This window comes from Culex pipiens, chromosome 2 (genome assembly GCF_016801865.2).
Source record: "Culex pipiens pallens isolate TS chromosome 2, TS_CPP_V2, whole genome shotgun sequence".
Lineage (NCBI taxonomy): Eukaryota > Metazoa > Arthropoda > Insecta > Diptera > Culicidae > Culex > Culex pipiens.
Genome location: NC_068938.1, coordinates 25,834,046 through 25,978,224, shown reverse-complemented (window position 1 = coordinate 25,978,224; position 144,179 = coordinate 25,834,046). Strand labels below are relative to the sequence as shown.

The 144,179-nt window shown below is 36.2% G+C and overlaps 3 protein-coding genes and 5 non-coding genes across 11 annotated transcripts; 4 read left to right on the top strand and 4 right to left on the bottom strand.

The window, feature by feature from the left end:
- The first annotated feature begins 13,557 nt into the window (after window positions 1-13,557).
- On the top strand, window positions 13,558-13,629 carry Trnae-cuc (transfer RNA glutamic acid (anticodon CUC)). Its single transcript has one exon. It is a non-coding gene; the product is annotated as a tRNA-Glu (tRNA).
- A 488-nt stretch (window positions 13,630-14,117) lies between these two features.
- On the bottom strand, window positions 14,118-19,427 carry LOC120414583 (uncharacterized). The gene has a single exon (XM_039575818.1). The coding sequence runs from the start codon at window positions 19,425-19,427 to the stop codon at window positions 14,118-14,120; it is 5,310 nt and encodes a 1,769-aa protein (XP_039431752.1).
- An 8,568-nt stretch (window positions 19,428-27,995) lies between these two features.
- Trnal-aag (transfer RNA leucine (anticodon AAG)) lies at window positions 27,996-28,077 on the bottom strand. The gene has a single exon. It is a non-coding gene; the product is annotated as a tRNA-Leu (tRNA).
- A 689-nt stretch (window positions 28,078-28,766) lies between these two features.
- Trnae-cuc (transfer RNA glutamic acid (anticodon CUC)) lies at window positions 28,767-28,838 on the top strand. Its single transcript has one exon. It is a non-coding gene; the product is annotated as a tRNA-Glu (tRNA).
- Window positions 28,839-39,419: 10,581 nt separating this feature from the next.
- On the top strand, window positions 39,420-56,876 carry LOC120414576 (chaoptin-like). Of its 2 annotated transcripts, XM_039575814.2 has the most exons (3): window positions 39,422-40,667; window positions 40,729-41,481; window positions 56,557-56,876. In XM_039575814.2, exons 1-3 carry the CDS (start codon window positions 39,744-39,746, stop codon window positions 56,677-56,679), a joined length of 1,800 nt encoding a protein of 599 aa, XP_039431748.1. In that variant the 5' UTR covers window positions 39,422-39,743; the 3' UTR covers window positions 56,680-56,876. The 2 variants fall into 2 exon arrangements, with proteins under 2 accessions (XP_039431747.1, XP_039431748.1); XM_039575813.2 differs by lacking the exon at window positions 56,557-56,876 and having other exon boundaries at window positions 39,420-40,667; window positions 40,729-41,825.
- Trnae-uuc (transfer RNA glutamic acid (anticodon UUC)) lies at window positions 54,956-55,027 on the bottom strand. Its single transcript has one exon. It is a non-coding gene; the product is annotated as a tRNA-Glu (tRNA).
- A 10,005-nt stretch (window positions 56,877-66,881) lies between the features above and the next one.
- Window positions 66,882-133,882, bottom strand: LOC120414556 (very long-chain-fatty-acid--CoA ligase bubblegum). Of its 3 annotated transcripts, none has more exons than XM_039575768.2 (9): window positions 133,640-133,882; window positions 99,686-99,999; window positions 93,835-93,969; window positions 93,558-93,768; window positions 70,426-70,527; window positions 69,511-70,362; window positions 67,688-67,957; window positions 67,502-67,622; window positions 66,882-67,440 (listed from the first exon to the last, which is right to left on the bottom strand). In XM_039575768.2, exons 2-9 carry the CDS (start codon window positions 99,919-99,921, stop codon window positions 67,367-67,369), a joined length of 2,001 nt encoding a protein of 666 aa, XP_039431702.1. In that variant the 5' UTR covers window positions 99,922-99,999; window positions 133,640-133,882; the 3' UTR covers window positions 66,882-67,366. The 3 variants fall into 3 exon arrangements, with proteins under 3 accessions (XP_039431702.1, XP_039431701.1, XP_039431703.1); XM_039575767.2 differs by lacking the exon at window positions 133,640-133,882 and adding an exon at window positions 115,129-115,289; XM_039575769.2 differs by lacking the exon at window positions 133,640-133,882 and adding an exon at window positions 115,112-115,271.
- Trnaa-agc (transfer RNA alanine (anticodon AGC)) lies at window positions 99,594-99,666 on the top strand. The gene has a single exon. It is a non-coding gene; the product is annotated as a tRNA-Ala (tRNA).
- Window positions 133,883-144,179: the final 10,297 nt, after the last annotated feature.

Genomic DNA, 144,179 nt, shown 5'->3' with positions numbered 1-144,179 from the left:
TATCACAACCAGCCCGCAAAAATGTAATATAATCCAATCTAATCCAATCTAACACAGGCGCAGCCAGTCCGATGAAAGCATGGGAGGGTTCATTAATTACGTAACGCAGTTTGGGGGAGGAGGGATCGACAGCTGTGTGCGCTTCATACATTTTCTAGACGAGGGGGAGGAGGGTCCAGAAATCAGCGGCCAGCCCTATTGCGTTGTGTTTACCGCAGAGAGAATTCTGAGAACGGATCACATCAAGGATGCGTGGACATACCGTACCAAACGCTCCAATTTATGATTGCATTGGTGTTGTGTAGGGTGTGTTAAGTGTTATTATAATAATAACATAATAATAATAATAGCATATAAAAAAATTAATAGTGAATGAAAAAAACACAAGACTAGAGAAATATTTTTTTGCAGCAGTTAGATTTTTTGTTTTTTGATCAAATTAATTCTTAGTATGTTGTGCCTAAGAGTGGAAGAAAGACCCATGTTCACAGCACAAGTTTATACCAGACGCTGAACAGTTCCCAAAGTTTCGGTTTTTGACGAGCTTCATTAATCTATTAGTTTGTTGAGCAGGTGCTCCCTTCTGTCAGCTCAAAAGGATACGGTGATTGCTGAAACTGTCCGTTGATCGCTTTATATCTTCCGCGGGGAATCTTTTGGCTCCTCAACTCAATGTTCAACAAAAACTTGTCGAATGTGTGTGTGTCCTCAAGAAACGCACCAAGCTCATGATTATTTTATTAGCGGAATCAATTTTACATTTACATATTTATGAAAGGGGTTCCTTGTACGATAGTGTGCCAAGATGGTCGTTGGCAGCATGTTATCACACTGGGCCCTTTATTTAGAGCATGTAAGTATTCCAGCAGGAAGTGGCTATTTGCGGATGGCGCGTTATCTCGGCCGGAATGTCGTCATCTGGTCGTCAGACTCTACGATGACAACGGCCGACCGTCATGTAGTGCAAGAGGCATGTCATATACACTGTCACGACCATCGACATGGCCCAGACGTTGCTGGTTGATGAGCTACGCTGAAATCTCATTACAATTTATTATTTAATATACAGACTGCTGGACATGTGAACGTTCGATCATAGACTTATAATCTAGTATTGATTAAGCTGAGATTTTCGAAGATGGCAGATTGATATCCACGTTATCACTTTCAAACTTTTTCAAGTCTGGTTTCCTCAATTTTCTTTGAGTTTGAAACTGTCACAACTAGTAGTTTATGGACAGAAAGTGTTGCTAGTACAGTCCTAACTATACATCTATGGTTGAATTTCCCACCGTGTATGCTCACATCCCCTCGAGCTACTTTAGATTGGAGGATATCCTGAGTACCATTCTGTGACTGACTGATGACATCACCAAATGTCACGCCGTGTCCTATCTAGACACGAGTATGCGAGTATGTGTGGCTGCTGTCATGCCAAAAATAGAACCATTCAGAACCGCCAACAGCAGTTTCTGAGTGGTAAAATTTCGTTTCGCACATCGTTGAGGTCATTGCATTTTGGGGAAGGGGACACTTTAACGATATCGCGTAAAGCAACCATCGTCTGTCTGGCTTTCTCTAATTTTCAATGTTTTTGGCAATAAATCACGATTATTCGACGCATTTCCTCGAATGTTCGATTTTATTGTGAAAATTAATCAGTGCACTAAACCTAGCACGAACCCCTCCTCCTGCCTCCGTCGACATGTATTATATAGTGCGAAAATCATGGCGAAAATGGCGGCCCAATGTTATTCAGATTCCGTTCGATAAGAGGATAAAGAAATCCCACTTCGCGGAAAGCCCGATCATGTTGCTCGTAATATTTGTATATGTTGCTTTCCCATCATATATGAGGAAGAGCAAGGATTATACCAGCAATGTTTGGACCCTCTGCGAACAGAGAGGACACCCCATTCGACGATGGTTTATGGCGGTGCGATAAAAGATTAATGGTCCACAGAGCCAGAGCACACAGAGGCCGGCTTGTTGAGCCAGCTTGTTGCATCACTGCTGTTGCTGCTGCTGCTGCTGGGCTGGATTTAGTCGTTTAGCTTTAGTGTTTATTGAGAATGTTTGGGATGTGATACAGTCTCTTTGATTGTTGTTTAATTTTTGATGATGGGAAGCGGATTGACCGAGAGATATTTACTTAAAAATTTCTGTGACGTTGACACCTTTTAATACTGTATTGTATTAAAACCATCGAGATTTTGTATTTTATGTATTTTTCACATCACATCACAAATCATTTTTTTGTTGTAACATTGCAGAGTTAGTTTTTCGAGTATATTAATTTTGTACAAATTTGTAGAAAAGACCGTTATAAAAATGTTGATGTCAAAAAATTAGGGTTTTGCTTGAAATCATCAAGAGTTAACGCGATTTTACAGAGAAAAAAATTATTAAATATCAAAAAGTGAAATAGTTCACCAAAACAAAACAATAGATTTGTTTACAGGTTGCTGACAAAACAACACATTTTTATTTTCAATTGTGATGTTCGTTTTCAGTTAATATTTACTGAAAACTGCACTACTGATATTTTCAGTGAGTTTTTCGCTGAACTTCATTTATAATTTGTATAGAGCTGTCAAAGTTTGCTGAAATTTCAAAAAAAAAACATCATTTACTGAAAATTTCAGTAGTGCAGATTTCAGTAAATTTAACTGAATTCAGTCAAGATGGTCGATTTTTCAAAATATGATTTTTTCGGTTGCTGCTTGGGGAGCGATTGGTTGTGTTCGCACTTTGCGCATTGCAATTTAATTTTGTATGGGAATTAACAAGAAAAAATCCACTTTTTTACACTTGGATTTTTGTCTTTTCCATTCTCCACTAAATTTCTGAAAACAACACAATACCTTACAATTGAGAAAATTCTCTACAACTTTCCCGAAGAAAGTATTGTGCTATCTTGCTCCTGTCAAAAGATACAGCGTCCTCAAAACTGGTCTAAAACGTGTTTTTTGCTCGGAAATCACGTTTTAGACCAGTTTTGTTGTAAATTGTAGATAATTTTCTCAATTTTAACGCTATTGTGTTGGTTTAAAAAAAAAGTGGAAAATAGTGTTGTAGTGGGGCGTACCCGAGCAGACGGAAATTACTTGGTTATAACATTTTTTTATTTTTCATAATACTAGGTCAATAAGATTTTATGTTATTTATAACAAGATTTGTTATTCGTCGTTATGATTTTTTTGTTATTGGATTGTTATTGTAATAACAGACTAATAACATTATGAGTTATTCCTCGAACAAATCTTTGTTATTATTTTTTGTTATTTTAACAACTAATCCGATCATCCCAATAACAGTTGGAGGTATTCTTCCATAACAAAAAATGTTATTTCAAAGTTGTTTTGGCTTTCAACCAATTTCAGACCAATAACAAATTTTGTTATGATAATGTAAACTGTTATTAACCCCTTATGCAAAACTGGATTTTTCAAGAAGATTCCATAACACTTTTTGTTATTTTAACCATATTTGTTATTGAAATGGCATGAATTTTGTTATTACCGTATGCCCAGGTAAAAGCAACTGAAATTAGTAAGAAAGGCAAAACACATGTTCTGAGAAATCGATCATCTCCCCGAGCAGACGGAAATAACTTGGGAATAACATTTTTTGATATTTTAAAATACTAGGTTTAATGTTATTTATAAGAAGATTTGTTATTCGTCGTTATGATTTTTTTTGTTATTTTAACAACTAATCCGATCATTTCAAAAACAGTACGAGGTATTCTTCCATAACAAAAAATATTATTCTAAAGTTGTTTTGGCTTTCAACCAATATCAGACCAATAACAAATTTTGTTATGATAACATACACTGTTATTAACCCCTTATGCAAAAATGGATTTTTCAAGAAGAATCCAAAACACTTTCTGTTATTTTAACAGCATTTGTTATTGAAATGTCATGAATTTTGTTATGACCGTCTGCCCGAGTCAAGCCATTTTAATGACCATCTTTTCTGTGATCCATAATTGATCATATTGCCAATTAATGATATTTTGTGGTAATTAAATTCAAATATCTTCTTGATCTTCGAAAATGTTTAGGAAATGATGTTCAAATATTTAAAAAATATTTATAAAAAGAAAGGCTCAAACTCATATTTGAGTTCAGACCGCTGTAAACACATACTTTAGTCTCTAATATTCTTAAAAGGAAGCTAGCTGTATGTAGTGAAGCCAATAAACCAGTTTCCAATCAATTCACTCCAGTTCCGTAATCAAAATATTGCAAAAAAGTTCCCACAAGTGTGAATAAAAAAATCTACTCAGTTACACTCACTCTTCGTATCCCAAAATGAACAAAGTTCCGAATGCAACGCCAACGCCACCGCACATTGGGGACGACGACGAGTGGCTCTCCATAACCGGCTGCAATAAATCGGAAAAGTGGTAGCATTCCAAGCACCATCTCTCGTTTTGGGAATGGTGGGAAAAACCACATTTGAAACCGTTATCCTCACCATCGCCCTGGCAAAATGCATGTTTGTCAAATGTGAATAGTGCAAACTACTTCTGATGGTGGTGGAATATCTAATAAACCATCATCGCGCGCGCGTTCCATCGCACAACGGTATCGCACGGATGATCAACGGCTTGCACGCTGAAATAAAAAGCCCCACTCTTCAAACGGGCAACAAAAAAAGAAGCTCATAACCATTTCCCACCCGAGCGTGGACGAGGGGGTGCGGGGTGGAAACTGGAAGATATATGAATGTGCGGATCATACTTTAGGGCCCGGCTTTTCCCAGGACTTTTCGACCAAGCGAACTGGAAACATATGGAAAAATGGGGGCCCCTCCTGGCTGGCAGCTCCGAGTGACTTCATTCAGAAGGATCGGAACCATTTTTTCCGGCAGTTTTTCATAATTTTTTTTCGGGGAAGAATACAACAAAAAAAAGCTTCTCTGAAATACCATTTTCCACGCTAGAAAGTCCTTCGCTGGGGCAGTATGGCATTGCTTTTGAAGAGTGCACCACCAGATTGTAGTCCTCACACGCTAGGGTAGGGTACGCTGTTCTGTTGTTGATCATGCCAACTTCTTATGACATGCAATTAAGATCGTTAAAATGATTCATGAAAATATGACAATTTTGCCCACTTTATGTTATACCAATAATACAGCCATCAACCCCTTTTCCGGCATAGAGAGCACCAAACCGCCCCCCGGAATATACGCGGCCAAATGCCGGAAAGCAAACCGGCAACACTTACTGGAGGATGCCCTTTTGCTCTGACGCAGTACAGCAGCAGCAGCAGCAGCAGCGAGTCCTCCCCCGCTATGTATTATGTACCATTACTCATTTCTGATGCTGCTGCACGAAAACCATCCACTTTGAACTCGAACCGAGCTCTCATGCACATTTTCCCTCTGCTTAACGATCTGTTTCGGGTTTAAACTTTTGACGATGATATGTGCACTTGGCTCCAAAAGTTCTACCCTCTCGTTGCATTAAGGGTGAAAAGCAGCTTCTCCGAAATATGGTGGCATATGTCTTGATGGATTTTGGGTAGTTTTATTTTGCGGAAAGTTTTGTCCATTTATAAGGATTAAGGAGATTGCAAATAAATCTGGATGAATATATATATGTTTGAAATAGGTCACCAAACGTATTTCGATTCATTTAACGATTATAAAAGGTTCAATAAAGAAACTAAAGTTTAAAAAGTAAAAGGTGAAATATACCCAAAATTAATTATTTCCATCTTTTTTTTAATTTTAACCTAATTCTACATAAATGAAAAACAAAAAACATTTCAAGCAATTTTCATACATTTACAAAAATTATTGGTAACTATAGAATATTATTCAGAAAACACCACGGAGAGCCCGGGCGGAAAGTGAGTTGGTTGCGATAACTTCGAACTATCTTGGCTTGTTTATTTGCATCTTGTTGTAAACTCCTCGAGTTATGCCGATTTTTAAACCGACTGCGTATCATGGAAAGTATATTCCATGATCATACTGCATTATCTACAGTTGATATTGAGCTGTTAGTGGTAGTTTTTTTAGACTTAGCAAAAATTTCGAAAATTAATTTTTGCCTTCCTCACTGAGGTAAGGCTATAATCCTGCACTAAAAATGAACTTTTTATTAAAAGCTCGAAGACCCACCTTCATATATACATATCGACTCAGAATCGAAAACTGAACAAATGTCTGTGTGTGTGTATGTGTGTGTGTGTGTATGTATGTATGTGTTCAAAAATCTTGCCAAGTTTTCTCAGCACTGGCTGAACCGATTTTGATCGAACCAGTTGCATTCGACTTGGTTTAGGGTCCCATACATTGCTATTGAATTGTTTGAAGTTTCGATAAGTAGTTCAAAAGTTATGTATAAAAATGTGTTTTCACATATATACGGATCTCACTTAAATGCATGTAAACGAAGTCCGGATCCATGATCCGACCCATCATTGGTTTGATAATCGAGGGACCTTTCCAACAAGTCCACATAATTGAAGATCTGGCAACCCTGTCTCGAGTTATGACCACTTAAGTGATATTTATGTACTTTTCTGAAGCCGGATCTCACTTAAATGCATATAAACGATGTCATGATCCATCATCCGACCCATCATTGGTTAGGTAATCGAGAGACCTTTCCAACGAGTTCATATAAATGTTAATCTGGCAACCCTGTCTTAAGTTATGACCAATTAAATGATATTTATGTACTTTTTTGAAGCCGGATCTCAATTAAATGCATGTAAACGATGTCCGGATCCATCATCCGACCCATCATTGGTTAGGTTATCAAGAGACCTTTCCAACGAGTCCACAACATTGAATATCTGGCAACCCTGTCTCGAGTTATGACCACTTAAATGATATATATGTGCTTTTTTGAAGCCGGATCTCACTTAAATGCATGTAAACGATGTCCAGATCCATCATCCGACCCATCATTGGTAAGGTTATCAAGAGACCTTTCCAACGAGTCACATAATTGAAAACCTGGCAACCCTGTCTCGAGTTATGACCAGTTAAGTGATATTTATGTACTTTTTTGAAGCCGGATCTCACTTAAATGCATGTAAACGATGTTCGGATCCATCATCCGACCCATCGTTGGTTAGGTAATCAAGAGACCTTTCCAACGAGTCCATATAATTGAAAATCTGGGAACCCTGTCTCGAGTTATGACAATTTAAGTTATATCTGTGTACTTATTTTTATGGACCTAAAAAAATAGCTGAAATATGTGTCCAAACCACTCATATTACCCATTGTTGGTAAAAAGTGAGGAAGGCATCAACCACATAGGTGGATTAAGTTAGTTTTTTTCAAAAATTTTACCCGAACATCATGAAATGATTATTTTGACTTTGTTTCAAATTTATGCTGGACTTAGAAAAATTAGCAGTCACTGACATAATTTTCAATTTCCGATACTTAGAATAATTTTCATGAGCTGATATTATAAAATTTTTTACTTTTTTTTACTTTTTACAGAAAAAGCATTTTTTGGGACTTACAAAATTTTCGGGAGTTTGGAAACATGATAAATTATTTTGATGTTTATATTTGCTTTGAACCAAAATTTCGGAAAAATCGACGAAATTACAGGAAATTTTCGTCCGATTTTTACAAAAACATCAGTTTGTTCCTAAAATAATGTCCCTAACAAAACGTCTTCATTGAAATTTTGAAATTCGAAAGTTGGTTTTTAATAATTATTGATATACCCCCTACAAAAATCGTTCCGGCACTTAGAAAATTTACAGGATCAGTATCACGACAAGATTTTTGGTAGAATTTATTTGATTTTTTGGACTTAGCAAAATTTTGGCTTTTAGCCAGTAAAATTTCGGAAAAATCGTCGAAATTACAGGAAATTTTCGTCCGATTTTTACAAAAACATCAGTTTGTTCCTAAAATAATGTCTCTAACAAAACGTCTTCATCGAAATTTTGAAATTCGAAAGTTGGTTTTTAATAATTATTGATATACCCCCTACAAAAATCGTTCCGGCACTTAGAAAATTTACAGGATCAGTATCACGACAAGATTTTTGGTAGAATTTATTTGATTTTTTGGACTTAGCAAAATTTTGGATTTTAGCCAGTAAAATTTCGGAATAATCGTCGAAATTACAGGAAATTTTCGTCCGATTTTTACAAAAAACATCAGTTTGTTCCTAAAATAATGTCCCTAACAAAAAGTCTTCATTGAAATTTTGAAATTCGAAAGTTGGTTTTTAATAATTATTGATATACCCCCTACAAAAATCGTTCCGGCACTTAGAAAATTTACGGGATCAGTATCACGATAAGATTTTTGGTAGAATTTTTTAGATTTTCAGGACTTTGCGAAATTTTTGCTCTCAGCCAGTTGAATATTTTTCAACATTTTGAAAAATTATTTTGATAAAAAACATTACCAGGCTTTTTGAAATTTTACTGTGGATTTTTGGACTTATGCAATTTTGAGAATATTTTCATGAACTTTTATTTTTAATTTAAAAAAATTGAATGTAGAGACTTTGGATTTGGAAAATTATTGTGACATTTTGGCAATTCAACGCTTTCTCCACAATTTTTTAATGAGTTTTTAAAGTAAAATAATTTTTCAACATTGTAAAATCTTGTTTTGATGTGAGTGCATATATTCCTGCAATATTACTCATATTTGTGAAGAGGAAGAAGGGGGGGGGGGGGTTTGAATTGTGGCGGGGTGCATTAAAAACCAATAAAATTATTTTTGGGATCAAAATCTACTTTATGAACTTGATATGATTTTTGGAAGATTTCAGTTGTTTGCTACTATAAACTCAACTTGATGTGGCATTGTTGGTCAAATAAACTCAACAAGATTTTTCGCAGATACGCCTCGAACAATTTATGTTCGTAGCCATGTTCGGTTATCTCTTAACCATACCCTGGGGTGAACTTGACTTGTTCGTGTTTTTACGAACATAGGTAGATTTTTCCAAGATGCAACTTTCTGCCCGGGTAACAGTTTATGTTATCATAACAAAATTTGTTATTGATCTGATACAGGGTAAAAGCCAAAACAACTTTGAAATAACATTTTTTGTTATGAAAGAATACCTACAACTGTTATTGGGATGATCGGTTTAGTTGTTAAGCATAAGCATAAGCATAAGCATAAGCATAGGTGCCCACCCGCAGTTGCTACTCCGTTATTGACCAGGACCTCCAGAAGTTACATCCACGAGCCGTGGAAGATAAGTGGGAGCTATCTTTCCTCGCTTCGCAACTTCTCAAAGGCCCCTATCATGCTGATCAATACCGGCGCCGGCCACGACCAGTGGTAGGGTCACGGGGAAGTGGATGGGAATGTTAGTCCGATACTTGAGTGATAGAGACCGCCCAATCGACTGCATCTCCGACAAAGTATCACATGAGTTTTGAGGGGGTTAGTAGATGGGTATGAGGTCAGGATTCACGAGTGGCAGTGATGTGACCATGAGCATTTTGTTTATCGGTTGAAAATTTTAAATCTTAGGCAGCCGGCTGCGGAAAGATAGATAATTGATCATTTAAAAAGTTTTTTTTTATCGAACGCGTGCCAGCCGAGCAGTAGTGCTATGGGCTGGACTTATCAGTTTATTTTTACAATTTAGATAACGCGAGCAAATTTCAAAAATAGTAAATAAATGACGCTTTACTCTTCATAAAATCGATCGATGCCAGTTGGAATAAATTTTTACGATCATTTACGATGAAAATTATCGCGAAAAGAACAGGACTGCGCGTCCCCTGAAGCACTGCACTTATGATGTCCAATAAGTTATAATAACCAATCACCCCATGCACACAAACAGCGACATAAAAGAAATGAAAATGAGCATGCAAAAACAAGACAGCGCGTCCGCGTGGTCAGCGCACTAATGATGCCATTATTTAATTATAATAACCACTCACCCAATCACACAAACAGCGACATAAAAGAAATGAAAATGAGCATGCAAAAACAAGACAACGCGTCCGCGTGGTCAGCGCACTAATGATGCCATTATTTAATTATAATAACCACTCACCCAATCACACAAACAGCGACATAAAAGAAATGAAAATGAGCATGCAAAAACAAGACAACGCGTCCGCGTGGTCAGCGCACTAATGATGCCATTATTTAATTATAATAACCACTCACCCAATCACACAAACAGCGACATAAAAGAAATGAAAATGAGCATGCAAAAACAAGACAGCGCGTCCGCGTGGTCAGCGCACTAATCTGGGATGACCGGTTTAGTTGTTAAAATAACAAAGATTTGTTCGAAGAATGACTTATACTGTTATTATTCTGTTATTACCAGTCTTCCCGAAACGCGCGCACGCCGTACACGCCGTACAAGTTTTCAGTGCAGATGAACCTCAAACACACCAGGCTACCATGTTCGAGTTCTCCCCGCACGGCGCACTCAAGTTTACACGCGGTGTAAACACGGGGTGCACACCTCGGGTACAACGCAGTGCGAGCGAAGAGCGTATAAAGAGACGAAAAAATGACTGCTTCTCACTCTCTCTATCGAGAAATTAAAAAGAGAGATGTGAGCCGGTAACATGGAGTGAAACTTTCGCAAGTGTTATGGAAAACTTCACAGCAGCTTGACAGAAAGTTTAACTCCATGTTGCACTTTTAATTTCTCGATAGCAAACACTGTAGCGTGACTGCAGCGGAGAATGAAACACCACTTTACAGCAGAGGGAGCGTGAGGGAAATATTTTTGTCTCTTTTTTGCGTCGTCGGCCTGCACGGGGTTTGTACCCGAGGTGCAAGGTTCGGTTTAAACTTGAGGTTCGTGTACGGGTACAGCCTGTACACGGCAGAGTTTAGGTTTGCTTTTACGCGTGCACACGCGTTGCTGGTGTTTGATCGAGTACAGAAAACAGAGAGCGCGGATGGACGCGGTGCACGGGGATCACTGGTTATTACAATAACAATTCAATAACAAAAAAATCATAACGACGAATAACTAATCTTGTTATAAATAACATAATATATTATTGGCCTAGTATTTTCAAATATCAACAATTGTTATTCCCAGGTTATTTCGGGTAGACAGATTTTGATAGAATAAATAGCAAATGTATTTTTATGAATAAATAAACGCACTTGATTTGTCTGAAACTAAATTCTTGAAAATTTTACGTAGGAAAAAAAGCATGTTAAACATTGTCCCAAAAGCTTCAGAGCAATTCTCCACCAAAACCGGAAATGGATTTTATTTGTATTTTTTTATTTGGCTCAAACTTTGTGGCGGCCTTCCCTATGACCAAATAAGTTATTTTGCATCATTGGTCCACCCATACAAGTCTCCATACAATTTTGGCTGCTGTCCATACAAAAATTGTATGTAAATATTCAAACAACTGTATCTCTTGAGTGAATTTTCTGATCAATTTGGTGTCTTCGGCAAAGTTGTAGGTATTGTTGAGGACTTTTGAGAAAAAATAGGTACACGGATTTTTTTTTGCAGATTTTTTAATCAACTTTTTTTTCACTAAAACTAAATTTCCCAAAATACGTATTTTTTGATTTTCGAGATTATTTGATATGTTTTAGAGGACAAAAATCCGCAACATTTGAGCCATAGAGAAACAAGGTCAAAAAATCTGCCGCTTAGTTATAAATTTTTGAAAAAAATAGTGATTTTTGGAAAAAATCGAAGTTTCATGCAAAAACAAATTTGACTTTTTTTTTAATGCAAAATTAAATTTGCAATCGAAGAGTACATTACAGATTTTTTGATAAAGGGCTCCGTTTTCAAGATATAGCCACCGAAAGTTTGATTTTAGCGAAATATTTGCAGTTTTTCGATTTTTTAAAATAGTGACCATGAGTGACCATTTCTTAAAATATTTTTTTTAAGTTCAGAAAATTTGCTATAATATTGTCTAAGAGACCTTGAAGATTGGACCTCGGGTTGCTGAGATAGAACCGCTTTAAGAAAAAGAAACAGGAAAATTGAAGTTTTCTAAGTCTCACCAAAACAACCCACCATTTTCTAATGTCGATGTCTCAGCAACTAATGGTCCGATTTTCAATTGTAAACATGAAACATTCGTGAAATTTTCCCATCTTTTTGAAAAAAAATATTTTAATTTTTTTTAATCAAAACTAACATTTTAAAAGGGCCAAACATTGAATATTACGCCCATTTAAAATGCTAGTCCTGATTTAAAAAAATAATGTTAAGCAACAATTTCCATCAGGTTCACGTTTTAACACATTTTACACATTTTTTATGTAAAATTACTCAAAAAAAGGTAATATTCAACCTAACAAATTTCCAACCTTCCAAAATTTTATTTTTTTTTCTGTGTGTGTAGACCCTTTCCTACAGCCCTCTGAAGGAATTTTGATGAAAAACCAATACAATCACAATTTCAAGTAGATATTTGTCTACAAATCTTTTATTTGGCATATTCGGCATCATTCAAAACAATATTGACTGAACTTTAATTGTCCTTTTCGCCAAAATAAGTGTGCAAAAAAAATTAGGTAACAAGCCGTAGTCTCAACATTTGAATGCAAAAAGTATTTTAAAATGCATTTTAAACTAGTTCAGTTGTTTCGCAATCAATTGTTTAAAAAAAAGTAAGATATGACGAAAAAAAAAGCGAAAAAAAATACATTTTGCGATACTAAGCATCGAAAATTTTCACGAATTTCAAAAGATGTTTAAATTAACCCAAACATGCTAAAAATTATTTTCAACGCAGGGGAATGCATTCTAAATCAATTTCAGCTGATTGCACTTACTTTTCCATTGAAATTTGTACCAGCCTTATTACGCAATAATAAGTAACTGTGCCAATTTTGAGCCAAATTGGTTAAGGCTAAGGGGTCGCTTTTCATCGTTGAAGTTTATATGGGGAAAATCGCAAAAATGTTTGGGGAAAAACATCGCTTCAGGATTTTTGCAGCAGGTGGCGCAGGTCTCGCCCAAAATTGTCTTATAGGAAATTTAATTACCTACAACTTTGTAGAAGGGTGCAAGACGATCCGAGTTAATCCTGATGAGTTATTAGCAATGCGATGAAAAGAAATCGGCTTATATACTTGAAAGTATAAGAAGAATATAAGAATATACTTTGTCTAACAAAATCATTAAAAAAAATTGAATCGTTTTTGCACCCTTCGGCAAAATTGTAGAGGATTGAATTTCCTACAAGAATCTCACACTTGGGCAATTTGGGTGAGACTCGCGCCAACTGGCAGAAAAATACTGAAACGATATTTTTCTGCATACATTTTTGCGATTTTTCTAAATATAAACTTCAACGATAAAGGGCTATAGGAGGCAGCCTATCTCGCCAAGGGTCAAAATTTGGGGGAGTGGGCTCCCTGATTGGCATGCCTAACAACTTTCTAGAAAAGAGAAAAAATCAAAAATATTCCTGGAATATACTTTATTAAATACCCCAAATGTGCACCACCCTAACCTTCAATCAAGCCAAAAGTTGCCCCCTTTAAATTTGCTACAACTTCCATTCTCCGTCTCAATTTTCCTTATTTTTTTCAGTGAAGATAATCACACAACACTTGAGATTTAAGTCCCATATTGTCTAGTGGTTAGGATATCCGGCTCTCACCCGGAAGGCCCGGGTTCGATTCCCGGTATGGGAATTCTTTTGCGCGATCATCTCATGCGTTTTTAAGAAGAATATTGATGTTTATTAAACATGGGACGATGCGTCACAAAAATAACGTAATATTATTCTATATTACCTCTCAAACTAAATTTTGTGATTGTTCGGGCCGGCACGTTGGCCCCACGGAAAAAGGCGGAATGTTCAAGGGTGGACTGTATGTTGGATCCGATGGCCGTGGGTGTGATGAAGAAAACACTCGGACTTCTTTAAACACTACTTTAATTAACAACTAATTAACTTAAAAGCGTGTTGACTCAACCGAGGGTGAAAAGGTACTGGTACCGCAAAATGGCGGTTTTTTCTCTCGTCGTCGTTCGTCGTCGTCCTTCGTGTCGTCGTTCGTGTCGTTGTTCGTTCGTTCGGCGTCGCGACAACGTCGCGCCGTTGCGCGTGAAAAACGTTGCGCAGGGTTGCGCTCGATCGCAGCAAGCTGGTTGCGGCAGGCGAGCAGGGCTGTCATTTTTACGCAGCCAGTCTAGCCGCCAACATCCTCCCCCCGGGCTGGGACGAAGACGCAGCAGTTTTTTCCGGTTCGTTGTCCAGGATCGGCAAGACGGACAGCTTCGAGGTCGGTCGTCGGATGACGGTTCCACCGACCTTCACGTCCGCAGTGCGCACAAGACCGTCCGGTCCAGGGTAGGTCTGTTGCACAATCCCCATTTTCCACTCAAGTGGCGGCGCGTTCTTCTCTTCCAGCAGGACCACCATTTGAGGGCGTACATTCGGCATCTCCTTCCGGTTCTTTCCCCTTGGCTGGAGGGTCGTCAGGTAGTCCCGCCGCCAAGCTCTCCAGAAGTGCTCTCGCAAGAGCTGCAGGTGCTGCCACTTGGACAGCCGGTTTGTCGGTGTTCCCTCGTACGCCGGTTCCGGGATGGCCGTTAGAGGGCGACCGATTAAGAAGTGTCCCGGCGTCAGGACTTCCGGATCCGCAGGGTCGGTTGACGTTGCGAAAAGCGGCCTTGAGTTGAGCACGGCCTCGACCTCCGCTAGCACGGTCGCGTACTGCTCGAAGGTAAGCTGTGCGTTCTTGAGGATCCTCTTCAGGTGGTACTTCGTGCTCTTTACAGCGGCCTCCCAAAGGCCACCGAAGTTCGGCGCGCCGGGAGGGATGAACGACCAGGCGATTTCCTTGGGCTGGCAGTACGTCTGGATCCGGTCGTTGAACGTGCGTTCGTTGAAGAGGGTGTACAGCTCGTGAAGTTCTGTCTTGGCCCCCTTGAAGTTTGTGCCGTTATCCGAGTGGATTCGGCGAGGCACGCCGCGTCGGCTGACGAAGCGCTGGAGGGCGGCCAGGAATGCCTCGGTCGTGAGGTCCGAAACAAGTTCGAGGTGGATCGCCTTGGTCACCATGCAAACAAAGACGGCAAAGTATGCCTTGACGATCTGTGGCTTCCGGGTTCCCACCTTCACAGAAATCGGTCCGGCGTAGTCCACGCCGACCTCGTCGAACGGAAGGTTCTCGGTCACACGGCAGGACGGCAGTCTCCCCATCAGCTGGCTCGTACTGCGTGGCTTCGCGCGGAAGCACGTCACGCAGCTTCTCGTCTCGCTCCGAACTGTCGACCGTCCGTCGAGCAGCCAGAACTGTCTCCGCAGGATTGCGAGCAGGGACGACGGCCCCGCGTGCAGGTGTTCTTCGTGGTAGGCCTTCACAATCAGGTTGGTAATTCGGTGCTTGGGCAGGATCAGCTGGTGCTTGGCTGCGAACGGCAGCTCGGAATGCTGTAGTCTTCCTCCAACTCGTAGGAGGCCTTCGTGTAGGAACGGCGTCAAACCTTGGAGACGCCCGGCCGTGTCGTTCTCGGCCACTTGCTGGATCTCTTGAGACAGCACGTCGTGCTGCACCACCTTCACGATCAGCTTCAGGGACGACCGCAGCTCAGGAACAGTGAGATGGGGTAGGCGAGTTCGTTCCGTGGGGTTCTTGATCCGGCAGTTGTTCACGAAACGCAGCACGTACGCCATTATTCGCTGCAGCTTCCGAAATGAGCTGCAGTCCTCGAAGATCGGGAAATCGGTCGTGTTGCAGGCCAGCAAGGTAACTAGCTTCACTGTTCTCAACTCTGGTAGCTCACTGTCCGGTATTTCGATTGTAGGTTCCTCCTGGTACACGACGGATTCTAGAAACTCTGGTTCTTCCCACCACTTACCGCATTTCATCAGGGCGGCTGGAAACATGCCGCGAGAGATCAGGTCGGCCGGGTTGTCCTTGGAGCGAATGTATTTGAAGATAAACCCGCCGGTCTCTTTCCGAATCTCCGCGACGCGGTTGCGCACGAACGTTTGTAGCTGGTCCAGCGGTTTCTTGATCCACGCAAGCACGACTTGGCTGTCGCACCACAGCACCACGTTTCGGAACGGGAGATTCAGCGCCGCGATGACCTTCACCACCAACCTCGAGAGCAGTCGAAGGGCAAGCAGTTCCAGTCGGTGGATGTCCAGTGGCTTGGTTGGCGCCACCTTCGATTTGCTGCAAAGCAGCCGCATCTTGCACTTGCCGTTCGGGAGCAGACTGCGAACGTAGGTCACCGCACCGTAGGCGACCTTGGAGGCGTCGCTGAATCCGTGAAGCTCCAGACCCGGGTTGCCAGGCCCGATCACGTACCGAGGGATACGGATGTCGCGCACGTCGGGGAGTGCGCACTGGAATTGGTGCCACGTGTCCATCATCCCGCCTTCCAGCAGAACGTCCCACGATAGACCAGCGAGCCAGACTCGCTGCATCAGGATCTTGGCCTTGATGATGACTGGCGATAGGAGTCCCAGCACGTCATAGAATTTGCCGATCTCCGAGAGGACACGACGCTTGGTGGCATCTGCTTCAGCTTGGGTGACGGTGAAACGAAACTCGTCGTCTCCTGGACTCCAGTAGAGTCCCAGGGCCTTGACCACACCGCCGATCAATCCGTCCAGGTCGATCAGCTTCTCTCGATCGCTTTCAGGTATGCGTTCCATCACCGTAGGTTCGTTGGAGGTCCACTTGTGGATAGGAAATCCACCGCGACTGAGCAGGCCTTGCAGCTGCGTCAGACAGTCGATCGCTTCTTTGGGGGAGCTCGCACCGGACAAGATATCGTCGACGTAGCAGGCCTCGCGCACAATCTTGGCAGCCAGCGGAAAATTTTCACCTTCGTCGTCGCAGAGCTGGACCAGACATCGCGTAGCAAGAAAGGGTGCGGACGCGGTTCCGTAGGTCACCGTGGTGAGTTCCAGGACACGGATGAACTCGGACGGATCGGCCCGCCAGAAGATTCGTTGGAAACGAGAGTCGGACGGGGCCACGCGAATCTGGCGGTACATTTTCGAGAGGTCTGCGGTGAAGGCGACAGGGTGCTTTCGAAAGGCGAGGAGGATCGAGAAGAGATCGTTCTGGACAGTGCCTCCGACCTGGAGGGCTTCATTCAGGGACACGCTCGTGGGGGACATCTTTGCAGATGCGTCGAATACGACCCTCAACTTGGTCGTGGAGCTCGAGGGGCGCAGGATAGCGTGATGGGGCATGTAGTAGCAGTTCGTGTTCGGTAAGTCGTCGGCCTCTTCAACCGACTTGCAGTGCCCCAGTTCTTCGTATTCCCTAATGAACTCACCGTATTGCAGCTTCAAGGCAGGATCTCGGGCGAGTCGCCGCTCCAGCGACAGGAAGCGCCGAAGAGCGAGGCTGCGGTTGTCGTCGAGCTTGGCGACGACTGGACGAAATGGCAAGCGTACCTCGTACCTGCCGGTTGGATCCCGCTTGTGGGTGGACGCGAAGAACGCCTCGCATTCTTCTTGCTCGGTGGAGACCGCTGTGGCACTGTCGATGTCCTCGACCTGCCAGAATCTCTGGATCGCTTCGTTGATGTCGTCGAGTGTGGCAGTGTGCGTGTACTGCGGGCTTGGGACGGTGTCTCCAACTTCTCCGGCGATGACCCAGCCGAGGTGAGTCTCGCGCAGCTCCGGTAGATTGCCAGCTAACTCCATCTGTCCCGATTTTAGCAACCGGAAGAACATTGCGACCCCCAGCAGCATGTCGATGCGGTCAGGCTTGTGGAATGCTGGGTCGGCCAGCTGGACGCCGACAGGAATCGGCCACTCGTTGATGTCAACTGGCACAGCTGGAACCATCCCGGTCACTTTCGGCACGATCAGGCACTCGACGTTGACGGAGAAGTTGCTGACTCGGGACTTGAGCTCGACCGTGACAGACTCCTTGGCGTAGGTCTTCACGGCCCCGATGCCGCAGATCGGGACGTTGGCAGCAACTCGTTGTAGTCTTAAGCGATCGGCCATAGCGAGCGTAATAAAGTTCACTTGGGAACCGTTATCGAGGAGGACGCGACAGGGCACGGATTGGCCCTGGTCGTCGAGCAGGTTAACGACCGCGGTGAGCAGCATCACGGTCTTCACCGTCTGGGTGTGGTTGCAGGTCGCTTGGCTGGACGTCTGCTGAGATGGGCCAGCGGGTTGGACCACTGGCGGCTGGTTCACTTGTGGGGCCACACTCTGGGGAGTGGCCGGCTTCTGCGCAGGTTCTTGCTGCTCTCGTGGTTCGTGCAGCGTTGTGTGATGTCTCCGTTGGCACTTACCGCAGGTGTACTTGGACGAGCACCGCTTCGTTGAGTGTCCTGGCCGCAAGCAGTTGTAACACAGGTTCTTCTCCCTCGCCTTGTCCTTTCGCTGGGCCACCGTGTATCCGAGGAACGTTGAGCATCTGAACGTTTGGTGTGCCTCGGCGCAGATCTCGCACCGGAATTCCGGCTGCGACGGTGTTGTGGCCGCGTTGGCTCGCTGAGACGGCTTGTTGGCGGAGGGCTTGGCTGGTTTTCGCTGTTTCGGTGCGGACTTGTTGGTGGCCTCCCATCGTTCCAGAACGGAGACCCGGTCCTTCAGGAACTGGATGGCCGCTTCGTACTTCGGGAGTTCCCCACGCTTGATGGTCGCCTCCCACTGCTTGTAGGTTCCTTCGTCCAGCGCGTGTGCCAAGATGTAGACGGCGATCTGCTCGGACACTCCGGAGAACTCCTGGCCCAGGAACTTGAGGTTCTCGACGTGTCCAGTGAAGTTGTCCAGCAGGGCTCTCAAATCCGCGTGGCTCTCCTCTTCCAGTTTCTGCACTCCCAGCAGACCGCCGATGTGGAGATCGACCATCCGCCGCTTGTCTTCGAACCGCTCTTCCAGCAGTTCCCAGGCTCGCTCGTAGTTGCCATCCTGGATGGTCTTTTCGTCGATGGAACCTGCAGCTTCTCCGATCAAGGCTTGTTCAAGGTGGTAGAGCTTGATCCTGGCCGGTTCGTTTGACTTGTCCACGACGTCCTTAAACATTACCTTGAATCTGTCCCAGGACTCGTACTTGCCGTCGAACTTTGGGATGATTCTGGGCAGGGGTTGCGAGATGATCACCGGTTGGGGCCTGGCTGGTTGGAGTGCCGTGGATGGACCTGCAGCGACAGCGGGTGCGAGGTCATCCGCCCATCGCTCGAGAGTTCTGGAGACCTGGTCGTGCAGCTTTCTGAACTCCTTCCTCTTCGCGTCGTGTGGACCCCGAGTCTTGGAGTCGGTCAGGAGGACAATTCGCTGGTGAAGGTTGCCGAAGTCGTTGTTGATCCGCTCCAGGTTCTTCAGATGCGATCGGACATCCGAAGCCGTACGATCAGCTCGTGCCCAACCCGCGAGTTCCGTTTGGAGCTCCTCGAGGGTGTCCATCTCCTGGTTCCGGAGGTGGATCAGGCCGTCCAACTCATCTTCGTCTTCCGCTTGCTTCTTCGCCGGGGTTCGTTGAACTTTCGGCGGCATCTTTCACTTTTTCACTGCACTTTTGTTTCTTCTTCTTCTTTCACACTTTCGAACACTCGCGACGGGAAATGAGGCCGGTTGCCTCCGTCGGTGGTTTCGCGAATGTTCGGGAATCGAGACCGTGTCGTCTCGCACTTGTCACTCGCGGCTACGTGTCTCTCACCGGAGTTGGGTTGCACGGGAACTGTCCGTTTGCACTCTGAGGCCTTTGCCTCCTTCTTTTCACCGGGCTTCTTCACCACATCCACGCCGGATGTCCAAATTCGGGTCGATTGGACCAATGTTCGGGCCGGCACGTTGGCCCCACGGAAAAAGGCGGAATGTTCAAGGGTGGACTGTATGTTGGATCCGATGGCCGTGGGTGTGATGAAGAAAACACTCGGACTTCTTTAAACACTACTTTAATTAACAACTAATTAACTTAAAAGCGTGTTGACTCAACCGAGGGTGAAAAGGTACTGGTACCGCAAAATGGCGGTTTTTTCTCTCGTCGTCGTTCGTCGTCGTCCTTCGTGTCGTCGTTCGTGTCGTTGTTCGTTCGTTCGGCGTCGCGGCAACGTCGCGCCGTTGCGCGTGAAAAACGTTGCGCAGGGTTGCGCTCGATCACAGCAAGCTGGTTGCGGCAAGCGAGCAGGGCTGTCATTTTTACGCAGCCAGTCTAGCCGCCAACAGTGATAAAAATGTCATAATTACCAAAAAAAAAATCATTTCTTATAAGTAAAACATTACAAAGGCAATTAGAAAAGCCTTCAGTTTTCTCCCATGGGATTTTCCTCAATCCATTTTTTCTTTTCAAAAACCAACTCTCACCCACCCTCCAATAACATAACAAACGGGAATACTTGCGCCAGCATACGCGAGTGTGTGTAGCATTTCCTCCACGCTTGACAAAGTTCGCCCAACTTTCGCTCTGTTTTGGGCTCTAGGTAAGAGACGTATCAAGTAATGTAGATTGAGAACTTGGATATTTGTCTTACTTTGGTATGCTTTCGCGCTTCGCGGCCTCTTCAAACAGCAGCAGCAGACGAGAGGCTTCTTTCCAGCCACGTGAGTGAAAGAAGACGTTTATTATTTCAGCCCCAGAGCAGATTAGTGATTTCCAGCCGAGACGCGTCAAAGTTTTAGGAATAATTTCACCGTACAGTTACATCTTATGTTGGGGTTTTGAGTTGAAAATTGAACAATTCTAACAGTAAATGAGTCTTTTAAAATTATTCCTAATAAATTTTCAAAATCCAAAAGAAGTCCAATTCAATCTCGACCACACATTCACACCGGTAACAGCCTGACAAATGGTGCCCTACGGCTCCGTCACACGGATAGAAATCCTGTCCGGGAAATCGACAACATTGTTCTCGATTCGTTCTGAAATTCGTTTCAGAATGTTGTCGATCAGTCGTCCGGTAACATTTGCAACAAAATCGAGAACAATGTTGTCGATTTTGAGTGGTTACGGTTGGTGACGCCTGGTTCAAAACAAAACGCACGCAGCCATCCCGAACGGTTTAATCGGTTTTTGAATTGACCGTTGGTTTTGGTTTTTGAATTGACCGTTGGTTCAGTAAAACAGTTGATTCGTTTTTTTATTTATTGAGGCAAATAATACATAATTAATTTAATAACTAATCTTTGTGTGAGTGTGTGTGTGTGTGTGTGTGTGTGTGTGTGTGTGTGTGTGTGTGTGTGTGTGTGTGTGTGTGTGTGTGTGTGTGTGTGTGTGTGTGTGTGTGTGTGTGTGTGTGTGTGTGTGTGTGTGTGTGTGTGTGTGTGTGTGTGTGTGTGTGTGTGTGTTAAGAATTTTGGAATTTGGGAATTTGAGAATTTGGGAATTTAAGAAATTGGGAATTTGGAAATTTAGGAATATAGGAATTTGGGAATTTGAGAATTTAGGAATTTGGGAATTGGAGAATTTAAGAACTTGGGAATTTAAGAATTTGGGGATTGAGGAATTTGGGAATTTAGGAATTTGAGAATTTAGGAATTAAGGAATTTGGGAATTTGAGAGTTTGGGAATTTGGGAATTTAAGAATTTGGGAATTGGGGAATTTGTGATTTTGGGAATATGGAAATTTGGGAATTGGGGAATTTGTGATTTTGGGAATTTGGGAATTTAAGAATTTGGGAATTTGTGAATTTGGGAATTTGGGATTTTGGGAATCTGGGAATTTGAGAATTTGGGAATTTAAGAATTTGGGAATTTGGGAATTTGGGAATTCAGGAATTTAGGAATTTAGGAAATTATGAATTTGGGATTTTGGGAATTTAAGAATTGGGGAATTTAGGAACTTAGGAATTTATGAATATGGGAATTTGAGAATTTAGGAATTTGGGAATTTAAGAATTTGGGAAATTAAGAATTTGAGAATTGAGGAATTTGTGAACTTGGGAATTTAGGAATTTAGGAATTTAGGTATTTAGGAATTTAGGAATTTAGGAATTTAGGAATTTAGGAATTTAGGAATTTAGGAATTTAGGAATTAAGGAATTAAGGAATTTATGAATTTGGGAATTTGGAAATTTGGGAATTTGGGAATTCGGGAATTTGAGAATTGAGGAATTTAAGAATTTGGGAATTTAAGAATTTGGGAATTTGGGAATTTGGGAATTTAGGAATTTAGGAATTTAGGAATTTAGGAATTTAGGAATTTAGGAATTTAGGAATTTAGGAATTTAGGAATTTGGGAACTTAGGAATTAAGGAATTTAGTAATTTAGGAATTGAGGAACTTAGGAATTTAGGAATTTAGGAATTTGGGAATTTAGGAATTTAGGAATTAAGGAATTTAGGAATTTAGGAATTTAGGAATTTAGGAATTTAGGAATTTAGGAATTTAGGAATTTAGGAATTTAGGAATTTAGAAATTTAGGAATTTAGGAATTTAGGAATTTAGAAATTTAGGAATTTAGGAATTTAGGAATTTAGGAATTTAGGAATTTAGGAATTTAGGAATTTAGGAATTTAGGAATTTAGGAATTAAGGAATTTAGGAATTTAGGAATTTAGGAATTAAGGAATTTAGGAATTTAGGAATTTAGGAATTTAGGAATTTAGGAATTTAGGAATTTAGGAATTTAGGAATTTAGGAATTTAGGAATTTAGGAATTGAGAAATAAAGGAATTTTGAAATTTTTGAATAATTGAAGTTTTGAATTGTTAAATTATTGAATTTCTAAATTTTTTAATTTTTGAATTTTTGAAATTTTGAATTTTTGAATTTTAGAATTTTAGATTTTTTTTAGGAATTTGGGAATTTGAGAATTTAGGAATTTGGGAATTTAAGAATTTGGGAATTTGGGAAATTAAGAATTTGAGAATTGAGGAATTTGTGAATTTGGGAATTTGGGAATTTAGGAATTTAGGAATTTAGGAATTTAGGAATTTAGGAATTTAGGAATTTAGGAATTTAGGAATTTAGGAATTTAGGAATTTAGGAATTTAGGAATTTGGGAATTTAGGAATTTAGGAATTTAGGAATTTAGGAATTTAGGAATTAAGGAATTTAGGAATTTAGGAACTGGGGAATTTAGGAATTTAGGAATTAAGGAATTAAGGAATTAAGGAATTAAGGAATTAAGGAATTAAGGAATTTAGGAATTTAGGAATTCAGGAATTTAGGAATTAAGGAATTCAGGAATTTAGGAATTTAGGAATTTAGGAATTTAGGAATTTAGGAATTTAGGAATTTAGGAATTTAGGAATTTAGGAATTTAGGAATTTAGGAATTTAGGAATTTAGGAATTTAGGAATTGAGATATAAAGGAATTTTGAAATTTTTGAATAATTGAAGTTTTGAATTGTTAAATTATTGAATTTCCAAATTTTGAATTCTTGAATTTTTGAATTTTTGAATTTTTGAATTTTTGAATTTTTGAATTTATGAATTTTTGATTTTATTTTTAGGAGTATGGGAATTTGAGAATTTAGGAATTTGGGAATTTAAGAATTTGGGAATTTGGGAAATTAAGAATTTGAGAATTGAGGAATTTGTGAATTTGGGAATTTAGGAATTTGAGAATATAGGAATTTGAGAATTTGAGAGTTTGGCAATTTGGGAATTTAAGAATTTGAAAATTTGGGAATTTGGGATTTTGGGAACTTAAGAATTTGGAAATTTAGGAATTTGGGAATTTGTGAATTTGGGAATTAAAGAATTAGGGAATTAGGGAATTTGAGATTTTGGGAATTTGAGAATAACGGACTTTGGGAATTTCGGAATTTGAGAATTTGAGAATTTGAGAATTTTAGAATTTTAGAATTTTAGAATTTTAGAATTTTAGAATTTTAGAATTTTAGAATTTTAGAATTTTAGAATTTTAGAATTTTAGAATTTTAGAATTTTAGAATTTTAGAATTTTAGAATTTTAGAATTTTAGAATTTTAGAATTTTAGAATTTTAGAATTTTAGAATTTTAGAATTTTAGAATTTTAGAATTTTAGAATTTTAGAATTTTAGAATTTTAGAATTTTAGAATTTTAGAATTTTTGAATTTTTGAATTTTTGAATTTTAGAATTTTAGAATTTTTGAATTTTTGAATTTTTGAATTTTTGAATTTTAGAATTTTAGAATTTTAGAATTTTAGAATTTTAGAATTTTAGAATTTTAGAATTTTAGAATTTTAGAATTTTAGAATTTTAGAATTTTAGAATTTTAGAATTTTAGAATTTTAGAATTTTAGAATTTTAGAATTTTAGAATTTTAGAATTTTAGAATTTTAGAATTTTAGAATTTTAGAATTTTAGAATTTTAGAATTTTAGAATTTTAGAATTTTAGAATTTTAGAATTTTAGAATTTTAGAATTTTAGAATTTTAGAATTTTAGAATTTTAGAATTTAGAATTTTAGAATTTTAGAATTTCAGAATTTTAGAATTTTAGAATTTTAGAATTTTAGAATATTAAAATTTTAGAATTTCAATCCTTAAATTTTACAAAATTTTATTGTTTAAAGATTAAAGAACTTTAGAATTATAGAATTTTAGATTTTAGTGTTTCAGTATTTTTGAATTTTAGAAATTTTAAATTTCAAAATTTAAAGTTTCGAATTTCAAAATTTAATAATTCAAAGTTTTAAAATTTCATATTTTTTGAACTTCAAAATGTTAAAATTTTTAAATTTTAGGATCTTTGAATTTTAGAATTTAAGAAATTCTCAATTTAGAAGTATAAAAATTAAGAAATTTTGAAATTAAGAAATTGAGATGTTGAAAAATTTAGAATTTTCGAAATTTTTAATTAATTTAAATAAAAAAAATATAGAATTTAAAAATTTCTGAACATTGGAATCATAGAATTTTAGAATCTCATATATATAAATATAGAATTGAAGAATTGAGGAAGTATAAATTTTGAGAATTTCTGTGTTTTGGAAATTTAGAATTTTAGAAATCTAGAAATGTAGAAATTCAGAAGAGTCTTGAATTTTTGAATTAAGGTTATTAAAATTTGAAAAGTATTGAGTTTTGGAATTTTAAAATTTAAGAATGAAAATTTTTGGAATTTAAGAATTTTATTATTTTGTAATTTAATAATTTTAAAATTACAGAATATTAGAATCTTAGAATTTTAGAATTTGGAATTAAATAATTTAAAATTTCAGAATTTGGAATTTTAGAATTTAATAAATTTGAAATTTCTGAATTATAGAATATAAGAGTTTTAGAATTTAATAGTTAAACAATTTCAGAATTTTTGAATCTATTTTTAATTTTGAATTGTAGAATATAAGAACTAAAATTTTAGAATTTAATAAATTTGTAATTTCAGAATATTAAATAAAATTTTTAGAATTTAATCATTTTAAAATTTGTCGAATGTTATTTAAGAACTTTGGATTTTGGAATTTTAGAATTTTAAAATTTATTTAGAAATGTGTGTGTGTGTGAATTTCAAATTTAGCTTAAGAATCCTAGAATTTTAGAATTTAAGGTCTTGAGAGTTTTAAAAATTTAGAAATTTAGATTTTTAGAATTTTTGAAATAAGAATTGTAGAATTGAAAAATGTGAGATTACAGTTTTGTGGTGGTAGAGTGTAATGTAGTGTGTGAGTGTGGGTATTCAGCGCCTTCTGCACGACCGAAGCTTGACCGCGATCGGCTCCAGGATGCCAACGGAGCTCGAGTTCGGTTGATGCGACTTGTCCCGGGCCGCCTTTCTTGTCGTCGTGGTTCAATTTGAGGTGGCTGCAGATCTGAAAGTGGACGGCGTCGCAGCCTGTGGAGGGAGGAAGGTCGATTAGATCGATCGATTACGAGTTTTGGGGAGAATTTGTTCATTCAAATCTTACCAAGTTCCTGGTATCAACGTTGATGATTTTCTCCCGCTGGAGAACATATTCTTCCTCGGTGGCCCTGAAGGAGGAGGAGGAGGAGGAGGAGGAGGAGGAGGAGGAGGAGGAGGAGGAGGAGGAGGAGGAGGAGGAGGAGGAGGAGGAGGAGGAGGAGGAGGAGGAGGAGGAGGAGGAGGAGGAGGAGGAGGAGGAGGAGGAGGAGGAGGAGGAGGAGGAGGAGGAGGAGGAGGAGGAGGAGGAGGAGGAGGAGGAGGAGGAGGAGGAGGAGGAGGAGGAGGAGGAGGAGGAGGAGGAGGAGGAGGAGGAGGAGGAGGAGGAGGAGGAGGAGGAAAAAAAAAATTACTGCCCAGATGTCCTGCTGCAAACACCGATAACAAAGTCGTTCCGGTACCGGGCTTAAAAGTGCTTTTGGAAGTGGCGAAATCATCTGTCCGGGAGAAGTCAAATGCGATCCGCACCGTTGTTTCTGACAAAAGTGCTCGGAAGGATCAGTACAGGTTCAGTTCTGGAATGAAAGACGGAACCGTTGCCAACAACCACCCTCGAGAACCTCACCTCCTCCTCCTTCTCTGTTTGAAGTTTCAAAGGGACGTCAATCAACGGCAGCACGGCAACGGCTCGTTGTTGATTTCCTCCCGCTGGCCAACATCTTCCTCGGCGGCCGTGGAGCAGGATGAGGAGGAGGTTCCGGCGATGGACCGCTTTCCATCTACTCGAGGGTGGTCGTTGGCAACGGCTCCGTCTTTCATTTCAGAACTATACCTGGTACTGGTCCTTTCGATCACTTGTCAGGCGGCGGTGCGGATCGACTTTGATTTTTCGCGGACAGGTGATTTCACCACCTCCGAAAGCACTTTTAATCTCGTCCCGGTTGACCGGAACGATTTTGTTGGCGGTCTTTGCAGCTGGACACTTGGGCAGCAATTGTTGCTGCCGAACTACACTTAATTTGGCACCCTCCGGAACCTGTTTTCGGGACACCGGCAACTTTTTTTTTCTCCCGAATCACAAACAAACTGTCACGACGTTTGGGTTGACGTTTTGATTTAGGCTGCGTTTTGACAGTTGTTACGCTCCGTAAAATGGTGACGGAAAAAGTTGCGTTTTCGAAAACAAAAGTTGCGCTTTCGAAAACAAAAGTTTTCGAAATCGAGGAGAATGTTTTCATTTTTGAAAACATTGTAAACGAAAATGAAAACAATCGATGTTATCGATTTTAAAACAATTTGTTTACGAATTTTCGGACAGGATTTCTATCCGTGCATACATCATGGCGTAGTTTCAGCTTTAAAACAGCCCTGTACCGGCACTAGTTGCAGCGCACAACAACAACATTCCGAGCTTCCTGCGAACACGGCGTACATGTGTGGTGTGTGAAACCCCCTCCGGTGGCAGTCAATATATCTTTCCGGTTTCTTCGCCATGGTTCTGATGCTGGTCCCGGAAGATTTATGATCAATCCTGGCTGCCCCGAATTGACTTTGGTGGCTGCTGCTCCAAACTGCGGGACAGTTTCGTGATTCAGCTTCCTGTAGAACCAATCGAGCCCGATTCGAACGAAACGACGACAACCGGGCGAGCTGGGATGGATGGATCGTTGGCGTGTCGTAACGATGGATTGGCCAAAAGGTCCAGCCAGCATCAATCGACTAGACGAGCTTGACTAGTTTTTTCCCCACCCTGGGGAGATGTGAATTTTCCGTGTGGGATGTTGAAATCTATCGGCGAAAACACGTCGAGTCGTGATTTGAAACGGAACGCGGACTTGTTTTTCACTTGATTCGTCAAACTGTTTAAAAACATGGTGCTAATTGGAAGATTGAGTTATAATTGAGGCATCATCTTATTTAATTTGGCTGGACCAAAATTCAAGCTTTCATTTTTTTATTTACTTTCCGCATTTTGCATATTGCAAACTTAAAAAAAAACTTTAAAAATAGAGAAGAAAACATAAAAAGGAATTCGCGACAGACACGAACGACGAAACAAAGCGAGACGCAAAAAATATTTTTTCCAAACCATTTTTTCGAAAAATCGCGTCTTATGTATTTTTTCACATGATCAAACATTGAAGGGGTTGTACCGCCCCGCCGTCACGAGATATCAAAAAATGGACCTTGGATTCGTGATCAGGGACAAAAGTTACCCCTTAGGACAAAGTTTCACGCAAATCAAAGAGGGGTCTGGGCAACTGTTGTGTGAGTTGGCGAAAAATTACCCACTTATGAATGATCCCTAATTTAGCATTTTGAAACAATCTCAATCCCCAAAAAAAGATCTCTTGGCAGCGGTGGGATTCGAACCCACGCCTCCGAGGAGACTGGTGCCTTAAACCAGCGCCTTAGACCGCTCGGCCACGCTACCTCTTGTAATAAAAATGAAAATTTTGTTACCCGCGCCATTCTAAATATTAATTTTCTCTCCTCAGGTTCTTTTCGCATAATATAGCCCCCCACAGCATCCATCTCAGAACATTTCCCACATGGCACGAGCATCAGCACAGCGGACGTGGACACATCTTAATTATGGCAGCTTCACAAGTCGTAAAAAAGAACCATCCGTCAAAGCACCTGTGGTCCCTCGCTGGTGCTCGGCCAGGAAACACACGGACGGATGGTTCGCTCTGGTTCTTACTTATAAATTCATTGACCTACATATCATCTCGGTGACACTGCCGGGAGGGAAAATTAAAAACCACCCACGACGACACTGACTTGTGCCAGGTGGGGGAGGGAGGAGGGCAAATGTGTCGCCCCTAAATTTGAGCTTTTCCAGGTTAAAAAAGGAAAAGACGGAGAAAATTAATTAAAACAAAATTAAAGTTGGCGACAATTTGATTCCGTCAACGGTGGGATGTTGACTCGCTCGTTTGAGGATTATTTTTTTTTAATTTTTGTTTTGCATGAAACCTAATTCCAACTACCCGACATATTTTATCGTTGTTACGGGAGATTGTTGCAGCTTTGAAGTGTTTAAAGGAATGAAAAATTAAACAAAAACAGAAATTCGACATTCAAAATCTAGTCCTGGTATCAATGACCCAAATTTAACAGTCCCATATTGTCTAGTGGTTAGGATATCCGGCTCTCACCCGGAAGGCCCGGGTTCGATTCCCGGTATGGGAAACTTTTTTGTAGGCTCACTCGAAGAATATTTGCATGTCATGTATCAAAAGGATCAATACCTTCTCCTTGTATAACGAGTTTGTTTATGATTTGCGAAAGTTGAATTTGAGACACTATGCGTCTCCATGATTTTTATATGAATACTCGTGGAGTCAATAATTGCTTTTTAATTTTTTTTTTCCTTTTTTCTGGGTGACAATAAAAACAATCGACCTCAGTGATATCCCCTGATTTGATTTACTATGCAAAAATAAGTAACTGTAAAAATTTTGAGCGATATCGGTTTAGGTTTAAGTGTCGCTATGTACAGTCATCCCTCATATTCAGAACAGTTAACAGATCGGCCAATGTTCAAAAAATCATAGCAAATCGATAATTAAACTTAAAGATTCGCTTTTACCTTCATTTGAAAGCTTTTCTTGCGATCTTTCGAATGCTGTATCGAACAACTGCAAATTTTAATTTTTATATCAATCCACAAATTCGGAACACTTTTTTCTTACGGATGTACAGTCATCCCACATATTCGGAACGGTTTCCAGATCGGCCAATGTTCAAAAATTCATAGCAAATCGATAATTGAACTTAATGATTCGCTTTTACCTTCATTTGAAAGCTTTTCTTGCGATCTTTCGAATGCTGTATCGAACATCTGCAAATTTTAACTTTTATATGAAGTTTTTGAAGAATTACTTTGACCCTTGAAATCCACAAATTCGGAACACTTTTTTCTTACGAATGTAAACAAACTTTGGATCTCTCCAGGAGAACATATTTATTACCAAATAATGACTTCACACACTGAAACCAATGAAACTCAAGCTTAGTGATGTTTTATACATGGTTTGATAACTTTTTTTGTGAAAATATCAGTTAAATTCAGGTGTTTCACAATTGTGGGAGGCACAATAACATCCCACAATTATGAAACAGGCCATTTGGAGGCAGTGTTTTGCTGCTCTGCACAAAATAGTCTTGGAATGAAGTTTTTTGTTCAAAAAATACTACTTTTACTAGTGAAATAGCAAGATAATGTCCAAATGAAGGTTCTAAAAATAGTAAGGTCGACAGAAAAGCTACTTTTGGCATGCTATTGACAAATTATCATAAAAGTGTTCCGAATTTGTGGGTGTTCCGAATATGTGGGATGACTGTAAACAAACTTAGGTTCTCTCCATGAGTACATAATTTTTACAATATAATGACTTCACGGCACTAAACCAACTAAATTCAAGCTTAGTTATGTTTTATGAATGGTCTGAAAATATCTGTTAAATACAGGTGTTCCCCATTTGTGGGAGGCACAATAACATCCCACAATTATGGAACATGCAATTTGAAGGCAGTGTTTTGCTGCTCTGAATGAAATAGTCTTGAGATGCAGTTTTTTGTTTTAAAAGTACTACTTTTACTAGTGAAATAGCAAGAGAATGTCCAAATAAAGGTCCTAAAAATAGTAGGGTCGACAGAAAAGATGCATTTGGCATGCTATTGACAAATTATCGCAAAAGTGTTCCGAATTTGTGGGTGTTCCGAATATGTGGGATGACTGTATCGTTAAAGCTGGTGAAAAAAAAACTTTTCAACTTAGTTGATTGTCATCAAAATTTACTTAAGAATCTCACACTTGACAATGATCCACATTTAACGTTACCTTTTGGTGATATATTGACATTTTAGCTTTTCTCAATACATTTTTGCAAATTTTCCCATACAAACTTCAACGACCAAAAACGAGCCTTAAACCATAACCGATTTCGCTCAAAATTGGCACAGTTTCTTACTTTTCCAAAGTTTTAAATTTTTCTTGTCACCCTAATGTACAATCAAACCTGCAATGTTTGTTTTGAAAAATAAAATCTCTTTTTTTTCAAATGGTTTGGAAATAATCCCTCTTCTAATTAAAAAAAAGTTTTTTTTCTCAATATCAAAAATCATTCCAAAAAAGTAATTTTTTGAATAGAATTATCATCAAAAATTATGTTAAAATTTTATTGATGAAAAATACATATTTTGAAAATCTATAAATAAACACTTAGGGTATTCTACTATTAGTTATATTTTAAGTCTTAGCTAAAGATTGAAACTATTTTTTATGAATAGTCCCAAGTTAAACTCCAAACCCCGGTTAATTTTGACACATTTTTGCTAATAATTTTAAAATCAAATATGATATTTTTTTAAATGGAACATTTTGAATTAAATTTTTCAGTTTCTGTATAAATTGATGTTTGGTTAAAACAGAATAAAATTTAGTTGGATAAAAATATTTGTAATTGTTCATCTGATATTTTTTATTTTCTGTGTTGATCATTTGTCGAAAATTGAAAAAAAACAACGAAGAAATTTCTCATTAAGTTGCATTATTATTTTTTATTTATGATTATGGAAAACTCTAATATCTTGTTTTTTCGTAAATGTTTCTCAATATTTTCAATACAAAAATGGATGAAACCATTAAAAAAACAGTACCAAGAGTATGCTTTCCCGAGCATGGGTAAATAACAAGGGAAATGCGTAATAATACCTTTCTCTGGTATCAATACCAAATTTTGGTATTCCTGAACCCTTTAAAATTTGTCTTGAGGATTATGCAAGAGCAAAATGTGGTATCATACCAATTTAAGGTATTGTTTTGATATTGCAAAATTGCAGAATTTGTCAATGGTCGAACACCACATATTGGTATTCTTTTGGTATTACAGTGTTTTATCAAATTCCTCTGAAACTATGGGAAAATTTTGACCAATTTTGACAAAATAATTAATTTTGCGTTAAAATTATGCCTCAAAGCAAATGCTTTCATTGAAAACCGGAAATTTCAAACTTGATTTTAAACATTTTTGATATACCCCCTAAAGAAATGACTTGAAATTGTGGAAAATTTTCTAAGTCAGGATGGCACATTTTGGTATTATTTTGGTATTAAAGTGTTTTATCAAATTCCTCTGAAACTATGGAAAAATTTTGACCAATTTTGACAAAATAATTAATTTTGCACTAAAATGATGTCTCAAAGCGAATGCTTTCATTGAAAACCGGAAATTTCAAACTTGATTTTAAACATTTTTGATATACCCCCTACAGAAATGACTTGAAATTGTGAAAAATTTTCTAAGTCAGGATGGCACAGTTTGGTATTCTTTTGGTATTAAAGTGTTTTATCAAATTCCTCTGAAACTATGGGAAAATTTTGACCAATTTTGACAAAATAATTAATTTTGCGCTTAAATTATGTCTCAAAGCAAATGCTTTCATTGAAAACCGGAAACTTCAAACTTGATTTTAAACATTTTTGATATACCCCCTACAGAAATGACTTGAAATTGTGGAAAATTTTCTAAGTCAGGATGGCACATTTTGGTATTATTTTGGTATTAAAGTGTTTTATCAAATTTCTCTGAAACTATGGGAAAATTTTGACCAATTTTGACAAAATAATTAATTTTGCACTAAAAGATGTCTCAAAGTGAATGCTTTCATTGAAAACCGGAAACTTCAAACTTGATTTTAAACATTTTTGATATACCCCCTACAGAAATGACTTGAAATTGTGGAAAATTTTCTAAGTCAGGATGGCACATTTTGGTATTGAAAGGTTTCATCAATTTTCTCTAAAACTATGGGATTTTTTTTACCAATTTGGACAAGATAATAAATTTTGCGCTAAAATGACTTGAAAAAAAAAACCAAATACTTTGAAAAACGAGTCAATCGAAAGATTATTGAATTTTGGTGAATTTCAATCCAGTTTTATTTTAATAACACTTATTTTTCAATCTTGTTATTTTTCAGAATCTTCAAGAACTTCATGCACAGGCCGTTCATCAATGACAAATGCATTCGGTGTGGTGAAGAATATCACTAAGAACAACATGGAATCATCAGGTGAGTAGATTTGGCTGTTGCATATGGATCATTTCCGTTTTTTCACTAACTGCAACTGTTGCACTAAAAATGGTATGAAAATACCAAATTTTGGTATTACTTGTGCAAATATCAGCGACCAAAATGTGACCTTGGTTGCCCAGTAATAGATGGTAAAATACCATCAAATCATACCAAAATCATGTATGTGGAAGACCACAGGAATACCAAAATATGATTTTCCAAGGGCGCGGGAATACCTAAAAATAAAACCATGGCAATACCAAGTTTTGGTATTCAAGCAATGTTCAAAAATCCAGAAGACCTCAACTTGGTATTGAAATGGTTTTATTTTGAGGTATTATTTTACCCTTGGAATAACATGGTTTGGTATTGTTGTGCCCTTCCACATACAAGACTTTGGTATGATTTCATGGTATTTTACCATCTATTACTGGGCAACCAAGGGCACATTTTGGTCGCTGTTATTTGCTCAAGTAATACCAAAATTTGGTATTCCCGTGTTATTTACCCCTGCTCGGGTTGTAAAGTAAACAAATATTTGAAATGATTATTTTGGCCGTCCGGAGAGGTCGGGAATATTCAGGGATTTTATTATTGGGATTTGAGTTGACATTATGTGTGAAAACCAATAAAGTAATTATAAAAAATCATCTACTATACGGTTTCAAAATCACTCCGAAAGAATTAAAATGGTTTATTGAACCTTTAAAAAACACTATAATTATATAAATTTGGAAACACATTGCTTAAGACCTAAATGTCTTTGAGTGGCTTCAAGAATGCCAGATACAACCGGCACATGCTGTCATTTTGGTGCAAAAATTTGTAAAAATAAATCAGTAACATAATATATTGAATTCACAGAAGGAAACCAAAAAGCTAAAATTCAACTATTTATTGAACTATAAAATAATCCCGAAAGCTGGGAAATAAATTTCAAAACATTCAAAACGCACTACATGATTTGTAATTTTTCCGAATAAAAATTAAATGTAAAATAAAACTTTCCACAAAATAGCAAACAATTTATTGAAATCAGCATCTTTTAATGAGAGTTTTCCGCCAAATACAGCAATTGTAATGTTTGTCCCTGATCAGGAAATTGAGCTCAATTTTTTGTTATCTCGTTACGGATGGGGTGGTATGACTTCTTACATTTTTTAACATTCGAAAAAGGCGTGTTTTCAATCATTTACAGCCTGATGATTTGGAAATTCGAAGTCTAAGGAACTTTTATGTAAAATTGAACGCCTGGTATGGGGGCGTATCCGGAATTCCGTATTGTTCATTTAAAAAAAAACGTTGCTTAATCCACCCTTAGGTGGTTGGTGCCTTCCTCAAATTTAAAGGGTGCTTTTTATCAATTTGACTCATTATTCATACCACTAGTTTGGGTAGTCAAATCTTCATATTGCAGGGCACTTATGTGCTTACAACTTATGATAGGGTAGTCAGATCTCCAATCCAATTCGTGCTTGTAGGAAAGGTCTTTTAATTACCTACCCAAAGATAGGTCGCATGATACACAGAAAAAAAATCATGGTAATATTACATCTGGGAAGGGGTACATCTTTTATGTCAGAAAAAAGGTGTAATTTTACCACTTTTCTGGTGTAATGTCACTTTTTCAGTCTAAATTGAGGTAAAATTACATCACAAAAGAGGTAATATTCAACCTTCCAAAATTACAGCTTCCAAATTTACGTTATTTTTTTCTGTGTATATTTGGACAACGTTTTCATCAAAATATCTGAGCTCTGGCCTTCAAAACGTGTATAAATAACACTTAAGAGCTTATAACTTTTGATGGGGTTGTCAGATCTTCGATGTTTTGAACGCGTTGGAAAGGTCTTTTGATCACCTATCCAACGACAGGTCGCATGATAGATCCGGACAAGGCAAAAACAAAAAAAAGGTTTGAAAAATTCTTCCACACTTCTTTACTTAACTGTCAAAAACAATAGCACATTTTATGTTTTTTTTACTTTTCAAATCTGCAATAACCTAAAAGAGTATTTTTTAATTGAAAACATTTATTTTTTGTTTTTTTTTTTTCAAGCTTTTCAGGGTAATTTTCATGAGTGTAACAATTTTCAAAGTTTTTTTTCGTAAAAACACGATCAAATGCTCAGCAAAAATTATTTCAGATGATTTCTAGATAGTACTTTACAATACAAAATTCGGGTATAAATGCCATGGAATTGTTCTAAGAAAATTGTCAGAGAAAAAATGCTTTCCAAATGTAGGGTTATAAAGCAACTTTTTAAATGATTTACAATTTGTGTACAATCATTTCATCAAAATGTGCCAATTTATTAGGATTGCGTTACATTGTAAAATGCCCGTTACAAATTGTAACTTGTAGTTTGCTCTACCAACATAAATTCCTAGGAATCCATCAGATCAATACAGTGCATTCCAATAACCTCAAACTTCCGGCGTATTTCTCCCTAAGTCTGCAAGCAAGGATCTGCTGCCCGGAGAATGCCAACCTGCTGAAATTCATTCCCAGGGCGGAAAGCAATATTTTATGTAAATATTGTTCACCGGTAGGGAATGTGCATAAAATATGTGTAGTTCGTTCCCTTCGGCAACGGGAAGCATCACTGCACATTATTGATGTAGTGCAATACCTTTGAGTGCGTGTGCATGGGATATCCTGGGAAAATTTAAACAGATACCCCTCAGGAAGCAGGAGATCCCGGGGTCACTTGACCAATTAGGCTAAGCACAATATTGCTGCTTGTTAAGCTGAGCAAAGCTCATAATTCGATATTAATTAGGCTGGCTTGTTTCATCCTGGAAAAAAGCTCATTATCGCATCAATTAAGCCCAAGCTTCTCCTTTAGGGAAATGGTTGCTGGTGTAAATGAGAGGATGCACATCCTGCAAAAACATCAAAAAGGATTCCCATGGTGGTGGTGGTTTCGATGGTGCTTCGTAACAAGCTTATCGTACACAGCAATATTGCAGTTCTGGTAATTGATACCGGGTTACAACGCATTGAAGCCTCCGTACAGGAATTTAATTGAGCCGAGCTCCACCCTTTGAAGCATGCAAACTTATTTTACAAGCTTTTAATGAGAAAGTGGGTACGTTGAAAATCGATTTCTGATGAATCACTCAATACACTTTACTGATGTTTAATATGTTATCATTACTAAACACTTTTTCGATATCACACCACTTCAAATTCAACTAATTGTGTACCCTGTTCGAGCACGAAACAACACACAGGTTCTAGCAGTTGTCGTTCCATTACAACACACCTGCTGGCACACTTGAAACTTGTGCGGATCTTGGCAGAAAAAACATCGCCGACGACGATGGACCAAACAGAGCACCACGACATGACAATTCACTTGAGAAATCCAATGAAGTGCATTCAGTGAGGAACCACACCCCCTTAAACCTACCCCCTCCAGCTCGTGTGACACGTGCATTCCTGCACTAAGTGCAGCGCACCTGTCGTGTAACAGGATTTGAAGGGGGTTGTCCAAAAACCACGACAACAAAATTACCCAAACTCGCCAAACTAACTAATTCTCAACTCTTCAAAACATATTCCCGGGCAGACGGTAATAACAAAATTCATGCCATTTCAATAACAAATATTGTTAAAATAACAAAAAGTGTTATGGAATCTTCATGAAAAATCAATTTTTGAATAAGGGTTTAATAACAGATTTTGTTATCATAACAAAATTTGTTATTGGTCTGATATTGGTTGAAAGCCAAAACAACTTTGGAATAACATTTTTTGTTATGGAAGAATAACTCCAACTGTTATTGGGATGATCGGATTAGTTGTTAAAATAACAAAAAATAATAACAAAAATTTGTTCGAAAAATAACTCAAAATGTGATTGGTCTGTTATTACAATAACAGTCCAATAACAAAAAAATCATAACAACGAATAACAAAACTTGTTATAAATAACATAAAATGTTATTGGCCTAGTATTTTCAAATATCAAAAAATGTTATTCCCACGTTATTTCCGTCTGCTCGGGTTTTGCGTCGACGTGATTTATGGATGACCCCCTCTGACAAATGTCCCACCCAGTCGTCATCGTCTGCGGTGGGAATCCGGTCTCAAATTAGTGCCAGCGAAACCAGCAGCACACCGAATGCCAAGTGTAACAACCGTGAATAACCCTTTTACGACACGGCTCTTAATCTTCGCTACACCTTGATCTCTTGAACGGAGAGTTCCACAACTGCTGCTGAAACTTCGGCGACGTGTGGGGCGTTTAGGGTAGATGGTCCTGTAGTTGATCGAAAAACTTGCTTCTTTCACAAGACTTCCCAAATCGAGGTTTCAGGGATCACTTCCCCTACAAATGACGTATGGGGAGCGGTGGTTTATACGGTGTGGTTCTCCCTAATCACATTCCAAGGTAAACAGCACACAATCTACGGTGAGTTCTGCGTAATCACTACCTACACACGGTGAGTGTCGCTAAATGATGTCCCAGATAACGCCTCTCCTAGCAAACAATCATCCACAGCATTCGTATTCGTACTGTGAAAGACTCGAAGCGCATCCTGATGGTCCAGCTACAGGAATAGCGACTTCTGGTGTAGGATTGGGTTTGTGACTTGTGCAAATTTCATACTGCTTATTTGTTTTCTTGTCTTATTTCCAAAATTTCTTGAAAATTCATTTCCAATCATTAAAAACAATAAACATTCGAACGATATAAAAAAATCATTTCGTCGTGATCGTGCTATCTTGTTACACGTACATTTTGGACCAAATTGAGTTGAGAACGCCATTCTGAGCATCTATCAATGCCTCACCTTTTGGTCTTATCAGATCCTCCTAATTTGATTTCAATCCTGAGATATTCAATTAAAACCGAAAAAACTCCGTGCATTGTTGGTAATTTCCATATGAAAGAAGTTTCAATTTACCCTGAAAATAGCTGTAAGTGCGACAACTGGTCAAAGGGATCTTAGTCAGAACGCGTTTGACACACGTACATGCCCGACCAGAGAAAAACATTTTTAATTATAACTAGGGACTACGGCAACCATATTTAGCCAAACTTCGGGACAATACACATGACGGTCAGGCAAACAAAACGTGTTTGTTTTTGTTTACATCGCGTGCTTATTTAATTTTTTTTTTTCAAGAGCAAACATTGAAACGCGTTTATCTCGGAAAGTCAAAAAGCGACGTGCGACAAGATAGCACGATCACGTCGATTTGTAGGTGTAAATTCAATTCAAAGTGACGTTCACTAAAAAATGTTCAACCCAAAAATTAAAAAAATATATGATTAAACATAAGAACTAAATTTACTACAAATTATAATTTAATTCAAAAAAACAAAAAAACTAAAAAAGACCTCAAAACGAAAAAGTTGATATATAAAATTAGTTAAACGTTCTTTTCAAAACGTTCAATACTTCTTTCAAACTGTTTTAAATAAGTTGAAAACTTTGTGTACCCTTCCTGCGTGGTGGTGTCATAAATTACAGGACGTTTTTTTTTTGTTTCGTTCCTCGTCGTAAAGTGCGACGAGAGTTTCCGTCGCGTTGATGAAAAGATTTTCAAACGTGCGCGCGCGGTGCGAAAACTCACACATACACCGCTGACCGCAGCTATAAAAACGGAACAGGCAACAAAGTTGGGTGGATGGAAACAGAGACAAAATGTGGAAAATTTGGGAGAGAGAAAAAAAATGTTGCGACGCTAGAAAATGGTCAAGGAAAACTCACAACAACAGAAGGTTCGATGTCTTCCAAGATCAGTCGCAGAGACGATAGCCAAGTGACTTTGAGGAAATTTTGGTAAGGGGCGCTTCATACATCACGTAGACACTTTTGCAGGGCGAAGGAGGCTGGCGATTGTCCACGCTCCATAAAAAATACATGTATTTTGGTTGAACAATTTTGCATACAAGAAATGAGTCTGAATATGTCAATATAGTGTCCACGTGGTTTGTGGATGGCCCCATTACACGGTGAAGCTAAAAAACAACAAAACAGTTGAGTTGAACTTTTATGTTAAAAAATGAAACTACCCGAGCAGACGGAAATAACTTGGGAATAACATTTTTTGATATTCGAAAATACTAGGCCAATAACATTTTATGTTATTTTTAACAAGATTTGTTATTCGTCGTTATGCTTTTTTTTGTTATTGGATTGGTCTATTATCATTTTCAGTTATTCTTCGAACAAATCTTTGTTATTATTTTTTGTTATTTTAACAACTAATCCGATCATCCCAAAAACAACTGGCGGTATTCTTCCATAACAAAAAATGTTATTCCAAAGTTGTTTTGGCTTTCAACCAATATCGGACCAATAACAAATTTTGTTATGATAACATAAACTGTTATTAAATGGATTTTTCAAGAAGAATCCATAACACATTTTGTTATTTTAACAGTATGAATTTTGTTATTACCGTCTTCCCGGGTTTATATGTAATTCCGCTTCACTCAAACAACAACTCTCAGTCCTCTGAGTTTGGTGTGTGTACATCACACAAAAAGGGGTTTTTCACTCCGTCCGCTCCTCTAGAGCACACCAGTGGGTGACAAAAACAAAACATTAAAAATAGGTACTTATAAATTATACCCTCTCTTCACTGGTTGTTGTATATTGCCGTGAAAGACAACACCACCTCCACCGAGTAGGTTGCCTCGATAACGACGGAGTAGAATATCATCGTCTTCAACCGAACATCCGCAGCAGCAGCGTCGCGACGCGCGTCTCGATTAGTTTGAGCTAAATTGTCCGTTGACAAAGAGCTGCTTCTTCGTGTTTTCGATGAATTTCTAATCGAGCGTGATATCAGAACAAATAGAGAGTTCGATTTGGGAATCATTTTGGGGAAATAGGACAAAATTAAGTGGAGTTTCAAACGGAAATTCAAATAAGTAATAAAAAAAAGAGGAAAACTTACACGACAAAGTGTGGCGTTAAATAATTAAAACAAAATTGTGAAAGTTTTATCGCTCCGGAAAGTCTCCGATGTGACATAACCTCAGAATTAAAATGTTTGGACGACCACGGAAGTTTGGGGCACTTTTGGCCCTTCTGGTTCTGCTCAACTTTGGCTTCCACTGGGACATGGCGGTGGGGAGTCAAGACCACAACATGGTTGACGTCGAGGTGGACGACGTGAGTGAGGCGGTTCGGTTGCGGGCTTGCTACGTGGAGGATTTGCGGAACATTCGGGAGTATAACCAGAACCCGTTGAGTGTGTACATCGATCATTGCTATTTGAAGGAGTTGCCGAATGCGATTTTCATTAGATTTACGGATTTGCAAGTGTTGGAGATTTGTGATAGTCGACTGGATAACTTGCAAGATTTTGCTTTGAATGGATTGCGGAATCTTGAGGTGTTGAACTTCTCCAGGAATAATCTCACAGGTGTCAAGTCTTGGAGTGATCATGATTTAGAACATCTGCATACGTTGGATTTACGACGAAATCTCATTAAAGCAATCAACGAGCACTCACTAGATCGCTATCCAAACCTCACAAAACTGATTTTGACGGGGAATCTTATCTCGCACATCCCAGAAGGTACCTTCAAGGTAGTCCCGAATCTCAAACATCTGAATCTGGGTCGTAACCTACTGACCTCAATCGAGGAAGGCACCCTAAAAGGACTCAGCAAGCTCAGCCAAGCGGCCTTCCACCACAACCAGATAAGCTACGTAGACTTCTTTGCCTTCATCGGGAACAGTCATCTCAAGTCCCTGCAACTGCAAGGAAACCAGATTACAGTCTTCGAAGCGGATTTGCTCTCGAATCTCCCCCGGCTAATGTTCTTCAACATCAGCTACAACCAGCTGGAGAACATCGCCGACCATAGCTTCAAGCGAAACGCCGACCTTCGAGTGCTAGACCTGAGCTTCAACAAGATCGAGAACTTCCACGAGGACAGCTTTAAAGGCTTAGCTAGTTTAGAGGTGGGTTGTAAATCACTTTCGCGCGCTCGTCTTATCTCACCGTGCACTATCTTGTCCGCAGGTCTTCAACGCAAGCAACAATCACCTGGCTGAGCTGAACAAATACATGTTCAAGGACTTTTCCGCCCTGCGTCTGTTGGATCTGTCTGCGAACCGGCTGACGTACGTCGAGAACAAGCTGTTTGAGTACTCTCCTCGGATGGAGTACCTGAACCTGTCCCGCAATGCCATCGCCGAAATTGAGCACAACATCTTCGAGGACTTCCGCAAGTTAAGAATTCTAGACCTATCGCACAACCGGCTAGTCGAAGACGCCTTCCTATGGCCGATCATCAACCTGCACCAGCTCAACATGAGTCACAACAGTTTCGCCCGGATCAACACCTCACTGCTCGAAGGTATCGAGCAGGTCGACCTCTTCCACAACCCCTGGAGTTGTCAATTCCTCGTACTCGAACTCATGAAGCAGACCAAAAACGTCCGCTACGGCAAGAACTACGTCGTCCAAACCAAGGACAACATCCTCAACACCCAAGGCATCGAATGCACCGACGAACGGGGCAAACTCCGGGACATCGTCGTCGTGGAAACCCCAGCCAAAGCCGAGTACAGCTCCTCCGAGTTCCACCGCTACAAACTGCTCCACGAAGCCCAAACCCCCGACACCCGCCCCATCCAGGACAACTTCGACACCAAGTCCACCATCCTGTGGCTCATGTCCGGTGCGTTCATCGTGTTCGGCGCCTTCAAGCTCATCCAGCTGATCCTGCACCACTCGGAGCACCAGAGCGAAAAATGGCGCCTCGCCCAGCACGTGAGTATCCACAACGACGGCGAGGTGGTCCTGGGACCGCCCAGCTCCTGTCACCAGCATCCACCGCCATCGTGCTCCTCCGGAGGCTTCCTGTTTCCCCCGGTTCATCCGTCCAGCAAGCGCCAGTTTACCCCGACGATAAGCTAATTGCCTCCACCCCCGCCACGTGTGTGTTTGTATAAATGTATGTATGTTGGCGCAGCCTGTTTAATATTAACGTTGTTCCCGTTCCTGTTCCGCGTCGTACTGAACTCTGTTTTTTAATGTTATTTATTTAAACTTTAGATAAAACTTGTTTGTGCCCCCCGAATTTTTATTTCTTTGAGTCTGCTCGTTCCTCGTCTTTGTGCTAATCCTCTAACGGCCCCCTCCCTCAACGAGAAAAAAAAAGTTCCCAAAAAAACCTCTACTGGTGCAGTGCTTTTTTCGTCCCTGCTGCTGATGTTGTCTTAGCCTGGCTGATTTTACAGATGTTGGAGACGAAGCGAAGGAAAACGCTGGTAATTTGAGGGAACATCGTGCCAGCCGTGCACGGTGGGTTGGATTTCTGTCAGTAATTTGATGTTTATTACATTTAGGAAATGTAAAGTTGAAAGTCAAAAATTTGAATGTAATTTCTTTGATTTTTGTGAAGATTTTCGATTGAGTGACATTCCAAAAGTACATTTTGTGGTAGATGTTGTATTTTTAAATTACAAAAATGATTTTATTTATTGGAACTGCACACATTATATCATCTTGTTCTTTTAAACAGAATAATTGAGTTTAAAATATGATCACCAAATTTGAGAGCTTTCTTACATACTGCTTTTAATCGACTTCGCAGAATGACACTCACTTTCGACGCCGTTCTTCGGCACCCGTAAAAAAGAACCGATCGAAACTTGCAAATCACACCACTTTGCAACAAACAATATAAAAAATAGACAAAACAAAACATATACCACTTCTTTTAAAACAGCCCATTCACCCGTTAGATAAAGGTAGGGGAAAGTGGGGCAAGTGTAACAAGCTAAGGAAATGCTCGTTATAACCCATTAAAAACGTTTAAAAATCTGTTGGATTTATTGGAATCATCTTATTCCAGGTCTTGACTGAGACTTTGATAGAACAAGTTTTAAAAAAATCTGTTTTTTAATGTAAAAAATTGATTTTTTTTTAATTTTTCGTACGTTCTACTCAACTAGTGGGGCAAGACGAACAACCCGTTAGGGCAAGAGGAACAATGCAAGAAAAAACATGCTAATTTACTAACAATTGAACTATTATCACTTAGATACATCAGATTAGGATGTATTTGAAACGTTTCTTTCATTTTTAGATTAAAAAATAATATTTTACAAAAAAAATTACCGTTTTTACGAAAAAAAATATTACTTAGATGATAAATAGTAAATTTTCATGATATTATTATATAGTGTATGGACAATTTTTTAAACAATTGATTATCAGTTTTTAAGAACTTTTATGTATTTTTTTCACAATAAAATATGTTGTTGCAGCAATTCGTATTTTTTCCATACTAAAAATCCGTATGGTACACTTGCCCCACCTAAACAAGAGAGCTACAAAAAAATTAAAAAATAAATCATACTTTATAATACATGTAAGTCATTGGTAGGGACACTACTGATCTAGGAAAAATAGCATTTTGATAAAATGAGCCTTAAAACGAACCCTAAGCCTTATTTTGTACTTTCCAAATATTATAAGGAAACAAAGGTTTTGAAAAAAACTTCATTCAATATTATGCCCCGTGGCATTTACGTCATTTTGGTGGTTATGTGGTATATTATAGTTTAAAATGAAATTTAATTGACTAAAATGCTCAAAAAAAGTTTTTAACCATATTGCAATGTTTTATAAGTGTCCCGGGCAGACGGTAATAACAAAATTCATGCCATTTTAATAACAGATACTGTTAAAATAACAGAAAGTTCATGAAAATTCCATTTTTGCATAAGAGTTGAATAACACTTTATGTTATCATAACAAAATTTGTTATTGGTCTGATATTAATTGAAAGCAAAAACATCTAGAGAATAACATTTTTTGTTATGGAAGAATAACTCCAACTGTTATTGGGATGTTCGGATTAGTTGTTAAAATAACAAAAAATAATAACAAAGATTTGTTCGAAGAATAACCCAAAATGTTCTTGATCTGTTATTACAATAACGATCCAATAACAAAAAATTCATAACGACGAATAACAAATCTTGTTATAAATAACATAAAATGTTATTGGCTTAGTATTTTCAAATATCAAAAAATGTTATTCCAAAGTTATTACCGTCTGCTCGGGTCTGCAAATGCTACAAACCGAATTTTATCCTAAAGTTTTTTGAAATATTTGAATTAAATTATTCCTGTAAACCATGACAACAAACATAATTTTAGTTCACTTATTTTACTGATTGTACTTTGGGTGAATGAAGAATTATCTACAAAATCGGCCAATTTTGAGCATTTTTGTTTATTTTTTTTTGTCATTTACAAATCGAAAAACTGCTAATTTTTTAGTTAAAATCATACATAAAGTGGCTATATCTGTAAATTGATTGATTGCAAATTTGATTTTACATTGAAAATTGAAAAAAATAATCATTTATGTGAAAAAGGGTAATTTCAAATCAGCATTTTTTTTTAAATTGTACTCTCTCAATACCTATAACTTTGACACATCGATAAAAAAATTCATAAAAAAATACAAATTTTCGAAAATTTACGAGCATTTTGTACGGACAGCTGCCAAAATTGTTTGAGACTTGTATGTGGGAACCAATGACAAAAAATAGCTTCTTTGGTCACCGAAAAAGCCTCTGAAAAGTTTGAGCAAAACCAACAAAAAATCAAGGCGAATTTCTCATGTTTAGACAAGGATTTTCTTCGCTTTGGCGATATTTCAGCAAATAATATTCTAAATTCTAAATAAAATAAGAATAACTAACACATAAATTCAGTAAATGAAAATTTCACAAAACTTCACAAAATTGAATATAAAAATTTATTTTCCCGTGAGAAATTATTAACTACTCATTGCAGATATTTTCAAAAAGCATGACCAAATTTATGAAGAAAAAAATTATTTTGAACAGAAATGGAAACTTTGTACACAGTTTTTTAAAGAATTATTGATTACCTCAAAACATTGAATTTCTTACAAGGTTTTTAATAATGATTTGACTGTCAATCTATTCAAATGCCTAATTTTCAAATTTGAAGCTAAAAGTATAATAAGATGCTTTAAACAGCAATCAATGCCAATTTGCAAAATATCATTGAAATTTAAAAAAAATATATTTTTTCCAAGACTTTTAGGGTTTGTGGTTTTAAAATTCAAAATTTGTAAAAACAATAAATAGTTTTTTAAGTTAGTTTAAAATTTATTAATACTGCCTCCTTTTTGAAGCAAATTTTAAAAGGAGACTTATTTGACGAAAAAAACATTTTTCATAACATTTAATGACATTTCGATAAATTACCATAAATTCCAAACGTAACTGAAATTTATTAAAATTTATTATATAGTCATCAATTGCATGTAATTTTTTTTCAGTGAAATTTTTAAATCAAATGTTCTCTAATTTGGCTCAAATTTGGCATTGAAGTTCATTAGCCAAAATAAAAAGACCTCTATGTCTTTTTGCTCGGCGAGTAAATAAGTCCTAGCTAAAATGGTCAATGTTTCAAAAGGCATTTAAAAAAAATCTTTTTTTTTTTTCAAATAACCATATCCCGCTGAACCAATTTGAGCTAAACATTTGACCAGAATTAAGGTGATTATTTTGGCTTTGCGGGTGAAAACACTACGAGGTTTTAAAGCATGGCTGAATATTCTTAAATGACAAATAAAAGGAAATAAATCCTGATTTGAAGGTCTTGGGGCAAAGAGCTTGAGGACATTTTGATTTTCATTTATTTAATGTATCCACTTGCAGTTTTTTAAGTAGTTGAACAGTTAAAGTTGAATGAAAATCAAAGAGTTGAACTGTTTTTTTTTTTTTTTTTTTTTCAAAGTAATATATAAGTAGAACACAATTAATTAAAAAAAATCGAATAAAACAAAAAAAATTAGATAGAATTAAATCTGCATCATTTAAAATAAACAGTAGCCAAGTACAGCAATTAACCCTCTACTGCCAAAAAAAAATTCGAAAATTTTTATGTTTCCCTTGTTCAGAAGGTCATTTTGAGCAACTTTTGGTCTACGAAACACTTTACTTCTTTTGTTTTATGTTTTTCTTGTTTTATTTTTAGTATTTTAATTTGATTTTATCTGGTTAAGGTTATCTTTGTCTTTGGTAGTATTTGGCTTATTCTACCACTCCTATCATTATTTTTTCTCTCTATTTTTTTCATGTTATTACAGTCACTTTTTTTTATTATTGTTTTTCACATTTTCTGCTATAGTATGGCACCATTATTATTTAAATTGCAAAAAATGCGTAGAGGCATAGTTTGGGATACTAAAAAAAAATACTGCATACTTGTTTTTACTTAAAATATAGAAAATGTTAGTAAAAAACACAGCCAAAGTTGACTCCTAAAAAATTTAATTTTTAAAAACATTGACGAAATCACATAAAACAAGTCAAACTTCCAACCCTACAATTTCCTAAAATTTTAAGATTTCTTCTTTTTGGCGATTTTTTAGATCGAAGGCCTTCTAGAGGCGGGGCTGGGTTGTAGAGAGATAACGTCATGATTCGAATTCCCGGACGCTTCGAAACCCGGACACTTCAACTTGTTTTATCAATTATTTGGATATAAGTTTGCATTATAAATGTCAAAACTGTGTTATTTGATGAATTCTAACATCAACGTTCATTTAAAGTTTGTTTGAACGCTGTAGTTGATGCCAAAACAATCAAATAAAATAAAATTATAAGTTTACCAAAAAATGCGAAACATTTCAACGGAAATATTTCATAGGCGTCCGAAGCACCGGGAAGGCAAAGCAGAAATTTATGTTTTTGATTTTCTTAAATTCTAGCTATTTTTATACAAACTATCGATTGTTTTGATGTAAACAGCTTATTTGAGACCTAAAGAATGCCATTCACTAACATTTCAGTTCAAATTTGTGCGTTTCATAGGCAAAATCGTGTGTCCGGAATTCGAAGCAAAAGTGTCCGGATTTCGAATCAGCTTTTAACAGTGTCCGGAATTCGAAGCACAACAAGTCATTTTAATTTTAAAATTCTGATGAAAAATTGTTAGAAAAGACATATTTTGCATGCATTCTCTTAAAACTAACTGTTTATACTAAATTCTGATAATATTTCTACATTTCCAACTTATTACATGATTTTTTGCCAGCTATAACAAAAATAATATGGTACTAAGTGTACGGATTTCGAATCATGACGTTAAATTAAGATTTTTTTTTCTCTCAAGCAGATAATTTCTTATATAGAGTTAAATCAAATATTTCAGATTTTTTTTATTTGTCAACCTTTTCTGCAATTTGCTATCTATTCGTAATTATTTTTCTATTCATCAACTTATAATTTTGATGTGTTCTGTTTAACGTTAGAGAGTAAATTGAAACTACAAAATATTTCAATTCGTTATCCCACTATCCTGAAAAAACAGGAAGTAGAGCTTGGGTTTGAAAATACAGAAAAGGCGTTGCTTCCTAGCTGGTCGTACTCTGACTCACAGAATCCTTGTCTTTCACACATGTGCAGAAGATTCGCTGCTGCACTTCAAGAAGTGCTTCTTATAAAACAAACTAAAAGCCCGTAATGTGGGAACCGTTCTTTTTGGAAAGCAACTTTATTCGGAAAATTTTCTACTCACGAATTTAATTACCGCTAATAGCGTTTTCCACCGGCTGATTGCAACCTTCTCGGGGAAGCTATTCTCTCTCTCGCTTTTCTTAAGGCGAAATTTGTGAAGTTCACTGGTGGTGTCGATAAAGTTTCGCGCAGGAAATTGATGGAAAAGTAAGTTTCTCCAGGAAATGAATTCGTTTCTTTTCCCTCACTCTCGCTTAGTCTAACGAACATGCACGTCCTGAGCGGAATACAAAAGTAGAATTTAGTCAAAAAGTATCGCCACGGTTCCCGTAAATATCGGCAACAAATTCAATTTTACTGCCGGCTTTTTTCGCTGCAGCACAAACAACAAACGGCCAGTTCTGCGCGATGATGTCGGTTGCCAATTTGTCGAGGTGCTCACCACGTGGCAGGTCTATACACCACGTACAAATGCCGGAGCAATTTGCCAAACCAGACCAGCAGTCCAACTGGCACAGTTCCCATCAGGGAAGAACCAGACTTTTTACATGCTGTTTTCGAGGACGGGGGGCTCAAAAAACGTTTTTTTTTCTTTCCCTCCCCCTTTGGAACCCCCGAGAAAAACACACAAATAAATTCAGATATTTTCCCCTCCTCCCCCCATGTTTCTTTAAACTCTGCGTAGAATATGTTTTTGCTTAACCCCCTCCTCCCGTTTCTCCCAGTGGATCCGTTTTGCCCCATGCGCCCGTAAAAACAAAATAAATCAAAATTAAAAAGGCGGAAAAACTTTCCCGTGTGCGCTTACTCTTTGGGGCGGCTTGAATGTTTTTCCGTTCCGACTTTTCCCCCTCCCTCTTTTTTCAAAGCTTCTGTTCAAACATATCTCTTTGGGAGCGTCTGATGCTCCTCAAGTGTGTGTGTGTTTGTGTGCGGGAAACTCTTCTTCTACAAGGAAAAACAGGGAGTTGCAAAGAAAAACCAAAGTGTACGAAAGTGTCCCGGCGTTAGAGTTGCAACGGTGCGTGGAAAATGGAAACCGGAAAGCCGTCGTGAATGGATGTTAGGAGCCTTAAATTTGAGTGCAGGGTGACGGCTTACCTTCCTTTTTTATTTCAACTGTCATTTTTTTATTCAACTTCAAAGGTAACTTTTTTACTTTCCTTTCCAAAAAGTATTTTGTAAAAAAAAATGATTCTGTAAAACTGTCCAAAATAAATTTTCCATTTTTAAACATTTGTGCTCGTTAAAAAAATTAAATCAAAACTTTTTTTTGCTCGCCTTTATTCAATTTTATTAGATTATGAATTGAATCATTTAAAGTGCAAAATGTGCAATGAATGTTAGTTTTAAACACCCAGTCATGGGAATTTTCACAATAATTTACAGAGCAAAAAAAAACAAAGTTATTATCGATATTTGAAGAAAAAAAACAATACAACAAAAGACAAATAAAGATGATTATTAGGCTCCTTAAATATCCATTTTGCTGACATTTAAGTCATATATTTATTTCGATGATTATTTGTAACTTTTTTCCTTCAGTGGATTTACTCAATTTTTTCAACACCCGCAAACTCTGTTCCAAACTTTGAAATAAAAAGCTATTGATTTTTTGGTCGATGTCTTGGGAAAAGTTGTAAGTTATGATTAGGACTTTTCGGATAAAAACGGGTACACGTAAAAATGACAACTTTTGGACAACAGTGGTGTATGAGGGAAGTTTTTTTGCTTGATTATGTTTTTAGCAATCGAGGAGTACTTTTGAGAAGTTTCGATAACTACATTCAAGCCTTAAACAAATGATTGAGTTCTTAATAATGATTGTCGTTATTTTATAACTCAGATAACATTATCATACTTTACGAAGGTTGCAAATTTCGAAATTGAAAAACGGATCAATAGCTTACGGCTCCAAAGATTTCTATATATAGTCGAGTATAAATGAAGACTCATTGGATTGCACCGAGAAATACAACATTTTTCATAACATTTATCACTATAAGATCCTTTGTAGTCTGAACAGCAATTTAAAAAAAGGATTTTTTGTAGAATTCTCTCAGTTAGGAAAAAATATATTTATAAGACATGATAACTTATTTTAATTTTAGAAATTTATCAAAAAATAAAAATAAAAAAACACCCACTCTATAAATTTAAAGAGGGTAAAAATCAAATAAATATCGAGTTTTATGCTGAAAATTTAAATATAAAATTAAGATTTTCCCGTGTACTTTTTTTATCCCAATTTTTTTCTAGTAGTAATAAAATTGCTTCTCAATATACAGTTCAGACTCGATTATTCGAAGGATTCGGAAAAAAATCACTTCGGATAATCGAACCATGAAAAACATATTCTTATCGCTGTCTTATTTTTGATTGTCCAGCTTCAGTATTCAGTACCCATAAACTACTCTAAATTATTTGCAACTTTCAAATCAAATATGGCGGCCAAAATGGCGGTGACGCCATATTGAAAATATAAAAAAAGGCAATCAAATATTCAAATTTGACCAAATTGGGTCACAGAGCTGGAATTTGATGTTGAAAGTAAGAAAACAGAAAAAAATGAAAAAATAAATTTGGTCGTGATTCGATTATTCGAAGGTTTGTATGGGACAAACCTTTGGATAGTTGAAACTTCGGATAATCGAACTTCGAATAATCGATACTCCGGATAATCGAGTCTGGACTGTACGAATAATTTCATAGCACTTTGGTCCGGACAGTCCCAAAATTTGTATAAAGAAAACAATGATGCAATTTTTTGGCATAATTAGGCTTATGGATCGTTCTTTTATTCCGTAACGCAGTTGGAGGAAGGGGATTTGAAGACTATTTGATTTGCATGGGCATTTTATTAGAAGGAAAGAAGAGGATTTTCAGCGTTACGTAATAAAAGAACGCTCTCTTAGTTTTATTCACGCATACAGTAGCAATTTTCACGGGAACCATAATTCCATATTTTTTTTTTTCAAAAATTTCAAAGAACTTCAAAATTACAGGAAGATTTTTTTATACTTTAATTTACAATATTTTCAGTTTTCTTAACCAATATTTTCTAAAATCCAAGCCAAATTCGATCTTATTGATAATAATCCAATGGAAATCTCCATGAAATTTCATTTCTTCCTTTAAAGTTTTTCTTAAAAATCAAGAAGCAAAAATGTAAAATTAAAAAGAAATAATCATTTGAATTTCCACGGGGACCATTTAATTAAAATATCAAATTTCGTGAAAACTCATACAAGACTCAAGAAAAATCTAAAATATCCTGATTTTCGAGATCAAAAAAGAGAAAGAAGAATATATTTTTATTGTTATTTTTTATAGATTGTATGCTATAATTCGATCATAAAAATTAAACTAATTCACTTTTAAAAGAATCTGAGCAATCTTTTGAAAAATTATCAAAACATGAATGTTAAGTCATTAAAAAAAATACAAAGCAAACAAAGAGGTTGAACTAGTGTACAAAACCACGTTACAAAAAAATCTTAATATGGAATCCATAAACAAAGTTTGCTCATGGCTTATAATATAAGCACCTTTTTCAGCAAAAAAAAGTTTGCCTAAATATTTATTAAAAAAATTTTCTACTATAATCTTAAAAAGACATAAGCGAAAAAAATCATTTCACCATTCTCGATAAAACAAAACGCATAACATAAGGATAACAAAATCATCTAAATATGGGAAAGTGTTAAATCGAACATTATATTTAAAAAAAAACTTTTTTTGAACCAAAAATGAAAATTCACCCTTTACCCAAATTTTCAAAATATTTTAATAAAATCAAACTGTATTTTGAGGCAATATTTCGTGCACCACTTTTTTTTACTCACAAAGCGAGGTGAAAGATTTTCCTAACCTTTCTTTGTTAAAAATTTAAACTTCTGAACGAGGATTATTTTTAATTAATATCATTCAAACTATTCAAACAACCAAAAATTAAAAAAAAAACATTTAGTTGCCACCCTGAGCCTTATTCAAATACAACTCGAGGAAGTCACGCAAAAGAAATGGCTTTTGTAAATTAGATTCCTGTGTTTGCTTTGGCAGAGACGAGAATCCTCGTAATGTGATACCGAGTTCACGATGTGGTACTTAGAAACAGCAAACGTGAGGGCTCCCTTTTGCTGGAAAATATATTGAATTATGAAAATTTCACATGAAAAGAACCCTGTGTCTCCACTCTCTGAGGTTTGGAAGATTAGCACGCTATGCCGTTAGAAAATTGATTATTCACTTCAACTGACATTGAATATCGAAATCCTCTTATCCGATTTGTTCAATGGAACGTCAACGGGAACTTACTTTCAACCCAGATTTAATTCCCACGTACAATCGATTCTCGACTGGATGGTTGGAACCAATAAAGCAATATCACGTAATCAACCGACTTTCAAACTCAATTCCCTAGGCCAGCAGGCATCTGCGTTCGGAAAATTGAGAGGTGCAAAAAATCCAAGTCGGAAAAAGCATTTCCCAATTACCGCCACCCGCTATATACGAGGAGGTCTGGTCTGGGCCTCATTAGCTAAACCGTCTGCACTTAATGGCTTCACTAGCCAAGTGGCAAACCCAATTTAATGGGAAAGTTTTCGTTTCCTTCATTTCGGGGAGGGGAGGAACGTTCCAATTCTCGATCGGTACTAATTCACCCGGGGCTTGAGGGCCTTTCGAAGAAGTGTGGAGGAAAACTTGCTTGAAGCTTTTTCGTTCGATACTAATAAGCTGAGGCGGAGAAAAGAGCTTCTTTTCGATAGGAAAAACCGTTGCATAAGAAATCGTACTTCCTGGAATCAGTTCAGTTAAATCCCCCATCCTAATCCTACGAATAGTTTTAGTCACGCATGAGCGATTCCATTTTGATTTGATTCCACTTTTGACGGGCCCGATTTTTCCCGGAATGACTTTCGCCACGTTGTTAATTAATAAATAAGCACCTAATCGGCATTGGTGAGTGGGATAATGCGTGCAACCGAAAAGTGGTGCCAGTCACGTGGTTAATGAATTTAGTAATTCGTAGGTGTTTTAGTTTGTGGGAACATTATGAATTTTAACCCTCTACAACCCAACCCCACCTTTAGACGGGCTTCGATTAAAAAAATCGCCAAAAATCTATTTTTCAACCAATTTTTGATCTTAAAATAAAAATTGGAAAAAAGAAATCTTAAAATTTTAGAAAATATATGGGTTGGAAGTTTTACTTGTTTTATGTGACTTTACCAATGTTTTAGAAAATGTCATTTTTTAGAGGTCAACTTTGGTTCTATGCATTTTTTTACAATTTAAATGATAATGGTGTCGTTTTACAGCAGAAAATGTGAAAAACAAGCGAAAAATTGACTGTAAAAACATGGAAAAAACTAGACACGCAAAATGTAAAGATAGGAGGTGGTAGAATAGGCCAAATACTACCAAAAACAAACACAAAGTAAACAAGATAAATGCAAATTAATAAAAAAATAAATATAGAAAAACATAAAACAAGAGAAGAAAAGTTTTTCGTAGAACAAAAGTTGCTCAAAATGATCTCCTGAACTCGAGAAAAATAAAAAATTTCGAATAAAAAATTTGGGCCCTAGAGGGTTAAAGTTTGTTTTTTAATTTTTGTTATTTGTTTAAGCCAAGTGAACAAAAAACAACAAATTGTTACACATTTTAAGCGTCAATTTTTTTTTTGACGCAGGTAACTGATTGAATGCTTATTCTGAAGGTTTTTTTATAACTCCTATTAAAATATAAGCTGACGACATTGTATGTTGCTGCCTTCTGAAGAAGGTTGAGAAAAGTGTAAAAAAATGTTTTTGTGATTCTAAAGTATATTTCCCCAAAGATTGACTAATTGATTTAAATTTTAATCTAATCTAATCTAATCAAACCCTAGCGTAGCCAATCTTTCGAAGGGATCCTGGAGAGTGCCTTAGGTTAAATGACGCCTAGCCTCTTCTTGTCATTTATTAACATTTGTAGTGCACCATTGCATTAGAATGCATTGAAACATCACAAAACGTTAAACCGGCCAGGCCTACTGCGTAAAGTTTACCGCAGAGATGATTCGTTGAATTGGATTGAGTTTGAGCACAGGGTGTGTGTTCAAACCACAATACAGTTCTGAATCTACAGGGGAGGAAGAAGCGTGGGGACACACCACCATACGTTCCGAGTTTTGGTTTTAGGTTATTATTCGTTGGGAGCACCATGCTAAGAAGCTTTGGTGCTCCGGGACCCTTAAGGAAGGGACATTGTATTTCCACGAATCGCTCACTGTTGATGAGATAATGGAAGTTATTAGTATATGGTTTTCAATTTACAATACAGTTTTTTTTAAACGTTAATTCTTTGAAGCCATCATACTGGAAAAGTGTCCGTGTTCCATGTGCTGTTTTGGGACTCACTGGGATGGGACATCGTATTTCCACAGATGCCCAGGCCATTACATGCCGTGGTTATAGCGCCACAACTCGCTCTGACTAATTGATTTAAATTTTAAGGCAATTTATTTAAACAAAAAACGAGGAAACACAAATTATCATGAAAATTTGTCAAACTACAAGCAAAGATAAATCATGAAAAAAGAAGAGACAGCAAAAATTATTGAATGTAAATTCTATTTTTTCTTTTGTGCTGTTTTGTAATAATTGCAAAAATTTTTTTTTCGCAAAAACAACCTTCATACTCAGATTGTCTTCAAACTTATGATTGAAACACAACTGCAATTGTGTACAATCATTTATCTTAAAATATTCAAACCATGACTTCGACTAGACCAAACCGGGGATTCTCGAATCTCAGGATTTATTATGCTTTTTCCAGTTTTCCCAAACTTGAAAACAAAAAATTAACAAATTTTGATTTGAAACAATTTTATAACATTACAATTATTGTTTGGCATTTTTGCAACCAATTTTTTGCACAATAGTGTTTTGAATTTTTGATTGAATCTGGTTAAAACAGGAACAGAACAAAACAATTAAAACACCGATTATATTTTTTTAGTCTTGTAGTTCCAATATTCTTATGTTGACGAAAGTGACTTAAATATAACCTGGTTATTTTGAAAATGTAATCTAGATTTTTGAGCTGTCCTTGTAATGCCATAAAAAAATAAAGCTATATAATGTAGACTTGTGAATCACATTGGATAAAAAATGTGGTTCACTTATAATCAAATGCACGACAAAGAACAAAAAAAATAAAAATAAATTTCTCGTTTCCCAAAAATTCAATACCCTGATAAAATAACGGCCTAGATGGCACGAAAAGAAACTTTTTTACAAAAAATATACTGTTGCATATCAACAATTTTTAAAAATTGATTATGGTTAACAACCATATTTTTAAATTAATATCACCATGTATGAGCAAATGCGATACCTAATAACATAAAAAAATCGACCATGGCCGATGGACTAAAACTTTCCAAAAAAATTTTGGTAAACATATAAATTTTCAGTAAAAATTGAAAAATATAATCCAAATTTATACAATCATTGTTAAAAAGAAATTAATATTATTATTCAAATTTTTCTTTTTGCTATTAATCATAGAAATGACGAATTGCATCAAAATAACACATGCGTTTCTATAAAATGTCAACAGAAATAGAACTCAAAAATATTAGTAACTGAGAAGTGATTTGACAATGTTAAGAAAAACAGAGGTTATTTTTGCGCATTCATTCATCTCCTAATTAAAAAAAAATATCAATCAACCAAAAAACTTTCCCATACCGGGAATCGAACCCGGGCCTTCTGGGTGAAAGCCAGATATCCTAGCCACTAGACCATATGGGAATTGTGTAGGTGAACGACCGAATGTCTCGTGAAAAAATAAAAAAATGGCTAGATTAAAAGCGTGGTATTTTACAGATTGCTTATTTGTGCATAAACTAGGAAGATCAGAAACGTTAATTTAATTATAAAATCAGTAGATAAGCGATCAATTACCGTTCGGCACTCTGGCGTTAAATTTCAGCTTCCAAAAAGAATGTCGATAATTTATTTTAATTCATTTGTTTTTTTTACAAGGAACCATCCATAAACCACGTGGACACTTTGGGGGGGGGGGGATGGCGATTGTCCACGCTTCATACACAAAATAATTAGTTTGTATGGAAATTGTCCACGTGGTTTATGAATGGTCCCTAAATAGGAAACAACAATGCAATTTTTTCCTCTCTCAAAATTTCCCCACAAAATTAAGGAACAAAAAATAAGGGGGCCAATAATTAATATTACTGACAATTCAACATTTCTTTTACACAGTTGTAAATTGCTTTAAATTTTGTTTATATTGTTTAACGTGTATTTCTGAATATTAAATCAAATAAAGGTTTTTTTTTTAGTTCAGCCCAGACTCGATTATCCAAAGTTTCGATTAAGCTAAGGTTTGTATGGGACTTCAAATATTGGACTCATAAACATTTTTTTGTCATTTGATTATCCAAAGTGAAATTTTCAGGGGGGAAATCGAGTCTGGACTGTATTTTTTGAATTTTGAATTTTTGTTCTACATAACTTTAATTATGTTATGACTTTTTGAAAAGAAATCTTTTGTATATCCTACCAATTTTTACTGAAAGTTAGTCTGAACTCTGATGGCAAATTTGAAATTGTTTATTTTTTATGGGATAAACCAAACACCAATAGTTAAGATTATGTGAATAGCTGAAACACCACCCCGCTTTAAGAGTGTTAGTAGATTTTATTTAAGAAATCTTCATGACCACAAACCCCACATTCATCAAACAATAAAATTAAAGAAAATGTTCCATAAAACTCCAACTGCAAATGTTATTCCCCGTCACCCGATAAGCCCTCAAAATCAAATAGGATGTGTTTCCGCTTAACCGCTTCTGTTTGTGTGTTTGCGCGCACATCACACAAAATTGAATACATTTGTTTCCATTTTCCTTTACTCTCCCATTTTTACAATAAACAAATAAACAAACAAATACACTTTATAAAAACCTCACTCCCCGCTGCGACGACGATAATCGCTTGCAGTACTTTCACGTACACTGACACACACACACACACACTCACACTGAAATCAAACTCTTTTTCTCTTTCCCCACTTTGAACCGATTCCGCGAACCGGAACGGACACACACACAAACACAAACGTACACACTCACGCATCCAACATGGCGGTGGTGGCGGTCACGGACGACTCCTGCGGTGTCAACAAACTCAACCAACTGCGCCGTGCAAATACCCACTCGACGGCGGCGTTGCCAAACAATTGGCCGACGGCCACCACCACCACGTTCCGGAACTTGGCTGGAATGTGCCGTTGGCGCCGGATGTGGGTCGGGCTGCAGCTGGAATTCAACGGCGACCGGGACTTTACCGACGGGATCGACGTCGACGCCGAGCTGGAGAACCTCGGGGTGGCCACGGAAGGTGGCCCGAAACGGGCGGTGCCCAAAAGGGGTCCGCAGTAATTATGGTGGGCAGGGAGATCAAGGTGTGGTTAGTGGAGACGCTGGATACTTTGTTGAGCTTGTGAATCCATCCCTGCGTTTGACAGATAGCTCACCTTCAAACTTTACATACCTTGACTCTGTCAAAGCGAAAGGTTAAACAAATCAATCTGCCAAAAAAAATTAGTAATAAACGTAAACAAAATATCGAAATATCACACCGTGTTGAAAATTATTTAAAACAACACACCAGTTGTTGGTTGAGCAGCCATACATTGTACTTTTTCGGGTCGGTGACACCGTGCCGAGAGTTTTGAGGCCTTTGCCGGGAGGAAAATTGAAAATTTGCTAGGGAAAGCCGGCAAACTGGGTCGATTAATTTGGGACGACCCGTACCGTGTCGGATTGTGTGTCTGTTGGGGGGAGGGGAAGGGATGGGATTGGGGAGCAATAATAAATCTCATTCGTTTTGGGGACAACACACACACACACACACATAGGCACGCAGGATATCAGGCTCGACAGTAACGGAATAGTTGGAGAGTTGGAGTTGGGTTGGGGAGTACATAAATTTTGCCGGAGGATTCCAAAATAAATTGCATGTAGTTTCTAGTTTTCTGCGTTTATTTATTGTCCCACCCGTTCGAAAAAGGGTAAACCAAAACAGACAGACAGAAGCCGTTGCTGTGTTGGGAACTAAATAATGTTGATCGTTTGGTTAATTGGAAAAAGTTTGCAATCACATCAGATGATTTATTTGCAGGTTGGTCGTGGAATTGATAACATGGTTGAATTATGAGTTGATGTAAATATCTGTAAATTGTGTAATTTTATTCAACGATATTGATATGGTAGGTAGCTACATTTTGTTGATCTTAATCAGGAAAGGTTTTATTGATGAATTTTGTTTTTATAACTTATCATAACTCATATTTCCATATACTTTTGTTTATTTTTTTTATTTTCTATTTGATCCACATGATTCATCTGAACAAAGAAGCAAACAAGTTTGCTCGGCAATTAATTATGCTACAGTCGACTCTCTGGTTGTCAATATCCAAAGGACCGTCGAGGAAGAGAAGCATCAGTTTACAGAATAATGCAAAATGAAGATTCGATTGAAATATATTTTTTTTTTAATAACCAGCTATGGGAGAGAATCATGGCAACGTCCAGCAAACCAAAACAAACAAATTTCAAGCACCCTTCGAAGCTTCGATTGTCCATCTTGTAGGTTTCATCTCATTATTGGGTGAAAATTTATATCGAAAAAAGTGATTTTTTCTGTTTACCTTTTTTGCTTTTTTTTTTTTTGGTCGATCAAACAGTGCGCCCGAGAATAGGCATTACACATTTTTCAGGTTGCTTTAACACATTTCCATGGGACTTTTGAGTGCAACCAGGATCCCGAGCAGACTGAAATGACTTGGGAATAACATTTTTTGATATTTGAAAATACTAGGCCAATAACATTTTATGTTATGTATAACAAGATTTGTTATTCGCCGTTATTATTGTTTTGTTATTGGATTGTTATTCTAATAACAGACTAATAACATTTTTGGTTATTCTTCGAACAAATCTTTGTTTGAGGTATTCTTTCATAACAAAAAATGTTATTCCCCCGTTGTTCTGGCTTTCAATCAATATCAGACCAATTACAAATTTTGTTTTGATAACATTAACAGTTATTGAACTCTTATGTAAAAATGAATTTTTCAAGAAGATTCCATAACACTTTATGTTATTTTAACCACATTTGTTATTGAAATTGCATGAATTTTGTTATTACCGTCTGCCCGGGATAACACACGTGTGTACGCCGAGCAGACGGAAATAACTTGGCAAAAACACTTTTGGATATTTCATAATACTAGACCAATAACATTTTATGTTATTAATAACAGGATTTGTTATTCGTCGCTGTAATTTTTTTGTCATTGGATTATTATTGTAATAACAGACTAATAATATATTTAGGTATTCTTCGGACAAATCTTTGTTATTATTTTTTGTTATTTTAACAACTAGGTATTGGAGATATGCTTCCATAACAAAAAATGTTATTCCAAAGTTTTTTTTGGCTGTTAACCAATATCAGACCAATAACAAATTTTGTTATGATAACATAAACTGTTATTAAACTCTTATGCAAAAAAATGATTTTTCAAGAAGATTCCGAAACACTTTTTGTTATTTGAAATTTTTTTTTATTGAAATGGCATGAATTTTGTTATAACCTGGACTTCGGGGACCCATAGCAATATGTATAATACTGATTCTCAATGTTTGTTTTCTGAACTTCCAAGGCGTCTTCTCCGCTATTACAGTATTTTATAATGCAATATATATATATTATAATATAAAATAAAAACAGAATAATATATTGTGCGTAATATTGAATGTTTAACACTTTTGAAATGTAAGTCTCTATTTAAAAAAAATTAAAAAAAAAACAATTTTCGAAAAGATCGGAGAATTTGACGAATGTTTCAAATTTTAACATTGTAAATCGGACCATTAGTTACTGTGATATCGACGTTAGGAATTTGTGGGTTTTTAGGGTGAAACTTAGAAAACATCAATTTTTCTGTTTTTTAATCCTTGGCATGGCAATATCTCTGCAACGAAGGGTCGTATCAACAAAGCTCAAAAAAGCTAATTATAGAGAATTTTCTCAGCTTTTCAAAAAAATTTTTTTCAAAAGAGGGCAAGCATGTGCATTAATTTAAATAATGAAAAACTACAACTATTTTTAAAAAAGTTACCTAAAATTGGCTTTAACATGAAAACTAGAGAAATTTTTGATTGAAAATTTGATTTTACATCGAAAAATGAAGTTGAAAAATTGTTGCACCCATTTTTTGATTTTTTGAAAAAATCAGTATTGATTCAAAAATTCATAACTCGCTCAAAGATTTTTTGCACAACCTGGAAATTTCTAAAAAGTAGGCATGTAATGTCCTCTAAAACATATAAAAAAATTAAAAAAAATAAAAATAGTTTTTTTTTGCAAATCAAGTTTTAGTGACAAAAAGTTAATTAAAAAATCACCAAATTTTTTTTTTACCGTGAATCATTTTTTTCAGTGTAGTCCATATCCATACCTACAACTTTGCCGAAGACACCAAATCGATGAAAAAAATCCTTCAAAAGATACAGATTTTTGAATTTTCACTTATCATTTTTGTACGGACAGCTGCCAAATTTGTATGGAAAATTATATGGACAAACTAATGATGCAAAATGGCTTCTTTGGGCATACCGAAGGCAAAAAAATGAAGTTTCAGCCGGATTAAAAAAAAACAACAAAAAAATCAAATGACCGAAATCTGAGAGAATTGCTCTGCTTTGGTATCTTCAGAAGAGTTGTTGTAAATGGAAAGGGGCAACTTTTGGTTTGGTTGAAAATGAGGTTGGTTCACGGTGTTAATGGTAATTTTTTATCGTCATTAGGAAAAGGAGATGAATACTGCAAATAGATTTTTTGTGTTCAATTCAAGTATTAGGCAACAGTTTTCTGGACATTTCCGGAGCCATCATTCGGAACTTCGTACTGACTTGCTCGTGGAACCATTGTTTTAAAACTTTCCCACATAAGAATCCATCATTTTCTTACACACATACCAAGTACTTTGTTCAACGGCGCGGCAACAACTATTTCCAACCGAAATTTCCATTTCACAATGTATCCGTTCAAACACTTTCTTCCCCAAAAAGACCAATCAAATCAGTGGCGCCCGCACACACATGCTCACATGAAAGAAATATGAGCAAACACATCAGAAAGCTGGGAACTTGTTATGGGCCAAAATGCCCCGAAGTAACGTAAATCGAGCAAAGTTCAGCCCCGGACGAGACGCCGGCACACCAAATGTTCAACAATGATAGAAAATGTGCTATACGCCTCAAAGTTCGACACACACACACTCAGAACTAATACTAACTAGCAACTTTGGGGGGTCCAACTTTTCCCAGGCAAAAACCAAAAATTAAATGCAAGCTCAGAGTAAAGTTGCCGGCTTTTTGTTCAAACAACGGAACGGATAAACTGAGGCGCGCGGGACTCGCTGGAAAACCCCCCCTCGGAGAAGCGGAAGAGGAGGATGTGTTCGTAGAAAGGAAAGTTTAATATTTCACTAATAGCTGGCAGGGCCAAGAAGTTCACCGATATGCTTCGCTTTACGCACGACGGAACCAGCAGCTTCTTGGCCGGGACAGACCCCGGACCCGGACCAGTCTCACCACAAAAGAAAAGGCAGCAGAACCTGTGATGTGATGAATTTTAAATGCACAACCAGGCACGGAAGAGAAGTTTGTCGCTTTTTTTTTTGTCACTTTGGTCATTTTGGTAATTTTGGTAATTTTGGTAATTTTGGTAATTTTGGTAATTTTAGTAATTTTGGTAATTTTGGTAATTTTGGTAATTTTGGTAATTTTGGTAATTTTGGTAATTTTGGTAATTTTGGTAATTTTGGTAATTTTGGAAATTTTGGTAATTTTGGTAATTTTGGTAATTTTGGTAATTTTGGTAATTTTGGTAATTTTGGTAATTTTGGTAATTTTGGTAATTTTGGTAATTTTGGTAATTTTGGTAATTTTGGTAATTTTGGTAATTTTGGTAATTTTGGTAATTTTGGTAATTTTGGTAATTTTGGTAATTTTGGTAATTTTGGTAATTTTGGTAATTTTGGTAATTTTGGTAATTTTGGTAATTTTGGTAATTTTGGTCATTTTGGTAATTTTGGTAATTTTGGTAATTTTGGTCATTTTGGTCATTTTGGTAATTTTGGTAATTTTGGTAATTTTGGTAATTTTGGTAATTTTGGTAATTTTGGTAATTTTGGTAATTTTGGTAATTTTGGTAATTTTGGTAATTTTGGTAATTTTGGTAATTTTGGTAATTTTGGTAATTTTGGTAATTTTGGTAATTTTGGTAATTTTGGTAATTTTGGTAATTTTGGTAATTTTGGTAATTTTGGTAATTTTGGTAATTTTGGTAATTTTGGTAATTTTGGTAATTTTGGTAATTTTGGTAATTTTGGTAATTTTGGTAATTTTGGTAATTTTGGTAATTTTGGTAATTTTGGTAATTTTGGTAATTTTGGTAATTTTGGTAATTTTGGTAATTTTGGTAATTTTGGTAATTTTGGTAATTTTGGTAATTTTGGTAATTTTGGTAATTTTGGTAATTTTGGTAATTTTGGGCATTTTGGTCATTTTGGTAATTTTGGTCATTTTGGTCATTTTGGTAATTTTGGTAATTTTGGTAATTTTGGTAATTTTGGTAATTTTGGTAATTTTGGTAATTTTGGTAATTTTGGTAATTTTGGTAATTTTGGTAATTTTGGTAATTTTGGTAATTTTGGTAATTTTGGTAATTTTGGTAATTTTGGTAATTTTGGTAATTTTGGTAATTTTGGTCATTTTGGTCATTTTGGTCATTTTGGTCATTTTGGTCATTTTGGTCATTTTGGTCATTTTGGTCATTTTGGTCATTTTGGTCATTTTGGTCATTTTGGTCATTTTGGTCATTTTGGTCATTTTGGTCATTTTGGTCATTTTGGTCATTTTGGTCATTTTGGTCATTTTGGTCATTTTGGTAATTTTGGTAATTTTGGTAATTTTGGTAATTTTGGTAATTTTGGTAATTTTGTAATTTTGGTAATTTTGGTAATTTTGGTAATTTTGGTAATTTTGGTAATTTTGGTAATTTTGGTAATTTTGGTAATTTTGGTAATTTTGGTAATTTTGGTAATTTTGGTAATTTTGGTAATTTTGGTAATTTTGGTAATTTTGGTAATTTTGGTAATTTTGGTAATTTTGGTAATTTTGGTAATTTTGGTAATTTTGGTAATTTTGGTATTTTTGGTAATTTTGGTAATTTTGGTAATTTTGGTAATTTTGGTAATTTTGGTAATTTTGATTATTTGGGTCATTTTGGTCATTTTGGTCATTTTGGTCATTTTGGTCATTTTGGTCATTTTGGTATTTTGGTCATTTTGGTCATTTTGGTCATTTTGGTCATTTTGGTCATTTTGGTCATTTTGGTCATTTTGGTCATTTTGGTCATTTTGGTCATTTTGGTCATTTTGGTCATTTTGGTCATTTTGGTCATTTTGGTCATTTTGGTAATTTTGGTAATTTTGGTAATTTTGGTAATTTTGGTAATTTTGGTAATTTTGGTAATTTTGGTAATTTTGGTAATTTTGGTAATTTTGGTAATTTTGGTAATTTTGGTAATTTTGGTAATTTTGGTAATTTTGGTAATTTTGGTAATTTTGGTAATTTTGGTAATTTTGGTAATTTTGGTAATTTTGGTAATTTTGGTAATTTTGGTAATTTTGGTAATTTTGGTAATTTTGGTAATTTTGGTAATTTTGGTAATTTTGGTAATTTTGGTCATTTTGGTCATTTTGGTCATTTTGGTCATTTTGGTCATTTTGGTCATTTTGGTCATTTTGGTCATTTTGGTCATTTTGGTCATTTTGGTCATTTTGGTCATTTTGGTAATTTTGGTCATTTTGGTCATTTTGGTAATTTTGGTAATTTTGGTAATTTTGGTATTTTTGGTAATTTTGGTAATTTTGGTAATTTTGGTAATTTTGGTAATTTTGTAATTTTGGTAATTTTGGTAATTTTGGTAATTTTGGTAATTTTGGTAATTTTGGTAATTTTGGTAATTTTGGTAATTTTGGTAATTTTGGTAATTTTGGTAATTTTGGTAATTTTGGTAATTTTGGTAATTTTGGTAATTTTGGTAATTTTGGTAATTTTGGTAATTTTGGTCATTTTGGTCATTTTGGTCATTTTGGTCATTTTGGTCATTTTTGGTCATTTTGGTCATTTTGGTCATTTTGGTCATTTTGGTCATTTTGGTCATTTTGGTCATTTTGGTCATTTTGGTCATTTTGGTCATTTTGGTCATTTTGGTCATTTTGGTCATTTTGGTCATTTTGGTCATTTTGGTCATTTTGGTCATTTTGGTCATTTTGGTCATTTTGGTCATTTTGGTCATTTTGGTCATTTTGGTCATTTTGGTCATTTTGGTCATTTTGGTCATTTTGGTCATTTTGGTCATTTTGGTCATTTTGGTCATTTTGGTCATTTTGGTAATTTTGGTAATTTTGGTAATTTTGGTATTTTTTGTAATTTTGGTCATTTTGGTCATTTTGGTCATTTTGGTCATTTTGGTCATTTTGGTCATTTTGGTCATTTTGGTCATTTTGGTCATTTTGGTCATTTTGGTCATTTTGGTCATTTTTGGTCATTTTGGTCATTTTGGTCATTTTGGTCATTTTGGTCATTTTGGTCATTTTGGTCATTTTGGTCATTTTGGTCATTTTGGTCATTTTGGTCATTTTGGTCATTTTGGTCATTTTGGTCATTTTGGTCATTTTGGTCATTTTGGTCATTTTGGTCACTTTGGTCATTTTGGTCATTTTGGTCATTTTGGTCATTTTGGTCATTTTGGTAATTTTGGTCATTTTGGTCATTTTGGTCATTTTTGTCATTTTGGTCATTTTGGTCATTTTGGTAATTTTGGTCATTTTGGTCATTTTTGTCATTTTGGTCATTTTGGTCATTTTGGTCATTTTGGTCATTTTTGTCATTTTGGTCATTTTGGTCATTTTGGTCATTTTGGTCATTTTGGTCATTTTGGTCACTTTGGTCATTTTGGTCATTTTGGTCATTTTGGTCATTTTGGTCATTTTGGTCATTTTGGTCACTTTGGTCATTTTGGTCATTTTGGTCATTTTGGTCATTTTGGTCATTTTGGTAATTTTGGTAATTTTGGTCACTTCGGTCATTTTTGTCATTTTGGTCATTTTGGTCATTTTGGTCATTTTGGTCATTTTGGTCATATCGGTCATATTTGTCATTTTGATCATTTTGATCATTTTGGTCATTTTGGTCATTTTTGTCATTTTGGTCATTTTGGTAATTTTTGTAATTTTGGTCATTTTGGTAATTTTGGTAATTTTAATAATTTTGGTCATTTTGATCATTTTGGTCATTTTTATCGTTTTGGTAATTTTGGTCATTTTGGTAATTTTGGTCATTTTGGTCATTTTGGTCATTTTGATCATTTTGGTCATTTTTGTCATTTTGGTAATTTTGGTCATTTTGGTAATTTTGGTCATTTTGGTCATTTTGGTCATTTTGGTCACTTTGGTCACTTTGGTCATTTTGGTCATTTTGGTCATTTTGGTCATTTTGGTCATTTTGGTCATTTTGGTCATTTTGGTCATTTTGGTCATTTTGGTCATTTTGGTAATTTTGGTAATTTTGGTAATTTTGGTAATTTTGGTAATTTTAGTAATTTTGGTCATTTTGGTCATTTTAGTAATTTTGATCATTTCGGTCATTTTGGTCATTTTGGTCATTTTAGTAATTTTGATCATTTCGGTCATTTTGGTCATTTTGGTCATTTTGGTCATTTTGGTCATTTTGGTCACTTTGGTCATTTTGGTCATTTTGGTCATTTTGGTCATTTTGGTAATTTTGGTAATTTTGGTAATTTTGGTAATTTTGGTAATTTTGGTAATTTTAGTAATTTTGGTCATTTTGGTCATTTTGATCATTTTGGTAATTTTGGTAATTTTGGTCACTTCGGTCATTTTTGTCATTTTGGTCATTTTGGTCATTTTGGTCATTTTGGTCATTTTGGTCATTTTGGTCATTTGATCATTTTGGTCATTTTTGTCATTTTGGTAATTTTGGTCATTTTGGTCATTTTGGTCATTTTGGTCATTTTGGTCATTTTGGTCATTTTGGTCATTTTGGTCATTTTGGTCATTTTGGTCATTTTGGTAATTTTGGTAATTTTGGTAATTTTGGTAATTTTGGTAATTTTAGTAATTTTGGTCATTTTGGTCATTTTAGTAATTTTGATCATTCGGTCATTTCGGTCATTTTGGTCATTTTAGTAATTTTGATCATTTCGGTCATTTTGGTCATTTTGGTCATTTTGGTCATTTTGGTCATTTTGGTCATTTTGGTCATTTTGGTCATTTTGGTCATTTTGGTCATTTTGGTAATTTTGGTAATTTTGGTCATTTTGGTCATTTTTGTCATTTTGGTCATTTTGGTCATTTTGGTCATTTTGGTCATTTTGGTCATTTTGGTCATTTCGGTCATTTTTGTCATTTTGATCATTTTGATCATTTTGGTCATTTTGGTCATTTTGGTCATTTTGGTCACTTTGGTCATTTTTGTCATTTTGGTCATTTTGGTAATTTTTGTAATTTTGGTCATTTTGGTAATTTTGGTAATTTTAATAATTTTGGTCATTTTGGTCATTTTGGTCATTTGATCATTTTGGTCATTTTTATCGTTTTGGTAATTTTGGTCATTTTGGTAATTTTGGTCATTTTGGTCATTTTGGTCACTTTGGTCACTTTGGTCACTTTGGTCATTTTGGTCACTTTGGTCATTTTGGTCATTTTGGTCATTTTGGTCACTTTGGTCATTTTGGTCATTTTGGTCATTTTGGTCATTTTGGTAATTTTGGTAATTTTGGTAATTTTGGTAATTTTGGTAATTTTAGTAATTTTGGTCATTTTGGTCATTTTAGTAATTTTGATCATTTCGGTCATTTCGGTCATTTTGGTCATTTTAGTAATTTTGATCATTTCGGTCATTTTGGTCATTTTGGTCATTTTGGTCATTTTGGTCATTTGATCATTTTGGTCATTTTTATCGTTTTGGTAATTTTGGTCATTTTGGTCATTTTGGTCATTTTGGTCATTTTGGTCATTTTGGTCACTTTGGTCATTTTGGTCATTTTGGTCGTTTTGGTCATTTTGGTCGTTTTGGTCATTTTGGTCATTTTGGTCATTTTGTCACTTTGGTCATTTTGGTCACTTTGGTCACTTTGGTCATTTTGGTCATTTTTGATATTTTCTTATTTTGATATTGTGATATTTTTGTAGTTAAATTTCATAAGCTGGAATATACGTTGTTTCTGTAAATTTTTTAGGCTAAATTGGGATGTTTTAGAAAGTTTGCCATATTTTTAATAATTTTTCCGATAAATTTCCTTTCCGTGCATAGTTTCCCCACAGAGTTACTCTTACGAAGAGGACATGCTGTTACCCGAAGAAGGACCAAACTGTTGCGAAACTTGAAAGCCATTAAATCACTTTGGCCTGCGGCACCCATTTTGGTTTCGCAAGAAGGACAACGACGTTCTCATTATTTCCCCATAAAACTTGAATGACTTATACGAAAATTGATTTTATTCAATTAACAGCTAACCGGCGTCGCACTTCTTGCTCGCTGCTTCGCTCCGTCGCTTCTCCGTTATCAACTAAACACACAACAATATGACTCTCGCTCTTTCTCTACTAATGAGGTAATAATTACGCCCTAAAATGGAATCTTATGTACAGAACCCTGCGGGGAGGAGGGATATGTGTGTCTTTAATCCACCTGTGGAAAAGGGTGCGCCACCCCGGTTTCCACCGTTTGATGGCTTTTCTCTCTAAATAATATCACCAACCGAACGTGCTCACCACGCGTTGGCATAAAGGTAGTAGTACAATACACTAATCCTAAGCAGGTTTTGGTTGTGATGGTTGAGTGTCTTTAAGTCCCATCGCTAGCCTTTTGCGACAGCAAATAAACTAAAGTAGGTATAAAAAAAAATCTCCAAAAACATAACAGAAAATAATTATTTTTGTAACAAAAGAAGGGGCAAACATTTTCAGGCGTAGAACTTTTCAATCACGTCCTTGTACTTTTCCTGGACGATGTTGCGCTTGACCTTTAGCGTTGGTCCTGTAAGACGAACACTTAATGAGTTATCTAATCTTTGATAAATAAGAAGAATAAAACTCACCAAGTTCTCCTCCGGGCACGGAAAAGTCAACCGGCAGCAGCGCAAACTTCTGGATTTTTTGAGCGTTGGAAATGGCCTTCTTGTTGGCACGATCGATGCCCTCCTGGATGGCTTGAAGAACCTGTCACGAAAAAAAATCCTCAAATCACAATCAACTTCCCAAAAAAATCCTCAACTCAAACCCACCTTCGGACACGGCCCCGCCGCCACAATCTGGCTCAGCTTGGTGTGCTCCACGCCCAGCCCCTTCACCCAGGCGGCCGTCTCCGGCGCAAGCTCGTCCTTCGGCTCGCCGCTGTCCAGGTTCATCTGCGTTTTGAGCGTCACCAGCATCGTCAGGAACTTGCGCTTATCGCCGACGAGGAACGCGTTGCTGACCTGCATCAGCTCGTTCTTGACCAGGTTCTCGCAGTGCACGGGCGGGATGTTTTCGCCACCGGCCGTGATGATCAGTTCCTGAAGGAGGGGGAGGGCGAATATTGCAATTTAATGATCATTCTGGTTCAATTTCATGAAGTTTGATGGGTCGCATGACTGACTTTTATGAGACTTTCCAAATTGTCCGCTGTTGGGTATCCGGAACCTGTTCCAGATTGATCGGAACTAGTCAGAATAGAGTTCAAGTAGTTTTGAATGCACTTCTCTTTCAATTTCATGAAGTTTATATGTCGTATGATTGGCGGAACTTTTCAGGTTGTCCACTCCGGACATCCGGAACCTGTTCCGAAATAACCGAATATGGCCCAAAAATGTTCAAGTGATCTCTAATGTTATTCTTTTTCAATTTCATGAAGTTTGATATGCCGCATGATTGACTTTTATAAGACTTTTCAAGTTGTCCCGGTCCGGACATCCGGAACCTGTTCCGAAATTACCGGAAATGGTCAAATCAGTGTTCAAATAGTTCCTAATGAACTTCTTTTTCAATTTCATGAAGTTTGAAGCGTCGCATGATTGACTTCGATCAAACTTTCCAAACTGACCCCAGTGGGATGTCTGGAACCTGTTCCGGACGAACCGGAACTGGTCAAAATAGAGAATAAATAGTATCTGATGGTTTTCTTTTTCAATTTCATGAAGTTTGATATGTCACATGATTGACTTTGATAAAACTTTTCAAGTTGTCCCGGTCCGGACATCCGGAACCTGTTCCGTAATTACCGGATATGGCCAAAAATGTGTTAAAGTTATTTCTAATATTATTCTTTTTCAATTTCATGAAGATTGATATGTCGCATGATTGACATTTATTAGATTTTTCAAGTTGTCCCAATTCCGGATATCCGGAACCTGTTTCGAAATTACCGGAAATGGTTAAATCAGTGTTCAAATAGTTCCTAATGTACTCATTTTTCAATTTCATGAAGTTTGATGCGTCGCATGATTGACTTCGATCAAACTTTCTAAACTGTCCCCAGTGGGATGTCTGGAACCTGTTCCGGACGAACCGGAACTGGTCAAAATATAGAATAAATAGTATCTGATGGTCTTCTCTTTCAATTTTATGAAGTTTGATACGTCGCATGATTGATTTTTATAAAACTTTTCTAGTTGTCCCGGTCCGGACATCCGGAACCTGTTCCGAAATAACCGGATATGGCCAAACAAGTGTTCAAGTAATCTCTAATTTCAATTTCATGAAGTTTGATACGTCGCATGATTGATTTTTATAAGACTTTTCTAGTAGTCTCGGTCCGGACATCCGGAACCTGTTCCGAAATAACCGGATATGGCCAAAAAAGTGTTCAAGTAATCTCTAATGTTATTTTTTTTCAATTTCATTAAGTTTGATATGTCGCATGATTGACTTTGATCAAACTTTCCAAACTGTCCCCAGTGGGATGTCCGGAACCTGTTCCGAATTGACCTGATCTGGTCAGAATAGTTTTCAAACAGTCTCTAATGGGTTTCTCTTTCAATTTCATGAAGTTTGATATGTCGCATGATTGACTTTGCTTAAGCTAGACTCCAATGGCCACCCAGAACCGACTCTGACCACCGATTCTTACCTTAATCCTTCCCGTGATGTAGATAAATCCGTGCTCGTCCACGTAGCCCACATCTCCCGAGTGCAACCACCCCTCCTCATCGACGGCGTCCTTCGTCTTGGCCTCCTCCCCGACGTAACCCATCAGGATGTGCCGACCGCGCATACAAATCTCCCCATGACCTCGCTCATCCGGCTTGTCGATCTTGGTCTCACAACCGCCCAAACTCTTACCGATCGTGGCAAAGTTGTAGCTGTCCGGAGCGGTCAGCGAGTGGGCACCGGACGTTTCCGACATTCCGAACGCCTCCATGATCGGAAGATCCAGGCTCATGAAGTATTTCTTGGTTTCCGGGTCCATCGGGGCAGCCGCCGTGACCATGGTCAGACAGCGGGACAGACCGAGCGCGTCCTTGACCTTCGAGAGCAGGAAGTTCCGGATGAACCGGTAGGACAGCGAGTTGGTTGGCTTGCCCTCCATGGCGTTCAGGTGATGCTGCAGCGTTACGCTCTTGGCCCAGCTGGAGATCATCTTCTTGGCGGCTCCGCTCTGCGCTCCGACGGCCAACATCTTCTCCTGGATCTTCTCGTAGACGCGCGGGACGGCCAACATGCGCGTCGGTTTGGCCTCCTGCAGCGTGTTGATCAGCGTGCCCTTCATGGCGTCCTTGTCGGCGAAGTAAACGGTACAGGCGAACTGCAGCGTCAGGAAGATGTCCACCATCTGGGCGGCAACGTGGCTAAGGGGAAGGAATGAAACGAGGACTTCGCTTCCGTACTGGATCTGATCGAGCCGCTTGCCGATCGTGTACGAGTCCCAGGTCAGGCTGTCGTGGGACAACATCACGCCCTTCGGATTACCGACGGTACCAGACTGCGAAAATTAGAAGCTTGCTGTTGAACACATTCAAAATTGAGGTTATGTCCGTATACTCACGGTGTACACCAGACAGCAGCAATGGTTGATGGCAATGTTGGCCAACCGGTTCTGGAACTCCTCCTCCACGTCGTCGGTGTTCATCTCTTCCAGGTCGGACCACTAGAAAGAAAGAAAAATAAACAAGAAAACTCTAATTAACTTCAACGGTTCCCGTTCTCCCTGAAAAGCCACGACATATTTGTACCCAATTTGGCCAATTTCCCTTCGCGGCCGTCCCACCCGTCCGTAATTCCCAAGACACAATTACGGTTATGATGCTTTTGCCACCTTTTCCCTTCGCAGCGACGATGATGCCGATGATGATGGCGATATCAACCGAAATAAACCCGGAAAGTGGCGCAAGAACCCCGTAATCCCCGGCCGTCCCACCACTCGAGCGTTTGCGGGACCGAAAAAGGTACCCGGCCAAAACAAAAAGCGAACCAAGCCAAAGTTCAATGTGATAACATTTTTGTCAATGGATTTTCCACTCGACACGGGACCGCCATTCGTTATGTCCACGTGGTGCGCCGGTGGGTTGGGGTTCCGTCAGGTGGGAGCCCTGCTGCCAATAATGGCGCGACGAGAGGAGTTATTCGCTCGATAGCTCTTGGCACGAGTCCATTTTGCCACTTTGGGGTTCGGGCAGCAAAAAAGGACAACGCGGATCGAGATAGCACCAAGACCTTTTGCAGCAAGAAGCTGCGATGACAATGATTGGGAAGGCTCTGGCTCTGAAAAGTCTCGAGTGTCAGCCCATGACAGCAGCAGTCAATTTTGTCTCATTTATGGTGTCCCATTTCGGTTGACTGAACTGCAATCGAAATTGGACAATCGGGAGATAAATTAAGCGGTGGTGAATGAAAATGTTGCGGAACTAACAGTCGGCTGTACAAATGAGACAGAAATTCGGGAGAGTGAGACAAGATTGTCGATTGGACATAATCAATATTTAGACTAGTCTACATTGAGACAATCTAAGCCGTCAGGCTTTCAAGCGAACGATTATACATTTCTAGTTAGATAGACTTATTGGTTCGCCAATCAATAAAAATGAGACAGATAAGCCGGTTGGACATAACGACTTTTCTTAATGGTGGGACAGACAACACCCCTTTCGAAAAATGAAGCAACTGTCAAGTAAGTTGAGTTTAACTATTCATTAGAAACCAACCATTCTTGGTGAGACACATCTGTCCCATCAGTCTGTAAACCAGAGCATAAAAATGAGACAAATAATGATCACTTGGCATTCAATGTATGCAAAATGAATAAATAATGAAACAATTTGAGTCTTGAATTGTTTTCAAACAGGTAAAGGGACAGGTTGGAAGATCGAACACATTCAACTTTATGTCACGCATACTATAATTTTGAGACATATTTGAACATTGTGGCATTAACAAGATTCCTCAAATAAACTGTGAATTCCCGAACTCCTAAAACTCCTCCAAAAATCTCAAATTTGCGCAAATCTTGCCGGCAAAATTATTCCAAACACATCGCGTCGATGCTGGGCGCGCCTTCCCAAAGATTGAAGACCTTGGCATGCGGTCACATGTCCTACTCCCACCCGAATCTCCCCCGGGTATGTCCTTCCGGAGTCATCTGGCACACGTGGCCACCCCAAAACCGATTGGCCCCATCCATCCTAGCCCCAGAGAGCCCTTCTTCGGGAACCATAAAGAAAGCGCGTAAGTCCCTCGACGGCAGGCTCCAGCGAAACGACCGATGATTTATTTGTGGCCATTATTTATGATACATGTACATTAAAGTGTTTTGTGAAGTATTGGCTCCATCACAGAGGCACCGCGCGCGCCAACACTGCAGAAGCCCTGCAGGCTTCCGGAGAAGCGACACAGTCACGAGGGACAAACTATGTTGGCTGGCATTGACGGCCCACAGTGGTTTCAAAATCTCGAAAAATAGCTCAAAACTAACTAAGAAACAATATTTGCTACCAGATTGTGACATTTCAACCAATTTTAATCAATTTTACCTAAATTGACGGTCTTTGCGTTTTGGCCGCGTTCCAACGACAGGTCACGATGGCGTCGTGGTAACGACTTCGCCCGTCAATCAGGCGGCACGAGTTCGAATCCCATAACTTTACCAAGCTTTTTATCCCACTATTTTTTTTCTCCGGGTTAATCCTGCAGATCACGACCTGCCTTATGACACCGCCCCACCTAGTTTATCGATACCGGAAGGAGGACGCCTCCCGCCATAAAGCAAAATGTAGAGTAATTGAGAAATAAACATTTCACGCCATTGCGACGTCGTCGGTGGCATCGTCGTCGCGATGACAAATACGAGATAATGTACTGGATGAAGAAGGACTATACAAGGGGGGTCTCCTCTACCGCCCAGCGAAGGACCGCAAAAACTGTAATCAACGGGCGGATGAAAAATGGCCCCCGTTGCAGGGAGTCAAGTTAGAAGGAGAAAAAAAACCGGAACGTGTGCGTGGTTAGTGGAAAGATTGCTTGCTGTAAAATAATGGTAATTTATGACAGGTTTGCGGCATCCTCCCCCCCTCCCCTGGTACAGGGTGTCAACGATGGGCGTGGAAAATGATGAAACATGTGACAAGATTGCAAATGAGGCTAATTTGCCGGGTGCAAGGATATGGCGCGGAGGCTGTTTTTGAGTGACAAGTGAGTGTAAAGAGAGATACAGCATATTGGTTAAAGGATGTGGCGGGGGTTGTGGGAATTTATGTGGGAAAACATATAACTTTAAACTAATATGTATCATCAATTTTGTTCCACATTGGGAACATCATCAATTATCTTTGAGAGAAAGAAACAAAGAAAAAAATTGCAAAAACAGTGGTACATAAAACCAAAAATTACAAAGAAGTAAGAGAAAAAATAACTTAAACAAGAGATAAACAAACACAAAAGAAGAAAAAAATAGACAAAGGATAAGTAATCCAGTAGACAAGTGAAACAAGGCAAAAGAAAAACAAAATATCAGTTATAACAAGCAATAAAAAAAAACAAAGATAAGAGAACTAGAGAAAAACAAAACAAAACAAGAGCTAAGTTTTGTCCATACAACGATCCATCCAATTTTGCGAGCAAGTCACACAAAATGGGCAGTTGGATATTTGAAAATTGGTGTCTTCGACAAATTCATAGGTTATCATTAAAAATGCCAGTTCTTTATTTAATAATTGGTCACCAAACGTTCAATTCTTAAATACAAATTTTTAACCATTGATTTTTATAATTTCAGAGGTCAGGTTAGAGGCATCTTTGGCAAAAAAAATGGAAAAAATATTTTTATAAAAAAGATCTGTATCAAATAATCAGAAAAAAAAAGATTTTTGGAAATAAACATTTTTATAAATAGAGATTTTAGAAAAAAAAATTCTTGGAAAAAAAGTTTTTCAAAAAAAAATGAAAAAAGAATTTCAGAAAAACAGAAGATTTTTGTAAAGAAATACGATATTTGGAAAAATAAAAATTTGGGAAAATAAGATTTTTGGAAACTGAGCAATTCTCTACGAAATCGGTAATTTTTCTTAAATTATAATTTTTGTATTTTTTAATCCGACTGAAACTTTTTTGGTGCCTTCTGTATCCCAAAGAAGCCATTTCGCATCATAAGTTTGTCCATATAATTTTCCATACAAATTTGGCAGCTGCCATACAAAAATGATGCATGAAAATTCAAAAATCTGTATCTTTTGAAGGAATTTTTTGATCGATTTGGTGTCTTGGGCAAAGTTGTAGGCATGGATATGGACTACACTGAAAAAAATGATACACGGTAAAAAAAAAATAATTAAATGAAAAAAATTGAAAAGATCGGAAAATTTCACGAATGTTTCATATTTTAACATTGAAATTCGGACCATTCGTTGCTGAGATATCGACATTAGAAAATGGTGTGTTGTTTGGGTGGAACTTAGAAAACATCAATTTTCCTGTTTTTAAACCTTTGCATGGCAATATCTCAGCAACTAAGGGTCGTATCAACAAAGTTCATAAATGCAAAATATAGAGAATTTTCTCAGCCGTTCAAAAATATTTTTTTCAAAAATGCGCAAACTTGTGCACTAATTTAAAAAAAATGAAAAACTGCGACTATTTTATAAAAAAGTCACCTAAAAATGGATTTAACTTGAAAACGGTGCACTTTATCAAAATTTCACTGAAGTACTTTTTGATTGCAAATTTGATTTTACATCAAAAAATGAAGTTGAAAAATTTTTGCCATTTTTTCGATTTTTTGAAAAATTCAGTATTGATTCAAAAATTCATAACTCGCTCAAAGATTTTTTGCACAACCTGGAAATTTCTGAAAAGTTGGCATTTGATGTTCTCTAAAACATATCAAAAAAAAAATAAAAATAGTGTTTTTTGCAAATCAAGTTTTAGTGACAAAAAGTTAAATAAAAAATCACCAAAAATTTTTTACCGTGTATCATTTTTTTCCAGTGTAGTCCGCATCCATACCTACAGCTTTGCCGAAGCGCCAAATCGATCAAAAATTCCTTCAAAAGATACAGATTTTTGAACTTTCATGCATCATTTTTGTATGACCAGCTGCCAAATTTGTATGGAAAATTATATGGACAAACTAATGATGCGAAATGGCTTCTTTGGGCATACCGAAAGCACCAAAAAAATTTCAGTCGGAATAAAAAAAATACAAAAAAAAATCGAATGACCGAAATCTGAGAGAACTGCTCAACTAAAGATTATTGAAAAAATATTACAATTTTTGAAAAAAACATTTTTGGTCGAAAATAAGATTTCCAGATTTTTTAGAAAATTATGGATTTGATTTTTATTTAGAAAGAAGATTTTTGGAAAAAAAACATATTTTAGAACACAAAGAGACTCTTTGTATTCATAGTAATGCATTCTGCTAAAACGTTCAACCAAACCACAATATTTTAGAAAAAAAAACAGATTTTTGGAAAAAAACGATTTTTGGAAACAAAGAAATTTAGAAAAAAAAACTTGGGAAGATGCAAATATTTTTTGATGTTTATGTTCCTCGACTCTGATCAAAGGCCAAGGGCGAGGGGGAGGGCGAAGGTTGTGGTGGGCAAAAAAATAAAAAAAGCATAAAAAATTTAAATTACGGTTTCAACATTTTAATGAATTTTTTTTTGCGGTGCTGTACATTGGGATTTCATAAAAATTCAAAACATTTTTAAACAAGCCCAAACATGCTAAATATGATTATCAATGCAGAAAAATGCATTTTAGATTGTTTTCAGATGATTGGACTTCTATTTTCATGGAAATTTTGAAGCTTTTTGGAAATATTTTTTTTTGCCCCCTGATTTTTCAGATCAATTTTGAAGGGGGGACATAAACTTCAAAAAATATTTGCCACGGTTTTATGATAAAAAAAAAACATATTTTTTAGTAAGATTTTTGAAAAAAAAAACATTAAGGTAAAAAATGATTTTTGGGAACTGTAATTTTTTGGCGAAAGAGTCGAGGATGGTTTTATAAATAAAATGTGATATTTGGAGAAAATTCAAAATATTGTCCTAACAAATTTGAAAATATAATTTTCAAAATCATAAAATGCCTATTAAAAAAAAGGGTTCACTTAATAAAGAAAAAGTTTTTGATTGAAAATTTTATTTTGCATCTGAAAAAAAACAAAGTTAACGATAATGAACGAATAGCACAATTAAAATTTGGTAAAAAGGGATAAATAAAACAAATGATATGTAAAAAACATACAAATTTAAATCAAAAGATACGAAAAGTAAAACATAAAAATCTTAATTAGGCTGGTACAAATTTTATTTAAAATTTTTGTCTTCAGAGTTGGTCTGAGAAATTAAGGGGCAAAAAAATAAAATTTTCAAAAAACTTCAAAACTTTAATGGAATTTGAAGTGCAAATAGCAGAAATCAATTTAAAATGCATTCCCCTGCATTAAGAATCATTTAAACTAGTGTAAAATGCATAAAAAAACTTTTTCCATACAAATGTAGAAAGTATCCCGAGCAGACGGAAATAAATTGGGAATAACAATGTTTGATATTTGAAAATACTATGCCAATAACATTTCATGTTATTTATAACAAGATTTGTTATTCGTCGTTATGATTTTTTTGTTATTAGATTGTTATTGTAATAACAGACTAATAACATTTTTAGTTATTCTTCGAATAAATCTTTGTTATTATTTTTTGTTATTTTAACAACTAATCCGATCATCCCAATAACAGTTGGAGGTATTCGTCCATAACAAAAAATGTTATTCCAGAGTTGTTTTGGCATTCAATCAATATCAGACCAATAACAAATTTTGTTATGATAACATAAACTGTTATTCAACTCCTTTGCAAAAATGGATTTTGCAAGAATATTCCATAACGCTTTTTGTTATTTTAACAGTATTTGTTATTGAAATGGCATGAATTTTGTTATTACCGTCTGCCCGGGATGGTTTGTTATTTCAATATTTATATTTTTTATTTTTTTTGTAAAAAAATGATTTTTAACCCTCTAGTTATTAAGGAAAATTTGGAAAAAGGGGGTAAAAAAATTGCAATGGCCTTAGTTTAGTTTTTTCCTGAAATATCTTGAAAAATAAACACATCGAGAAGGCTTATATCAAATCTCTTAAAATATCTAAATGGATTCCAACGATAATTGATTCCCTTCCGACACCACCGAGCTATAAAATTCCAACTACAATTAATCCAAATTGACCATCAATTCCCCAGAGTCGAGCACTTTCTGCAACTATTCTTCTTCGATTCGAGCATTCAAGAGGGGGTTACCTGAACCATTTCCCCAGCAGCGTCTCCAACTTCGATTTACTTCTCTCACCTAGTTGGAAAAATAAAGAAAAACCAGAAAAAGTGCTTACCATTGAAGCCAAACCACCCCACTATGGGGTTTCAGGCGGCCATAAATCGAAAAACCGACATACTCTAATTATTTTTTTGGTATTTTTTTTCGAAAATAAACATTCTAACTAAGAAAAATCCGGAGTTTGAAAGTTGTAGGTTCAAAATTCACTGAATTGCAGACCTTCAAAGGCGAAAATGGTAAGAAAAAACATGTTTTTTGACAAAAAAATGATTATTTTTCATAGTTGTACTGTGTAGCTGTTTATGTATTTTTTCCTGCATCATTATATATATTCAGAAAGGTAATTGATTCAACTTTTCAATAATATTTTACAAAACACACTTTTACAGGCAAAAAAAATAATAAAAATAAAAAAAGATGGATTTTTTTTCAAAATTTAGTTTTTTTCAACTTTGTTAATGGAGTACTTTTTTTGTGTGCATTTGTGCGATCTGAAAATTTTGCAGCTTAAAATTTGAACCATGTCCTAACTTGTCTCCAAATTTCAAAGTGCACTTATGTGCACTTTTTGAGTTATGCCATTTTGAACATTTTGATTCATGCAAGGAAATTAATGATTTCGCGTATACGCTTGGTTAAAATCACATTATTTACCTGCGGAGGCAGAAATGACGTACCTGCTATGTATGTTTTGAAATTGATTTGATATTCATGACTTTGTTGGTACTTAGGTACGTTTAATAAAATTAGAAATTCCTATTCTAAGTATTTTACAGAAACGATTCGTCGAATATTCGTATCAGTTCGTTGTTGTGTTCTTTTGAAAGTATGGATAATAATACCGTAGTGTCCCTGTACGATATAACGAAGCACTATTCTGAAAACGTGAGAACTGCTTTCGAGTATATTTGTAAGAATTACAACATTGCAGAACCATCACATGATCAACTCAGGGAAAAACCACAGAGAAAAAACTACGCATGCTGTTCTGTAGCTTCAAAACGAAATATACAAAAGCCCATAGAAGAAGTTCATATTTTAAGTAATCTAACGACAATCGGTTACATAGTGATTTTGATTTAGAAGAATTTATCGTGGAAAACGTGAATTTTGCAAGTGGATCAACCAAAAACGTGGACGAGAATCCATACAATGTTCCATAAAATAAACCGTCTAAAATTCTAAAACACCGCAAAAATCAAATTTTAATTGGAGGGGAGGGGGGGGGGGGGTCTTCAAAGAGAGGTGGATTTTAACTCAAGAAAAAGGGGAGGGAGATTGAACGTAAATCAGAAACTTTAACATAGCATAAACCGCCATTCCGTGCATCAAATAGACAGAGCACGAATATTAAAATTCACCACTTTAATGCATGTGGCCTCAAATATATGAAAAAATCGAAAATTAAACTTATTTTCTGGAAAAATATCAAAATTCATTTGTTTTCATTATACTAAGTACAAACAACACAAAAAAGTCCTAAAAAAGCAAAAAAATATTTTTGGCCGCTCGCTTATATGGAAATACCCCATAGTGCACCCGTTGCAATATTAATTCGAAAATTAGTCCGAAATGAATTTGGATACCTTTGTTCCTTTTTTCGCTTCCACCTGTATTCTTTTCTAGTGAAAAGTAGCTTCTTTCTCCAAAAAGGGGCCCCTCATTGTGATGATAATCTCAATAAAATTCTAATTGAATCGAGAAACTGCCTGCGGCCTTGGAGCTGCCTTTCAGAGCTTTTTTCAGTTTTTTAGCTCGTTGTAGATTACTTACTTTGTGACTCTGTGAGTGTTCTTCCTCCGTCCCAACTCAGGTAACGCTATGTGTGGCCTCTGTACCTTCGACGACCTCATGGATCTCATTTAGTCAGAGGAGGGAAAATCCGAAACGGTTCCACGTAGGAGGCGGAAATGCTGGAAAATCACAAAAGTTTTTCGCCGAAAAAAAAAGAGAGAAACTTTCTGCACGTTCACCGAATCACTGCTGTGCAGACTGAGTGGGGTTTTTTTCCCAGGAATTCCCCGCGTTTCGTTACTTGCCCACCGAGTTCGGGACGTCGTCATTAGTGTGTCACACAGCTTCCGAGCTGCCGAGTTCATGAAAAATTTAAAGCCCAGTCTCCCAATCAACCAGGCTTGGCAACCGCCGGAGCAAAGGTAGACTACTTGCACAAAGGTTGGAGGGGACTGGGGGCAAAATGAATTGGGACTTTGGACTAACCCCTGAAAGAGGTATGAATTGCTGCCAGAGCAGAGAGAGCCGTTTTGCGCAGACATTGTCGTAGGAATGCTGGAGATCGCTGAGGAGGTTGGATTTTTTTATGGATTAGACTTAGAAAAAACATGTTTTTCGATCAATAGTTTCCAAAATATCATGGGGAAAAAATAACTAATTATTTGTCATAATTTCCAATCCATTTCTCATTTAAATCCTTTCCACCTCCAGCGTGACCCCCAACACACACCGTTTGCTAGAAACATACCGTTCCTTCCCCGTTTCGCAATGAAGGTAGGCAATGGGAACAATCTTTATTTAGCTTTTCACTTCCCATCCCCATATTTTCCCCCACCCCTTTACCAACAACCGTTGAGTCAGACGCGGTTGGGTTCCGGACGACTCCCGACGTCCTGATGAGTTGCCCCCTCACACGGCGGATGTTCCCCAGGGTGGAGCAGTTCTCTACGGAATCGGTCTTTTTTTCTTTAATTTTTTTTTTGTATTTTTTAATCCGGCTGAAACTTTTTTGGTGCCTTCGGTATGCCCAAAGAAGCCATTTTGCATCATTAGTTTGTCCATATAATTTTCCATACAAATTTGGTAGCTGTCCATACAAAAATGATGTATGAAAATTCTAAAATCTGTATCTTTTGAAGGAATTTTCTGATCGATTTGGTGTCTACGGCAAAGTTATAGATATGGATAAGGACTACACTAAAAAAATGATACACATTAAATTTTTTTCTGGTGATTTTTAATTTCACTTTTTGTCATTAAAACTTGAGTTGCAAAAAACACTATTGAGCAATTCCAGCTCAAATCAGGAATTTTTCTGGTACTTTTGTACCCGACTCTCTCCGATTTCAATGAAACTTTGTAGACATGTTATACTAGGCCTATATAAGCCATTTTTGTGTATATGGAGCCAATAGTACTCGAAAATAACATTTGAGAAGGGCGTAAGGTATTTAAATATTTTTGTATTTTGCAATTTAAAAATTATTGTATCTCGAAGCCGATGCATCGTATCAAAAAAAGTGGTCAAAGACAAACTTGTAGGAAATTGGAAGGGCTTTCTGAAAAAATACACTGAAACAAAAATACACGCCACTTCTATGAGATTTTTCAGTTTTTAAGTTTAAAAGTTAAATTTGATGGTGATGTCACGATTTTTTTCGCTCAAAATTTTTGAGGAAATAGCCTAAAATGTTACAAAAAGACTCACGAAAAATGCAGGATGGTATGTCTCTCCTAAAAAAATACAAAAATCATTTACTACAACTGTTTTTTTGAAAAGTGGTCTAAACGTCAAAATTTTTCAGAATCGATAGTGGGAATCGATTACCCAGACAATTTTACATTAACCCTCTACTGCCCATTTTTTTCGATTTTTTTTTATTTTACCCGTGTTCAGGAGGCCATTTTGAGCAACTTTTCTTCTATGAAAAACTTTACTTCTCTTGTTTTATGTTTTTCTTGTTTTATTTTTAATATTTTAATTTGCATTTATCTAGTTTATCTTTGTTTTTGGTAGTATGTAGCCTATTCTACCACCTAATATAATTGCATTTTGCCTATCTAATTTTTTCACGTTTTTACCGTCACTTTTTCAATTTTTTGCATGTTTTTCACATTTTCTGCTAAAGAATGGCACCATCATCATTTAAATTGCAAAAAATGCGTAGAGGCATAGTCTGGGACACTAGAAAAATTACTGCATACTTCTTTTTACTGAAAATATAGGAAATGTTGATTAAAAAACACAGCCAAAGTTGACCCCTAAAAAAATGAAATTTTTAAAAACATTGGCATAAAACAAGTAAAACTTCCAACCCTGAAATTTTCTAAAATTTTAAGAGTTCTTCTTTCCAATGCATTTTAAAGATCAAAAATCGGTTGGAAAATTGTTTTTTTTTTGCGATTTTTTAGATCGAAGCCCGTCTAAAGGCGGGGTTAGGTTGTAGAGGGTTAAAGTCTCCATATTGACTATTGTCCTAAGTCCAATCCTTGGGACGATACAGCGGTTTTAAAAATGAAAATGTTGAAAAAATAGGTTTTTTGGTGGTTTTTGGCAATTTCTATATGACAGACTTGGTTTTTTCTGTCTCGTAAACATTTTTATTGGAAATCTCGTCCCATTTCCCATAAGTTTGTCTTTGACAGTTTTTCAATTTGACTTGTCTTATTATTTACGTAAGCTTATTTACTATCCAGGTTTCTACCACACTGAAAAAAATATTCTATTTACAGTTATGAACAAGGTAATTAAACTTATATCTGTAAGCCCATACATTTAATTGAAATGACATTTCAAAAAGGCGTAATATTGAATGTTTGGTCCTTTTGAAACGTTAGTCTAGATAAAAAAAAATGAAAATATTTTTTTCGAAAAGATCGAAAAATTTCACAAATGTTTCATGTTTTAACATTGTAAATCGGACCATTAGTTGCTGAGATATCGACATTAGAAAATGATGGGTTGTTTGGGTGATACTTAGAAAACATCAATTTTCCTGTTTTTAAACCTTTGCATGGCAATATCTCAGCAACTAAGGGTCGTATCAACATAGTTCAAAAAAGCAAAACATAGATAATTTTCCCAGCTTTTATTTTTTTTTTCAAATGTGGGCAAACATGGGCAATAGTTTAAAAAAAGAATATCTGAGACTATTTAAAAAAAGTTTATTTAAAAATGGCTATAACTTGAAAACGGTGCACTTTATCAAAATTTCACTTAAGTACTTTTTGATTGCCAATTCGATTTTACATCGAAAAATGAAATTGAAAATTTTTGCGACCAATTTTTCAATTTTTTGAAAAAAATGTATTGATTCAAAAAATCATAACTCGGTCAATGATTTTTTGCCCATTCTAAAAATTTCTGAAAAGTTGGCATTTTATGTCCCCTAAAACATATCAGAAATTGAAAAAAAATAAAAATAGTGTTTTTTTTGGCAAATCATGTTATAGTGACAAAAAGTGAAATTAAAAATCACAAAAAAAAATTACCGTATTTCTGTTTTTTTTTCAATGTAGGCCACATCCATACCTACAACTTTGCCGAAGACACTAAATCGATCAGAAAATTCCTTCAAAAGATACAGATTTTAGAAGTTTCATACATCATTTTTGAATGGACAGCTGCCAAATTTGTATGGACAAACTAAGATGCAAAATGGCTTCATTGGGCATACCGAAGGCACCAAAAAAGTTTCAGCCGGATTAAAAATTACAAAAAAAAATCGAATGACCGAAATCTCAGAGAATTGCTCGCTGGGGAAGGGGTTTGTGCGGAGGTTGAACTCGCTCGCGGGAAAATAATCCATGAACAACAACAGAATTGGAGAAGAAAAGTCAGGAAAATTACTGTGCGAGAAGAGCACTGCGCGACAGCGGAAAAATGGGGAATGAGAAAATAAATTGTGCCTGTGTGGGTGGAAGAGGGCGGGGGGGTGTTGGCTCGTCCGTGTCTGTGCCGCCCTTCGGGAAGTTATGAGGAAACGATGATGAAGGGAACCCTCCACGTAGTATGAGACAGAGCGAAAGAGAGTGCAAGCGAGATAATTAGATTCCAGTTTTTCCGTATTTACTTTTTTTAAAGGTGTGTGTTTACGTCGTGGAGGAAATTTTGCCGCGGGCAAGACGTGAAGCTTGTTTGTTTGTTTGCTCGAGTGCATTTCAACCGCCACGGGACGCCACTGGTGCACGTGACAGGTTGTTTGCAATCTGGGTTGGAAGGTGTTTTTAGAAAAATATGCTATGGAAGATAAAACAACAAGTCTCTTTTCCAAAACTAGAAACATTGAAAAAATTTGGAAATAGTAGTTTATGCAACAAGTTGCAAAAAGAAGATTTTTTCAGCACGAGTCGTACATTTATCCAACGAGGTTCACCGCTACCACGTGGGTGAGAAACGGCTGGAATATTCAATTGCAAACCATTTGTTAACTAGAAACATTTCGAGCAATCCTGGTATGATTTAGTCGAATTCATCATTTTGCATAGCAAATTTGTGTTTTATTGCTAATATTTCATCCACGTTATGGCGTCGCGGTGTGCATCAAGCTTTCATAGCATGCTATGGAAAAGTTGATGCTTTTTTTCAGGGAAAACCGTTGATTCCGGAGACATAGGATTGTTTGCCGATGCGCCAGGTCTAGGAACAACGAAACCATATGCTCTCTTCGGGAAAAATGTTCTCCAGACCATTCCCCTTAGGCCTGACCATACCAGAAGTTGGCGCGTGATTTTCCCAGACCTGTAGGAGCGTTTGAACAAAAAGTTCCAATTTCCCATAGTAATTCCCATGCAAACTTTAACCCTGATATCTGGACATGCCCTACAAGGGGAACCACACTAAAACTGGATCCGAGAACTTTTTGAAAAACGTACCCACCCTACTACACATGGGAAAGTAAATGCATAAATTATGTATCTTGAAAAGGGATTTTCTGATCGAATCGGTGTCTTCGGAAAAGTTGTAGGTTATGATTAAACCTTTCGGAAAAAAGGTACACGGAAAAAAACGCTTTTTTATTTTAACTTTTTATCACTAAAATTTAAATTTCCAAATAGTTATAGTTCAATTTTTGTTTTTTTTTATATACATATTTTAGAAGACAAAAATACATCTTCTGAGCCATAACAAAGTGCGTGATGGTGCAAAATCCGGTTCAGGAGAAATGATTTTTTTAAAACATGTTTTTTTTAAAAACGAAAATACTTTTTTTTGAAACACAAAAAAATATTTTTTTTGAAGCAAAATCAAATTTTTATTTAAAAAATACTTTACAAAATGAAAAAATGAACCATTTTCAAGTAATACCTACTTATAGGTATACAATTTCGATTTCTTTTCGTTTTATAATTTTGTTTACATTTTGAAAATACTTCTTGAAAGAAAAGCTCAACTGAAAAAAAAATATTTTTGGAAAGCTGAGAAAATTTCCTACAATTGTTACAGAGACTTTGAAAGTTGGGCAATTACTTTGTGGGATACAGCCTTACAAAGAACTCTAATTGAAGAAAATGTTTTTTTTTATAATATATTGTTACCTAACGATATTACGGAACCTTTTGGTCCGGTTTTCAATGTTAAAAATTGAAACCTTTGTGAAATTTTCTCATCATTGTTTTTTTCAAAATTTTGATAAGTTGGTCTGAACAATAAAATAAGGAAAACTATCTATATTTTGTAGACTTTTCCCAAAGTAAAGCGTGATTTTAAAATTTTATTTATTTTTTAATGAAGAGATCAGAAAAAACCCCAGTCTAATACAAATTATACTTTATCATAATATCATCTAGCTGTTATTGAATTAGTTTAACAAACAAAAACACACACCTGTAGTGCATGCCTCATTGCGCAGTTTTTGCCTTCCTCACCTCACTGAGGCAAGGCTATAAAATCACTCGAAAAATGAACTTCTTAAATACACCTCCTAGATATACCTTCACGTATACCTATCGACTCAGAATCAAATTCTGAACAAATGTCTGTGGGGATGTGTGTAGACACGATTTTTTTCCACAACTGACTGAACCGATTTTGGATCCGCCTTATTCTGTTCGTCTTGGGGTCCCCTAAGACCCTATTAAATTTTATTTTGTTTAGTTAAGTATTTAAAAAGTTATGCCAAGAAAAAGATTTTTGTAGATACAAAAAAAGGTGATTTTTTTGCATAACCTCAAAAGGCCGGGTCTTTTTGTTTACGTGCGAGAGTCGCGCCAGATGCGAAACGCCCGGTTGCCATATTGCTTCAAATGAGAGTCTGCATGTTTTCTGGAAAAGTCTGTATCAGGTATATATTTTTTTCATAAACTTATTTTCATTATTACTTTGTAAATGTGAGGAAGGCACCACCCACCTAATGGTGGATTAAGAAACTTTTTTTTTGTTGGCAAAAAAATCAATATCTGACACTAGGGCGTCCAATTTTCCCGGGTATTGAATTTCCCGGGAAACAGGAAAAATATTTTTGAAATCCCGGGAATTCCCGGGATCCCGGGATTTTTTTAAACAGTCATAAAATCTACGTTTTTGTTAAATTTGTTATGTTTTTCAAGCTTACAAATACAGAATTAGCTCAATACTGTTAATTGGTGATAATCTATACTTCAATCTGAACAAGAACAGCGATTTTTAGTTAGTTTTAAAAATATTAAAAATTGTTGGTTTTTGTTGTGCTTTGGATTTTGATTGAATCATAATTTTTAATCCAATGTGATTTAATTTTTTCATATTTATCATCTTAAAATTTTTAAAAATTTCTTTTATTTTTCATATGACATGACTTCTAATGCTTGAAGAAATTCATTGAAACTGTAAAAAAAAAAACAAGAAACGAAAACAAATAAAATGATACCGAAAAAAACGAAACGAAACTATTGGCACTACAGTCTATTCACGCCAGGTTACACATGACGCCATTTTGGATTTTTCCGGTGCCAATATTTAGAGAATAATTAGTGCTATTTAGTGCTCCAAGGGCAGATTTAGTGCTCTTCAAATTTCCATACAAACTCCCATACAAAATATTGACACTCACGCCAGGTTACACATGCCGCCATTTTAAATTTTTTTGGGGTCAAAATTTAGAGAAAAATTAGTGCTATTTAGTGCTCCAAGGGCAGATTTAGTGCTCTTCAAATTTCCATACAAACTCTCATACAAAATATTGACACTCACGCCAGGTTACACATGCCGCCATTTTGGATTTTTCCGGCGCCAATATTTAGAGAATAATTTGTGCTATTTAGTGCTCCAAGGGCAGATTTAGTGCTCTTCAAATTTCCATACAAACTTCCATACAAAATATTGACACTCACGCCAGGTTACACATGCCGCCATTTTGGATTTTTTTGGGGTCAAAATTTAGAGAAAAATTAGTGCTATTTAGTGCTCCAAGGGCAGATTTAGTGCTCTTAAAATTTCCATACAAACTCCCATACAAAATATTGACACTCACGCCAGGTTACACATGCCGCCATTTTGGATTTTTCCGGCGCCAATATTTAGAGAATAATTAGTGCTATTTAGTGCTTCAAGGCCAGATTTAGTGCTATTCAAATTTCCATACAAACTCCCATACAAAATATTGACACTCACGCCTAGTTACACATGCAGCCATTTTGGATTTTTTTGGGCCATTTTAATTTTTTTTGGGTAAAAATTTAGAGAAAAATAAGTGCTATTAAGTGCTCCAAGGGCAGATTAAGTGCTCTTCAAATTTCCATACAAACTCCCATACCAAATATTGACACTCACGCCAGGTTACACATGCCGCCATTTTGGATTTTTTGAGGTCAGAATTTAAAGAAAAAATAGTGCTATTTAGTACTCCAAGGGCAGATTTAGTGCTGTTCAAATTTCCATACAAACTCCCATACAAAATATTGACACTCACGCCAGGTTACACATGCCGCCATTTTGGATTTTTTTAGGTCAGAATTTAGAGAAAAAATAGTGCTATTTAGTGCTCCAAGGGCAGATTTAGTGCTCTACAAATTTCCATACAAACTACCATACAAAATTTTGACTGGGTTACACATGGCATCATTTTGAATTTATTGGGATCAAAATTTAGAGAAAAAAGAGATCTATTGAGTGCTCCAAAGCAGAATAAGTGCTCTTGAATTTTCCTTACAAACTTCATGATAAATTTCTAAATAAAGTTTTATTTGGAAACTTTTAATTAGTTTCAATAAACAAAAAAACAATAATATTCAATAGCAGGTGATGAGCTGCAGGCATGCAATTCCAAATATACTTTGATTATGAACAAAATTAATATTTTTTTAACTAGTAGGCATTAGTGCTCTGGCTGGTGATAAGCAATAGACATGAAATTGAAAATATACTTTGATAATAAACAATATTAATGATTTTTCAACTTGTATGAATTAGTGCTCTGGCTGGTGATGAGCAATAGACAGAAAATTGAAAATATACTTTAATTATGACCTAAATTAATGATTTTTCAACTTGTATGAATTAGCGCTCTGGCTGGTGATGAGCAATAGACATGAATTCGAAAATATACTTTGATAATAACCAGTATTAATGATTTTTCAACTTGTATTAATTAGTGCTCTGACTGGTGATGAGCAATAGACAGAAAATTGAAAATATACTTTAATTATGACCTAAATTAATGATTTTTCAACTTGTATGAATTAGTGCTCTAGCTGGTGATGAGCAATAGACATGAAATTGAAAATATACTTTGATAATAACCAATATTAACGATTTTTCAACCTGTATGAATTAGTGCTCTGGCTGGTGATGAGCAATAGACAGAAAATTGAAAATATACTTTAATTATGACCTAAATTAATGATTTTTCAACTTGTATAAATTAGCGCTCTGGCTGGTGATGAGCAATAGACATGAATTTGAAAATATACTTTGATAATAACCAGTATTAATGATTTTTCAACTTGTATGAATTAGTGCTCTGACTGGTGATGAGCAATAGACAGAAAATTGAAAATATACTTTAATTATGACCTAAATTAATGATTTTTCAACTTGTATGAATTAGTGCTCTAGCTGGTGATGAGCAATAGACATGAATTTGAAAATATACTTTGATAATAACCAATATTAACGATTTTTCAACCTGTATGAATTAGTGCTCTGGCTGGTGATGAGCAATAGACAGAAAATAGAAAATATACTTTAATTATGACCTAAATTAATGATTTTTCAACTTGTATGAATTAGCGCTCTGGCTGGTGATGAGCAATAGACATGAATTTTAAAATATACTTTGATAATAACCAGTATTAATGATTTTTCAACTTGTATGAATTAGTGCTCTGACTGGTGATGAGCAATAGACAGAAAATTGAAAATATACTTTAATTATGACCTAAATTAATGTTTTTTCAACTTGTATGAATTAGTGCTCTAGCTGGTGATGAGCAATAGACATGAATTTGAAAATATACTTTTATAATAACCAATATTAATGATTTTTCAACTTGTATTAATTAGTGCTCTGGCTGGTGATGAGCAATAGACAGAAAATTGAAAATATACTTTAATTATGATTTTTCAACTTGTATCAATTATTGCTCTGGCTGGTGATGAGCAATAGACTTGAATTTGAAAATATACTGACACATTCTCCGGCAATGTACACCTTAGGATGAAATTTTGAAAAGCGTATATGAAGCTTCAAAAATCATGGTTTTCATTAATTGATCTTTTCAATATCATTATGTACAGGTTGGTTAAGTTATGCATCAATTCGTGATAAAATCATCGTTTTAAAACATTTTTCTGAAAACTCCTAGTTTTCAGCGAAATAAAATCCAAAAATTATCCTTTTTATAGCATTTTGTAGGTTTTTAGATGTACTAAACGAAAATGTCACGGATCTGCAGTTTATCATAAGTTAAGTATTTTTTCAAACTAGTGTAAGTTTACCATTTTATTGCGTTGCAACGTCACGAAAAAGGAACAGTTGTTTATGACAAAAGAAAACTAAACATTCAATCATTTTGATAATTCGGATGCTCTTTGTACTTAGAAAGAGCTTTCAAATGCAACCTAGAGCGACTAAATTAGTTGTCTAGATCCAAAGTTACAACAGGTTTAAGTTTGCGTTGCAACGTCACGAAAATTTAAATCATATTGGTCAAATGGCAAAAAAGGTGTATGCGTAGTTAATTTAGGTCATAATTAAAGTATATTTTCAATTTTCTGTCTATTGCTCATAACCAGCCAGAGCACTAATTCATACAAGTTGAAAAATCATTAATTTAGGTCATAATTAAAGTATATTTTCAATTTTCTGTCTATTGCTCATAATCAGCCAGAGCACTAATTCATACAGGTTGAAAAATCGTTAATATTGGTTATTATCAAAGTATATTTTCAAATTCAAGTCTATTGCTCATCACCAGCCAGAGCACTAATTCATACAAGTTGAAAAATAATTAATTTAGGTCATAATTAAAGTATATTTTCAATTTTCTGTCTATTGCTCATCACCAGCCAGAGCACTAATTCATACAGGTTGAAAAATCGTTAATATTGGTTATTATCAAAGTATATTTTCAAATTCATGTCTATTGCTCATCACCAGCTAGAGCACTAATTCATACAAGTTGAAAAATCATTAATTTAGGTCATAATTAAAGTATATTTTCAATTTTCTGTCTTTTGCTCATCATCAGCCAGAGCACTAATTAATACAAGTTGAAAAATCATTAATATTGTTTATTATCAAAGTATATTTTCAATTTCATGTCTATTGCTTATCACCAGCCAGAGCACTAATGCATACTAGTTAAAAAAATATTAATTTTGTTCATAATCAAAGTATATTTGGAATTGCATGCCTGCAGCTCATCACCTGCTATTGAATATTATTGTTTTTTTGCCTTTCTTACAAAAGAAAGGTTTAAGGTTTGCTTTTGGAAAAACGCTTTTTTCAGAAATCTAAAAAAAATCGTGCACGGCGAGGATTCGTCCCAGGAAAAAATCCTATTACTAAATTGAAGGTTTAGATGCGCTCTTTCGATTGAATTTTGGCCCGAAACCCGGAACTCAAAGTCTGATTTTTGAGAGCTCTTTTTCTGAAATACATGGCCGATGTCTGTATCCGCTCTTAAAAATTTGTGTCTTCCATCACTGGAAAACCGCTCGTAAAACCCACAATTTTTAAAAGCCAGATCTGTAGCCGTGGGGTCGAAGACGAACATTTTATTTTTCGATTCACAATTTTCGACCAGTAAATGTGGTCAAAGCCATTTTTAGAGGTATTTTTTGGACTATTTTACAGATAACACTATCAAATTTAAAGAATTCAGTTTCAAACAAAAAGACATTCGAAAACATGCGCCATAAACTGTTTGGGCCCAAAATTTGAAGCTTTTCCAAAATGTATTTCCAGAGATATAGCGATTTTAGTGTTTTTCGTCTTATTTTTACCCTATTTTTTCCTATTAAATTTTTGGATTTATACAAAATCATATACTGAACATCAAATTCAAAGTCCCAGCCCATTCTCGATCGAAAGCATTTGGTATGAATTGTATTCGAGTAAAATTAAAATGGCCCAAAAAAATCCAAAATGGCTGCATGTGTAACTAGGCGTGAATGTCAATATTTTGTATTGGAGTTTGTATGGAAATTGAAATAGCACTAAATCTGGCCTTGAAGCACTAAATAGCACTAATTTTTCTCTAAATTTTGACCCCAAAAAAATCCAAAATGGCGGCATGTGTAACCTGGCGTGAGTGTCAATATTTTGTATGGGAGTTTGTATGGAAATTTGAAGAGCACTAAATCTGCCCTTAGAGCACTAAATAGCACTAATTTTTCTCTAAATTTTGACCCCAAAAAAATCCAAAATGGCGGCATGTGTAACCTGGCGTGAGTGTCAATATTTTGTATGGGAGTTTGTATGGAAATTTGAAGAGCACTAAATCTGCCCTTGGAGCACTAAATAGCACTAATTATTCTCTAAATATTGACCCCAAAAAAATCCAAAATGGCGGCATGTGTAACCTGGCGTGAGTGTCAATATTTTGTATGGGAGTTTGTATGGAAATTTGAAGAGCACGAAATCTGCCCTTGGAGCACTAAATAGCACAAATTATTCTCTAAATATTGGCGCCGGAAAAATCCAAAATGGCGTCATGTGTAACCTGGCGTGAATAGACTTGGCACTACGCCCCCCGGGGCATGGCCTTCCTCTAACGTGGGATTTCTGCTCCAGCGCCTCTGACGAGACAGGAGAAACCGGGACCGACGTTTTACTTCACCATCCGATAGAAGCTCAGTGGATAAGGCGGGAATCGAACCCGCGTCTCATAGCATCATCGGGATCGGCAGCCGAAGCCGCTACCCCTGCGCCACGAGACCCACTGATAAAATGATACCATCCAATGTTAAATTCTAGAAAAGTTTATAATGTCATGTTTTACAAAAAAAAATATTTAAAAAATTATATTTAAGCCACTACCGCCAACTGAAGGACATCTGGACTGCAGTCTGAATAGGTTCAGGATATTTTAGAGCAATAAATTAGAAAATCGGTGTACTAATTATTTTTTTTATTAAAAAAAATATCAGAACATTATGCAAAAAATATTGGCTTAAACAGCTATCTTAATTCGTTACTATTGTCCTAATTTGCTCCAGATGCCGATGTTAGATGAAAAATAATTAATTTTTTTTTCAGGTTTAAAATCATCACTAAACGTAAATATTTATGAAATAAATAAAATTTAATGAAAATATTTAAAGCGCTAAGCATTCTGTGGATCAGTAAATTAAAATTTTAATATTTTTAGGGAAAATCCCGGGATTTTTGTCCCGGGAATTCCCGGGATGGACGCACTATCTGACACATTCCTTTAAAGTATCGAATTGAGAAGTATCTATCAACAGTAAAAATATGTTTTGTGGATATTTTAAAGCTTCTAAACAAAAGCGGTTTATAGATATTGATTTTTAAAGAAATAATTTGTGCCCACTTGTAAAAATTAACAGTTCATTGACAGTTTTTGTGATTTAAGCCATCCTTACTTTTTTTCAAATATGCAAATTGATTCAAACACGATACCCTCGGATTTTTCAAGGAGTTTTGGTTGTAATCAAATTGTTTAATTTTAAAGAATTTCAATATCTTTTAAACTTGAACAGTTAGATTCTTATACGTATTTTGAAATGAGATCATTTAATAATCAGGATTAATTCTAGTACAATTTAGTTCAGTTTTGTTTTTGCCAAAGCTGCTTTTTTTCATTTTTCAAACTTTATAATTATATTAAAATAAGAATAATTAAACAACATTTGAAAAATAAGTCACACGCTCGACATTTTTTTATTTTGTCTTAGTTTTTGATGAAAAATTTATAATTTTAAGAAACATCGTTTAAAATTTTTCACAAACTGAAAATTTAGATTTTTTTATATTTTTTAAATACTTTCAAATGTCAACTTCAATCTTATGGTAAACATTGAATCTAAAATAATGATACTTGATTTATTTTTTTTTTAAATTAAAGGGGGAATGACTGTCCTGAAAATTAGTCAAGGGGGGAATGGAACGGAAAAGGTTGATAACCACTGTTTGAAGTCTTCTTTTACATTGTTTTTGCAAGTAATTCAATCCTGCACATATCAGCACGTTCAATAAAAACTTCTAAATGGTGTTTTCAGCTAAAATCTAGTGAAAATTAGTTAAGTAGGAAGTGAGTTTCGATAGAAAATGTTGCACAGTAAATTGATAAAATAGTGAAAAAACCAAACTCGATTAAATAAGACCGAGCATTTCTTTTAGTCAGTATATTGAAGTTCAGTAAAAAATTACTGACAAAAATTAAAACACCAGTACCATAAAAAACCGGAGCATTCCACCAGACACCCACTTACATCCAAACATTCCCAAGCAGCATTGCTCCCATCAACACCACCCACAATGGGACGGTGATCCACAATAAATTGAAATCAACAGTCAACTCCCACGACAATCCGGGGGACACTCTGTTTCTGTTATACCATCCCAACATAATGCAGGATAAAAAAAGGAACCAACCAAAATCGATATACACCTCCCCCCTTTCACAGAGCGGAACAACTCGAAACCCTGGACCCGGTGGTGTTCCCCAGGAATTGTCCCGGGGGAAATTTATTGCGTCACCGGTACGTACTCTACACGCACAATACGTTCGTTGTTCGGTAGTACATCACAATCAACCAACCAGCAGCTCGGGTCGAGTTGTTGTGGGTGGAAATGGAAACAATTCATTCTGCTGCTCCTTTCGTGCTCCCGATCTCTGCGATGTAATCAGAGACCAGCAAGAAACTGGGGGAGAAAGAAAACTTTCAATTTCATCCTGCGAGGAGGAAGCGCTTCTGGGAAAGCCGCAATACTTTCACCAAGATCGAAATGATGAAAGATGAATGAGTTTGCGTGTCGTCGTCCCAGGGACGTGGACTCTTTTCGCCGAAAGTCAAGATGGCATCGCATGACAAGCGTGACATTGTGTGCCTTTGGTTTTTCCCCCCTTTATGCCAAGGGAATGACATACTTCTGTAGTCCCGCAAGACAACGCAAAAACCACCGGAAATTGCTTCCCGGGGAGGCGAGATTCAAACGGCCTTCTTACCCGATAGTATCCGTCCTCGGGTTTGACGTAGGGCGCGTACGGGGCCGTCGTTTGGATCACGGCCTTCAGGTGCGGCACCTTGTCCTTGATGGCGTAGATCTTCTCCATCTGCTTGGCGTCGTCCACGATGACCACGTTGGACCGGGAGCTCTCCAGCACGTGCTGCACCGATTCGGCCGAGTTGGTCGTATAAACACCGGCAATGATGCCACTGAAAACAAATGATTGATTATTTTCAAAAAAAAAACTCTTAAGAGAAAAAGACAGTTATTCTTACCCGGCGTGGATCGCGGCCAGTTCCGAGACGAACCATTCGGGGCTGTTGAAGGCGAGCACGCTGACGGTGTGGTGCGGTTCCAGGCCCAGCTTGATAAACACTTTGGCCATCTTGTGCACGCGCTGCTGGTATTCTCTATGATGGGGAAGGGGAATAAATGGAAGCAATGAGCAAATTGATTGGCCATCGATTTATTATTATTATATGTCGGAGGCAAGGAGGGAACATGTTGGAGTGCGTCCAAATCTGCAGGATTTTTATCGCTAGAAAAGAGGCAGCAAGGAAGGCAATTTTTCTTCCATAATTCTGCCATTTATTTAAAATGTCGCAGTGAATTGTCAATGTTTAGATAAGGCAATATTATTAAACTAATATAAGAAACCAACTTTTTCACACTTTGATTTTTTATTTTTATTTTCACTAAACATTTATGTTCAAGAAATTAAATTGGAAAATTAATTTAAACTTCACCCAAAGCAATATGGTTCTATTTAGATCCTGTCGAAAGATACATCGTTAGCAAAAGTGGTCTAAAATATAAATAAATAACGTTTTAATAGATCAGTTCTGAACACGCTATATTTTATTACAGGAGCAAGATATCACCATACTTTGATGGAGAAAGTTTTAGAGAATTTCCCTAGTAACAGTTTTGGCTTTATCGTAGCTGTTGCAACCGCTATAAAACCTATCAGCCAAAACCACCTAGTCAGAACAACCTCCCCCTGAATCCCGATAAACCTCTCTTAAAACCCAAAAGGACCTCCGCAAAAGGTTGTTACGGTCTATTTATAAAGCCTTCATAAGAGTTCAAGGCATTACAACCGAATCCCAACAACCTACTCAAAGCCTTAATAAAACCTTTGTTGAAACCTAGTCAGGATTTATGGAAAAATAAAATTTCATACGTCTTCTAACGTCTTATGCTAAACAGGAATTATTCTGGCAAAAAGTAATCCTTCATTTTGCCTAATAATGTTAGAGATGGTTTGCGAAACTGTCCATGATGAAATAGGGGAAAGTGGGGCAAGTGTAACAAGCTGAGGAAATGCTCGTTATAACCCATTAAAAACGTTAATAAATCTGTCGGATTTTTTATAATCATCTTATTCCAGGTCTTGACTAAGACTTTGATAGAACAAGTTTTTAAAAAATATAGTTTTTAATGTAAAAAAATGATTTTAAAAATTTTGATTTTCCGTACGTTCTACTCAACTAGTGGGGCAAGACGAACAACCCGTTGGGGCAAGAGGAACAATGCATGAAACAACATGTTAATTTACTAATAATTGAACTGTTATCACTTAGATACATCATATTAGAATGTATTTGAAAAGTTTCTTCCATTTTTAGATTATATAATAATATTTTACTAATGATTTGATAATTTTTAAGAAAAAAAAATATTACTTAGATGAAAAGAGGAATTTTTCGTAATATCACTATATTTTGTATGGACATTTTTTTGACAATTTTTTATCGGTTTTTAAGTACTTTTATGTAGTAAAATATTTTGTTGCAGCAATTCGTCATTTTTCCATACTCAAAATCCATATGGTACACTTGCCCCACCTGAACAAGATTTTTTAAAAGCTCACAACCAAAATAACTTAAAGTTAAATCATGCTTTATAATAGGTGCAAGTCATTGACTTGCACTAGTCACTACTGATCTAGGAAAAATAGCATTTTGATAAAATGAGCCTTAAAACGAAACCTAAGCCTTATTTTGTACTTTCCAAATATTATAAGAAAACAAAGGTTTTGAAAAAAACTTCATTCAATCTTATGCCCCGTGGCGTTTACGTCGTTTTGGCGGTTATGTGTTAGTAGAATCAGCTAATTGCATTGCTAGCAACAATTCCTCATACTGGAAATAATCAAAATTGTAAAAATTACGACCGTACGAGCGATTGTTCCTCTTGCCCCATATGGTCATCTTGCCCCACCTTCCCCTATTAGATATGGAGTAAATCAAAATAATTCGATAGCTTATTTCTCGCAATTGGTGGCTCAATTTCAGCCACGGTTGATATTTTATCGTTAAAAAATAATTCTTTTGAGGTTAAAGTATTTCATGAAAAAAATATTGTATTGCAATTTTTGAAAATAAAACTATATAATTTATTTAATTTTGAACTTGAAATTAAAATGCTTAATATAACCAAAATTCAGCATGATTCAGTCAATCAGCTCAAGCGTTCAGCGCCATATTTATGCATTGTTATTTGGCCGCAATAAATACTTTTTATAGTTTTAAGAAACCTTTTTGCATGACTAATGACATTTTGGACAGCTACAACACCTTTGCGATAAAACCGTTTGGCATGGCATTGCCTAAGCTTTTTAAGACTCTCTTAAAACTTTCATAAAACCTTATTGAAAGCCATTTGGCTTTTATTGTCACCAGTTTTTATGTCCGGGGCATAAAACCTTCTTAAAACCTTTTAATCAGCCCATGTTTATTGGTTGATGTTAATGCCGAAATAAAACTAACAGGCAATTAAGATGCTACCATAAAACCTAATTGAAACTAGGTGGTGGCTTGTTGGTTTAAAAAGGTTTTTTTTTAATTTTAAACAAAAATAAAAACTCCAACAAATAGAAAATAAATACAAAAATTCAATACAATTCAGGCTATGAAGATCAGTTGACTATAACATTCAAAGCTACAGTCCAGACTCGATTATCCGAAGGCCTTGGCAAAATTTCACTTCGGATAATCGAAACTTCGGATAATCGAAACTTCGGATAATCGAATCACGAGAAAAAATGTTTTTCGTTGTCTTACTTTTTATTGTTGAGCTCAAGTAAACTAAACCCCTAAACTACTCTAAAGTGATTTAGAATTTTTGAATCCAACATGGCGGTCAAAATGGCGGTGATGAAATGTTGAAAAAGGCATTTTTTTATTTAATAGGCAATCAACCATTCAAACTTGACTAAAAAAAGGGTCGCAGAACTCCAATTTCTTGTTAAAAGTAAGAAAATAAAAAAAAAATACAAAAAAAATATTCGTGATTTTGTGTGATTCGAGGTACAAACCATCGGATAATCGTACTTCGGATAATCGAAACTTTGGATAATCGAGGCTTCAGATAATCGAGTCTGGACTGTACTTTAATCGAAAAAGTTAGAAAAATGATTTAAGTATGAATATTAAAAAAAAAAACAAACTTTAGTCCAGATTCGATTATTGAAGCCTCGATTATCCGAAGTTTCGATTATTCCTAGTTCGAATATCCGAAGATACAAACCTTAGCACTTCGGATAATCGAATCAAAAGCAAAAAAAATATACATTCGAATTATTTTATTTTCTTACTTTTAACATAAAGTTTGAATATTGTTTGAATATATATTTGGAAGGTTGCATTAATTTCAATATTTAAACACTGTCATTTTGGCAGCTATCTTACATTTAATTTTTTTATCACTTTGGAGTAGTATTGGGGTTGTACTTAAGCTCGACAAAAAAAAATAAGACAAACAAATAAAACGTTTTTGTGATTCGATTATCTAGAGTTTAGATTATCCGAAGTGATTTTTTTCTAGGCCTTCAAATAATCGAGTCTGGACAGCATGTTTTAAAAAATGATCAGAACTATCACTAATTACTATTTTTGAAATACATTTGAAGTAAATAAAAAATCCCAATTAAAACTAAAAAAAAAACATTATTTCTCGAAATTTTGTAATAAATCAAAGTTGATCATATACGTATTAAATTAAGTGTTTTAGAGCGACATATTTTTAGCAGTTTGAAAACAAATTAAACTTAAAAATCATTTTAAACATACAAATTATTTCAATTCATGAAAAATGCTACAAAAATATACATCATTTTCTTATCAAAAATAATTCTTAAAACAACGTCATTTTATGTTAATCCCAATCGTTTTATTTAAGAAATCTCATCATCTGACCTAATCGTATGAAAACTTATCAATTATCTAACTTGGAATGTTGCCAGGAATGATAAATTCAGAAGGTTAATTCTACAAGCCTTCGGATGATCGAGTCTGGACTGTAACAGTGATTCTTGACAAATTTAGATATAAAGTGTTTCACATGCACATAAAGCAGTAAAATAAATTGTTTACATTATAATGGTGCTATAAAAATATTTCTTTCAACATACTTATGAGAAACAAAAAATCAAAATGTTTGTTTGAATTATTTTTCAGCTTTAAAAATTATTCATTAAAAATTTAGTTTTGAGAGATAACATGTCGTCAGCTGTGTGCTATCTTGACCAATTCATCATCAAAATGATTGTGCACACTTGTGACACGTCATACATGTTGTTGGAAAATGTGGTATTTTTTTCTTGTATTTCACAAATTTATGTTGATACACATACTTTCTAAAGGGAATGCAACCTTTTGTTTATAAAAATATACTGATTAAGTCGATCAAACCATTGATTTGAGCTTATTTTAGTTTGTATGGAAATTCTGTGCACACTTGTGACACGTAGTACAATTTTACTTTCGAAACACACTTGTGACACGTGCTTTTCAGATTTTTGTTTACATTATTTACTGTATCTTTTGACTGGTGTAACCAAATTAGTTGAAACTTGGAGCGTTTGTTAAGCGATAGTATACGAACCGATTGCTTCAAAAAGTTTAGCTCTATCATTCATAGTTTTGAAATTATTTATCAACAAACTTTAAAAATCGATTATCTCGAAAAGTACTAAATGGCCGTTGTCACAAGATAGCACACAACTGACGATGTTACAGTTTAGGTCAAAATTCACCTAAATAGATTTTTATTTTGTTGAAATTTCAACGATTTCGATTTTAAAACAAAATTTTAAGCATGTCTCGAAACTTTTCAAAATTTACTACTTACATTGTTCTTATTTTTCATAAAAACAAAGTAAGTAAAAATATCCAAATTTAAAATTAAAAAAACAGCTTTTGCATTTCATCTTCAGAAAGTTTTATTAAAAATAGTTTGATTAGAAATATGTATAGAAACAATTTGCTCAATTCTGTAACAATCGGCATAATTCCCCAGTTAAAAAGCAGACAAACTTCTCACAAAAAACAATAACCAAGCATAACGATCGAGGGGTCAGTCGCTGCAAAAGTTATCATCAAATAAAATATTATTTTTAAGTTATTATGAAATTTCATGTCATATTTAAAGGAAATTTTAAGGGTATGCTCTGGAATTTTTGAGATACTTTTATTTTTCGTTAAAATTTTCAAATGCATTAACTTCGTCATTTTTCGAGCAACCCAGTTAGCGAGCTTAGTTTATTTTGTCTTTGTAATTACAAGCATCTTTTTTTCATTAAATTGTTTTTATTAGGTCCTTTTCGGTACTGGGACCTGGTTAGGATCGAGTAAACATTAATTTTATTTCTATAAATTGTGATGATTGCTGTATAAGGTCAATCAATGAAAAAAAAACTCACGCCATCATATTTTTGCTACATGCACCAAAACACCACAAAACAGTACTTCTCAATTCAACACTCTCCTCACGTTCCACAGCAAAAAAAAAGGTAGAAACAGCTGATCAAAACAAAAACCCACCGCCCAATCACAGCTGATCGGTTCGTCGCCTTGCCTCACATTTACGTTCGTTTCACCGGCGGGCGCGACTATTTTTGAACCAGTTTTCCTTGACTGTCGGTCATAAAGCGGCCGGCACACTTCACCGTTGCTGCCTGGTGGGGCACGTAGCAATTTACGTTCGAACGGTGGCATTTTTGAACTTGTTTTCATAATATCACTTTCAACCAGGGGATGTAGCTCAGATGGTAGAGCGCTCGCTTAGCATGTGAGAGGTACGGGGATCGATGCCCCGCATCTCCAGATTATATTTTTAACTTACTTGTACGTGATTGGTGTCCACACTTTTTGCGCGTTTTTGTACATCATCGCCGGGTGGTCCGGATAGTCGCGCACGGTACGGTTCATCAGATCCGGAACGGACAGCGGGTCCAGCGAGGCCACCCCCTCGCTGGCGAGGCGCAGCTTGACCGGCTTGGTGGGATCGGTGGTGGTGTAACTGTCCGCCGGCAGGATCCGGCCGTCGGTTTTAACACTTCCGTTCATTTGTTCCGCCATTTTTGATCAAACTGAGTGGACACTGCAATTGCAACTAAAGCGTGGTTGACCGTTTCACGGTTCGTGTTGATGGGCTCGCTGAAATGAGAAATAGAAAAAAATAATGTCAGTTTATAATCATCGGTTGAACTCATTAACGGTTAAAGAGGTATACACTTAGTATTTAATTAATGCTAGAGCACGATGCGTGCGATATGGCCGGACAAATGATCCACCTGAACTGCAACTGTCATCGTTGCAAAAAAAAACACACACACACTTTGTAAACAAAGACACCACCTTGGCAATGTTTTTGTCCCGTGCGGTGGTTGTCATCTGTTGTCATTGTGGCGTGACCACACAGACGACGTGGTGTTCTAGGAATTTCAAACAGTAGGCGTTGAGCAATTATATTATTATGTGGTCACATGTTCATTACTGATTAGACGGCTTAGAGCTGGTGTGACTAGCGCTCTAACCAGGGATTATAAACTATTGACGGCAAAAGCTAACAGGAAGGAAGGTCTATAGCTTGTGATCATAATTGTTGAGCTGCAACGATGAACTTGAAAAATAGAGAGCAACTCCATCAAACAATTACAAACAATAAAGATTAGATGATTGAACTGGAATAATTGTATCAGTCTATCCACCAAAACTGAAACAAGTCGCATTTTCTTCTATCGCAAAAATTGAAGACGAATAATCGATACCACATCAACACAGAAAAAAATCATTTCTCGAAATCGTGAATTAAATTCACGAATAAGAGAACCACGAAGGAATATATGCATGTTTATAGTGCAAATGCACCATACTCATGAATAAATTCCTTCGTGGTTCTCACATTCGTGAACTTAATTCACGATTACGAGAATTGATTTTTTTTCTGTGAACCCTAAACATAATTATTTATACATGGCATTTTGAAAAAAACATTGGAAATTTTGGAATCAAGAGTTGACAAGGGCCAAACATTCAATATTACGCCCATTTTTAAATGTTATTCTTGATTCCAAAATCTTCAAAACAAATTCAAAATGATTAGAAAATTTTACAAACGTTTCATTAATCAACATTGAAAATTGGACAATTAGTTAGCTGAGAAAATGGCATTAGAAAATGTGGGAAGGTTTGGATGGTACTTAAACATCTTAAATTTGTTTGTTTCTTTTTCTTTTATTCGCTGTATTTCAGTAGCTTTTTTTATAAAATCGGTGCACTTTATCAAAAAATCTGAAAAGTACTTTTCGATTGCAAATTTGATTATACATTAAAAACTTAAGTCAAAAAATTTGCTTGACTAAAATTTCTATTATCTCCAAAAGATTATTATTTTTTTTTTTTTTTAGGGAGGGTGGTCCAGCCGCACATCGTTGATGTTGAAACCTCTAAACTGGGCCCTCGTCCTGTCACGTCCGTCAGTAGTCTTGTCGTACATTACAACTAGAATCAGATCTGCCAATGAATTAGTACACTTCGACCAAATAAACACTGACGCTGTATGGATCTGACTCTAGAATAAATGCACAGTTGTGTGTTATTCATAAGTCCAACTTATTCAATTATTCATTTAAGTCCAAATATTCATTTACTAACTACTTTGGATTGAAAATCTAAACATTAATCTAAAATCCTCTAAACTTAATGTTCAAAACTAAACGTTCCTTTAACTGTTGCAGTACTACTTCTATAAAAAAAAAAAAACAATAAAAATTTGTGAACTAATGTACAAATAGGATAGAAATCGCGATTTTAAAAAAGAAATGATCATTTACGTCAAAAGATCCGTAGTTCCTCGATTCGCAACAGTGGTCAATACAACCATAATCCGAAAACCGTTAGTTCAACAGATCAACGAATTTTGCCCGATATCATTACATTATTGATTGATCGAGACTCTATGGACAATTTGAAATAAAAGAATGCCTAGTATTCTACATCTATCAAAGTTTATTGACAGCATTACTCTAACTTAACAATTGCAACTAAATTTATCATCAAATAGATTTAGAAAAGATACAGATTTATTTTAAATGCTAGTGCTAAGCAACAAATCAATTGTACTATCCTGAAGTCCCACCTAAATTCCACATTGTGATAGTGAAAAAGTCACATAAGCAGCGGTGTCTTGTGCAATTGTGATATTTTCACTATCGGAGAACTACCTAGTTCACGAAGACAGCTTATCAGTCAACGCTTAAGCCCTGGGGCTGCGACAAAGCGAGTTCTCGTAGCATGAAGTGGTGTCCATAGTGCTTATAAAAAATAATGTATACCCAAATTTTAACTAATGCACTAGGATCAAATCATGCCCCTTGACTTTACAAGGCCCAGGGGTTATCTCCAAAAGAATATTTTTCTTTTCAAAAATACATAACTCGGCGACAAAATATTGGTCCATACTTCTGTATGGCTCAATAGTTGCGATTTATTGTCTAAAACATATAAAAAATCAAAAATAAAAAACCGATTTTGGGAAATTAACCCTCAACAACCCAAACCCCACCTCTACACGGGCTTCGATCAAAAATTTACCAAAATTCAATTTTTCAACCAATTTTTCAACTTTAAAAAGCATTGAAAAAACGAACTCATTAAATTTCAGATTTTTTTTTGGCTTGGAAGTTTTACTTGTTTTATGTGACTTTGACAATGTTTTCAAAAATGTCAATTTATCCAGGGTCAACTTTGGCTGTGTTTTTCACTGACACTTGCCATATGTTTTGTAGAAATAAGTACAGTCCAGACTCGATTATTCGAAGGCCTCGGAAAAAAATCACTTCGGATAAACGAATCACGAAAAAAGTATGTTTCATTGTCTTGTTTTTGATTTTTAAACTTGAATATGACCCCAAACATTTACAATTTTTAAATCCAAGATGGCTGCCAAAATGGCGGTGTTAAAATAGTGAAAAAATGTAACTGGTATACTAAAAGGCAATCTACAGCTCAAATTTGACTAAAATTGAGTCACAGTTCTCGAATTTAATGTTAAAAATTAGAAAATATAAAAAAATACGAAAAAAGCCTTCGGATAATCAAACTTAAGAAAATCGAAACTTCGGATAATTGAGGCTTCGAATAATCGAGTCTGGACTACATGCAGTGATTTTTGTAATGTCCCTACGCATTTTTCTACCATTTAAATGACAATTGTATCGTTCTATGGCAGAAAATGTAAAAACAAACAAAAAAGCATGGCAGCTGGCCATAAAAAAATGATGTATGAAAATTCAAAAATCTGTATCATTTGAAGAAATTTTTTCATCGATTTGGTGTTTTCGGCAAAGTTGTATGTTTTAATATGGACCACACTGAAAAAAATGATACACGGTAAAAAAAAATTTGGTGATTTTTTATTTAACTTTTTGTCACCAAAACTTGATTTGCAAAAAATACTATTTTTAATTTTTTTATTTTTTGATATGTTTTAGAAGACATCAAATGCCAACTTTTCAGAAATTTCCAGGTTGTGCAAAAAATCTTTGAGCGAGTTATGAATTTTTGAATCAATACTGATTTTTTCAAAAAATCGAAAAATTGGTCGCAAACATTTTTCAACTTTATTTTTCGATGTAAAATCATATTTGCAATCAAAAGGTACTTCAGTGAAATTTTGATAAAGTGCACCGTTTTCAAGTTTAATCCATATTTAGGTGACTTTTTTGAAAATAGTCGCAGTTTTTCATTTTTTTTTTAATTAGTGCACATGTTTGCCCAACTTTCAAATAAAATATTTTTGAAAAGCTGAAAAAATTCTCTATATTTTACATTTTTGAACTTTGTTGATACGACCCTTAGTTGCTGAGATATTGCCATGCAAAGGTTTAAAAACAGGAAAATTGATGTTTTCTAAGTCCCACCCAAACAACACACCATTTTCTAATGTCGATATCTCAGCAACTAATGGTCCGATTTTCAATGTTAAAATATGAAACATTCGTTAAATTTTCCGATCTTTTCGAACCTAGACTAACATTTTAAAAAGGCGTAATATTGAATGTTTGGCCCTTTTGAAATGTTAGTCTTAGTTTAAAAAATTTGAAAATATTTTTTTCGAAAAGATCGGAATGTTTCAAATTTTGACATTGAAAATCGGACCATTAGTTGCTGAGATATCGACATTAGAAAATGTTGTGTTGTTTGAGTGGGACTTAGAAAACATCAATTTTCCTGTTTTTAAACCTTTGCATGGCAATATCTCAGCAACTAAGGGTCGTATCAACAAAGTTCAAAAATGCAAAATATAGAGAATTTTCTCAGCTTTTCAAAAATATTTTTTTCAAAGGTGGGCAAACATGTGCACTAATTTAAAAAAATGAAAAACTGCGACTATTTTCAAAAAAGTCACCTAAAAATGGATTTAATTTGAAAACGGTGCACTTTATCAAAATTTCACTAAAGTACTTTTTGATTGCAAATTTGATTTTACATCGAAAAATGAAGTTGAAAAATTTTTGCAACCAATTTTTCGATTTTTTGAAAAAATCAGTATTGATTCAAAAATTCATAACTCGCTCAAAGATTTTTTGCACAACCTGGAAATTTCTGAAAAGTAATCATTTGATGTCCTCTAAAACATATCAAAAAATTAAAAAAAAATAGTGTTTTTTTTTGCAAATCAAGTTTTAGTGACAAAAAGTTAAATAAAAAATCACCAAATTTGTTTTACCGTGTATCATTTTTTTTCAGTGTAGTCCATATCCATACCTACAACTTTGCCGAAGACACCAAATCGATCAAAAAATTCCTTCAAAAGATACAGATTTTTGAATTTTCATACATCATTTTTGTATGGCCAGCTGCCAAATTTGTATGGAAAATTATATGGACAAACTAATGATGCAAAATGGCTTCTTCGGGCATACCGAAGGCACCAAAAAAGTTTCAGTCGGATTAAAAAATACAAAAATTAAAATTTAAGAAAAAAGACCGATTTCGTAGAGAATTGCTCAGCTGCCAAAATTAAAGGTAAACTAAAGATGATAAATGCAAATAAAAATATTTTATTTTAAAAATCGGCAATTTTTCCTTGTGCATATTGTTTTCTGATTCAATACAACTTTGCCGAAGACACCAAATCGATCAGAAATTCCTACAAAAGTTACAGATTGCCAAAAAATTTACGTACCATTTCTTTATGGACAGCTGCCAAAATTGTATTGAGCTTTGTATGGATGAACCAACGACTCAAGCTGGCTTCTTCGGTCCATGGGAAGGACCTCACAAAATCTGAACCAAATCAAAAATATGTTTGTAGAACCCTTGAAAATGATATTATATATATCGAAACGTCGGGCATAAAAAACAAAATTTCGTTTTACTTGCTACTGGGACTGATAAGCCGAGAACTAAATTTGACAAAAATATAAATAAAATCCATTTCCGGTTTTAGTGGAGAATTTTCCAGATGCTCTTTTCAGCTACATATAATAAAAGACTGTCAAAATAATTTGGCAGTGCTGCCAGTTTTTATTTTTACTAAATCAAGCTTTTGAAAAACATCGAAAAAAAGTCTAACAAATACCCGTTTAGTAAAATCAAATTTCAAATGGTAAGTCCTTTATTATACATACATATTTTTTAGTATCAAGGGATTCAAAAGTCATGGCCAAGCTTGACCATCTCTAAAAGTATGTTTTCTGATCCAAAATGTTCTTTAAAAAAATAAACAGGAAAAATGTGAACTAACTGGCTTCTAATATTCAAAATAATATATCTCAGAAGAATACTGATGATTATGCCCAGCCAAACAACTAAAGAACGAAAATACCAAATAACAATATATCTAAAAAATATTGAATCGATTTTCGGTGTCGGAAAATACAGTATGGGCAAGATTGTCTTACCTTTCCAGTGTATTTATTTTCATGAATTCAAATCAACCCGATTGAAAAGTCCATAAACACTAATTAGGGACGTTTTCAAGTGTAAATATTTTTCATTAATTTCAATTGAATTTTTAATTCATAACACAGTTGAGCTAGACTCATACCAGGTTGAATATTCAGAATCCTATAATATTTTTTTAAAAATTAATCCCATCCGCTTGAGGCAGCCATTCCCCACAAAAGGCCGCCAAACTGCGTCAATAAAGGGGCAATACCAAAAATGACACCGTAACCGTTTCACGCGCGTGATAACGATTCCTCTCTAAGCGGGTGTGTGAACTCCGATATTGCCATAATTGATTGCCCGTTCCCAGACTCGGGCTCCCAGGAACCATTTGGAAGGGGTCCTGCTTCCTCTCCACAACCTTCCCGGGGAGACCAATAACGAAGGTCCGTTAGCAGGGCAGGTCCGTTGCTGTGTGTGTCGATAAGATTTACGATAAGATTTGCCATTCTATTAACGAGCTCGGGTGGAAGGTGGTTAAGGCTATTTAGACTGATCGATTTGCCGTAAGTGTGTGCGTTTATTCAAAATAATTAGTTTCCTGCGATTGATACTTGAGGTTTAGGAGTTAAGCACATCTTGAGGTTTCACGATTGAACACCTAATCAAAGTCGGGCAGATTTCCTAGTTCAGAGATCCCACAAAATTAACACTATCTGCACGGCAGAGTGGCTGGGTTCTGCAATCCACCCTGGTGGTGTGCAATTATCCTTATCGCTCGGCCATTAATTAATAAAACCCAATCGAATTTCCATTTGCCTGATCGGGCATCATCGGTTGGTTTTGGGTTTCCGTGTTCAACCATTTGGATATAGATCTCGAAGGTCGGACCGCATGTCTAATTGTTGGACTTGAAATAAATTTAAAAATACATTGTAGAAGTCGAAAATACCAAGCTAGTCAGTTTGATCAAATACGACATTTGGCGAATTACCCCATCGAATGTAGTGGTGCACCAGCGCAGCGTGCGATTAAATTCAATTATTGCACTTGCTTTTCGCGAAAGAGCCCAACTCAGATTGTCAATTATCAACTGTGGAAACAAGCTGATAGCCACAGGTTTGTGTCGCATCTGTGTGTTTGAGTTTGGCTTTATTGGGCTATTTTTAGGGCAATCGAACAAAAACAGCGCCGAAATCCTGCCACCAATTTTGCGACAAATTAAAATTGCAGGGTAATTTTGCTACAAAGTATTCAAAAATGTGCAATTTCAAACTAAAATTTCGTCACAAATCAAACTGCCACATCACACGATAGTTAATCCAATTAAAGATTGATTTGTGTCATGTTTGCACGCGAGTGTGCGTGCGTAGCGTCTCACGCACGCACAAATTGAATTGTGACTGTTCAAAATTTAATCATGCTGAAACATTTATTGTGACAGATTCGCAACCGTTTCGCGCACAACAGCGCAGGCCAAAAATAGTCCCTCGCCCCACTCCACGGAGTTGATAAAATCGCGAAAAATATGTTTCCCGGACAAATAATCGGATTTTGTGACGGACGACTTTCGGCTGCTGACGCCACTGCCCCCCTGCTATTGCTGGTTGGAATTATGTCGATTGATTTTAAACAGTGGCCGGACGAAATCGAATCGATTTCGATAACGGGCTTACCGCGGGTACTCGCTCAATGAGCTGTTTTGGGGTGGAGCTCGCGTGTGTTATCGATTTTTATGGCGCGCTGATTTGATTGTTGGACGCGGAAATTCCACACGCGTGTTAATATGTGCGCTTAATTTCGGGTTTTAAACCTGTAGGGAATGAATCAGCGATTAAGGGTTATTGCGATTTGAACGAAATTGCTATTTTTTTATATCTTCTGAGCAAGTCTCTACGAAATCGATCTTTTTTAATTTATTTTTTTTTGTATTTTTCAATCTGGCTGAATTTTTTTTGGTGCCTTTGGTATGCCTAAAGAAGCCATTTTGCACCATTAGTTTGTCCATATAATTTTCCATACAAATTTGGCAGTTGTCCATACAAAAAATATAGGTATAGGAAAATTCAAAAATCTCTATCTTTTGAAGGAATTTTGACCGATTTGGTGTCGTCAGCAATGCTGTAGGAATGAATAAGGACCACACTGAAAAAAATGATATAATGTAATTTTTTTTTTTTGAGGATTTTTAATTTCACTTTTTGTCACTAAAACTTGATTTGCAAAAAAAAACTATTTTTTAATATTTTTATTTTCTGATTGTTTTAGCCAACTTTTCAGAAATTTCAGAATGTGCAAAAAAAACTTTGACCGAGACATGAAATTTGGAATTTTTTTCAAAAAATCGAAATATCGGTCGCAAAATTGTTCAACTTCATTTTACGATGTAAAATCGAATTTGCAAAAAGTACTTCAGTGAAATTTTGATAAAGTGCAACGTTTTCACTATTTAATCATCAATTTTCCAGTTTTTAAATCTTTGCATGGCAATATTTCAGCAACTAAAGGTAGTATCAACAAAGTTCAAGAAAGCAAAATATAGAAATCATCTCAGCTTTTCAAAAGTGAGCAAACATGAGCACTAATTTCAAAAAATGAAAAATACGCTGTTCGCATAAATGTCCCATATGCAAAAACAGCAAGCTGAGAAAACGCATTTGAAGTTTGTCCCACAGTTAAATTTTCGCGAAAAAAATGGATTTCCTCCTGATTTCTAGAACTATGCATTGAATGTTGTAGGCTTTTAGCATCAATAGCTCAAAAACGATGAAAATGCATATAGGACATTTATGCGATCAGAGGCAGTGTGACTATTTTCAAAACAGTTACCTGAAAATGGCTATAACTTGAAAGCGGTGCACTTTATCAAAATTCACTGAAGCACTGTTTGATTGCAAATTCGATTTTGCATCGAAAAATGAAAAAGAAAATTTTTTGCGACCAATATTTCGATTTTTTGAAAAAATCAGTATTGAATCCAAAATTCATAACTAGGTCAAAGATTTTTTGCACATTAAGGAAATTTATAAAATTGGCATTTGATGTCCCCTAAACTAGTGCGTCCATCCCGGGAATTCTCGGGACAAAAATCCCGGGATTTTTCCAAACCCGGGAATACGCGAATCCCGGGATTTTTTGTATTTTGTCCCGGGAATTCCCGAAATTGAAAAAAAATATCAAATTTTGGTCTGGAATTCCGGTTTTGTTGTGTATCCATGAATAACGAAAAAATCTAGATATAAGCAGTAATTTGACTTTTGTGAAAAATTTACCGATCCGTAAATTACCTAGAGCTTTAAATGTTTTCTATTTCATTTTAAATATTTTTAAAAATACTATGTTTATTTATATATTTTTTATGAAACAGCTTTGGCAAATCAAGACGGATTTATCGTATTAAAACAGCTGTTTAAGTCATTTTTTGCATAATCTTTGATTTTTTGATTGATTTAATCCAATTAATTTGTCTCAAATCTCCTGTCTCCAGTCCAATTTAGACTGTAGTTCCGATTTTTTCACAGTATGCGTTTTTTATATAAAATATGAATTTCTAAAGTTATCTAAAATTGAACATTGGCTAGCATATTTTTATTTGCTGTCTTTTTATTTGATATTTTAGACATTTACAAAGAATTTTTTAGGCACTTCCTTTTCTTGTCATATAAAAAAAAAATATGTGCTTATAAGAGACTTATTTAATTTGAATTAAATTGGATTAGGAATTGAATTAGAAACCAAAAAACAAAGAGCAACAACAAAATCTTTCAAGCTATATAAAACCTGCTATCATTGTTTAGATTGAAGCGTAAATTATCACCAATGAATAGTATTAAGCTAATTCTATGATTTTAAGCTTGAAAACATGGCAAATATAATGAAAACATAGATTTTATTACTGCTTTAAAAATTTCCCGCGATCCCCGGGATTTCAAATATCTTTTTCCCATTTCCCGGGAAATTCAAAACCCGGGAAAATTGGACGCCCAACTTACCAAATAAAAAAAAGTGTTTTATTTGCAAATCAAGTTTTTGTGACAAAAAGTGAAATAAAAAATCACAAAATTTTGTTTACCGTGGACCTATTTTTTTCAGTGTAGTCCTTATCCATACCTACAACTTTGCTGAAGACACCAAATCGATCAAAAAATTCCTTCAACAGATACAGATACAGAATTACTCTGATATTTCTTAAATCTTTTATTTATGGGTAGAGGAAAGCTAGTTTGGGTAGATGATACATTCGGCCATGACGATTTTTATGAACTTGTTTTGGTAGAGCATTGAGAATGCTATCTGGTATTGCAACAGAATATGTCAAATGAATCGAATCACATGCTTTCAAAAATATTTAATTTTCAAAATACTCTTTTTGAATTTAGAGTATGAACGTTATCTCAAAACTTTTTCAAGCAATTTCACAGATGGCATTCGTAATTCCACAATTTATTCCAGCCGAAAGCATGTTTACCAAGCAAGCTCTCTACCAAAAGCCTCTTCCTTGCAGCAAGTGGCAGCAAGTCACATCAAACGGATTATGTAGTATCAAATCGAGCAATGAAATGGGGTAATCTCCGAGAAATGTTTGAAGCAGTAGAGAAGACGCGCAGCAGAGGATGGTTCTCACATGTGTAAACTACGAAATCCAGGAAATCCCGTGTCTCATGTTAACTCTCTCTTCCAGTTCATTTCGGGAGGTGGGTGACTCTGCCATTGACTATTTCTTCACCCCCTCCCTACTCCGCACATCAATGACTTCGTAAACAAGCATCGGAGAAAGCCGTCGCTGCACTTGTGCAGTGTGTGCGAGCATACTTATGCTCTTTATCCTGCTCGTATTACTTATCGTCGCTGCAGTCTCCGTCTGACTAGGACGACGAAGTCGTCTGCAGCCCAGAAACTCCAACCAAATCCAACCACCCTCTTCAGGGCTTGAAAATGTTTTCCTTCAAAGCTGCTGCCGCACTCTCGTGAGAGCTTCTCATAATAGTCTGATCAGATCAGGAACCCCTTTTTTGCATGCTTCGTTTGCCTCTCTGTGCAGTCAGGATGGCAGGCAGGCACGACTTCAAGAGCTCGATGCGATGTGGCTTAGCTTCGAGTTTTGAAGCGGCTTCTTGTTTGGTTGTTATTGAGGCACAGAGCTTTTGAACGCCCGTGCCATCCTGTGTGTGAAGAGTTCAGCGCGGTAAAGGATGCACTCAAGGAGAATGGGACATCCTTGCAAATGTCTACCGATTTTGGGTAGAGGAAGCTCTTTTCAAAACCAAAAGGTTTTCAGCTTTAGCTTGCCAACTCAAACAAATTTGAAATTTTGTTTTAAGTTTATTTTGTTCGGAACTACCCCACCTCACCCTATCCAGTGTTGACCCGGAATCACTTAACGCAGATGAGAGCTGCTCCAGCAGCATCATAATCGTTACAAACACACCCACAAATGCAGGGTGAAGCACTCCAGGCTAAACCTGCACAGTTTATGGCCCCCACTCCGTCTAGAAGTTGGGGATCACCACCGGACCATGACTTGGCTCGCCCGGATGCACATCAACCAACAGAGGCAACACTTGCAACAAACAAGAATGTCCTTTCGGGGGGCAAGTCCTGGAAAAACACAGTCCTGATGAGAAACTTTCTGATAAATAAGGCACACTGATGCTGCACAAAGTTTCGACCTCCTTCTGGGTTGAACGTTAAATCGGATGCAACTCCGGAGCAGTGTGGGTTTCGTTCAATTGCTTGTTGGACAAGTTTTTGAACTCACCTTATCTGCATCACCGTTTTTCGAACACGACCGAACTGGGAAGAAGTCGGCCATAAATCTTCTTATCAATGTTTTACAATGTTATTTGCCACGACTACCTACTACCCCCTCCGGTAATCTACCCGACGTGCTCATGTTTGCCACCTTTTAATATTTTGCCAGAGATCGATTATTTCCAGTTTTCAAACGCACTCGCATGATTTCTACTTGCAACCTCCAAGGACTAACCGCTTACGGGGCAGCAGCGATTGAGTGTAATAACACCTAGTTCGCTGCAAAATTCTATGGATCTCGTGAACCGTGTCAAGTTAGCCATCACCTGCTCAGCAAAAAAACTTGATTTTTAGAACGCTCAACTTATGGACAGTTCAATTGAGTCGTCGCGACGCTTGCAGCGAAGTTGTGGACAGCTCGCTCCGACTAAAGGTCAAGTTCGATTTAGCCACTTTTGAGCAGCTACTGATAGTTATATAATTACTCCGCAAGTGGCTGATAAGCCGTGCAATCCGTAATTAATAACGTTGAGAGGGCGCCGTATGGATGCGAACATTTACGAAAATACACTCGCTGATAGGACTTGGCGGATATTGGTAAACATCTGAAAACTTGAGGTGATTGCGTTAGTCAAAAGCAGTGATTTTAAATTCGTCAATATAAGTATCATTTTTTTAATTAGCATTCGATTTGCGTCAAAAGTTAATTTTTAATTTGTTGGTTTATTAGATACTACAACTTGTTAATACATTTTCAAATAGGCGAGTTATAAATTTCGTGATTTTTTTTCTTGATTTCCTCTTGGAAGGAGCAGAAAGGAGTAAATAAATTTGAAAAGCTTGATTATTTGCGCCTTTTTACTCCTCTACTATTTTCTACTCATTCTACTCCTTTTACTCCTCTGCTCTATTTCACTCCTTTTTTACTCCTTCCACTTCTTCGTTTTCCTAGAGGAGTAGTAAAAAGAGTATTCCTTTTTTGCTCCCTTTTTCCTTCTACTGCTTCACTCCTTTCTACTCTTCTTTACTTCTTCACTTGATTACTCATTTTTAATCCTTACTCCTTTAATCTTGTCTGCTCTTTACTTATTTCTACTCGTCTACTCATCTAGGAAAAGAAAGGAGTAGAAAGATAGAAAGGAGTAGAAAAGGTAGACGAGAAGAAAGATGAAGACGAAGAAGAAGTAGTAATCAAGTGAAGGAGTAAAAAGAAGTAGTAAAAGGAGTACTCCTTTCTAACGAGGAGTACTCCTTACTACATTCTACTCCTAATCTTTTCTATCTTTTCTATTCCTTTACTCCATTTTTCTCCTTTCTACTCTTCGTTCCTCTTTCTACTCCTCTTTACTCCTTTAGTAATTGTTTTTATCTTAACTCTCTTAATTACTTTCTACTCCTTGATTATTTCTAATATTTCTTTTCTAATCTTTACTTTTTGCTAATCCTCTACGGAAAAGGAGAAAATTATCATAAGAATAAAGGAAGCAAAAAAAGAAAACGATAACAAATTTAAAAAAATACTTATTTTTACTCCTTATCTTCTGTATCCTTTTCTCCTTTTTACTTCTTTTTCCTAGCTACTGCTTTACTCCTTTACTACTCTCCTTTTACTTCTCTCTACTCCTCGATACTTCTTTCTAATCTTCTTTACTCCTTTTCTAACTGTTTTTTTTTTAACATTTTTAACTGTTTTTGAGTCTACTTTCTACTCCTTTACTTGATTACTTATATACTTGATAACTTCATACTACTCATTTACTCCTTTTAATACTCCTATTAACTCCTTTCTATTCCTCGTAACTCCTTCTGCTCCTCTGCACTCCTTTACTATTTTTTTTTTCTTAACTCTCTTTAACTAAAATATTTGTTTCTCTTCTTTTCTATTCTTTACTGTATCTCTACGAAAAAAGAGAAAACTAAAGGAAAAAAGAAGTAGTAAAGGAGTATCAAACGAGTAGTATAGACAAAAAAAACTCATTTTTACTCCTAATCTTCTTTCTGTTTACTCTTTTTTTCTCCTTTCTACTGAAACTCCTTTACTTCATTACTTTTTCTACTCCTTTACTCCTCAAAAAACGGAGTAAATGTAAAACAGTAAAGTAAAGGAGTAATTTGATTACTCCTTTTTTTTTCTTTTTATAGAAGAGTAAAAACGAGTAAAGGAGTAGAGAGAAGTTTTGATAACTAAAGGAGTAGAAAGTGCAAAGAGGAGTAGGAATGAGTAAAGGGGTTAAAATGAGTTGGTAAGGAAAGGAGCAAAGAATGAAAATGTTTAAAAATACAATGGAGGAATTCTAGTAAAAGTAAAATGAAGCAAAATAGCAAAGAAGCAAAAACAAAATAAACAGTAAAAAAGAAGCATAAAAAAGAGGCAAAAACAAGCAAAGAAGTAAAAAGCGAAGAAGTAAAAAAGTCGAAAGTAAAGTTAAAAAATGAGTAGAGGATTAAAAAATAATTGAGAAGTAGAAGAAGTAGAGAACTAGAAAGGAGTAAAGGAGTAGAAAAGAGTAGAGGAGTAGAAAGGAGTAAGAAAAGATTAGAGAAGTAGAAAAGCTTAATTATTTGCTTATTTCTACTCTTCTACTCTTTTCTACTCCTCTATTCCTTTCTAGTACTCACCCTGTCTCAATTTTCAGACCTACATACGTTGGATATATAATCGAAAAATCTTTCAAACGAGTCTTAAATTTGAAAATTGAAAACTCTTCCTCAATTTATACTCACTTAATTGATATCTTTGTACTTTTTTGTAGGTTCTTTTAGTTTTAGACGTTCCGCCCCAAAACCAAAAATTTGAAGTCAGATGTCAATTATTTACAGAACTTTTATGTGACCAATTTTGGTTAAGGAGTTGGGATTTTACCAACAACTCAGGTGGATTAAGCTAGTTTTTGATGACTTGTCACTTGTTCCGTCTTGCAATCGAATTATTACTACGATAAAATCTCCTTCTCACTCAAATGCTGATTTCGAACGGGAAATCTAACTTTTGATGTTGAGCATTGTGAGCTCAAAAATATAAAAAAATATTCCTTCTTGTTCTGAAATCAACATAAATCAATTTGTGTTTCGTTTTTTTTTTTCTAAACGATTCAAAAATTTAATCTTTGAACAAATGTCGGAATTTCGACTGGCGACCATATATTTGTTAATATCAAACCAGGCATATGTTGATCTCACTCTTAAATCTCCGACCAATATTTGAAGAAAACTATATTATAAAATATATATTTTTAAGCAGTCTGTACCTCAAAAAAACACAGCTTAATTGCTATCAACTATCTTTTTCACTTCACAAAACTGACTATGAATAACTGTTGATAGTAACTTTGCTATCAAAACATCTAGTACTAAACTTCACGACGCGATATGTTTACCCAACGCACTCAACTAAGTCACTGTTGTAGACTATCGACTAGGCAGTGACATAAGTAGCATTCACGGGACTCTGTAACGAGAAATACCTCACCACAGTACTGCTGACTTTAAGCGATTACGAAAATCACCACCTGAACAAACTCTCCCCCAAGTTGACTCACTCGAAGGAGTTTCTACCACGTTACGATCAGCGCAGGATCGACGCGGGAAGAACCCGTACTCGGATCGGAACCCCCAAACTCACACGTCGATCGTACACACCTCCAACGCCAGTTAGTTCTTCCCCCGGTGTGATCACACAGCCTAGCTCCAGTCCAGTCCTCCAGCGAGTTTCCCTTTCACCGAAAACCTTCGCGAATGTCGTCGCGCAACGTTGTTGACTCTCGATGCACCTCCACTCAACTGACGGATCCGACGATCCCGGAGCACGTCCCGAACTCACCAGTACACACACGTACACGCGCGCTCTAATCACTGCCTGCCGCTTGTGTTTCTGGCGATGATTGTACGACGCCCGCGAGAGAGAAGGTATATAATCAGGACTTGTTGAAGAATAGCAATAACAACAGCAAAATAAGTAAAACACCCGTAAAACAGTCAACAGTCATCAAACCGGGGGACAGACCCACGACCTAGCGAGTATTACTCAATTTATTCGAGATATCAGAGCCCGGTTTGGGTTTGGGCTCATTACGGAGTGAGACACTCATACACGTAAGGTGGCCAATATCAACGCGCACTGATAGCTCCAATCACCCGTGAACCCCGCGATTAGGGATGACTTGTAGATTCCGAGTGTCTGAACGTTGAGTCCAAGTCTACAAAGTGTTTTGAACGTTGACGTTCTGAAATAATCAACGAAAAAGGGCAAAACTAGTGACTTCTCCTGGTGAAGTAAATAGTTTAGTGCAATAGCGATAACGCTTGATAACGAGTACTATCAGCCTTAGAAACGTTCTTTGGAGAGGTTCGTCAACTGTTGTACGACGATCTTGTCCCGATTTCGACACGCGATCATCGGTAACTAAAGTCTGATACAGTTTCTACTTTTTCATAACTTCGTAGCCGGCCTTTGGATATTGGATTGTTTATACCAAAGAGCAACGTAGAGTTTCTTGTGTTGTGATTTTGTCAGAATTGATAAGATCAAGCTCACAAGATCCTCGCTCAATCAGCTTCAAATTACCCTTTGAAACGAACATCTCACGCGCGCTCTCGTACTGATCCCCTCGATCAAGATAAGCAGATTGAGTAAAACTATACACAACACACTAAATCGTCGCCCGCTGTACCTCGAGACGAGAAGCCTGAACTTTGCACCCCAGACAGGCGATCGCGCTGACAGTTGTTTTAGTTTTTATTTAAGGTGAAGATCATTCCAAGAACACTCGTTTTTTTCTGCTTGTTTTTAAACTCAAACATTGGACTTTGGTTTGGCTTGGGGTCATAAGCGATTATGTTGTTGAGCAAAGTGCGACCGATGGCAATGGTCGAGCAGTGGATTTAGACAATTTAAAATGTATACAGTGCGAGCGCTGAACTGCTCTGAAACGGTCCACTTGTCTGTGGTGATAAGGTGCGTTGCCGTCGCCGAAACGGGTGTTAAGTTATCGATAGTAAATATTTTAACTTGTTTGTTCCGCTTGTGAATGGCCAAATATTTGGTCAATTGAGGTGTTGATTGTTGTGCATATTACGATTGAATGTTTGGGAGGCTAACAATATGTTTGTGATATATGTGATTTTATTACACAAAAAAAAATGTAACATTTTGTTCGTGTAAAGTAAAATTTTGCCAAATTTTGTGTCGCGTCGTTCTCAGCTCCCCTGAATCCGATTTTGATTCTTCTGGATGCAGATGAAAGCTAGTGTGCTGAACCTGGGCGAGTTGCCGCTCAAATTTCGAAATATCCATCTGTTTTCGGATGTGATAAGATTTTCCAACGAATTACACAGTTTCCAAATGAAAATATGGTCAATTATTTTCATTTTCATATCTTTTATTTGTCTCAAAAATTGCATTTTTTGAGCTCTACAACCTCCCAAATTTTCATCAAGATTCATAATATGGTTCTGGGGTTAGAGCCTTTTGATTAACCTACCATAAGAAAAAAAAATTCATAAAAAAGGTAAAAGCCCACCTAGTGACCTTCGCCAACATTTTTCGTTTCTAATTTTATCCGAAATTTCTTTCTACACTCATAGTACAGACCATGAGTGAGCATCTGAAACAAATATGACATCTATCGGCAATGCCGATCAATTTTTAGAACGATTTACTTTTTGCCTTTCTTACTAAAGAAAGGTATAGGTTTTACTTTATGGCTGGACATCATTTTCATGTTCGTAAATATGACGATTCAGCATGAATTTTAATCGGAAAAATCGCCAAAAAATCACACTACATCGATTTTCGACGCTTCGTCGCCAAGTCGACAAGTTGTAAAGTTGAGCTTCGAATACTGGCACGAGAATGCTGGCGCATATATGTTTTGGCTCGACTTACCGACTACCGATGTTTCCTTCAATATGTAAGATATCTTAGCTTTTCGGTTTCTTTTGCCCTGTCCGTTTTTGCATAACTGTCCAATGTTTCTACAAAAACTTTTGCGACTTAGGACATTCATCCGGCTACAAACAATTTGTTTCCCGTGTGCTCCTAAAATCGCCTTTAAGTAGGCTTCATTTTGTCGTGATTTCGTAAGTTTATTTAACAGAGTTCATTGGATTCCAATAGGAGCTTTCTAAGCTTTTCATCGTTTATATCGTTTTCAAAGTTTTCAATGCTCGCGACGCCAATGGCTATCTACCTAAGGTATCGCGATTGAGTGTGTAGTGGTGCGGTTGTTAAAAAAGCTATCTCTGACTCTCTCACATTCGTAGATGCTGAATGGCAAGCTTCCCTGCACTGTGCGGCACACGCGGTTCACTTGTACCTCGGTTTTGCTTTGCGCCTGCTTTGTTCGGTTTATGGGCTCGTACCAAAACTAGAAAACCAAAACCGCGGTGTGCGTCGTCACTGGCGCATGGGAAGCTTGCTATGCTCGCGTTTGTCATAAACGCTTGTTTGATTAAGAATTTGTACGATTAAAAATATTCTTTTGGTGAAAATTGCTTTTTCAATTTCTTTTTGCTTTCATCATAAGATTTTTTGTATCATGTCACTTTCTTTTGTGCTGACGTTATAAATAAACAAAGTTGATGTCATGAATTGAAAGAAGTTATATTCTTTAGTAAGAAAGGCTCTATCTCACCCCTGGTAGGATTAAATCGGGTTTTTGAGTTATATCCATTTTTAAGTTAAATTATTGAACAAGATAGTTTTTATTTTGGTTTTAAAAATAGTTTAATCCTTGTCCATTTAAAAAAAAAAGTTATTTCGAAATGCTGTGCAAATTCTCTACTATTTGCTATTTATAAGACATTGTTGCTCCGACCTTTCCAATGCTTGGGTTGCTGAGATCCTTGCAAAAAATGAAAATTACCAAAAAAAAATTTCTAATTTTACCTAATCGAAACTCATTTTCAATCGATGATATCTTGGAAATCATTGAATAGATTTTCAAGGTTAAAAAGTGAAACATATTTTAAATTTTCTCAACTCCTCTGATAAAAAATATTTTCAGTTTTTTAAATCATATGTGTAAGTTGTGATTTCAAAAATCCAAAAATATTAAAACATTGAGAAAATACCACACAAGTTTCAATCTGATTTCTTTTCTGGTTTATAAGTTGTCATCGATTGAAATTGAGAGTCAATCAGGTAGATTTTTTTTCTCTCAGGACACAGCTAGTCAAAAATCATTTGGCAATGTTGCCAACTTTTCGAAAAGTCATAAAAAATAAATTGACATTTGGTCTACCCCGCGCCCGCGACACCACCCTAATTTTTGAGTATTTTGAAAAACCACATTTCTTAAATGTATTTTCGTAATAGAAAACTGAACAAAAAGTCAACTTTTGGGTATGCAAATTTGAAGATTTTTTACGCAGAATCTATTGTCGTACTCAAAATTTACGTACAGTGTCGCCAGATATGAAAATTTTGCGATTGAAGTTTAAAAATGCACTGCACCCTTTGTGCGAGCACTTACGATAAAACTGACAATTGCATTCGCTTGCTGAGAGTTTTTTACATAAAATTGAATATCAATATCAAATTCAATCACAGTAGCCCTTGAAATTTAATGCAATTTATTTTTAATTTCGTAACGAAAATAAGTAAATGTTCCTAATTGTATTAAAATTTAGACATTGAGAGTCAATTGGGTACAATTTTTTCTCTCAAGAAACAAGTCAAAATTCATTTGAAATGTTGCCAACTTTTCGAAAAAAATCATTTTTATCAAATTTGCACTTAGAAATTACTAAACATAAATTTCGTCAAATATGCGTATTTTCAGTGAAAATAATTTAAATCAGGCCTGCCCAACGTCCAGCCCGCGGGCCGGATCCGGCCCGTGAAGCCATTTCATCCGGCCCGCGACGGCTTTTCAAAATAGTTCTTTGACCGGCCCTAAAGGTTATTATGGAATACTCAATAAATAAATTGAGTTTCAAAATTTAAAATATAATCATGAGATTATTTTTTTTTCTTCAATATTTTGAAAAAAAAAACATTTATTTGTTTTATTTTTGCTTTTGACATACCATGTTGCTAATTCAACGTTTTGTTTTGATTTTGCATTTGTATTTTTTTTATTTCACATTCTTTATATTTGAATTTAATTCTTATCATTTCTATATTAATTTTCAGAACCAATTATTAAACTTAAAAAATGTGCAAAAAGAAGTGTCAAATATAAATTTCTAAAAGTGTTGGCTATTTTAACTTCTATTTGAATTGTTACATTTGTGAGGATTTTGATTTGGATTGAATTTTCATAAATGAGTAAGCAAAACAATAATAAAGTTCAGCTGGAAAAAAGCTTTAAAAAAGCAAATTAATCATATCGAATATAAAAATCGCTGCAAATATTTTTAAAATTTTAAAAAATGTTTCAAAATGAGTCAAGAAATCAGATAGCATTTTTTTCTATAAACTTCAATTATTTTAGGAAATTTGAAGAATGACAAATTTAAAACTATCAGATATATATTTTTCTCCACATTTTTAAATTTCGTGCCTTTAAAAACATTTTGAAATGTTTTGTAAAATATTTGAAAAAAGGTACAAAACAACTTAAAAAATGTTTTTTCGTAAAGATGATTTGAATCCAAATTTCGTTTCAATGATTTTTATCTTGTCTCGATTTTTCAAACTTGATAAAAACTTTCAACGACGAAATTTGAATGTTCTTTTTAAGTTAATGATATCAGGGTATTTAATTTCAATCGACAAAAACATTTACAATACAATTTTAAACAAAATAAACATAAATAAAAAAACATCTTATCTTTGTTGAATCTTATTTGCAACACTAATGTATTTAACACCTTATCAAATAAATTTTATGAAAAAAATGTTTACTTTTTTGAACATTTACTAACATTAGTTCCGGCCCGCCACTGCTTCGGAAAAATCAGATCTGGCCCGCTGGGCCAAAAGGTTGGGCACCCCTGATTTAAATCATCATAAAATTCGAAAAAATATCAAATTTTTTAAGTCAGTCCCAGCATTTGAAAATGCCCTAAAACACTTATTTTTTACAATATCATCGGTGCAAAACGGTGCACGATGTCAAATTATATGAAAAGTTCTTTTTGATTGAAAATTGGATTTACATCAAAAAATGAATAAACCCAAAAAACACATTTTGCATCAAGTCTCCCAAAAATGTTGGCTTCTGTCCATCCAAAAAGGCTAAATAACCAAAAATATGTCTCTTGGAACGGATTTTCTGACCAACCTGGTGTCTTCAAAAAGTCGTGCTTCCTTAAAAAAACATTTTATCAAAAAAATTAAAAAAAAACATTTTTGAGAATTGCAAGCAAAATTGTCTTTTTGGATATGTTTTAGATGAAAAAAATTGCATCTATTGAGATATGCCACAAGTTGGTCAAGGTTTACCAAGTTGGACAAATAGAATGAAAGCTGAAAAAATCAAGTTTAGTAACGAGTTGCACACAACATTTTGTGCAATTTCGAAAAAAACCCGTTAAAAAACATAAAAATATAAAAAAAAATCTGATTTGCTAAAGCTAAGGATTTAAAAAAAAATCTCAGATGAAAAAAGTGAGGGTTTGTAGAAAGAAAAAACTATTCGGTAAGATTTTCAAAATATGTTGTTTGAGAGAAAAATAATTTTCGAAATAAGTATCCAAGTTATACTTTTTGTCTGATTTTTACCTGTTTACTTTCCTATTCTCTAATTTTCTAATTTAGGATAGTTTAAAAATATTGATACGTTGCTCGACCTTCTACAACATTCAAACTTATCACGTTCGTTTCCTTCCAATCAATTTGGACTTTGTGCAGCTACGATTTCCTGCTCGAAAACATAAACCCCGAAATACACACAACCCAGAAAACATGGATTAAAAGTGTGGAAACGAACTTTTATTGAAACCAATTGCTGATAACGACCCGCTATAGAACGCACTTCGAGCTTACCTTATCGGGCACTTTTTCTTGCCCGAAAACAAAAAACCAACCAACAAATCCCCCACCGTAATCATAATCACGTCGTTCGCGGGTGATGAGCGTGCCGGCGTCTATTTTCGAACTGATTGTGGAAATGCACTTTTGTCGGAATGCCCCAGGCTGTTGTTAGGGGCCAATACGTTTGAACTTCTGTTGACGTTAGGATTCGAGATTTCAAAGGTGCAATTCGGGTAATTGCAATCGGACATTTGATTGATAATTTGGCATTTTTGAAGATTGGCAATATTCACAAAGTGGGCTTGGTTTTCAAAATTCAATATTGCAAATATCCTAGAATATAAACATACATCATAAATTCCGTAATAAAAAAACCCAATCACTAGCACTGCAATATATATTTCCACTTTGATTTGCCATCTGAACTGCACTCCAATTTATTGCCATTGCCCTCCGCACGGTAAAACCTTTGATCTTTGGGCTTTGGCAACGTTTATCTTATACAACTGGCAGAGTTATAGCTATAGCTAGAGCTTGTGATAAGTGACGACAGCCACAAAAAAGGTGATAACGCGAGAATCAGGCGATATTCATTTCTCATATTGAGTGCAGTGATTGATGATGAGTTTGACGCCTCGCCTCCGCCCGAACGAGACATCAATAATAATGAGAGAGTGGTGATGAGTTGAGTTGATGAATTTGCATCTGCGGTGACGCCAAATTTGCATACACGTGGCAGAAGATGATACAGCAAAAATATATTTTAGTAAAAAGTTGATAATCAATTTGAATCTTAACCTTATTGTGTGAACTGACCAGAATCAACCAGTTTAAAAATTTAATTAAATTAAAATGTGAACTAATCAAATCTGAATCTAAGAATGTTTTTTTCTGATCGCTCAAATGTTGCGGGTTTTTGTCCCCTAAAACATATAAACAAATATCGAAAATCAAAAAATACGTATTATGAGAAATTGCGTTTTTGTGAAAAAAAATGTTAATTAAAAAATCGGCATTTTTTCCGTGTACCTATTTATTATCAATAGTCCTCAACAATACCAACAACTTTGCCGAAGACACCAAATTGATTAGAAAATTCAATCAAAAGTTACAGCTGGTGAAATACTTGCGAACCATTTGTATATGCCAAAATTGTATGGAGACTTGTATGGGTAAACCAATGACACAAAGTAACTTCTTTGGTCATAGGGAAGGCCCCCCCAAAGTTTGAGCCAAATCAAACAATACAAATAAAATCCATTGCTAAAATAGGTACAATAGAAAAATAAATAAAATACTTTTTCTTTTACTGTTTTCAACAAGCCAACATTTTTCCACAAACGATTTCCGCCAACTTTTGGTCCGATATTTAATGTTATTAAATTTAATCGTTGTGACATTTTCCAACCTTTCAAAATCAAGTCAAACTTTTTTTTTCAAGCCTTTCGAAATTTTAATATACATTATGTAGTTTCAAAAAATATTTTTATTTAAAGATTGAAAAAATATCAATGATTTTTTTGTTATTACATTGATTAATTTATCACAGAGCAGTTCTCTACGAAATAGATCTTTTTTTAATTTTAATATTTGTATTTTTTTAATCCGGCTGAAACTTTTCTGGTGCCTTCGGTATGCCCAAATAAGCCATTTTGCATCATAACTTTGTCCATATAATTTTCCATACAAATTTGGCAGCTGTCCATACAAAAAAATGATATATGATAATCTGTATCTTTTGAAGGAATTTTTTGATCGATTTAGTGTCTTCGGCAAAGTTGTAGGTATGAATAAGGACTACACTGAAAAAAAATAATACACGGTAAAAAAATTGGTAATTTTTAATTTGACTTTTTGCCACTCAAACTTAATTTGCAAAAAAAACACACTGTTTTAGGGGACATAAAATGCCAACTTTTCAGAAATATCCAGGTTGTGCAAAAAATCTTTGACCGAGTTATGAATTTTCGAATCAACACTATTTTTTTCAAAAAATCGAAATATTGGTCGCAAAAAATTTTCAACTTAATTTTTCGATGTAAAATCAAATTTGCAATCAAAAAGTATTTCAGTTAAATTTTCATAAAGTGCACCGTTTTCAAGATATAGCCGTATTTAGAATTTTTTTAAATAGTCGCAGTATTCCATTTTTTTTAATTAGTGCACATGTTTGCTCACTTTTGAAAAAAAAAATATTTTTGAAAAGCTGAGAAAATTCTCTATATATTGCTTTAATGAACTTTGTTGATACGACCTATAGCTGCTGAGATATTGCCATGCAAATGTTTAAAAAGCAGGAAAATTGATGTTTTCTAAGTCTCACCCAAACAACCCACCATTTTCTAATGACGATATCTCAGCAACTAATGGTCCGATTTTCAATGTTGAAATATGGAACATTCGTGAAATTTTCCGATCTTTTCGAAAACAATATTTTCGAAATTTTTAAATCAAGACTAACATTTCAAAAATGCCAAACATTCAATATTACGCCTTTTTGAAATGTTAGCCTTGATTTAAAAAAATTGAAAATATTTTTTTCGAAAAGATCGAAAAATTTCACGAATGTTTCATATTTTAACATTGAAAATCGGACTATTAGTTGCTGAGATATCAACGTTAGAAAATGGTGGGTTGTTTGGGTGAGACTTAGAAAACTTAAATTTTCCTGCTTTTTAAACCATTGCATGGCAATATCTCAGCAACTAAAGGTCGTATCATCAAAGTTCAAAAAAGCAAAATATAGAGAATTTTCTCAGCTTTTCAAAAATATTTATTTCAAAAGTGAGCAAACATGTGCACTGATTAAAAAATGGAAAACTGCGACTATTTTCAAAAAAGTCACCTAAAAATGGATTTAACTTGAAAACGGTGCACTTTATGAAAATTTCTTTGAAATACTTTTGGATTGCAAATTTGATTTTACATCGAAAAATGAAGTTGAAAATTTTTTACGACCAATATTGCGATTTTTGTTTTAAAAATTAGTGTTGATTCGAAAATTAATAACTCGGTCAAAGATTTTTTGCACAACCTGTCAAGTTGGCATTTTATGTCCCCTAAAACATATAAAAAATAGTGTTTTTTTGTAAATCAAGTTTTAGTGACAAAAAGTTAAATTAAAAATCACAAAAAAAATTTACCGAGTATCATTTTTTTTTCAGTGTAGTCCATATCCATACCTACAACTTTCCCGAAGACACCAAATCGATAAAAAAAATCCTTCAAAAGATACAGATTTTTGAATTTTCATATATCATTTTTGTATGGACAGCTGCCAAATTTGTATGGAAAATTATATGGACAAACTAATGATGCAAAATGGCTTCTTTGGGCATACCGAAGGCACCAAAAAAGTTTCAGCCGGATTAAAAAATACAAAAAAAAAATCGAATGATCGAAATCTCAGAGAATTGCTCACAGTGAACTCCCTCTTTGTACACCCAAAACTGGCAGCGCTAGTCCGAGAGAATGATGGTCTCGAGTCGAGAGAATAGTGGTACCATTCACGGACGCAGAGAACACAGCTCGAGATGGGCGATAGAACTATTCTCTCGAGGTTCATTTGCAAAAAAAGTTCATCCGTCAAACAAAAAACCAAAAGTGTCGATAACGGGAATCGAACCAGAGACCTTTGACAAACCAATCCAATGACTTAGCAGCCTCGGCCACCACAGCTTGGTGACCATGGAGGAGTCAGAAGTCGATGTATGACACTTGTTGGAGATTTATTGATTCAACTAACGAATGAACTCATTTGTTATGATGGTGTGAGTTGGTACCATTATTCTATCGATTTTGGCACTGAGCCCTCAATAAATTTTGAGAGAACGATTATCTCGATTCTGAATTTTGGGTGTAGATTTATTGATATCGAGACGATCGACAGCCAGAAAGTCGACTTAATAAGAAAACACTTCAGAAATTTCCTTATCTCATTTTTTATAATTTTTTTTGTAATGCTCTTTACACGCAACTATTTGTAAATTATTTTTCCCTAAAAAAGTCTTCAAAATAAATATTGTAGGGTATTGCCTCAACCATATCTAAAAAAATAAACATACATGAACAACAACAAAAAACAGAAAAAAAAACAATAAAAAAATGATGATGATTTTTTTAAATCATATCTTTGTGAAAATGTTTTTGACCATACTTTTTTGTGGCTCAAAAATTATCTTTAGAAATCCTCTGAGAAATAAAAAAAAACAAAAAAAAAGTTATAAAGAATTGCACTTTTTGTGAAAAAAAAGTTATTCAATGAAAATGGGTTACCTTAAATTTTGTAAAAAAAACCCAGGGGATTTGCTAACAATTAAATTATTTGGACAGACCGTATATTTTCGGCTTATTCTCTCCTATTTGAAAATATTTGAATAACTAATAACTAATTGCATGCAAGTATTTTTAATCACCATTATATTAATAGCAAATTACACGTCCCGTTTATTTCCCACAGTTCAAAAATGCTCATTCATTCCGTGCAAAATTCGTACCTAAACTCATCACGCAAACCCAAACAAACCTTCCAAGGCCAGCCAGTCGGCCAGTTTCAAGTCCAGCCAAACAAACATTACTCATACAGAATCCCCTTAAGGTTTGCGTTCCTTACATAGTACACGGTTCAAATCGTTGCTACCCATAAATTACGCCAGTGGCACGAATACGCACGAATTAATCACAATGCTTCCTTCCTAAGCAAAACGCACACGAGCTCGTAAATTCGATGAGAAATCCGAGACCAAACTTGCTTCATTCATCAAGCCAACCCCGAAACTCACGTGTTTATTCAAAAGAGATATCACGACATCACTCAAGCACCACAGCCACCACCACCACAACAGAAGAAGACGAAGAAGCAAAACCGCCGTACAATTACACCGTTACACTTCACAGATTTTGGCGAGAGATCTTGAACAAGGTTCCACTTGAGCACTTGTTCCTCCTTTTTCTTTGATACCGACTTCACCAACAGATTCCGATATGCAACACGCAAATGCCTCATCAAAAATGAGTAAGAAAAAAAAACAATTTCGAGCAGATTTCAGCGCTTGTGTTCCACGTAGTAACGTAGGTACTAATTTATCGCGCGATTTGTCTACTCTCCAAGTACAGCCACAGCAACAACAATAAAAAAAGGCAAACAAAATAACCACGTGCAGGTTGGCAAAGCAAATGTTTGCTGAAGGTAGTGTACAATGAACAAAAAATGTGAGGAGACATGCAAACGAAAGAGTGAGAGCAGTTGGTTGGAAACCCGGACGGTGAGAGTAGACGACTTTTTTTCGCGGATATTAAGGTTAGGGTAGTTGTCATTGGATCATGAAGACAGTTTTATGACGTTAAAAAATTAAGAGATCTTTGTGCAGTTAAACATTCAAAAATATTCAAATCTAAAGTTTTTTTTTAAGGATCAATAAAGCAAATTTCCAGTTTTTTGCTTTTTGGGAATTTTTTATACCCCTGCCTCAAGGCGGTTTCAAAAAAACCCAAAAAGCAAAAACTGGAAATTTGGTTTATTGGACCTTTTCAAAAAAAAACTCCAGAAATGAATGTATGACAAAAAGCCGAATTCCGGAAGGTCGAATAAACAAAAGGTTGAATGTGTGAAAAAACATTATAAAGACTACACTTATAAATTTAAAAAAAAAATGGCTTTGAAACGTGTTTTGAAGAGATTTCGGTTAATTTCACTTCTATTTTCATTAAAAATTAAGAGATTTTTGAAAAAAAATAAGTTGTTGCCGGATTTGGGAGCAGCAAAATAGTTTATTTTAAAAGAATGGTAAATCTCTCAAAATATGTTTAGAAGCCAGTCTTATTCTTTCTAAAAGAATGAAAGAATGGAATAATTCGAAATATTATTACAAAAAGAGCGGAAATACTCTCAAGAAGTAGTTTGGAGGATATGCTATTTATTTGAAAGAACTGCTCATAAACAAGAATGGAAAGAAAACCTTTTTAGTAAAAATATTTTAGAAGTCCGAATAATTCTGCACATGTTTTAATACATGTATTCTACGAAAACTCACAAAATATTTCAGAGTTTTTTTTAACTTATTCCACATTCGACTTTCCTTTTGTTCCTTTTGTACATTCGACCTTTGGTTCATTCGACCTTTTGTCTTTCGACCTTTTGTCGTACATCCAATGTATCTTCTGCTTATACCTCAATTTAAAAAAAAAATATTTGGAAGTTGTTGCAAAGTTTTCAGAGTTTTCAAAGTATATTAATAAAAAATTGGAAAAATCTATAATTATTTTTTTACATAACTTTTCTTTTAATAATCGGATTAGAAAATATTTCCGAAACGATCAGAAAACTCTGTACATTTTTGTTTGCAAGACATTTTTTGTCGACCTATTTTGTTGATGAAATATGGTCACGCAAAAAAAAATCTGAATATCGGATTGTAAATGTCATAAATCAATCATTCAAAAAAACTCAACCAATTTGTAAAAATAAATCTCGCCTTACACTTTAAGAAAATAGAAATACGAATAAAGCCTTTTTGAAAAGTGATGCGCGATATTATTTTCAGAAAAGATGAGGAAAAAATCATTAATTTTATGGCATGAGAACTGAATCAATAATATTAAAAGTATCATCGGTGGAAAATCTAAGACTAAAAATGTTACTCTCAGAAAAACTCGATTTTAAGGGGTTTCATACATGTCAATCGATAAATAAAATCAGAGGTTGGTGTGAGCACACACTTAATTTTATTTTAAATCTGTTTTCAGGGCATTAAAATAAACATTTTTAACTATTATCAAAACAAATTAGAAGACATTTGGTTGTATCATTGCCGAGATAAAGCTATTTGATGTTGGGGACCATCCATAAACCACGTGGACACTTCAGGGGGGGGGGGGGGTATGGCGATTGTCCACGATCCATACAAAATAGATTTTTTTTGTATGGACAATTGTCCACGAAAGGGGGGGGGGGTAACAGATTCCCGAAAAAGTGTCCACGTGGTTTATCTTAACACTGCGTTGACCAAATCGGCTCAAAATTTTGGTGAAGACTCATTAATTCGGTCCTGTGTGCATGAAGAAGGCCGATTTTCAAAAAACTTATTTCAAAAAAAGAAAAAAATATTTTTGTGTTTTTGATATAAAAAATCACCAGTTTTTGATTTTTGTATTTTTTCAAAAACCAAAATTTCAAAATCAGGCTTCGTCATGCACACGGGATTTGTCTTGGGAGTCTTCGCCCCAAATTTCAGCTTATTTGGTCCATCCCATCTAGAGATATCATGGCACCCATAAATCAACTCTGTGTTTAGAGAAAAACGCTCACAAAGTTTGACAGTTCGCTTTGCGCATGGCAAAATCGTGAACTTTAATCGACTCTTACTCAGTTCAGTCACGATATATCTTCATGAAACTTTCAGGAGTTATTGAAAATCATCTTTTGATTGGATTTTATCAATTTTCTGTTATACGAAATTTCGTGTTTTCTACATGTATGTAACCCCTTAAGCACCCCTTAAGTGCTAGGCGTTAATCAACCTAAGGAATTTTCCAGAATACCCTCGAAAGACTGGCTGCGATAGGGTTAGATTAGATTAGATCAGTAACCCCTTAAGCAATTAAAAAAGGTCGGATCACAAATGTCCAAAAAAAACTATAAAGATTTGCATGACCTTTTTGAAAAAAAAAAACATGTATTTCTGGATAGTCAAATGAGCATCATTTTTTTTAAATTTGAAAAAATAACATTAACGTGATAAATTGTACACTGATTTGTAAGTTTGTTTGCTATGGAAAAAGTCAAGAACAATTATTTTTCTAGATTGTTATAATTTTTAAAAGCTGTAAACACAAATTAGAAAATCTTTACACGAGATAAAGACTTTCAAATACTTTTACAGTCAGAGTTTTTAAGCTTCAGTTCTCAGCGTCTACAATTATCATTCCTTGATAAAAATCATGCTTGTTGCGATTGGCAATAATTAATAAAAGTTTAAAGAGCATAATTTAATTGACTGTTAAGAAAATATTTTGCAAATTGAAAACTAATCCTTTCAAACATTTTTGTAACTATGGACGAAAGCAAACAAGCATGACTGCTGAGAGCAATTTTTCATAAATTATTTAACATAAAAAATGCCAAAACTTTTTTAAATGCATCTTGAACTTTATTTTGAGTTTTCCATATTTTTAGCACATAAAAATGCGATTTATTTTTAAATCTTCTTTTAAATAACTAATGTAAAATGTTTTTTTTTTTAAGAAAAAAGTCCTTATCATGCCAAAAATACCACCCCTCACCCTTAACCATCTCATTGATTTGGCTTCATGTGTAAAATCCACCCAACCGGAGAAAGAGAGAAGTGCTAAACCAACCGGCTAACGACGGCGACGTCAACGACATGGGGACAAAACAAAACTTTTTTTGAGTTGTGAGTGTGCGAATTTTATGCAAAAAAGTAAAAAACACACCAGAATAGAAGTACAAGCAAGAGGGTGAGGAACAAAACAAAAATCGTACGATCGTTTCTCATCATCTGTTTTTAAAATAGAAGCGCCTGCGTTTTTTCGCCCGAAACGTGTCGCTTCGGTAATTATTTAAAACATGCTTAGTAGTTTGCCTCTTTACTTTTATGTTTACCTTACTTTCTAGGATTTTTCAAAATCAGAAAAAAAAAGATGAAGCTTTTGAACATTTCAACTGATAAACAACACAATTATGAAAAATTATTTTTTCACTATTTCTTGTATTAAAATTTGCTTCGCTCAATAAAAAAAACACCTCCTCCGGAAAAGGGTCCACGAGAGCAGGAATTTAGAGCAACATCAACACCACCGTATACACGACTCAGCATCGCGCCATTCATCAGCAGATCTCCAAATTAGGGCCACAAGCACTAATACAATTGACGCGTTTCGCTAGTTGTATGCTAAAAATGTCCAACGTGGCGTTCATTGCCCTTCTCGTAAAATAAAAATGTGTGCCTACCACAACGACGAACGGGAGTAAAACGCGACCCCAAAGAAAAATAGAAACTGGCAAAAACGAAATTAAAAGCTTAAGACCCCAGCAAAGCCAATCTCGGACGGGACGGGGTTACGATTAACCGTCACTTTTGAAAAGTAGGGTCACCGTAACTTGGAGATATTCTGTTTTTAATGTGAAAACTGAAATCTTCATAACAGACCCAATAAGAATTATGTTGATCACTTTTTTGTATCAGACAAACGAGTTTATGCATTTTCCAGCAAATTTTTCATTAAAATGTTGAGATTTTGGCTTGTTGACCTCGGAGAGAGTAGAGGGACAAAACTTTAGTATATATTTGCATCGGCCTTATGAAATTCAACCACCTTTTTTTAGATTTAAAGATTAAAAATAATACTTTAAAGATTTGGGGATATTAAAAAGAGAAGAGATTCATCTATCTTTTTTGATGAAATGAAAATTTGAAGAATACGTACAAACTCAAAACACTCTTTTGGTATTTTGTTAATATTAGGCTAAATGCAACTTTACAATTTACCTAACTGCTGATCATAAAAAATTGCCGTAAGTATGTATAGAAATCTATAGAATTCTGAAGGATTTCTATGATCGATTTGGTGTCTTTGGCGAAGTTGTTGGCAAATTTTATTGATGATTTTTAAATTTGTTTTAAGGAACGTTAAAAAAGGCATAATTTGAGCTAAAGTCTCAAAACGCAATCGACAGTGACAGGTTTGTTACGGAGAAGTCGAAAAAAATCCACACTAAATCCGCGTCATATCAGGAAAAATAATTTCGCGACAAACATACAAGAGAGTTTCATACAATTTTTTATGAAATAAAAAAGAAAACATTTGAGAACAAAAATTAAACTCGTTTTATGTTTAAGAGATCCGTTGGAAGGAACGCAAAAAAAGATGAACATTTTAATAAAATTGTATTTTTAAAACATTTTTAAATCCAGAATAGCCTCGCAAAATCTTATTTAGAAAAAAAGCCATAACAAGAATTTTGACCAAAAAAAGAAATCCAAAATAGCAATTAAAACATTTAGAAATTCAGATATGAAAACTAAACAGAATTTCAATAATTTAAACAAATATCAAAAATCTAAAAATTTATAAATTTGAAAACCTTAAAAAAAATCCATAGGTTTGAAAATTTAAATACAGTACTGGATGATACTCGCCAAAGAGTGACTTAGAAAAATTGAAACACGAAATATTTATTATTTTCTTCTCAAAATTTCTGTAAATTAAAATATGTCTCCTTAAATGCTCCAGAATAATCAAATTTCCTGGAACTTAAATTTAGATTTTTTCTCAATTTGAGTTCAGTTATTTAAATTATTTTAATTCCTAAATTTTAGGAGTTTTGAATTTAAGATTTTTTAAGCTACACATTTTAGAACACGAGCAATTCTCTACCAAAACCGGAAATAGATTTTATTTGTATTTTTTAATTTGGCTCAAACTTTGTGGGGGCCTTCCCTATGACCAAATAAACTATTTTGTGTGATTGGTTGTAGGTATTGTTGAGGACTTTTGAGAAAAAAATAGGTACACGGAAAAAAAAATTGCAGATTTTTTTGTCAACTTTTTTTTCCCAAAATACGTATTTTTTGATTTTCGAGATTTTTTGATATGTTTTAGGGGACAAAAATCCGCAACTTTTGAGCCATAGAGAAACATGGTCCAAAAATCTGCCGCCGAGTTATGAATTTTTGAAAAATAGTGATTTTTGGAAAAAAAAAATCGAAGTTTCATGCAAAAACAAGTCTGACATTATTTTTAAATGCAAAATTGAATTTGCAATCGAAAAGTACCGTACAGATTTTTTGATAAAGGGATCCGTTTTCAAGATATAGCCACCGAAAGTTTGATTTTAGCGAAATATTTGCAGTTTTTCAATTTTTAAAAATAGTGACCATGAGTGACCGTCTCTAAAAATTTTTTTTTTTTTTTGAGGAGTTCAGAAAATTTGCTATAAAATTGTCTAAGAGACATTGAAGATTGGACCTCGGGTTGCTGAGATTGAGCCGCTTTAAGAAAAAGAAACACGAAAATTGAAGTTTTCTTAATCTCACCAAAACAACCCACCATTTTCTAATGACCATATCTCAGCAAATAATGGTCCGATTTTCAATTTGAATACATGAAAAATTCGTGAAATTTTCCGATCTTTTCGAAAAAAATATTTTGAAATTTTTTAAATCAAGACTAGCATTTTAAATGGGCATAATATTCAATGTTTGGCCCTTGACGCAAAATAGCTTATTTGGTCATAGGGAAGGCCCCCACAAAGTTTAAGTCAAATAAAAAAATACAAAAACTAAAAATGGTCGAAATCGGCCGATTTCGTAGAGAGTTGCTCATATTGATTTTTTTTTAATTTTAAAATCTTTTTTTCAATTTTGACTTTTTAAATTCTTCAATTGAATTTGAATTTAGTTTTTTTTTATATTTTTATATTAAAACTTAATTTTTAAATTTTTGGATTACAAGTTTAGATTTTTTAGAAATTCTGAAACATTTTATTTTGAATATTGTTTTGATCTTTAATTTTTCCCTATGAACGCTGAAATTTAGAAAAAAAATCTTTCTACGGTTTAATCCCACCTAAAATTCAAGAGTAAAGAACCAGCTTCAGTTATGTCTAATCAAGCCTTATTTGGGATTTGAGCTCAGTGTTTTGAAGTTATTGTAATTTATACGTATTTTTTTTAAATGATGGTTGATTTATAAATTTTAAAGACAAAATATTGAGAGGAACAAAAACTTTCACTTAACTGAGATAAGCTCAGTTGAAAAGTGGATCATTGGGCTCAAATATGACCCCAAAAATGTTCTTAACTTATATTAAAAAGCCCAGATTCAGTAATAGTATTGAAAAGTAATTCGATTGTTCGAGGTTGATTTGAAACCATCGGATAATCGAGTCTCAGCAGTATAAAAAAAATGAATAAAACAAGATTTACAAAAAAGGAACAAACAAAAACATATTAAAAAATTAAGGTAAACAATAAATAAAAGAAAAGTGATTCCTAGATTTAAGTTGCTCAAAGAAAAATGTAATATTTTTCCCGGTACTAATTAAGCAAAAACAGATTTAAAACGACAAAATTTTAATAAAAATCCGGCAAAAAAATAACAATCCAAAAACCATACCAAATTATTCGTCGTGTACAAATTCCCCCAATCCCACGGCAACAGGAATTGGGCACATACAAACCCACTCACACACATTCAAATCTGGGAACTTACCTCGGGAGAGCGCGCGCCAAACTTCCTCTTGTATTATTATATCGCCTGTTTTATGCGAATGTGTCTGATTGGACGCGAACAACCTCGCGTGGTCTCCGCTGCTGTCTGTTTTGTTTTCTTCCCACCACCACACAACTCCTTCTTTTCTGCTCTGAACTGAACTTTAAAAACTAACTTCACCGGCGGCACAAAGTTTGACGGAGGAGGTCACCAAACAAACGCAAAAACTGACCTTCGAAACCACGAAAAGTGAACTCTCTCACTGAATTGGAAGGTAAACACACTTTTTCCAAGTATTTTTTGGCAAAGAAACACACAAAAAATGTCGCGAAATCGGAACAAAAGCCGCTTATCAACAACAAAGTCCTTCACACACTTTTCGAGTCTCTTTCTTTATTTTGTCACAAACTCTCACAACCACAGTAAACAGTCGCGCACACACTGTGTTCTATTCTAAACCAATATTGAGTTGCATCTAAACAAACCGCGAACAAAGTAGGCCCCGCGGCGGCGCGTGTTATCAACAGCAGATCGCCGGAACAAACCCGAAGGCGGTGACGACGACAGATTTGCAAACGATCGCACACACTCGACGAGAGGAACTGAAGGAACAGAACAGACTCTCAAACAGAGTTGGCCGTGCGCGGTTTAGCCTGCTGCTGCTGCGCGAACACACCACTGGGAGCGTTCTTTTATTACGTAACGCGAAAAATCGGACTTTTAGACCCCCTCCCCCCCCCTCGTAACAAAATTTCCTTACAAATTTTAAAAATTTTGTATGGAGCGTAACACGGCCTCCAACCCCCCCTCCCCCCCTACTGCGTTACGTAATAAAAGAACGCTCCCACTTTAGCAACAACAACAACAACAACAACCAACGGTCACCAACGCGTGGCGTGGTTTTTTTACAGCAACAGCTGTGGGGAGGAAAGGGTAAGCGTAGCGAAGGTTGGAATACATGTAAAAATAGATTTAATTTCAAAGAAATTTACAAAATAATCATCTACTACAATCAAGACTACAATACTCAAATGAAAAAAAAAATCCCTAAACATTATGAAATAAAATAACCCTAGGTTTTCCCAAAATTCTATAAAAAACTGAAAATTGGTTTGATGTTTAATGTTCAACATTTAATGTTTTATGCTTGTTGGTTTTGAACTTGTTTTTTTTTTTAATAGAAAATTTTCATAATTTTGGCCATTCATTGATTTTTGTGTTATTCAGAGTGGTTACAGAAAATACAACCCGGGAAAACAACGCCGAACATTTTTTCGCAAAGTTTCAAATAATTCAAAGTGGATTAAAAACCACACAAGCATTTCTACAGTTTTTTTAAACGCCCTTTAAACATATGAAACACAGTAGCTTATAAAAAAAAATCAAATCAAATTATTCGCTCTACAGCATTGCCTTGGCGTTCTCGATTGCGAGATTCCTACTCGAAACTAGGTGTTCGAAGGCTTGATTGTTGAGGCAATTGCAAACCTCTTTTTACACCTTAGCTTCCATCCACCCCGGGATTCGAACTGACGACCTTTGGATTGTTAGTCCAACTGCCTACCAGCGACTCCACCGAGGCAGGACCCAGGGAGACGACTCCTACACCTGGACTGAGCTAACGACCTAACCTTTTTTTTTTTAGGTTAGTCCGGGACCAACATTTACTTCCCTTCCGACGGAAGGCGTGATCAGACAAATCTCGTCTCGAAAAATGCCACCGGGACCGTCTGGGATCGAACCCAGGCCGACTGGGTGAGAGGCAATCACGCTTACCCCTACACCACGGTCCCGGCTACAGTAGCTTGTAGGACCTTTTAAAAAAAACTCATAAGTTAAGAGTTGAGTTGAGAGGAATTTTTTCCAATCATTCTACTAAAATATTATTATTTTTTATTGAAATATGGCCTAAAATGCATTTTCCTGCGTTTAAAATCATATTTATATATTCAGCAATTCTATTTGAAAAGAGCCTAAATCGAAAAAAAAATCTCAAATCGGGCTTAATATTTTTCTGGGGGTTCCTTGGCCAAAATAATTAGACCCATTTTTTTGCCATTAGGGTGACCTACATTGTGGTTCGAAAAATGACAATTTTCGTCATTTTTCGCAAAAACCACTTTTTTCAAAAAATCATATCTCCGCGTCATTTTATCCGATTTTAGCTGTCTTAGACGCAAAATAATCACCTTTCTTTTGCGCTATTTGAGAAAAATAGTAAGAAGTTTCAAAAATCTAGCTTAACATTTGAAAAAGTCGTATGAAAACTTAAAATAGCGTTTTGACCGTGGTTGGACCAAAGAGCAATTTAAAAAAAAACTATCTCAATCTATTTAGGCCATTGAAATTCCTAATCAATATTGGATGCATTTGACACAGATATTCATGATATGTTTTTATGAATCAAAAGATTTCCTTCAATTCATATGTATAAACAAGAAGTAATATCTAAATTAAAACAATTAAAGAAAAACTAAAATAAAAATAGAGCCTATTTTTGCCAGCGTAAAATTATGATTCTGTTTCATTTTGTCAAATTGATTGAATATTTGCAAAATGATTTCAACTTGAGTTTGCCAATGGTTTTTTGTGGAAAATATTTTTAATTGTCTAACTAAGTTCATTTCCAATATATTTTTTACAGATGTTCAGTTATCAGAAAACTTAAATATTGAAAAAAAATCCAGTTGTAGTTCGTTCTGAATAAAAAAATGGTAAAAAGTTTTTTTGGGTCTTAATAAATGTTTTTTTTTTCAAATCCTGGGAAGTTTTAATTTAAGTTATTGCAAATATGTTTAATTTACAATATTGTTTTGATCACCGGAAGTCAATTATAATTATTTGCTTATATTGGCAATTTGCGGCGAGAAATATTAAGCTAACCTAGGACAGATAGAGGAGAGACAGAATTGAAGATCGCGACAACAGTTTTTTCAAACCTTTTGTCACATGGTGGATAGATCCAGACAGGGCGCTGGCAGTTATAAGGGGAAAGGAGGTGAAGAAGCTAAGGGCCATTCATTCTAAGTGTGTGGGCACACGCATGAGAGCGTGCCAGTCTATGTAGAGAGTGCCTATTGCACTCTCGCAATGACAACAGGGAACTGCTCGATGACAGCGTGCGGCTGTCAGTCGGGCAGTCGCATCTCAGCAAGCGGACAAGCAAGATGCACGTCGCGGTCCGTGATCACTCCCACGTGGTGGGTGATTTCCTGGAGGCAGTTTGCGGCTACACATTTTGGCGACCGTGGCAGATATTTTGCTTACTTTATTATAGCAAATCCTGCAGTTTTCACTTTAAAATCATCCAGGAAATCACCCACACTGCGGGTTTGTTCCAGTATTTTTGTTTGTTTGGGAAAGTGCCGTACGGATTGCGGTAGGTGTTGTGCGTTGGTGATGAGAGTAGTAGTAATTGTAATTGTAATTGTAATTTATTTGGTAACGATATCCTGTTAGTTTACACTTTGTATCAGGGCAAGGAAGGGATTAAGGAGATTGTACATTTGGAGCCAAAGAAATTGTCAATTCTCTGAACGGGTGAGAAAAAAAAAACTAAAATCTAATCTGGATCTAGTTCTGCATGTGTGTGATGACTGCTCGCTTAAATGGGTTGAAACGAGCTTCTCGTTTGATTGCCATTGGTAGGCTGTTCCAGCAAGATGCCCCGTGCACCAGGACGCTCTTGCCGCTGGATGTCGTGTGGCGTGGGATGATGAAACCGGCGGTGCGCTCTTGCCGTCCACGCTGGAGATGCTGCATAATGTAGTCAGGCAGGGTGCCCTCGAACGCCTTTTTCATGAAGCAGCATACTCGAAGTTGGTAATTGTCTGGTAGATCGTGTCCCATGATTGAATTACGCAGTGCAACTGTTGTGTCCCGCCGTCGGAGGTTGTGCACAAACCGCAGTGCCGACTTGAAGCCACGGTGCAGCTGTTCGCGTAGGGCGGCGGACAATCCGGGAAAGTAAACGGTGTCGCAATAGGTGAAGAATGGGACAATAACAGCTTGTACAAGTTTACGTCGTGTCTGCAGGGAGAGCACAGATCCGAACCTTCGGAAGGTTCTCAACGTGTGATAAACTTTCCTGACGACGTCGTTAACTTGTGCCTTCCAGGTCAGATTGCAGTCCATGTGCAGCCCAAGGTTTATCACTTGGCTGCTAAGTGGGATGATCGAGTCGCAGAAGACGATGTTCTCCTGGGGTGTTACAGTTCCGGTTTTGTTGAACACGATGGCCTGGGTCTTTTTGGGGTTCGGAAAAAGCTGGTTGACTCTGGCCCAATCGGCGATCGCCGCCAGATCCTCGTTGACGTCGCGCACGATTCGGTCTACCTCAGCGATGGGGCCAGAGAGATAAACCTGCAGATCGTCGGCGTACAGCTGCCACTCGCACTTCAGGTTCCTTGGCAAACTGTTTATGTACAGGCTGAACAGTAACGCACTGAGGCAAGATCCTTGTGGCGTTCCGTCCGGTACGTCCAACGCTGCTGACATTGAATTCCCAAAGCGAACGATCTGGGACCGTCCACTGAGGAAAGATGTGATGAGGTCACAAGCAGACCTGGTGAACTTGAACTCGGTGTTGAGCTTCTTCCGTAGAATCTGATGGTTCACGCAATTAAACGCCAGCGAAAAGTCAACAAGGACCATCACTGTGCAGCGGTTTTCGTCTAGGTTGCTGTACACATCGTGCACAACTTTTGTGAGGGCCGTGGTGGTGCTGTAACCCTTCCGGTAACCCGATTGGTTTTGTGCTAGGAGCGGTGGTTCTGCAGCGTTCAGGTGCTCGGAAATCTGGCCAAGAAGAACTTTTTCAAGAACTTTCGACACTGCTGGCAGGACACTGATGGGTCGGAAGTCCTTCGGCTGAATTGGGCTGGAGCTTTTCGGTATCGGTGTGACGATCGCCTTCTTCCAGGCCGCCGGAAATGAACTTGTGTCGATGATATGGTTGAACAGGTGGGCAAGCATTGGTAGTACAAATGGGCACAGCAACTTAACGAAGGAGATCGGAATGTCGTCTGTGCCCGTAGCGTTGGTCTGGACCTCGAGGATCTTCCGTGAGATCTCGTTTACATCGGTGTGCCTAAAAGCAAAACCATTGTCTCCGTGGTCAGCGGTAGTTCGATGACACGGTTCAGAGGAGTTGTCGCTACGATCAACAGCTTGCAGCTGGCGGTGGCCACTAGAGAAGAAGGCGTTCAATTCATCAGCGTCGACATCACCAGCAGGGTCGTTCTTCTTGGCGTTGTTGTGGATTCCCTCTCTTCTCAAGTTACTCCACAATTTCTTTGCTGGCAGGTTGTGGTCGAAGTGCTGCTCTGCATAGCGTTTCTTTGCCACGTAAACGAGAGACTTGGCTCTGTCCCGCTTGCGTTCATAGTTCAGCCACTGATCATCTCCCCTCGCTCTGTTCGGGTTCCTCGAGTAAAGCGCGTAGGCCAAATCCCTTTCGGCAACGGCTTCTTTGATGGCATGTGTGATCCAAGGAGTTCGCTTGTCTCGTACTACAATGGTTCGTTCAGGGGCGTGTTGATTCATCAAATCTCTCAAGTTGATCGTGAGCAGCTCAGCCTTCGTCGTCGCTTCGTCGGCCTCGATGAATGGGCGGTGGTCCAATGCCTGGAAGTCCACGTGCAGGCGCGCTTGATCAATGGCTTTGAAGTTTCTGACTCGCAGGGTGACTGGAGGAGATTTGAGGACTCTCACGTTGGCCAGCAGGTAGACAATTTCGTGGTCCGAAACTGTGTTTCCTGTACAAGCTTGGGACTTGATGATGATTTCTGGCGAATCCGTGATCAACAGGTCGATAGTAGTCGCACTTTGCTCTGTAATCCGAGTGGGTCCGGTGGGCAGCACCGTCAAATTAAACGCCGAGTTGATCCGGCGTAGTGCGGCTAAGTTTGTTGACGGCTGGCTCGCGGCGATGTTCACGTTAAAATCTCCAACCACGAAAAGTCTGTCGAAACCCACATCCAGAACGTCCAACAGAAGCTTTTCGTAGTTTTGGGCGAAATTTGGGTTCGTTCCAAGTGGGTTGTACAGTGCTGCAACACAACAATCCCAGTCGTTGATCTTCATTAGAATTGCCATGAACTCAACCCGCAAGTTGAGAGGTGTCGCAGGATCGAACGAAGACTTGACAAGGGGTGTGGCTTTGATTCCTTTTTGGACGTAGAATCCAATCCCACCGCACGCGTTCGTTCCACGCCCTCTGCTTGACGGTAGCGAGTGTCGGATGAAGTCATATCCGGGGATGCGAATTGGTCCAATCGGTGAGGTTGACTTAAGTTTGGTCTCTGTCACGGCGAAGATGTGATACTGCTTCTTGTCGAGAATTATTTTCACACCATCGATGTGCCGTTCCAGTCCGCGGACATTTAGATGTCCGATCCGTAAGTTTTGGAAGTTTGTAGGCATGGTAGTTTTGGAAAACGTCAGCAGTGTGGTGCGTCTAGCAACGCGACGACGCAGAAAGATCCGCTGTGGCGTCGAAGAAGATCGACGAGTCCTCATCAGGGTCGTTCCCCACGAGCTCAAGAAGCCTCTCTGTTGTTTCGACCGGTACGTATCGTTTTTGTCCAGGGAGCAACACGGATACTGCATCGTTACGCACGAAGACGGACTTGACCTGTTTGCGCTGCTTGAGGCGGAGGGCCAGGTTGCGGACTCGGAACGAGTTGATCGACATCACTTCGTTCAGCGTGAATCGATAGTCCAGAGACGGCCCGCCTTTGAGGTTGCACAGCTTCGCGGATTCGTGACGCTCGAAGTACTTGTGAAGCACTTCACGCCTCGACTCGACACTGCGGAAGATCACCATGATCGTAGGGGTTAGGGAGCGGTCGGTCCACTTTGATGATTTGACTGGGAGACGGAAACAGTTTTCAACGTTCGACAGCTCGCTTTGGCAGTCGAGGAGGCACAAGACGCTTCTGACTAGCTCCCTGACGTTCTCGCCCTCATGATACGGGATCTTGTTCAGGGCAAGCCTGCAGGAGTTCACCGTCCGGGCGCAGGTTTTGGCAAGAGTAGCTCCTTTCTCGATCACCTCAAGCTTTCCACTGATGTCGGTCGCCAGACGGTTGTGAGCAGCAACGCAACGATCATCACTGTTCAGCTTGTTCCGGATGAGGTCGAGTTGCCTTTTGCTGGATGCACGGTTGGTGTTCAGCTCATCCTGGAGCTTGGACAGCTGCGACGACAGATCTTCGATGGTTTTCGTCAACTTGTCGATCTCAGCGTTGTTGTTGCTGGGTGGTGGCGGAGGTTGTTGTGTTAGCTGCTGTTTTGGGATGAGACAGCCGCGCACCGCGCAGGAGTCGCAGTAGTACTCGAAGTTCGCAATTGTGTCCATTTGCGCATCGGTGATACGCATGCATGCTGAGTGGAACCACCGCGAGCAAGCATCGCAGTCAAGCCACAGGATCGGGGAGCTGGATTTCTTCTTCCTCGATTTCGGCTTAGGTGGTTCACTGTTGTTGCAGGCACAGCAGATTCCTCGCTTCCCCATGGTGGTGATAGTTGCGCTACAGACTACCACAAAGCTGACGTTTCACTTCACATACACAAAAACAAACGGTAAACAAACGACGCTTAACTTTGGGCTGCTTAGAGCGTGCAGCGAAATACGGTTTTTTACAAAAAACAACTACAGAGAACACACAGCAAGCACTTTAAAAACGTTCAAGGACCGCTAAAATGATTCCTGCACTACTTTTCGTTCGCAGATATTCAATTAATAACTGTTTAAAACGCGATTTTCGGGAGCGCGTCTTTTTGCGTGTTGTGACCTTGCAGTGCTGCCAACTGCAGTAGTCGTTGAGAAATGAAACAATGTTTGTAAAGAACACCTTTGGAGAAGATTTGACGCATGGAATAGTTTGTGGTATGTATGTGTGCGAGGTCAGGAGACCGAATTTTGGAAAGGAGAAGTGAAGATTGATGGACCGCTCAAGGTGTGTGTGTGAGTTTGAGACCGCACCACCAGAGCGAGTTTTTTGAGAACAGCTCGGAAGAGAAAGAGTGAAGTCTGATGGACCACTCAAGGTGTGTGTGTGAGTTTGAGACCGCACCACCAGAGCGAGTTTTTTGAGAACCGCTCAGAAGAGGAAGAGTGAAGTCTGATGGACCACTCAAGGTGTGTGTGTGAGTTTGAGACCGCACCACCAGAGCGAGTTTTTGAGAACAGCTCGGAAGAGGAAGAGTGAAGTCTGATGGACCACTCAAGGTGTGTGTGTGAGTTTTGAGACCGCACCACCAGAGCGAGTTTTTGAGAACAGCTCGGAAGAGGAAGAGTGAAGTCTGATGGACCACTCAAGGTGTGTGTGTGTGAGTTTGAGACCGCACCACCAGAGCGAGTTTTTGAGAACAGCTCGGAAGAGGAAGAGTGAAGTCTGATGGACCACTCAAGGTGTGTGTGTGAGCTTGAGACCGCGCCACCAAAGCGTGTTTTGAGACCGCTCGAATGAGAAAGAGTGTAGTTTGAGGGACTACTCAAAGGTGTGGGAGAGTTTGAGACCGCACCACCACAGCGTGTTTCCGAGGACCCTAGGCAAAGTCATAATTTCAAAAAAAATCGATCGTTTTAAGTAAAGGGAAAAAGAAGAGATAGCGCTTACTACTCAAAAATAAACAAGAAGAGTGCGGTAGACCAGACCACTCTGTAGAGCTAAAAGAAGGGTATATTTTAGAAGCCCACTCTTAAAGGGAGAAGGAAGAGTGCATTCGTACGGACCGATCGGAAAAGGGAATAAAAAGAGTCGCTGATCGTTGGATAAGGATTGTGAGTATGTTCAAACATGTGCTTCGAACAACTGAGTGGCTTAAATCGCTCAGAGTACGCCAGGAACGTAACAAACTTGTGCTAGACTTGTGTTTTCATTAAGCTGTACATTTTGGTTATGTAGAATCTGGTTTTCGCAGAAAATGAATCATGCCAACCCAGTCACGTTCTAGCAAAATTCTAGCAAAACCAGCTCTGCTAAAATATTTCGAGACTGGGAAATACCTTAATGTGGGTTTAAATAGTTTAAGGTTTGAGAAAGATCAATCGAAGGTTATCGTGACTAGTTTAGGATTATCGTTTACAATAACTAATGTAGCTGGGTGTTAGAGACAGGGGAGGTTAGATAAGGACAGAGTTAGCGAATGAAAGAGTTTAGGAGATAGGTATAGAAATATAGATAGGGATATATAAAGGGAATTATATAGAGAGAAGGTTAGATAAGGAGAGAGCTAGCTTATGAAAGAGTTTGGTAGATAAATAAAGAGGGAAAGATAAATATAGATATTTAGAAGGATAGAGGGATAGATAGATTAAAAAAGAGAGGTGAACCGCTCGTCAAAGGGAATGGAGAGAAGCCGGGCTATTTGAAGAAAAAAGAGAAGTGTGGAATTGGGTGAACCACAAGATAAAAAGAGAAGTCTGATGGATCATTGGGAAAGAAAAAGACATAAGTGTGGTCAGGCATCCCACTCAAAAGAAGAAAGGGAACAGATTGGTTATGCAAAACAAGATCTTATGTTAAAGAAAAAATTTAAATCATTTAATGACTCAGGAAACGGAACAGAAAAATTATAAATTTTTTGCGCGATTTTAGAAGGAATCTTAAACGAAGGGATACAAACAGCCATAAAGAGAATTGGAAAAGGTTAGAATGATGACCTTTTATGAAAAGTGAAAAGGGGAAAATGATAAAAGAATTATAGTTTTTGCAAAATTTGAAGTCTTCGGAAAACTTAGCGAAAGAAATTTATTTTAACAAGCGTTGATCAAAAATGTATTTAGGCAGACGAGTGATAAGAGAAAATGCGGTGCGTGATGGTAGAAATATTGTCAGCCTGTATGGATCAATCAAACCGCGCACTGGACTAATAATCCAGTGGCAGTCAGATTTCGCGGCGAGCACAAAAAACCCCTAAGTGTTAAATTGGTATTCGCCATACCGGAACACAACAAAGGAACCTTTTTATCCGAAACATTTGTATAGATACTTGTCGATGTTAGTTTTAAATGTAATATGTGCAATTCAACATTACATCAAATTATTTTATTTTAGAGAGGAAGGGAGATGTGTGGGCACACGCATGAGAGCGTGCCAGTCTATGTAGAGAGTGCCTATTGCACTCTCGCAATGACAACAGGGAACTGCTCGATGACAGCGTGCGGCTGTCAGTCGGGCAGTCGCATCTCAGCAAGCGGACAAGCAAGATGCACGTCGCGGTCCGTGATCACTCCCACGTGGTGGGTGATTTCCTGGAGGCAGTTTGCGGCTACACACTAAGTGTAATATTTGGTTGAACTAGCTTTTTAGGGGTCTTCCATTAACCGACACAGAAGGTGTCGGAGAATGTCCCACATAGTTGACACACGATAATTTCTTTTCGTGTTTCGTCATCTATGGGGTCGTCCCATAGATGACGAAACACGAAAAGAAATTATCGTGTGTCAACTATGTGGGACATTCTCCGACACCTTCTGTGTCGGTTAATGGAAGACCCCTAAAAAGCTAGTTCAACCAAATATTACACTTAG

Excerpts from the sequence above, each read along its gene's own strand:
- LOC120414576 (XM_039575813.2), top strand. The coding sequence starts at position 39,744 with ATGTTTGGACGACCACGGAAGTTTGGGGCACTTTTGGCCCTTCTGGTT. Across the intron at positions 40,668-40,728 it reads AAGGCTTAGCTAGTTTAGAG|GTCTTCAACGCAAGCAACAA; the intron begins GTGGGTTGTAAA and ends TCTTGTCCGCAG.
- LOC120414556 (XM_039575768.2), bottom strand. The coding sequence starts at position 99,921 with ATGGCGGAACAAATGAACGGAAGTGTTAAAACCGACGGCCGGATCCTG. Across the intron at positions 70,363-70,425 it reads GCTGCTGTCTGGTGTACACC|TCTGGTACCGTCGGTAATCC; the intron begins GTGAGTATACGG and ends TAATTTTCGCAG. Across the intron at positions 67,958-69,510 it reads ACATCACGGGAAGGATTAAG|GAACTGATCATCACGGCCGG; the intron begins GTAAGAATCGGT and ends CCCCTCCTTCAG.
- LOC120414583 (XM_039575818.1), bottom strand. The coding sequence starts at position 19,427 with ATGCCGCCGAAAGTTCAACGAACCCCGGCGAAGAAGCAAGCGGAAGAC.